Source organism: Cyprinus carpio, chromosome B3 (assembly GCF_018340385.1).
Source record: "Cyprinus carpio isolate SPL01 chromosome B3, ASM1834038v1, whole genome shotgun sequence".
In the NCBI taxonomy this organism is placed as follows: Eukaryota; Metazoa; Chordata; class Actinopteri; order Cypriniformes; family Cyprinidae; genus Cyprinus; species Cyprinus carpio.
Genome location: NC_056599.1, coordinates 5,453,314 through 5,597,492, shown reverse-complemented (window position 1 = coordinate 5,597,492; position 144,179 = coordinate 5,453,314). Strand labels below are relative to the sequence as shown.

Sequence of the window (144,179 nt, the reverse complement as noted above, 5' to 3'; positions counted from 1 at the left end):
TCTCTTACACTGGTATGCACTATTAGCAACACAGTAAAATATGCCATTGTGTGCTAAACATGCTAAAAATATTCTCAAAAATGCTAGCAACACTTACTATGTGCTAAAGCATGCTATTAATACTATCAAACAGGAAGTTATTGTAACACATGCATACAATGCCCAGTCTGCCCCAAACTTCACACATTTTATAAGAGTCCCAGCCTGAACACATCAACATGCCTGTATTCGGTTATAGTCATAGCGCCACCTACTGGCAAGAGGAAGTGTCATGTTTAACACTGTTATGGACTCCTAGCAACAGATTAAAAAGTGTCAGGAAGTGCTAAATATACTGGCAACATGTTAGAAGCATACTAAAACATGTTAGTAGCACTTAGCTAAGTGCTAAAGTATGCTACTAATGCAGTGATAAAGGAAGTTGCTGTAACTCAGGCAAGCAATGTCCGATCTGCCCCAAACTACACGTTTGACAAGAGTCCTGCCCTGAACATATCAACATGCCCAAATTCAGTTATAGTCATAGCGCCACCTGCTGGTAACAGGAAGTAACATGGTTAACACTGTTATGGACTCCTAGCAACATATTAAAAAGTGTCAGCAAGTGCTAAATACACTGGCAACATGCTAGAAACATACTAAAACATGCTAGTAACACTTAGCTAAATGCTAAAGCATCCTATTAATGCAGTGAAACAGGAAGTTACTGTAATTCATGCATACAGTGTCAAATCTGCCCCAAATTGAACAAGTTTGATTTAAACTGGCAACATGCTAGAAACATACTAAAACATCCTAGCAACATTTAGCTTAACATACTAAAATATGCTAGTGGCACTTAGCTAAGTGCTAAAGCATGCTACTAATGCAGCGAAAAAGGAAGTTGCTGTAACTCAGGCTAACAATGTCCGATCTGCCACAAACTTCACAAATTTGACAAGAGTCCTGTCCTTAACACATCAACATGCCCGTATTCGGTTATAGTCATAGCGCCACCTGCTGGCAACAGGAAGTGTCATGTGTAACACTGTTATGGACTGCTTGCAAGATAATAAAAAGCATCAACAAGTGTTAAATAGGCTGGCAAAATTCTAGAAGCATGCTAAAACATGCTAGCAACACTTAGCTCAGTGTTAAAGCATTCTATTAATACAGTGTTGCAGAACATTACTGTAACTCGTGCAAACTTCACAAGTTTGATTAGAGTCCTGGCCTGAAGATATCTACATGCTCATATTTGGTTATAGTTATAGCGCCACCTACTGGCAACAGGAAGTGACGTTTTACACTTATGCACTATTTGCAACACAGTAAAATATGCCATTGTGTGCTAATCATGCTAGAAATATTCTCAAACATGCTAGCAACACTTACTATGTGCTAAAGGATGCTATTAATCCTATGAACAGGAAGTTGTTGTAACTCATGCATACAATGCCCAATCTGCCCCAAACTTCACGTTTTATAAGAGTCCTGGCCTGAACACATCTAAAGGCCAATATTCAATTATAATTATAGCGCCACCTGCTGGCAACAGGAAATGGCTTATTTTAAACTAACTTAAACATGAAATGTTTGATCTGCCCTAAACTTCACATGTTTGATAAGATTCCTGGTCTCAACAGATCTTACGGCCAATATTTCAGTTATAATCATACCGCCACCTACTGGCGACAGGAAATTACTTGTTTTAAACTAACTTAAACATGCAATATCCGGTCTGCCCAAAGTTCATGTGTTTGATATGGGTCCTGGCCTGAGTTTATCTTTAGGCCAATATTTATTTAAAGTCTTGGCGCCACCTGCTGGCAACAGGAAATTACTTCTTTTACACTAACTTAAACATGCAATAACTGATCTGCCTGGAACTTTGCATGTTTGGTAAAAGTCCTGGCCTGAAGACATTTACATGCCGATATTCAGATATAATCATAGCGCCACCTTTTGGCAGCAGGAAATGTGACACAAATATTTACCATTTTAAAAGCATATGGTCCAACGTTCACTGATCTCCTATGGCCACCAGGTGCTGGTGAGCACGGGTGCGAGGGCCCTTTCATCGCTGCTTGCAGCTTTAATTATCATTTGTTATTCATTTCGATTTATGGAGTAAAGTGAATTTCGTAACCTAAAAGTACTTATGTTAAAATAACACAAAGCAATAACATATTTTACATCTATGTTAATGCATATACAATATTTGTAACTGAAATAAGTAATAATAAAATAAATAGAAAGTTATTTAACAATATATTAAGGAGTGGTGACTTTTGTACAGTCTTACAGCTACAATCGGTCCTTTGAGGGCAGTCATAATGTTGAAGTGTCCCTCAGTGAAAATGAGTGTGACCCCCTGATATAGAGTCAGCAGAAATCTGATTTCAGTTCAGAGTGAAGAGACTTCAGAAAGTGAAGCAGAGACACGAGGAGCACGTCTGTCTGATGTCCACACTGAGCTTTCTGAACTGGTTTCTAGTGTTTAGCTCTGAATGAATCATGAGGATCAAACAGTGAACACAAAACACAAATTCTGCTTCTTCACTGAGATCTCATACATTAATGCTGAATGTGTCACTGTTAGATGAAAAACACAAGACAGGATGAACACATTGCTATTGAGCACATACACAGAAACTGTAAAGCATGGACCCTTTAATTAAAAAGACATATTTCTGCTATTGTAGACTCATTTTGTATGTAAGCTATAGACAAGCACAAACTGGGTGCTTAATGTAAATGTAATTGTCCACATTTACAAAATCAGGTGATTATGTTCGGCCATCTATGTAAATGTGACTGTATGTATAGAGACAATAGAATGAGGTTAATCACTGTCTTCACGTCAGTTTGATTGTGTATCTTTGCAAAGACACTGATGAATGACCAGAAAACAATCTTGAGCTTTTGCTTTTATTTCTCAGCAAACACAAAACAGCTTTAAGCAAATAGTGTTAAATCATAATGAATTCCCATTTTAAACCTTTTTGTATAGCGCATTTCAAGAACCCAAGGATGCTGTACAAAATATACAAGGAATTGGCAAAAAAAAAAAAATACACCAGACATTCAGACAAACAAGTGTTGACAAATAACTACAGATAATTAACAACAAGAGGTCATGCAATAAGATGAACATCAATTATGTCAAGAAGGTGGTCATACAGACAGAAACTGGGAATTTGTGAGTTATTGAGAGTCATCAGAATGGTAAATGAGTTATTTAGAGAACAAAGTGGATAGATGAGTTTTAAGTTGAGATTTATCATGTAATTACTCTGTTGTTACACAGCAGCGGTCAGTAAGAAACCTTACAAAACACGTGTCCTTGGAAAAAAAAGAAAAAAAAAACTTGCTTTGATATGAGATATTATTAACTCTTGCTTTTAATAAAACAAGCTCTTTTGTATCATTAGAAAAACATTCCCATCCATTGTATAGCATATGAATGATTGAAATGTATTTTTGTTGTTACAAGGGGAAAAGCATGAATTGTTTATGAATTCCATTTTACAGATTAGAGAATCAAGACTTCACAATATTGTTATTACAGCAGCATGAAAAACAAAATGGTTATTCAAACTGGGAATAAATAACATAAAGAAACACAGCACTCCATGACATCAGTCTAAAACTGTGATTCTGCATTTTCACAAAAACTCTGGTTATAATAACTGAAGCGGTCTACACTGCACAATCAATCTCTTTTCTGCAGTTTGTTGTTTATGCTCATGAGTGAGTTTGTGAATTGAGTGAGAGCTCACTAAACAACTCCAGAGTCCTCTGCAGTGATGAATCAAAACTCTGATTGGATATCGCATTCATAAGCTCAAGAGGATCATGTGTGATTGGTTATAATGCACAGCGCTGCAAACTGCAGAATCATCTCACAACACTCAAAAATAAATCTGCTGTAAAGTAACAAAGCAAATATACGATAAATTAAATGCCACAATCGACACCTTTCAGTCATTTCACTTTGAAATCATCCTCAGCGCAGGCCAACAGCAGAATTTGCAGATTTGGCTTCAATTGTCCGAAGGTCTTTATGTTCTTCCTGTTCTTAAATTTCCAGGTATGAATGAGAAACCCCTTCAGACGATTCAGTGCATGCAGGGAACTGATCAAATCATTCAAAGTGATCTGTGAACAAATGCACACCGTTTTGCAGGTTTCTTTGTTCAAGACCTTGAACAGAATCAACTCAAAGGAGCGATTCATTCATGAATGGGGCATCGTTCATGACCAGATAAAAGAGCACACATGGAATAAATTACAATTGATGAGGATTTGTTGAGGACAGCATCAGATCTGAAAGTGCTGGATCTGCAGATGATCTACTTACTGTGAATGTTTTTTGTATGACTGTGAAGAGAAGATGATTGACTGAAACACTTCCCACATTCAGTGCAGTGATACGGTTTCTCTCCAGTGTGGATCCTCTCATGCAGTTTTAAACTGTATGCTGAAGTAAAAGTCTTTTCACACACAAAGCACATGTACTCTCTCACACCAGTATGTATTTTCTTTTGCTTGTGAAACTCTTTCCACACTGAGTGCAGATGGAAGATTTCCTGGCTCTTCTTTTCTTTAAACCTTTCTGTTCGGTTTGAGAGCAACTCACAGGTTTTTCTCCAGGTTTAACATGACTTTTCTCCTCAACTTCATGCAATTCTTCATTCTCCTCATTTTCTTCATTTAATTCTGAAATATAAGTTGAATTCTGAAAAATAGTTGATTCTGAGTTAGTCGTAAAAACAGAGAAATGTGAAAGGAGATAAAAATGAACCCTTTTTAAACATATAATTTATAAAAATGTTTCAAAAAGATATATATATATATATATATATATATATATATATATATATATATATATATATATATATATATATATATATATATATATATATATATATATATATGTCTATGAACTATTAAATATGTTTGATCAACAACAAAATTACCTAACATAAATTAAATTTGTTTAAAAAAAGTACCCATATCATAGAAAGTGTCTATTATTATATGATGCTTCCTCTAGATTACTCAACAGCTCTAAAGATTTTTCCTGCTACAACAAATCTAATATGTTTAAAGCTTCACAACACTCAGCCTCATTAATGAAGAATGAAGAATAAACACCAACCTGTTAGTTCTTGAGTATCTTCAGAGTGTTTGATTCTGCAGGGTTCTGGATCGCTCATCTTCTCTCTGTCCTCTTTAATAAACTCAGTCTTTACAGATTTCAGCTCTTCCTGATGATTTGAAGCTTGTCTTCACTTGTAAACTGATGGAGATATTGCAGCATTTATTACTGAATTACTGTGGGAGGAGCTTAACTGATGATGTGTTGCAGTGGGCAGAGCTTCACTACCAGTGAACATGTGGGAGGAGGAGCTTATCTGCCAAAATCAAAAATACATCACTGAGTTTGTTTTTATAGTAATTAACAACAGAAAATAAATGATGTAATGTAATTTGAAGTATAAAGACAACAGCTGAAAGCATAAACTCAGATATAAATGTACAGGCGTACTGCACAGTTTGCAGAGAAGTATTTAATTTCCTTAGCTTGGTAGATGAGTAACTACTGTATTTGTATTATTATACAGATAAATACATATTACAATTAATTTTATATTAATTGATTTATTGTTTATAAATATTAATAATATATAGGTATAATAAAGTTTTAAAAGTGTGAAATAATTTAAATAAAAATGGAACAAATAATCACACAATTATTTGAATCACAATTTAAGCAGCAAATAAGCTAAAAATGTATCCCATCCCTACAGAATTGTCAAAAACGTGATAACTGTCAGAATGACTGATTTAGGCGCGCCAACCTTAGAGTTTTTAGAATTAAATGAAATAATCAAATGTAAAATAATGATGATGTGTTCTGTTGCAGGTTGTCACACTTGATCTCATGTTTCCTCATGGTTTATTGTTGAGCTGTTGAATTGTTCTGTTAAAATAATCAGTTTCAAGCCTTTGATACTTTTTTTAGCTTTAAGTGTCAATTTACAGGAGATCTGAAGACATCAGCATAACAAATGAGGTGAAAACAGGAACTATTGACACGAAATAAAGAGTCTTTTCAGCAGCTCTGTTAATATTGATGAGTCTCAGACGATCAACACTCATTCAACAAGACCTTCAGATCATCAGCAGATCATCTCTCTTTATTCTGAGTGTTTGCTGATAGAAACTAGAGTCAGGATATATGATACAGTTTTTCACAATATGTATAAAACAAAAATAATCCAAAAAAACTAACCCTAAAGTAAATAACTGCCCTAAAGCACAATATATGCATGTCTAATAGAAATAAATACATTCTAATAACTACATTCAGTTGCAATGAAGTAATTCGATTGTTAACATGTTAAAGTTGTGTACACAAACAATGACCATAAAACATCTTAAAATAAAGAGCACCACGAAGCAATGTTTAAATGATTTCAGTGTCACATTTGATTAATATTTCGCTGTAATAACATTTATGTATGAATGTCTCACGTGGCTCATTATAGGCTCAATGTAACTTTAGCAGTCTCTGTTTCAGTATATTTGAACAAAAACAACGGATTTGATCTGCCAAAGATGTCAAAAGTGTAGAAATAAAACGGCAGCAGCAACACTGATTCCACTCGTTACACCAAATTCTGTGACCATCGTATTCTGTGACCCTAGTAGGCGCTGTTGTCACTGCTTGGCTTGAACTCGATCACACAGCAGAATTGGGAACGCAAACAGCGTACAGGTTCATGGCGCATGTGCACATTAAATGAGCGCGTCTATACGTATAGTCTGTATTCAATTCAATGTGCAACCTCCTCTATTGTATAGCCTATCCAGGAAAGAAGCTTGGTCTATTATGAACAGTACAGCTGTTACATTAAATGAATTGGATTTATTTGTTCATTTTCTAATACTTTTAAATGGATAAAAATCTACTTTTTATTTTTTTAATTTAAAAAAAATCATCTTCTTATGCCTTAAGTGTTATGTAAGCTAATGTAGATACTCTTGAATGTTTTTGAATATGTTTGTTCAAATTCTTAACTGCTTCTTAAATAAAAAAATAAAAAAATAAAGTGGCTGTGTGGAATGTTTGTTTAGAAATGTTAAACTTATTAAACCAATTAAACATTTCATGAGAATGAACACAATTCTGTTGTTTGCAGAGTATGCAAACAATGTTCATGAAGCCGATGTCACAAAAACAGGCTACTAATGTTTTTATAGGGGTCATCAGAATATGTGACCCCATTGTTATGTACAGTATTTCCCGACAGGTAAACTCCTGACACAACATTCAAACCATTTTAGGTAAACTTATCTGTTCTTCCATGTACCAATTTTTTTGTGGTTTTATCACAAATGTAAAATAAATTTACAAACATTCTATGTTTAATTTATATACATACTCTACATATATGAATACATCCAATGCTTTAATTTGTAATTAAATGCTTTATTTTTCAAACAATGTGAGGTAATATCAGGTTAACAGTACCTTTAATTAAACAAAAACTTAAACACTAATAATGTAAAGGCAGGGGATTGACACGCTGCACAGCTATAGAGCATCATGGGGTTAGGCTCTTGTACACATCGCATGTGGTACCTCCGGTCACATATGTCACATTGAATCTGTAACAACAAAGTTAATAATGATTCCAAGATATTCAGGGTGAATATCTAAGATACAGTAAAACGTATAGCTAGCTGTGATAACTGTGTGTATATCTTCTGAAGAAAGATGCACCATGCATGAATGAGGCCTCAGAATGATCAGAGCACTGAGATGTTTTGTTTTGAAGAAATAATTTTTTTTTTCTCCTGTTTTGGAACAGTCAGGAAAACAAGAAAGATCCCTGTATTTTTGTTCATTTTTATTTTGTAAGGCTATGATAGCGTTTAAAGTCAGGACTGTTTTGTTTGTTGTTTTGGCATTTCCCGTCTCGGAAGCTTGTGATGTGGCATTTAGGGGAAAATGACCTGAACGCTCCCACAATAAATGAAAATGAATTGTACTCCTTGTTACTGATATTCATCTGTTGCATGTTGCTCCTCTCTGCTCCTTCACTGGGCCGTAGCAAAAATGAACAAAAATATTGGTGTCATCCCTGTCTGTTCTAAAACAGGGACCCATCTCATACGAAACAATCGCCTACTTGTGCATGCAGTCAACACAATAACTTTTAAAAACCGATACAATAACAATAATAAAGAAATTATATTACAAGCATTGTCACTCTTTACAGTTTACCCGTGGCTCAGTGGTAGAGCATTGGGTTAGAAGCGCAAAAGGTCGTGGGTTCAATTCCCAGGGAACACATGTTAGGTAAAAAATGTTAGCCTGAATGCACTGTAAGTTGCTTTGGATAAAAAGCGTCTGCTAAATGCATAAATGTGAATGTACCTTTTAATACTGTTAGAATAATAATAATAGTAACAACAGAAAAGGTAAAGAGATAAAAGCCAATAAAGTGTTGTGTGTAAAAGTATCTTGAGTAGCTTTGAAACAACAATTGTAAAGGAACGGGACGCTAACACCTATGGGTCCTCTCAACACAACACATCTGCACTTTTAAAAGATGCACACGCGCAGAAGAAGCCAATCCACTTCTTCAGTCAATTATGAGCAGGAACCTGGAGTAATGCAGAGAGAGCCCCTGAACACAGAGAAGAGAGACAATGCACAAAAAACACAATTTCCCACCATTATTTTAAAAATATAAAGTACAAATGTAACAATTAAAACTATTAGAAAATGAATAAATAAATGCCAGGTAAATATTGTAAAAGCTACTGTTCATATTAAATTTTTTTTAAAGTGTTTAGTGTATTTTTATTTATAAAGTACACAGTGCATTTGGAGAACATCAAAGTCTTTCTGTGTGAAAGAATTTCTCTTAGACTATAAATATTTTTATATGTGTGTGTGTGTTGATGTAAAGAAATCTTTTTTGAACAGACGCGCTCATTCAATGTGCACGTGCGCTATGAACCTGTACGCTGTTTGCGTTCCCAATTCTGAGTTCAAGCCAAACAGTGACAACAGCGCCCACTAGTGTCACAGAATACGATGGTCACAGAATTTGGTGTAACACCCATCACAGATCATTTTATAACTCGACATTCAGCAACAGTTCTCAGAAACAATCGCACGAACGCATAAAAGCTCACAAAACCGTCTGAATGAATACATCATGGTTTCCTCACATGCTCGCTGCTGCTGCACTCAATGTTTATTTCAGTAGAAAGACGCAAGAAAAGACACACAAGTAGCACGGTGTAGGCCTGTCTAAAGGGTTAATGGTCCCACCTAGTGATCAACTGTAAAAATAACAAATTTTACCTCTTCCCAAAAGGGAAAACCACAAACAATCAAGAATGCATGATTTTATGGTGTCATGGCTTTGCAGTCAAAAAATTTCGTTATAATGGAAGTCAATGGGGCAAAAACAGCCACAAACAATAAATGAGGGAGAAAAAATTAAAATCTAATGCTGCACAAAAACTAAAAATGCCTCAAAGCCAATGTTGTTACTAATCTTTGACGTGCCCAAGACTGTGATAAAAGGTAAAAAAATATCCAGTCCATAATCACTTTTTATATTGAAAATATGTAATTTTGTGTGTGTTTTTTCCCCAAATCAGTGACATCATTTATGAACTTGGTAATTAAAGAGTTAAAATCTTGGATTTTTTTTTTTTTACATTTGGTAGTTTTGATCAGGACTGAGGTTGATTAATAGATTTATGTAAAAAAAAAAAATAGAAAAAAATGTTTATCTGATACATTTTTACAGCAGTTTAATGTAGTGGATGTTTTCATCCACGAACATAACGAAAGGGTAGTGATTTTGCCCACAGTGTATTGTTACGGTTTTGAAAATTTTCAAAGCATTTTCCAAAATATGTGTCAAAATAAGATTGGTCACCAAAAATCATTCCATTTGCTGAAACACAGAGAAAGTTGTGGCCAAAATAAGACTCAACTTTACCCCCTAGTGGACGAAAACGTCCCCAACAACGCATAAAGGTTAAATACTCAGGACACTGAGTATTTTTCTTTTGCATAGACTAGAACACTTTGTTGGCATTAATGGAAGTGCATTAGCATGGTTTAAATCGTACTTATATGACCGCCATCAATTCGTAGCAGTGAATGAAGAGGTATCATATCGTTCACAAGTGCAGTATGGAGTACCTCAAGGCTCAGTACTAGGGCAGTTACTCTTCACGCTTTACATGTTACCCTTGGGAAATATCATCAGGAAACACAGTGTTAGCTTTCACTGTTATGCTGATGATACTCAGCTCTATATTTCTTCGCGGCCCAGCGAAACATACCAATTTGAAAAACTAACAGAATGCATAGTCGATATAAAAAACTGGATGACGACTAATTTCTTACTGCTAAATTCTGAAAAAACAGAGGTGTTAATTATAGGACCTAACAGCTCTGCATGTAATGACCTAGAACGCTGTCTAAGCCTTGATGGCTCCTCTGTCAATTCTCAATCAGTTAGAAATCTAGGTGTGCTATTTGATAGCAACCTTTCCTTAGAAAGCCATGTTTCTAGCATTTGTAAAACTGCATTTTTCCATCTCAAAAATATATCTAAATTACGGCTTATGCTCTCAATGTCAAATGCAGAAATGTTAATGCATGCGTTTATGACCTCAAGGTTAGATTATTGTAATGCTTCATTGGCTGGTTGTTCTGCACGCTTAGTAAACAAACTCCAGTTAGATCTTAAAAGAACCAGGAAGTATGATCATATTAGCCCGGTCCTGTCAACACTGCACTGGCTCCCTATCAAACATTGTATAGATTTTAAAATCTTGCTTATCACTTTTAAAGCCCTGAATGGTTTAGCACCTCAGTATTTGAATGAGCTCTTGTTACATTATAGTCCTTCACGTCCGCTCCGTTCTCAAAACTCTGGCAATTTGATAATACCTAGAATATCAAAGTCAACTGCGGGCGGCAGAGCCCTTTTCCTATTTAGCGCCCAAGCTCTGGAATAACCTACCTAACATTGTTCGGGAGGCAGACACACTCTTGCAGTTTAAATCTAGATTAAACACCCATCTCTTTAACCTGGCTTACACATAACATACTAATACACTTCTAATATCCAAATCCGTTTTAAAGGATTTTAATCCTTCACTAACTAATTAAAACGTAACCGGAAACACCACACATAACACACCCGATGTACTTGCTACATCGTTAGAAGAATGGCATCTACGCTCATATTAGTCTGTTTCTCTCTTATTCCGAGGTCACCATAGCCACCAGATCCAGTCTGTATCCAAGTCAGAGGGTCACTGCAGTCACCAGGATCCAGTACGTATGCCGCCCAGATGGTGGATCAGCACCGAGAAAGGACCTCTACAGCCCTGAAAGACAGCGGAGACCAGGACAGCTAGAGCCCCAAAGACAGATCCCCTGTAAAGACCTTGTCTCAGACGACCACCGGGACAAGACCACAGGAAACAGATGATTCTTCTGCACAATCTGACTTTGCTGCAGCCTGGAATTGAACGGCTGGTTTCGTCTGGTCAGAGGAGAACTGGCTCACCGACTGAGCCTGGTTTCTCCCAAGGTTTTTTCAGTCTGTCTGCCGCGCTGGCGCTCATTCAATAAAGATTTAAACTGAACACAGACTGTCAGGACGGACCTTTATGCGAAAATGCAAATGCTTGCGGGAATTTGTGACATTTACAGATGAGGATTTGTCCTTAAACTGAAAGTTTTTGTGATGAAGATGCACACACATCTGCCAAAGTGCCTGACAGGGCAAGCCATTACGCTAATGCATTAGCTCAGTATATCAAATCCAGCCTGAGCTGCAGCAGTTTACACACAGAGCAAACAGATCTACAGAGGACAGCATCAGCACAGTCCTTCACACTGCACCAAACCAATCAAATCAAATCAAGCTTTGAAGAAAGTATCAAGTCTTTCATTGAATTCAAACATGTAAGTAATGTTGTATTGCACACATTACTATGCAAACCATATTAAGAGCAAATTAAAATGGCTAAACATATCAAGTGTTTATCAAGTCACTGTCATCTCATGTTAAATTATTTATTTGTCATGGCTCAGAATCAGAAAAGAATTCCAAAAGCTTTATACAGTGGCAAGAAAAAGTATTTGAACACTTTGGAATTAACTGGTTTTCTGCATTAATTGGTATAGTGATTTACATATTTCCTATTAAATATATACAAACACATAGTTTGTCTTTGAAATATGTAAATAATATGAAACTTCTGAAGGGTAGTAATAAATGAAAAAATATGATCTTTAAACAACACAACATCCTAAAGTCATGAAAATTACAAAACAAAACAACAAAGCTGTTCAATGTTTAATGGGATGTTCAATAAAGACATGAAAGCTGTATCAGCTGTAATGACCTACTTACATCCAAATCACAGCTGTGTTAATATAGACTGATATTGTGTGACTACTATCACTATGTAATGTCACTATGTAATGCAAGAAAAAAAATGATAAAGGCATGTTATGTTGTAAATTAATAACATAATGCCACTGGGAGACCACAAACATTTGTAATTGCCTGTACTGCTTTAATAGAAAATCAGTTCATATAAAGATTTAGAATAGATTATAATAATAATAGAAACTATTTTTGTGCTTGACCATGGGGGGTGAAAACTTTTATGACAGCAAAGCCATGTGCACTTACTAGATGACTCATTGTAGTGTTTAATACTGAGCAGGACTCAGAAGGACTGGACTTGGACAGACTCAGTCTTACTAGGATGCAACCTTACATTTGAGGGGCACCCCATAAAGACTGAAGGACTAATTATAGCCTGACTTCGTCATACTCATATTCTAGGCAGAATGTGAGTCTGATACTGCTCCATTGCACTTGAATTATGGGGCGTGTCTTAACCGAACCAGTAAAAAAAACCCTCTGCACTCAATTGGATAGACCTACAACCAATCAGAGCAACGCAGTAAGTGACGTTAGGTAACGTTACAATATATTTTTTTACAACATTTGCTTCATGTCACTATGTTATGAGTTACTTTCTAAGTCAGACAGTCAGATTAAATCTTACCATTTGTAAATGAGATGAACTTCATCCACGACGATACCCATTACGTTGGCTTGAAAAACATCGGAGCCAGCTGATAAATTAAACTTTTGCCGAATCCCGTTGGAAGGACGGCAAAACACATCTTTCCCATCGACAAATGCCTTGATTGCGGTTCTTTGTTCGTCTTTTAAAATTAATGCGCTGTCGATTTATTTTATTGCAGACGTGATAGCGGAATCTAAACAACTTACTTCTCCAGCTGCAGTCATCGTTGGTGAAAACCAATTCAACCCAAGCGCTCTTTGATGACTTGGGTGGTTACGTAACCGCAGATAGCCTGTCCATCATCGTTGAACAGTACTGGACCCAAGACAACTAACCCTCTCTAAAATGTGATGTGAGTTTATATGAAGAGGAAAGTTGTCAGACTAATACATCTAAAGCATTTTACTTTTGCCACTCTGTTCTTGTGCCTCTTTGTTAAACTTACTCTCTAAAAAGTTATGAAAGTGACGTGACATACAGCCAAGTATGATGAGGTTTTTTCTCCATTCTGTCACCGATGGAGTTTTGGTTCCTTGCCGCTGTCGCCTCTGGCTTGCTGAGTTGGGGACACTTCATTTACAGTGATATCGTTGACTTGATTGCAAATTACTGCACAGATACGATTTAAACTGAACTGAGCTGTATGATGACATCACTGAATTCAATGATGAACTACCTTTAACTGTCATTTTGCATTATTGACACACTGTTTTCCTAATTAATGTTGTTCAGTTGCTTTGACGCAATCTTTTTTTGTTTAAAGTGCTATATAAATAAAGGTGACTTGACTTGACTTGACACCGTCAAATTTTAGCTTTTTAGTTTTGGCTTTTAGCTTTTGCTTTTAGTCATCACTTTTAGCGTTCTTCGAGCGCGGTTCCAGCGTGCTTCGGCCTGCACGCCTGCACACACTGTGCTTAACAATTTATTAGACCACATGCCATAATAAAGACAAAACACAAATATTTCAGGAATCTGTCAAAAAAAGTGTTTAAAACTAAAAATGTTATTGTCATTTATTGGGAAATTAACTAACTGAAATAAATAAATAAATAAATAAATAAATAAATAGTATTTATTCACATAAAAACAAAAATTTCATCCTATTCCTTACAGCTTGCATTCTCGCTGTCATTTAGGTTTTTTTTTTTTTTTTACTGCAATTGGGCATCTTGGAAGGAAAAAAAAACACTATAAAGTGCTTGACTAGGCTACGTGTTCCCCCTTTCTTTCATAGACAACAGCAATAATTATCTTATAGCATTAGATATATCCTGCCACTGTTACTAAAGAGCTTACACAGATTGGAGGACTAACCAATACAGAAAGCTAAAATATGATTTAGATAATCACCAATAATGTTAGTTTAGAGCAGCAGTGGCTCAAGCCTTACATAATTTGTTAAAAACTTTAAATAAATTTGTTTTAATAATTTTAAGCATTGTATTTAGTGAATATAGTTTAAATCTCTTCATTAAATATTAAAATAATAAAGATGATTAAGATGAAATAAATCACAAAGTCAGTGGTAACCAACAGGTGAGAGTAATGTTCTGCAGGAACACATTCACTTTGATCACAGTCACGTCTTAATGTCGTTTCTTTATCATGTAAAAGCCGGTTGTGAAGCGTCTGATATTTATATTCAGGACAATTACACGCTGTTATCGCTTTACAGTTCCTACTCATAAAATATGTGCACTGCATGTTGACATAAACCTTAATATAACGTTCAACAACAGATATTTCAGCACAATGAATATTTTTGTGCTGAGTATTAATTGTCTCCCTCTGTCTGTGTTCAGTCTGTCTGCCGCGCCGGCGCTCATTCAATAAAGATTTAAACTGAACACAGACTGTCAGGACGGACCTTTATGCAAAAATGCAAATGCTTGCGGGAATTTGTGACATTTACAGATGAGGATTTGTCCTTAAACTGAAAGTTTTTGTGATGAAGATACACACATCTGCCAAAGTGCCTGACAGGGCAAGCCATTACGCTAATGCATTAGCTCAGTATATCAAATCTAGCCTGAGCTGCAGCAGTTTACACACAGAGCAAACAGATCTACAGAGGACAGCATCAGCACAGTCCTTCACACTGCACCAAACCAATCAAATCAAATCAAGCTTTGAAGAAAGTATCAAGTCTTTCATTGAATTCAAACATGTAAGTAATGTTGTATTGCACACATTACTATGCAAACCATATTAAGAGCAAATTAAAATGGCTAAACATATCAAGAGTTTATCAAGTCACTGTCATCTCATGTTAAATTATTTATTTGTCATGGCTCAGAATCAGAAAAGAATTCCAAAAGCTTTATACAGTGGCAAGAAAAAGTATTTGAACACTTTGGAATTAACTGGTTTTCTGCATTAATTGGTAACGTGATTTACATATTTCCTATTAAATATATACAAACACATAGTTTGTCTTTGAAATATGTAAATAATATGAAACTTCCGAAGGGTAGTAATAAATGAAAAAATATGATCTTTAAACAACACAACATCCTAAAGTCATGAAAATTACAAAACAAAACAACAAAGCTGTTCAATGTTTAATGGGATGTTCAATAAAGACATGAAAGCTGTATCAGCTGTAATGACCTACTTACATCCAAATCACAGCTGTGTTAATATAGACTGATATTGTGTGACTACTATCACTATGTAATGTCACTATGTAATGCAAGAAAAAAAAATGATAAAGGCATGTTATGTTGTAAATTAATAACATAATGCCACTGGGAGACCACAAACATTTGTAATTGCCTGTACTGCTTTAATAGAAAATCAGTTCATATAAAGATTTAGAATAGATTATAATAATAATAGAAACTATTTTTGTGCAAAAGCCATGTGCACTTACTAGATGACTCATTGTAGTGTTTAATACTGAGCAGGACTCAGAAGGACTGGACTTGGACAGACTCAGTCTTACTAGGATGCAACCTTACATTTGAGGGGCACCCCATAAAGACTGAAGGACTAATTATGCAAATTAATGTAGAATGTCATTTGAGTCCACTGCACGATATATAAAATATTAATGATTGATTTTGTTTAATAATGCTGGATTGTGAATGTATCGTGAGTTGTATGTTTTAACATTCTTCTGTTTTTAACAGGTTGGGAGCAACATGGTTGAACACTTGAAGGAGGCTGAGCTCACTAAACCCTTCCTCTTTGTTCTTGGTCTTGGGGATGACAGTCAGTGCCATCGAGCCTTTGTTGTTGTTGGCAAACAGACACTGCAGCAAACACTCCTTGGTGCTGCTTTAAACTTTTTTATGTTTTGGACATCCATTTCCCGAAGCAGTGCACACCAGTGTGGGAATTTCAGCAGACTGTTGTCTATAAACTCCCAGGAACAGAATCTCCTTCAGTAAGACTGCTCTGAGGATATTTGTCATGTTGAACAGTACTGGACCCAAGACAACTAACCCTCTCTAAAATGTGATGTGAGTTTATATGAAGAGGAAAGTTGTCAGACTAATACATCTAAAGCATTTTACTTTTGCCACTCTGTTCTTGTGCCTCTTTGTTAAACTTACTCTCTAAAAAGTTATGAAAGTGACGTGACATACAGCCAAGTATGATGACCCATACTCAGAATTCATGCTCTGCATTTAACCCACGCAAAGTGCACACACACAGCAGTGAACACACACACACATCAGTGAACACACACACACGGAGCAGTGGGCAGCCATTTATGCTGCGGCGCCTGGGGAGCAGTTGGGTGTTCAGTGCCTTGCTCAAGGGCACCTCAGTCGTGGTATTGCCGGCTCGAAACTCGAACCCACAACCTTAGGGTTAGGAGTTAAACTCTCTAACCCATGACTTCCCCGTGGCCTAGTGGTTATGTGAGATTATATGAAGAGGAAAGTCATCAAAATAATATGAAGCATTTTACTTGTGTGTTTACTTGTGTATATGATGTAAATGTTAAAATCGAAGCTAATGTAATTTGTTGATGTGTTTTATATATATATATATATATATATATATATATATATATATATATATATATATATATATATATATATATATATATATATATATATATATATATATATTTATTTATAAAACGGAAATTGGATTTAAATGTTTTATATGCTATTTTATTGTTCATTGAGCATGAAAATATATCATGTTTTGGTAACACTTTATAATAACTGCACGCTATTTATCATTAGTTAAGCATTAGAAAAGAGTTAATTCATCATTTATAAAGCATTAATAGACATTAATAAGCAGTTTATAAATACAGATATAAATTTTTTTATACTTGATTTAAAAGCATATATATAATGTATTTAATAATTGTTTTTTCATACTTTATTAATGATCAATTTATCATTTCTAAATGAAGTATAGCATTATTTACACACCAGTTATTAAGGAGTTGTCAGTGGTTCATAAGATCACTTAGAAATTGTAAGTGAATGATTAATAAACTATTTAAATGTGCATTCATACATCTTATTATTCAGACATATAGTAATAGTTACTTAGAGTGTTAATAAATGGTTTATTAACATGTATTTCTACTGTAATTCAGGGATAATTCAGGTAGCTATAAAACATATGTAGTTGTTAGTTAACTATTTTTGTGAGCTCATCTAAAGTGAGGACTATTTATACCTTGTAAAGCTTTTACAAATGAGATTTAAAGGCTGTTAATATTTCTATGTTCTGTATCACTGTGTTGTGTTTGTTTCCTTTTTCTGTTTAGAAGATAACTGAGCCTTTAAATATCCATTATAAATGCTTTACAAGGCATAACTAGTCCTCACTTTAGATGAGCTCACATAAATAGTTAACTGACCACTACTAAATGCTTTATAACTACCTGAATTTACTACATTTACTTACAATTTCTTGTGAACTTATGAATCACTGGCAACTCCTAAATAACTGGTTTTAATTAATGCTATACTTTATTGAGAAATGATAAATTGATCATGAATAAAGTATGATAATACAATGATTAAACACATTATAGATATGCTTTTAAATCAAGAATAAAGCATTTATATCTGTATTTATAAACTGCTTATTTATGTCTATTAATGCTTTATAAATTATGAATTATCTGTTTACTAATGCTTAATTAATGATCAATAGTGTGCAGTTATTATAAAGTGTTACCCATGTTTTTTGCTATATGAATTATATATGTTTTTTTGTCTTACGTTTGGATGTTTGTTTTTATTAATAAATCTGTACCTTTTGATTATTACTTTTGCCTTTAGTAATTCAAAGATTCAAAGATCTTAAGATTCAAAGATTTAACCCAACCGGCTGGGATAAAATCACCCAAACTGGGTTGTTTTAACCCAGCATTTTTTTTAGAGTATATGCTCACTCACCGCTGGCAGCTTGGTCAATACTTTAAAAAACAAAAACTTATATTTAACGAACAAAAATGCTCCAAACGTTTTTTTTCTAAATTAACTTAAAAAAACTTAATTAAATATAATCACTTTGTCATTACATTCAAAACTGAACCATTTTAATAGCTGAAACAGTAGTATAAGCTGTTTTGAGAGAAGAGGAAAAAAAAATAAACTTCATGTGAAAATCGCCTGTCCAATTCAACCAGCAGTGACTCAGTACACCATATTTTTATTTGCGGGTTTATTATTTCCATTATTCAGTTAAAGCGGAAAAATAATGAAAAGAATCATGATGAAGAGTCTCGGCTAGCGAGGATGGGGATTGAATGTCATGTAAATTACTTTAGCCTAAAATGTAGGCTACTTATTCTTCTAAAATAACAAGATAATACAAATAAAATGAGAAAATATAAATTATTTTATTTTTATATTAGCTCAGACAAAATCATGATTGACCCCCCACCCCCCCCCAAAAGTCAAGTCAAGTCAAGTCATCTTTATTTATATAGCGCTTTAAACAAAAAAGATTGTCAAAGCAACTGAACAACATTAATTAGGAAAACAGTGTGTCAATAATGCAAAATGACAGTTAAAGGCAGTTCATCATTGAATTCAGTGATGTCATCATGCAGCTCAGTTCAGTTTAAATCGTATCTGTGCAATAATTTGCAATCAAGTCAACAATATCGCTGTAAATGAAGTGTCCCAAACTAAGCAAGCCAGAGGCGACAATGGCAAGGAACCAAAACCCCATCGGTGACAGAATGGAGAAAAAACCTTGGGAGAAACCAGGCTCAGTCGGGGGGCCAGTTCTCCTCTGACCAGATGAAACCAGCAGTTCAATTCCAGGCTGCAGCAAAGTCAGATTTGTGCAGAAGAATCATCTGTTTCCTGTGGTCTTGTCCCGGTGGTCGTCTGAGACAAGGTCTTTACAGGGGATCTGTCTTTGGGGCTCTAGCTGTCCTGGTCTCCGCTGTCTTTCAGGGCTGTAGAGGTCCTTTCTAGGTGCTGATCCACCATCTGGGCGGGATACGTACTGGATCCTGGTGACTCCAGTGACCCTCTGACTTGGATACAGACTGGATCTGGTGGCTATGGTGACCTCGGAATAAGAGAGAAACAGAATAATATGAGCGTAGATGCCATTCTTCTAACGATGTAGCAAGTACATCGGGTGTTATGGGAAGTGTTCCCGGTTCAGGTTTACCTAATTAATGCAGCCTAAAAATCCTTTAACGGATTTGGATATTAGAAGTGTATTAGTATGTTATGTGTAAGCCAGGTTAAAGAGATGGGTCTTTAATCTAGATTTAAACTGCAAGAGTGTGTCTGCCTCCCGAACAATGTTAGGAAGGTTATTCCAGAGTTTGGGCGCTAAATAGGAGAAGGATCTGCCGCCCGCAGTTGACTTTGATATTCTAGGTATTATCAAATTGCCAGAGTTTTGAGAACTGAGCGGACATGGAGGACTATAATGTAACAAGAGCTCGTTCAAATACTGAGGTGCTAAACCATTCAGGGCTTTATAAGTAATAAGCAAGATTTTAAAATCTATACAATGTTTGACAGGGAGCCAGTGCAGTGTTGACAGGACCGGGCTAATATGATCATACTTCCTGGTAAGAACTCTAGCTGCTGCATTTTGGACTAACTGGAGTTTGTTTACTAAGCGTGCACAACAACCACCCAATAGAGCATTACAATAGTCTAACCTTGAGGTCAGAAACGCATGTATTAACATTTCTGCATTTGACATTGAGAGCATAGGCCGTGATTTAGATAAATTTTTGAGATGGAAAAATGCAGTTTTACAAATACTAGAAACATGGCTTTCTAAGGAAAGGTTGCTATCAAATAGCACACCTAGGTTCCTAACTGATGACGAAGAATTGACAGAGCAGCCATCAAGGCTTAGACAGCGTTCTAGGTCATTACATGCAGAGCTTTTAGGCACTGTAATTAACACCTCTGTTTTTTCAGAATTTAGCAGTAAGAAAGTACTCGTCATCCAGTTTTTTTATATCGACTATGCATTCCGTTAGTTTTTCAAATTGGTATGTTCCGCCAGGCCACGAAGAAATATAGAGCTGAGTATCATCAGCATAACAGTGAAAGCTAACACCGTGTTTCCAGATGATATCTCCCAAGGGTAACATGTAAAGCGTGAAGAGTAACGGCCCTAGTACTGAGCCTTGCGGTACTCCATACTGCACTTGTGAACGATATGATACCTCTTCATTCACTGCTACGAATTGATGGCAGTCATATAAGTACGATTTAAACAATGCTAATGCACTTCCATTAATGCCAACAAAGTGTTCTAGTCTATGCAAAAGAATAGTGTGGTCAATAGTGTCGAACGCAGCACTAAGGTCCAATAGCACTAATAGAGAGATACAACCACGATCAGATGATAAGAGCAGGTCATTTGTAACTCTAAGGAGAGCAGTCTCAGTACTATGATACGGACTAAATCCTGACTGGAAATCCTCACAGATGCCATTTTTCTCTAAGAAGGAATATAATTGTGAGGATACTAGCTTTTCTAGTATCTTGGAAAGAAAAGGGAGATTCGAGATCGGTCTATAATTAACTAGTTCTTTGGGGTCAAGTTGTGTTTTTTTGATGAGAGTCTTAATAACAGCCAGTTTGAAGGTTTTGGGGACATTTTCTAATAACAATGATGAATTAATAATAGTCAGAAGAGGATCTATGACTTCTGGAAGCACCTCTTTTATGAGCTTAGATGGAATAGGGTCTAACATACATGTTGTTGGTTTAGATGATTTAACAAGTTTATACAATTCTTCCTCTCCTATAGTAGAGAATGAGTGGAACTGTTCCTCAGGGGATCTATAGTGCACTGTCTGATGTGATACTGTAGATGATGGCTGCATGGTTACAATTTTATCTCTAATAGTATTGACTTTAGAAGTAAAGTAGTTCATAAAGTCATTACTGCTGTGATGTTGAGAAATGTCAACACTTGTTGATGCTTTATTTTTCGTTAATTTAGCCACTGTATTGAATAAATACAGGGGAAGTCGTGGCCTAATGGTTAGAGAGTCGGACTTGCAATCCAAGGGTTGTGAGTTCGAGTCTCGGGCCGGCAGGAATTGTAGGTGGGGGGAGTGAATGTACAGCGCTCTCTCCACCCTCAATACCATAACTGAGGTGCCCTTGAGCAAGGCACCGAACCCCCAACTGCTCCACGGGCGCCGCAGCATAAATGGCTGCCCACTGCTCTGGGTGTGTGTTCACGGTGTGTGTGTGTTCACTTTGGATGGGTTACGAAATACCTCTAGTTTTGTTTTCCTCCAGCTGCGCTCCATTTTCCGGGATGCTCTCTTTAGGGTGCGAGTGTACTCATTACACCACGGTGTCAGACTGTTTTCCTTAACCTTCCTTAAGCGTAAAGGAGCAACTGTATTAAAAATGCTAGAAAAAGAGAGAGTCCATAGTTTCTGTTACATCATCAAGTTGTTCTGAGGTTTTGGATATGCTAAGTAATTGGGATACATCAGGAAGATTACTTACAAAGCAGTCTTTTGTGGTAGAAGTGATGGTTCTACCATACTTGTAACAAGAAGTAGAATTTACAGTTTTAGCTATTTATGGTGGTGGCACCCAGCAATGTTCTCTTAGCCTGTTGTGTTTCTGTCAAAGAGACTGTTACTGCTGTGGTACCTCCAGAGGTGGCGGCAACTGCTGCAGAACCTTTGTAGGTGTCAGTAGTATCCATTTATAAATTCTCATTTCTGTCCTATCTCGGCTATGGAGGCCGTTTATGAACTCTCGTTCTGTCCTGTCACGGCTATGGAGGCTGTTTTTGAACACTCATTCTGTCCTGTCATGGCTATGGAGGCCATTTATGAACTCTCATCCTGTCCTATCACGGCTATGGAGGCCGTTTATGAATTCTCGTCCTGTCCTGTTACGTCTATGGGACCGAGGCTATGTTCCCTGCCTATGTTCCCTGCCTCGGTCCCTGAGACCATGAATGCACTGCCTGTGTTGTCTGTCTCTGCTTCCTCTTGGCCCCAGTCTCTGCCATGGGTCCCGGCCCTGGTGGACTCCAGTTCCATCAGCTCTACCCTGGTGGGCTCCAGTTCTGCCTGTTCCGCCTTGGTGGGCTCCAGTTCCGCCTGCTCCGCCCTAGTGGGCTCCAGTTCTGCCTGCTCCAGCCTGGTGGGCTCCAGTTCCGCCTGCTCCACCCTGGTGGGCTCCAGGTCCGCCTGTTCCGCCCTGCTGGGTTTCAGTTCTGTCTGCTCCACCCTGGTGGGTTTCAGTTTCATCTGCTCCGCCCTGGTGGGCTTCTGTCCCATCTGCTCAGGTGTGGTGGTCCTCTGCTCTGCCCTGGTGGGCTTCAGTTCCGCCTTCTCCGCCCTGGTGGGCTCCAGTTCCACTGGCTCCGCCCTGGTGGGCTCCAGTTCCACCTGCTCTGCCCTGGTGGGCTCCAGTTCCACCTGCTCCGCCCTGGTGGGTTTCAGTTCCGTCTGCTCCGCCCTGGTGGGTTTCAGTTTCATCTGCTCCGCCCTGGGGGGCTTCTGTCCCATCTGCTCAGCTGTGGTGGTCCTCTGCTCCGCCCTGGTGGGCTCCAGTTCCGCCTGATCCACCCTGGTGGGCTCCAGTTCCACCTGCTCTGGCCCGTCCACCCCATTTTCACTTGGACATGAACCCCCATCCCTCCCCCTGTTCCGCCATCATCCACAACACAGACTCTCTCACTACACAGTACACCTTGGACTACATTTCTTGTGTTGTCAGATCCTTAATTTTTGTCTTCTCACTCACAGTCCTTGACTCCTCCAGTGTTTGGGATTTTTGGGTTTCCTTCTTTCTCCTCCGCGAGGATTCGTCGTGGTGGCTGCCCATTTCGTCCCTGCGCTACAGAGACTACGAGCCCTCAGCGAGCCCTGTATTGTTGTTTTCCGTCATTGTTTTGGCATTGTCCAATAAACTGCTTGTTTCGCATCCACTCTTGAATCATGTCTAGTTTTCTCGTGACATAATGTTGTTGGTACGGATACATGATTCACACTATCCAATCTATTTGGACTCCAATTAGCTTTTGCAGAAGCTAATAATAGCTGAATGTATTACATAGTTAATGGGTTAACATATTTTATGTACTAGTACCACAGAATGATTACTCGAGGAGATTTGATTGACAGGGACAGTCTGTAAAATAATGGCATAAAGTTTCTGTACAAAATTGTTTTTATTTTTTTTTATGACACATACCATAAATATTTGATTAAGATTACAAAACATTCACTTTCAGCTTTCATAAAAACGTGGATAATTCTTCAGATTTATTTGACAAGTGTTGGTCTGGTCTTAGTTTTGATCTTAGTTTATAAAAAAAAAAAAAATATATATATATATATATATATATACACATTAATGCAATTATCTAATCAACCAATCACATGACAGTTGCTTCAATGCATTTAGGGGTGTGGTCCTGGTCAAGACAATCTCCTGAACTCCAAACTGAATGTCAGAATGGGAAAGAAAGGTGATTTAAGCAATTTTGACCGTGGCATGGTTGTTGGTGCCAGACGGGCCGGTCTGAGTATTTCACAATCTGCTCAGTAACTGGGATTTTCACGCAAAACCATTTCTAGGGTTTACAAAGAATGGTGTGAAAAGGGAAAAACATCAAGTATGCGGCAGTCCTGTGGGCGAAAATGCCTTTTTGATGCCAGAGGTCAGAGGAGAATGGGCCGACTAATTCAAGCTGATAGAAGAGCAACTTTGACTTAAATAACCACTCGTTACAACCGAGGTATGCAGCAAAGCATTTGTGAAGCCACAACACGCACAACCTTGAGATGGATGGGCTACAACAGCAGAAGACCCCACCGGGTACCACTCATCTCCACTACAAATAGGAAAAAGTATGGCGGCATTTTAATGCCAATAATAACCGAGCACATAACTGATGCTTGCGCGCGCGGTAAATCACTTCCGCGAGAGGAAAACTAAATCGGATGCGAGGAAACGGGAGCCCGCGAGCGCATTTCAAACTCTCGCGCGCGCGTGACATGTCCTCTGCGCGAAATACAAGCCCTCGCGCGCATGATCATTCCCCACATCCTCTCACCTCTGCTCGCGCAAACAATTGTATTTTTGTCAGTCGTGGGGCGGAGCTTGCTGTTTTAATTGTTATCTCAAATGTCATTGGTTATTAAACTAATCCCAAAAATTAATACAAAAGCAGCGCGGTAAAGTTAGTTTTAGGTTTGATATTCGCTGGATATTCGCCTAGGCTTGCTTTAGGGACCGTCTGCAAATATACCTCTCAGTACAAAACGAAGTCCAATAATTAATACAAATTATGTTTCCAACATCACAGTAAATGTCTTGTGGGCAAACTGACACAAAATATTTAGCCAATATGTCCCTACTAACAATATCTCCCTTACTGTATGTACAGTACAAACAAATTATTTTCTTTAAAAATTTACTATCATTCACCAAAAGTTTTTTTTGTGTTTTTATGTTAATGTTCCAAAGGTTGTAGGACAATTGTAGTTACAAGACTGACTTACTACAGGTGAAATTTTGCCAATATCTCCCTTACTGTATGTACAGTAAATAATTATTCTTATAAAACAATTACTGTAAATCACCAAAAGGATTTTTTAATGTTCCAATGGTTGTAGTAAATTTGTATTTACAAGACTGAAATACTACAGGTGAAATTTTGCCAATATCTCCCTTACTGTATGTACAGTAAATAATTATTCTTATAAAACAATTACTGTAAATCACCAAAAGGATTTTTTAATGTTCCAATGGTTGTAGTAAATTTGTATTTACAAGACTGAAATTCTACAGGTGAATTTTTTGCCAATATCTCCCTTACTGTACGTACAGTACATAATAATTCTTAAAAACAATTACTGTAAATCACAAAAAGGGTTTTCTCATGTTCCAAAGGTTGTAGTAAGTTTTTAGTTACAAGACTGACTTACTACAGCTGAAATTTTGCCATTATCTCCCTTACTGTACGTACAGTACACACTTATTCTTAAAAAAACAATTACTTTAAATCACCAAAATGTTTTTTTTTTCCTGTTCCAAAGGTTTTAGTACGTTTGTAGTTATAAGACTTACTTACTACAGGTGAAATTTTGCCATTATCTCCCTTACTGTATGTACTGTATATAATAATTCTTTAAAAACAATTACTGTAAATCACCAAAATTGTTTTTTCATGTTCCAAAGGTTGTAGTAAGTTTGTATTTACAAGACTGACTTACTACAGGTGAATTTTTGCCAATATCTCCCTTACTGTACGTACAGAACATAATAATTCTTTAAAAAAATGCTGTAAATCACCAAAAGGTTTTTTTTTTTTATGTTTCAAAGGTTGTAGTACACTTGTAGTTACAAGACTGACTTACTACAGGTGAAATTTTGCCAATATCTCCCTTACTGTACGTATAGTACACTCTTATTCTTAAAAAACAATTACTGTAAATCACCAAAATTGTTTTTTCCTGTTCCAAATGTTGTAGTAAGTTTGTAGTTACAAGACTTACTTACTACAGGTGAAATTTTGCCATTATCTCCCTTACTGTATGTACAGTATATATTAATTCTTTAAAAACAATTACTGTAAATCACAAAAAGGGTTTTCTCATGTTCCAAAGGTTGTAGTAAGTTTTTATTATACAAGACTGACTTACTACAGGTGAAATTTTGCCATCATCTACCTTACTGTACGTACAGTACACACTCATTCTTAAAAAAAACAATTACTTTAAATCACCAAAATGTTTTTTTCCTGTTCCAAAGGTTGTAGTACGTTTGTAGTTATAAGACTTACTTACTACAGGTGAAATTTTGCCATTATCTCCCTTACTGTATGTACTGTATATAATAATTCTTTAAAAACAATTACTGTAAATCACCAAAAGGGTTTTTTTCATGTTCCAAAGGTTGTAGTAAGTTTGTATTTACAAGACTGACTTACTACAGGTGAATTTTTGCCAATATCTCCCTTACTGTACGTACAGAACATAATAATTCTTTAAAAAAATGCTGTAAATCACCAAAATGTTTTTTTTTTAATGTTTCAAAGGTTGTAGTACACTTGTAGTTACAAGACTGACTTACTACAGGTGAATTTTTGCCAATATCTCCCTTACTGTACGTACAGTACACTCTTATTCTTAAAAAACAATTACTGTAAATCACCAAAATGTTTTTTTTTTTCCTGTTCCAAAGGTTGTAGTAAGTTTGTAGTTACAAGACTTACTTACTACAGGTGAAATTTTGCCATTATCTCCCTTACTGTATGTACAGTATATATTAATTCTTTAAAAACAATTACTGTAAATCACAAAAAGGGTTTTCTCATGTTCCAAAGGTTGTAGTAAGTTTTTAGTTACAAGACTGACTTACTACAGGTGAAATTTTGCCATTATCTCCCTGACTGTACGTACAGTACACACTTATTCTTAAAAAAACAATTACTTTAAATCACCAAAATGTTTTTTTCCTGTTCCAAAGGTTGTAGTACGTTTGTAGTTATAAGACTTACTTACTACAGGTGAAATTTTGCCATTATCTCCCTTACTGTATGTACTGTATATAATAATTCTTTAAAAACAATTACTGTAAATCACCAAAAGGGGTTTTTTCATGTTCCAAAGGTTGTAATAAGTTTGTATTTACAAGACTGACTTACTACAGGTGAATTTTTGACAATATCTCCCTTACTGTACGTACAGTACATAATAATTCTTTAAAAAAATGCTGTAAATCACCAAAAGTTTTTTTTTTAATGTTTCAAAGGTTGTAGTACACTTGTAGTTACAAGACTGACTTACTACAGGTGAATTTTTGCCAATATCTCCCTTACTGTACATACAGTACACTCTTATTCTTAAAAAACAATTACTGTAAAATCACCAAAATTGTTTTTTTCCTGTTCCAAATGTTGTAGTAAGTTGGTAGTTTACAAGACTTACTTAATACAGGTGAAATTTTGCTAATATCTCCCTTACTGTATGTACAGTATATAATAATTCTTTAAAAACAATTACTGTAAATCACCAAAAGGGTTTTTTCATGTTCCAAAGGTTGTAGTAAGTTTGTAGTTACAAGACTTACTTACTTACTACTCCCTTACTGTATGTACTGTATATAATAATTCTTTAAAAACAATTACTGTAAATCACCAAAAGGGTTTTTTCATGTTCCAAAGGTTGTAGTAAGTTTGTATTTACAAGACTGACTTACTACAGGTGAATTTTTGCCAATATCTCCCTTACTGTACGTACAGTACATAATAATTCTTTAAAAAAATGCTGTAAATCACCAAAAGGTTTTTTTTTTAATGTTTCAAAGGTTGTAGTACACTTGTAGTTACAAAACTGACTTACTACAGGTGAATTTTTGCCAATATCTCCCTTACTGTACATACAGTACACTCTTATTCTTAAAAAACAATTACTGTAAATCACCAAAATTTGTTTTTTTTTTTTCCTGTTCCAAATGTTGTAGTAAGTTTGTAGTTACAAGACTATACTTACTACAGGTGAAATTTTGCCATTATCTCCCTTACTGTATGTACAGTATATAATAATTCTTTAAAAACAATTACTGTAAATCACCAAAAGGGTTTTTTCATGTTCCAAAGGTTGTAGTAAGTTTGTAGTTACAAGACTTACTTACTACAGGTGAAATTTTGCCATTACCTCCCTTACTGTATGTACAGTATATAATAATTATTTAAAAACAATTACTGTAAATCACCAAAAGGGTTTTTTCATGTTCCAAAGGTTTGTAGTATGTTTTTAGTTACAAGACTTACTTAATACAGGTGAAATTTTGCCATTATCTCCCTTACTGTATGTACAGTATATAATAATTATTTAAAAACAATTACTGTAAATCACCAAAAGGGTTTTTTCATGTTCCAAAGGTTGTAGTATGTTTTTAGTTACAAGACTTACTTACTACAGGTGAAATTTTGCCATTATCTCCCTTACTGTATGTACAGTATATAATAATTATTTAAAAACAATTACTGTAAATCCCCAAATGGGTTTTTTTCATGTTCCAAAGGTTGTAGTAAGTTTGTTTTTTAAGACTGACTTACTACAGGTGAAATTTTGCCAATATCTCCCTTACTGTACATACAGTACACACTCATTCTTAAAAAAACAATTACTGTAAATCACCAAAATTGTTTTTTCCTGTTCCAAAGGTTGTAGTAAGTTTGTAGTTACAAGACTTACTTACTACAGGTGAAATTTTGCCATTATCTCCCTTACTGTATGTACAGTACACACTTATTCTTTAAAAAAAAAAACAATTACTGTAAATCACCAAAATTGTTTTTTCATGTTCCAAAGGTTGTAGTACGTTTGTAGTTACAAGACTGACTTACTACAGGTGAAATTTTGCCATTATCTCCCTTACTGTATGTACAGTACATACTTATTCTTAAAAAAAAATCTCATGAATCTTTTGAATCTGATGAAAATTGCTTTAAATTGTTTTATCATAAACCTCTTTTACTGAGTGTGTAGTGAAGTACTTTCTTTTATTGATGTGACCAAATAAATTTTCCAATAAAATAATGTGTGAGATTTCATCTTTTGATTAAATTAGTAAAAATGTTTTCTAAATTACTTTAGGAAAGCATATTCAAATAATGGAACATTTTCTTATTTTTTGACCCTGGAACACAAAACCAGTCTTAAGTCGCTGTGGTATATTTTTAGCAATAGTCAAATAATCTGTGTATGGTCAAAATTATAGATTTTCTATGCTAAAAATCATTAGGATATTAAATGTGAAGATCATGTTCCATGAAGATATTTTTTTACATTTCCTACTTTAAATATTTCAAAACTTAATTTTTTATTATTAATACTGATTGCTAAGAATTCATTTGGATAACTTCAAAGGTGATTTTTTTTACCCTCAGTTTTCAGAGTTTCAAATAGTTGTATCTCGGCCAAATATGGTCAGATCCTAATAAACCATACATCAATGCTTATTTATTCAGCTTTTGTATTATGTAGAAATCAAAATTTTGAATAATGAACTCTTAAGACTGGTTTTTGGGTCCAGGTTCACATTATGTACTTCTTTATTGCATAATGAATTCAGTTAACGTACATATATCTTAATGTTTCATTATATAATCAATTCTTATGTTTGCTTTAGGGTTAGCCCTAACCCTAACCCTTGCATGCTTAGGTTCACCTGTAAAATTCACCTGTAGTAAGTAAGTCTTGTAACTACAAACTTACTACAACCTTTGGAACAGGAAAAACCCCTTTTGGTGATTTACAGTAATTGTTTTTTTAAGAATGAGTGTGTACTGTACGTACAGTAAGGGAGATATTGGCAAAATTTCACCTGTAGTAAGTCAGTCTTGAAAAAACAGACTTACTACAACCTTTAGAACATGAAAAACCCCTTTTGGTGATTTACAGTAATTGTTTTTAAATATTTATTATATACTGTACATACAGTAAGGGAGATATTGTCAAAATTTCACCTGTAGTAAGTCAGTCTTGTAACTACAAGTGTACTACAACCTTTGAAACATGAAGAAAAACCTTTTGGTGATTTACACCATTTTTTTAAGAATTATTATGTACTGTACTTACAGTAAGGAAGATATTGGCAAAAATTCACCTGTAGTAAGTCAGTCTTGAAAAAACAAACTTACTACAACCTTTGTAACATGAAAAAAACCCTTTTGGTGATTTACAGTAATTGTTTTAAAATAATTATTATATACTGTACATACAGTAAGGGAGATAATGGCAAAATTTCACCTGTAGTAAGTAAGTCTTGTAACTACAAACGTACTACTACCTTTGGAACAGGAAAAAAAACATTTTGGTGATTTACAGTAATTGTTTTTTAAGAATAAGAGTGTACTGTATGTACAGTAAGGGACATATTGGCAAAAATTCACCTGTAGTAAGTCAGTCTTGAAAAAAAAACTTACTACAACCTTTGGAACAAAAAAATAAAACATTTTGGTGACTTACAGCATTTTTTTTAAGAATTATTATGTACTGTACTTACAGTAAGGGAGATATTGGCAAAAATTCACCTGTAGTAAGTCAGTCTTGAAAAATCAAACTTACTACAACCTTTGGAACATGAAAAAACCCTTTTGGTGATTTACAGTAATTGTTTTTAAATAATTATTATATGCTGTACATACAGTAAGGGAGATAATGGCAAAATTTAACCTGTAGTAAGTCAGTCTTGAAAAAAAAAAACTTACTACAACCTTTGGAACATAAAAAAACCCTTTTGGTGATTTACAGTAATTGTTTTTTAAAGAATTATTCTATACTGTACATACAGTAAGGGAGATATTGTCAAAATTTCACCTGTAGTAAGTAAGTCTTGTAACTACAAACTTACTACAACCTTTGGAACATGAAAAAACCCTGTTTGTGATTTACAGTAATTGTTTTTAAAGAATTATTATGTACTGTACGTACAGTAAGGGAGATATTGGCAAAAATTCACCTGTAGTATTTCAGTCTTGTAAATACAAATTTACTACAACCATTGGAACATGAAAAAACCCTTTTGGTGATTTACAGTAATTGTTTTTAAAGAATTATTATATACTGTACATACAGTAAGGGAGATATTGTCAAAATTTCACCTTTAGTAAGTAAGTCTTGTAACTACAAACGTACTACAACCTTTGGAACAGGAAAAAAAAAACATTTTGGTGATTTACAGTAATTGTTTTTTAAGAATAAGAGTGTACTGTACGTACAGTAAGGTAGATATTGGCAAAAATTCACCTGTAGTAAGTCAGTCTTGTAACTACAAGTGTACTACAACCTTTGAAACATGAAAAAAAACCTTTTGATGACTTACAGCATTTTTTTTAAGAATTATTATGTACTGTACTTACAGTAAGGGAGATATTGGCAAAAATTCACCTGTAGTAAGTCAGTCTTTAAAAAAACAAACTTACTACAACCTTTGGAACATGAAAAAACCATTTTGGTGATTTACAGTAATTGTTTTTAAATAATTATTATATGCTGTACATACAGTAAGGGAGATAATGGCAAAATTTCACCTGTAGTAAGTCAGTCTTGAAAAAACAAACTTACTACAACCTTTGGAACAAAAAAAAAAAAAAAAACCCTTAGAGAAATAATTCTCGACTTTTGGTGATTTACAGTAATTGTTTTTTAAAGAATTATTATATACTGTACATACAGTAAGGGAGATATTGTCAAAATTTCACCTGTAGTAAGTAAGTCTTGTAACTACAAACTTACTACAACCTTTGGAACATGAAAAAACCCTGTTTGTCATTTACAGTAATTGTTTTTAAAGAATTATTATGTACTGTACGTACAGTAAGGGAGAGATTGGCAAAAATTCACCTGTAGTATTTCAGTCTGTTAAATACAAATTTACTACAACCTTTGGAACAGGAAAAAACAATTTTGGTGATTTACAGTAATTGTTTTTTAAGAATGAGTGTGTACTGTACGTACAGTAAGGGAGATAATGGCAAAATTTCACCTGTAGTAAGTAAGTCTTGTAACTACAAACTTACTACAACCTTTGGAACATGAAAAAACCCTGTTTGTCATTTACAGTAATTGTTTTTAAAGAATTATTATGTACTGTACGTACAGTAAGGGAGATATTGGCAAAAATTCACCTGTAGTATTTCAGTCTTGTAAATACAAATTTACTAAAACCATTGGAACATGAAAAAACCCTTTTGGTGATTTACAGTATTTTTTTTATGAATAAGTGTGTACTGTACGTACAGTAAGGGAGATAATGGCAAAATTTCACCTGTAGTAAGTCAGTCTTGTAACTACAAACTTACTACAACCTTTGGAACAGGAAAAAACAATTTTGGTGATTTACAGTAATTGTTTTTTAAGAATGAGTGTGTACTGTACGTACAGTAAGGGAGATAATGGCAACATTTCACCTGTAGTAAGTCAGTCTTGAAAAAACAAACTTACTACAACCTTTGGAACATGAAAAACCCCTTTTGGTGATTTACAATAATTGTTTTTAAATAATTATTATATACTGTACATACAGTAAGGGAGATAATGGCAAAATTTCACCTGTAGTAAGTAAGTCTTGTAACTACAAACGTACTACAACCTTTGGAACAGGAAAAAAACAATTTGGGTGATTTACAGTAATTGTTTTTTTAAGAATGAGTGTGTACTGTACGTACAGTAAGGGAGATAATGGCAAAATTTTACCTGTAGTAAGTAAGTCTTGTAACTACAAACTTACTACAACCTTTGGAACATGAAAAACCCCTTTTGGTGATTTACAGTAATTGTTTTTAAATATTTATTATATACTGTACATACAGTAAGGGAGATATTGTCAAAATTTCACCTGTAGTAAGTCAGTCTTGTAAACTACAAACGTACTACAACCTTTGGAACAGTAAAAAAAAAAACATTTTGGTGATTTACAGTAATTGTTTTAAGAATAAGAGTAGTACTGTACGTACAGTAAGGGAGATGTTGGCAAAAATTCACCTGTAGTAAGTCAGTCTTGTAACTACAAGTGTACTACAACCTTTGAAACATGAAAAAAAAAAAATTTTGTGATTTACAGCATTTTTTAAGAATTATTATGAACTGTACGTACAGTAAGGGAGATATTGGCAAAAATTCACCTGTAGTAAGTCAATCTTGTAAATACAAACTTACTACAACCTTTGGAACATGAAAAAACCCTTTTGGTGATTTACAGTAATTGTTTTTAAAGAATTATTATATACAGTAAGGGAGATATTGTTAGTAGGATCATATTGGCGAAATATTTTGTGTCAGTTTGCCCACAAGACATTTACTGTGATGTTGGAAACATAATTTGTATTAATTATTGGACTTCGTTTTTTACTGAGAGGTATATTTGCAGACGGTCCCTAATGCAAGCCTAGGCGAATATCCAGCGAATATCAAACCTAAAACTAACTTTACCGCGCTATTGGAGGCCTGTTAGAAGATGATTAATAATTCACTTGACTTGACACATGACTTCATCAGTGGACCAGATACATGTGAGTTATCATTTCATTTGCTTGTTTTATTTATTTTTTTCTTTATTTAATGTAATTTAATGCATTGTTCATAGAGTAGATCTTTTCTAGATACTTCATTAACAGAAAGTCTTCTGATTATTAGTGACTGCAGTCTTGTGATGATAAGATACACATATGAACCCTTTTTACAGACTGTAATAATACAGATTGCCAGGTTCATGTTTTCTTCAAGAGGCACTGAGCAACATAGTTTCATATCTGGTAAAAGTGTCCATAATCAAAGGTAAATAGATATGAGGTACGGTGACCCTGTTTTAGTTACCCTTTCAGCACACTGCTGTTTATGTGTTAATCTAAGTGGATTTTTAATCATGTATTTAACTGCTAAATCTTCAGGACATCAAAGAGCCGTATCTAGACTGGGTCATAGCTGTTATTTATTTATTTATTTTTTATTTTTTTACCCCATATTTGTAGAAAAAAACCTGACAAAGCAAATCCCATTCTTTGACAGGAAAATTAGCACCAGTTGAATTCAGCAGGTGTTTGAGTGTCCTCAACCCATCCAAACTCATAGAGGATTAACATTCTTGAACAACAGCTCTGAAATCTAGCTTCTAGCTACTAGCTTCTCTAATCTTGTATTCTATTTTTTTTATTATAAAATTAACAAAATGCAAAAAAGGTCTCTAACACTAGCTTGTTCTACTCTTTTTCTATTCTAGCTGTTTTCTTTTTATTATATAATACATATTTTTTAAACTTGCTATGTGCACTGCGTCAACCTAACTGTGACTTGTTATAGCACTTATGTATTATTGCTCTTTTGTTGATTTTGATTGCTTCCATTGTCCTTCCATCTGTAATCAAATTTCAATAAAATTTACATCTAAATGAAAATGTAAATATAAATCTTCACAGGCATAATAAGAAGCTGCTATGCACCATCTAGATTTGGCTCTTCAATATTTCTAATGATTTAGCCGTTAAATACATAGTTAAAAATCCACTTAGACTAATGCATAAACAGCAGTGTGGAGACAGAGTAAAGACAGCAGGGTCTCCATACCTCATATCTCTCAGATTAGTACATTTTGTGTGTATCAGTCCAATGTGCCACAGCTGCTCTGAGCTTCGACTGCCTTCTGAGGAGAGTGCATGAAGAGTCCAGGCTTCTGCAAATGTGTCCAAGTCGATTTAGTTTTCCTCTCGCGGAAGTGATTTACCGCGTGCGCAAGCATCAGTTGTGTGCTCGGTTATTATTGGCATTAAAATGCCGCCATAAAAAAGAGGCTACAATTTGCACGAGCTCACCAAAATTGGACAGTTGAAGACTGGAAAAATGTTGCCTCGTCTGATGAGTCTCGATTTCTGTTGAGAAATTCAGATGGTAGAGTCAGAATTTGGCGTAAAACAGAATGAGAACATGGATCCATCATGCCTTGTTACCACTGTGCAGGCTGGTGGTGGTGGTGTATTGGTGTGGGGGATGTTTTCTTGGCACACTTTAGGCCCCTTAGTGCCAATTGGGCATTGTTTAAATGCCACGGCCTACCTGAGCATTGTTTCTGACCATGTCCATCCCTTTATGACCACCATGTACCCATCCTCAGATGGCTACTTCCAGCAGGATAATGCACCATGTCACAAAGCTTGAATCATTTCAAAATGGTTTCTTGAACATGACAATGAGTTCACTGTACTAAAATGGCCCCCACAGTCACCAGATCTCAACCCAATAGAGCATCTTTGGGATGTGGCGGAACGGGAGCTTCGTGCCCTGGATGTGCATCCCACAAATCTCCATCAACTGCAACATTTCTAAAGAATGCTTTCAGCACCTTGTTGAATCAATGCCACGTAGAAGGCGAAAGGGGGTCAAACACCGTATTAGTATGGTGTTCCTTATAATCCTTTAGGTGAGTGTATATATATATATATATATATATATATATATATATATATATATATATATATATATATATATATATATAAACAAACAGTGACAATTAAAATAAAAAAATAAAAGTAATCTGTAAATCAATACTGAAATTAAGAAATTAATTAGATAATGTATGCAATAAGAAGCTTTGCTTTGTCATGTGATTTCAAGGAACTGCTGGGATGTGATGTCAGGGAATGGGATATCATGTGATTTCAAGGAACTGCTGAGATGTGATGTCAGGGAATGGCATATCATGTGATTTCAAGGTAGCCTATACATGTGTATATATACAGCAGAGAGCTTTCATTTGCTATTTGGACCTCTGGAGGAGGACAGAAGACACACAGAGACACCAACACTCAGGTTTGACTTTATTTTATTAATATGATCAATTTTATCACTTTGACTTGGGCTTAACTATTTTAGATTCTAGATAGATAGATAGATAGATAGATAGATAGATAGATAGATAGATAGATAGATAGATAGATAGATAGATAGATAGTTTTATTCTTTTGACATCTCCAATATTAGCTGAACAACAGACTTGATCTTTGGAATAATTTCTAATTAATTATAATGCAAAAATTAAAAAATATTGTAAGATGACATCTAAATAATATTGCTTTATTTGTTGCGGAGTGATGTCCAGTGCTTGAACTGAAAAAAAGAGCCGGTACTCACCCCACCCCCATTATTATTTATTAATTAAATAAATAAGTACGTTTTAATTGTCATAATTAACAATGTATGTATAGTGCAACAATCAATCAATCAATCAATAATTATTTTTTTTTAACACTAATAAAGTTAAGTAAGTAAGTTAAGCTGCGATACCATACAGGTCGTTTACTGGTTTAAAATGATGTGATCGCAAAAACCTGCTTCCTTTATTTTTAAAGCTATTGTTTTCATTATAATATACTGGTTCAAATTAATAATGAATTATTATTCTACGTCCTCTGACATGCTCTTGCGCCTCCACACATTGAAAACCAGGCTCTGAGTCCGCTTGCATTCAATCATTCTGGTAGTGGGATTTAGACTCTAATCACCCAGACACGGATGCTTTGACTCTAAGCAGTACCGCTGCTCCCTATATGCAGAGTACGCAGTCTGCGTAGGGCACCAACTCCCAGCTGTTAAAATAAAAAAAAACCTTCCACCATTCCCCTATCAGCGCTCGCGACCGCTCACACGTCATGTTTACTGCAGAATGTTCATAATTGACGGATGGACATCTATGCCCGGTTAAAAGACATCAGCTATCTGGCGCAGAGAAAAAAAAAAAAAAAAAAAAAAAAAAACAGGCATAAAGTTGGCTTGAGGTTGGACGTTCGATATTCACAAATTAAGGGACCGTCTCTAAAGTTATGCGATATTGGTAAAAACTTTTCTAATGTCAATAGCATTTGAGGAGAATGACTTACAGTCATACAAACAACTGTAATTGTTCTAGGTGTCAGCTATAATGCACACCTTTTACATTTTTGATATTTATTAAAATAAACTGTAAATCATATGTAAATGATGTTACTTTTTCCACAACCGAATGGGCTCAAACGCAAATTTGAAGCTCAATAGTATTTGAGGAGAAAGACTTACAGTCATAAAAACAATTGTAATGTATTCATTTAGGAGTCAACTACAATGCACACCTTATTCATTTTTAATATATAATAAAATAAATTGTAAATCAATTAGGTAAAAACAAGGTCCGTGTATCTCTTTCAGGCACATTCATGGGAAAGTTTTTTTGTTGTTGTTGTTGTTGTTGACGTTAATAACGAGTTTTAATGTCGGAAATAATTTCACCATCTCAACCTGACTTCAAGCACTCAGAGGTGGGTGGATTTACTTCGTTACATTTACTTGAGTAAATTTTTTGGGTAACTTGGAGTATATTTAAAGACGGGTACTTTTACTCTTACTTAAGTCAATTTTTGGGGAAAATCTGTACTTTTACTTCGTTACTGTGGGCGACGCTCCTCTCGTTACTTTATCTTAATGCAATCAAAGTTATAAATGCTTCAGTTTATTCTAAACGCACCGTCTACTTTTCTCTGGGCAATGAGCGATGCCCATTCCCGAATGATTAATTCTTTTGAGTCAATTCTATTTAAAGACTTGATCAAACCATTTGGCAAAACAGTGAATTGGTTCGTGAATCAGTTTGAATGATTCGTTCAGTTCCCGCCGCGCGCGCTGAGCGTCTGAAGCGGTTCTTACTCAGAGTTGTAACAGAAAGTTCAAGAACATCAAGAGCGTTGAAGATGTGGCTTTGGATCTGCACTGAATTGAAAGCAAATCTGAAAAGGCTATTGTTTGCTTGCGATGAAGATCTTTATTAGATGAACACAGCGTGTGCTGTCTACGGTTCAACAGGTATAACTTAGGCTACACTCGATTACAGTATACACGATACCACTATGACTATACAGAGGCGTCATGCCCATTCAAAGTGAGGGGGCACGTGCCTCCTCAGATTTTTGAGCCAAGTGGATTTTGAATGCAGTTTCCAAATGACAAAAAAATAGCCGATTAATATTTTCCATATTTGATAATCACACCGGCTTGAGAACGTTCAGCGAGTCTATCATCAGCTGCTAAATTCAGATCTGCGTTCGCTGGCGCTGATCCAGAGACAGACGCGTTTTTACAGCACTGCGCATTATAACCAAGCACACAAGATTCTGTGTTCTGATGAGTCATCGCTAAAATCCCGGCGCTTCCTTCACTCGCTCGCTGACTGAATACCTCTTTCTGGAGAATTCTCTCGTCAGAAACAACAAAGTGCAGATCAGTGGCGGCTACTGGTCTGTCAGAGAGGGGAAGCTCATTTTCGGCCTACATCATAAAATTGTCTATTTATTTAAAAGTAAATTCTGCCCTACGTTCCTTTTCAAGAAAATGGTCTGTGACCCTGTCGTACCAACTAGGAGTCTTTTCAAGTGACTTGACCAGTGTCCTCTCAATGGCCAGCAGAGCTAGGCTGCTTAAACGGCCTTGGCCCATTGTGTTTCGGGTGTAGGACTTGAGTCGCTTTAAACAGGAGAAGCTCCTTTCTACACCTGCAGATATGAATGAATGAATGAAGGAATGAATGAATGAACGATCTAAAAAAAAATATTAAACTCTGTAAAACTGAAACAAGGAATGTGGTGTATAATTGTGTGAAATGTATGATGAAAATCAAGCAATTTCGCCAAGCAAATATCAAAGAAATAGGTTGCAGCAGTTTTTATTTCAACTGAACTTGAGAAATCCGCGATGGGACTGAGCGCGAATAGCTTCAGTGATTCCTTATAGTACAGAATCGCTGTCAGTCAAAAGGAGATGCAGTCTTTCGACAGACCCTCAAATCATCACGCAGAAGCTCGGAGTCCGGGCCAGCCCACTCCCCATTCACCCCCAGAGACGCTGAGCGTCCGTGGGCGGGACATAATCGCAGCGTTTATCCAATGACCGTCTAGTTTCGAAGCGCTGAAAAAAAACCGTTCAAAGCAGCCCCATTGAAGTCAATGGACGCTGGGGCTTCAATAGGGAAATGCACTGTGACGCTGCGGGAATGTATGATAAGGAAATCGAGTCAGCCGACCTGCTATATGTAACTGATTCTGAACGAACTAGTTTTCTAACGCATTTTTAGTCAATAAAATGTTAATACAATAGTACATATTTGACCATTAATTTTGTGACATTATAAGGGAAGCCGAGCTTCCCTTGCAGTCTTAAAGAAATCGCCACTGGTGCAGATGTATGTACGAATATGTAAATAAGATATTGATTTCACAGTGTTAACAGTTTCAGTGATTTTAATGGGAGTTTCTGAGAGTGAAGGAACCCTAAACTGTCAGTGAAAATGTTCTTTGATAATGTAAATGTTATTTGCTCTCTTTCTGTATAATGAAAGATTAGTAGCCTAACCTACAACGTTTTTATATAACATTAACTTTCAATGTTATATTCACATTTAATATAAATATATGAAATATAAAACTATGTTATGGCATGACACCCATATATGTTACTTAAGTAAACAGACAGGTTTTATGCACGGTTAATAGATTATTAGGCTACTTTGACCATCGCATATTATCTAACATAATCTATGAAGGTGAGAATCAAGATATTTCATGATATAGTTCATGTGTCTGGGAATGTTTCTAATAAAAAAAAAATAAAAAAATAATGCTTAATAATAATTTGCCAATATGCTGTTGCAGCTCCCGTGTGTCACATGACAACCCCCCCACACACACACACACACACTCGTGCCCCCTCAAAAATAATGAGTGTTTGACTCCCCTGCTTACACATTAAATAAAATATTATTTTTACATTTAATAAGCTGTCACAGAGTATGAAATAAATACCCCCCAAACCCGCGTTAGCTCTATTCCATGAGGAATGTCTTTGCCTAGACACAGTTAATATTGATATTTCCACAATATTTACGCTTGCAGAAATATACATTTGTTTACATTTTGCAGAACAGACAGAAGAAGATCCGTCAATGTGCATTTGGTTCGTTATGTTCAGATGTTCAGTAACTTAGCCGTCATGTGAGGAGTTTTCACTCTTCTCTGTGTCAGAGGTTATTTATACATATATAATACATACTTAAAAAAATAATTTATTTCAGTGATGCAAATCAGAATTTTCATCAGTTGTTACTCCAGTTTTCAGAGTCATGATCCTTCAAAAAAATAATTCTAATATATTGATTTAGTACCAGTGCTGGAAACAGTTTTGCTGCTTAATATTTTTTGGAACCTGTGACATTTTGTTTAGGATTCTTTGATGAATAGAAAGCTAAAGAGAACATCACTGATAGTAGATCAACATATTGGAATGATTTCTGAAGGATTGTGTGACACTGAAGACTGGAGTAAAGGCTGATGAATTATATATATATATATATATATATATATATATATATATATATATATATATATATATATATACACACACACACACACACACACACACACACACACACACACACAGTAACACACATACATTAAATAAATTCAATCAATATATCCAGATAAAAATAGACTATAGATATTCTGTATATGACCCAAAGTAACTAGTAACTAACTACTTGAGTAATTTTTTTATCCAAAACTTTTTTACTCTTACTCAAGTAACTATTCAAACTAGTACTTTTACTTTTACTTGAGTACAGTTTTTGGGTACTCTACCCACCTCTGCAAGCACTGGTGATGTACGTGTATCTTCACCCTCTGCTGCTCTAGCGCTATGTCTGCACTGGGCGTGTCCCACAACAGCTGGACTAGAGACTGTCTATACTGAATGTGTCAGGGATGACATTATGTTTGCAGGCTACTTCTCTTGTCGTGCATCAGGAAACAGTGCTAAATTATTACACACTAATTGTTTTCCCTGCCTTTTTCAGCATTAAACACCTTTGGTGTGACATCTGGATGGCAGTCACAAACATTTCTTTTTACATACATTATCTCTCCTTATCAGTGTTGGGAAGGTTACTTTGGAAATGTAATAGGTTACAGATTACAAGTTACCCTATCTAAAATGTAATAAGTAGTGTAACTATTTCAATTACTTTATTATTGTGACTGATTATTTGATTACTTGTTGAGTACTTTTCCAAATTTCTATTGTTTTCAACTGTTAAGGTGTTTTGACACTGAGTCCTAAATTGTCATCTGAAATTGTCGCACTTTAAAAAAATAAATATGAAATCACACTGTGTTAATCAAGTTTACACACTGCCTCTGAAACCTTGTCTGTCACAAAAAAATCAGACCAGGTTCAATTTTCAGTATTTTGCATCCGTAGCAAGCATTTTGATTGGAAAGGATGACAAACCGGAAAAACAGAAAAAAAAAAAACTCATACAATTTAAGAATAATTTCAGACTCGGTGTGCAATGCCCTTTAGGCTACTCATTTTCAAACATAGGGAGGGTTAACCTTACAGCAGTAGTCAACACTGATTACTTTGACTTTCGCAATCCTTTATCCCTTGAATTAAGATTATAATAATTTATTTTTAAAGCACAGCCACCACAAAATCTTTAGCGCCTTTTTACTTTGAGATCGTTCTGAGGTTACATACAGATGTAAAATATGAAGAGTGTACAAAGTACCATATTGCAGTCCTCCAAAGATGACAGAAATGTACTCGCAATTGCTTTCCTGCAGCAAAACATGAGGACAGTTGCATTTTAGATCAATATATAATCGTGAGAGAGTGTGACCTGGACGCATCAGTCAAGTCAAGTCAAGTCAAGTCTGCTTTATTGTCAATTCTTCCACATGTACAGTACATACATACAGAGAATCGAAATTGCGTTACTCTCAGACCCCCGGTGCATACAGATAACACTAACAGTAGAGCCTAAAAATCTAGATCAAATATAAAATATAAGATAAAAACTATACAATAAGGGAACGTAAAAAAGACATAATAGAAAAAATAAAATAAAAATAAGGTTAAATAAAAGCAGCGCAAGGCACATGGCAGATAGAGTGCAAACCAGTGAACAAACAGTGCAGATAAAAAGATTTTTAGTGCATAAAAAAAATAGCTTATTCAGTCTGATTAAAAGTGACAAAGTGACAAAAGGGCTCAGAGCAGTTATTTTATTAAACTGACTGATGAGGAGGTAGAATGATGTCAGATCCATGGTGAATGAGGTAGTGAGCAGACCACTGCTGCACAAAGTGACTGGTGCATGACATTCGTATGTTAGAGGGAGGGGGGGTTCATAGTTCAGTGGTGCCTGAGGCAGAAGAGGGACGGGGGGGTAAGTTCGGGAGCGAGTTCAGCTTCCTGACAGCCTGATGGATGAAGCTGTCCTTCAGTCTGCTGGTCCTGGTCTGGAGACTTCGCAGTCTCCTCCCTGATGGCAGCAGACTGAAGAAGCTGTGTGACGGGTGTGTGGGATCACCTGCAATGCAGAGGGCTTTTTTCGAGTGCGACGGGTTCCATAAATGTCCTGGAGGGAGGGGAGAGAGACACACCAATGATCTTCTCAGCTGCTCCTCACTATGCGTTGCAGAGTCTTCCGGCAGGACGCGTTGCAGGCGCCATACCACACAGTGATGCAGCTGGTCAGAATGCTCTCGATGGTGCCTCTGTAGAAGGTGTACATGATAGGGGGTGGGGCTCTGGCTCTCCTCAGTTTGCGGAGGGAAGAAGTAGAGACGCTGCTGTGATTTCTTGGCCAGTGCTGCAGTGTTGTCGGTCCAGGAGAGGTCCTCTGTGATGTGCACACCCAGGAACTTGGTGCTGCTCACTCTCTCCACAGTCGCACCGTTGATGGTCAGAGGAACATGCTGACTTGTGTGCGCTCTCCTGAAGTCCACAACAATCTCCTTCGTCTTCTCCACGTTCAGAGAGAGATTGTTGTCACTGCACCACCCGGCCAGGCGGCTCACCTCGCTCCTGTAGTTTGTCTCATCTCTGTTGCTAATGAGACCCACCACAGTCGTGTCATCCGCAAAACTTAATGAAGAGGTTGGAGTGTGTGACGGTGTGCAGTCGTGGGTCAGCAGAGTGAAGAGGAGGGGGCTCAGCACACATCCTTGGGGGGCCCCAGTGTTCAGTGTGATGGTGCTGGATGTGTTGCTGCCGACACGTACTGCCTGAGGTCTTCCAGTCAGAAAGTCCAACAGCCAGTTGCACAGCGAGTTGCATCAGTGAATGGTGAGATATTTTCATAAATAAAATGAGATTTGGTATTTGGTGCCATTATGAATTAAAAAGAAAAAAAGTTTTATGTGTTGGCTGGATATCATATGATATATAGTTCTGGCACTGTTCCATATGTACATTTTTATGCAATGTCTTTATTTATTTGTTTGTTTTCTGTAGCTCGCTCTTTAGTGTGGTTCACCCACACAGACAACAAGATCCCCAATTTCTCTGACTACACACAACATTTTTATGATTCTTTGATGAATAGAAAGTTCAAAAGAACATAATTTATTTGAAATATATTTTTTGCAACATTATACATGTTTTTACTTTTATCAATGTAATCCCTATATGCTTGATAAAAAGTAATTTCTATTAAATAAAACACACACACACATCAAACATTTGAATGGTTGTATATCATGGTTTCTGAATATATTAAGGGGAGTAACTGTTTTTCAATATTGGATAATAATCAGAAATATTTCTTGAGCAGTAAATCAGCATATTCTGAAGGATCATGTGACACTGACGGCTGGAATAATGATGCTAAAAATTCAGCCTTGATTACAGGAATAAATTAAATTTTACAATATATTCACAAAGAATATAAATATTTGAACTGACAATCACTTTTAAAATGGTAATTAAAATATAATTTATTATCAATTTATTATTATCAATAAATCCTGAAAAAAGTATCACTTAATCAAAGCAATAAATAATATTTTTGAAGTATATCAAAAGAGAAAACCGTTATTTTAAATTTTAATACTTCAAAATATTAAATTTTTTTCTTCTGTATTTTTGATCATATATATGCTGGTTTGATAAGCAAGACATTTTTTTCAAAAAACATTGAAGAGTAATATGTCCAAACTTTTGACCAGCAAAGTCCCCCTGAATAAGCAGAATGCTGTAAGGTGCATCCTGAATAATAAAAACAGTGAGTGGCAGTATTACATTATATTGTTTGGTTTTTGTTTGTTTGTTTGTTTGTTTTTCCTAAAGATGCTTTTAATTCTGTTAGAGATACTGTATTCTCCATAAAGTAAATTTATTGAGAAATTGTCCAGCAACACTAAATAAAAATCTGTGTCAATTTCAGGTTCCACCTGAGAGACTGTCAAATAGCAAGGTGAGTCCCTTTTTTTAAGTGTTCAGTGCAGGTTGAGTTATTCAAGCTATTTGAATGTCATAATGTATAATTGAGTATTGGTAATATTGAGTGCTTGATAATGTTCAAAACATATTGTTTGTTAGGGCAGCTTTCACACTTATGGGCAGTAAGCAGAATGAACATTATCTTCATTACACACAAAGCAGGACAAAATTACTAGATTACAAGGAAATCAAAAATGCTTACCATTGATAACATTTATGATGTGGAAAAGCATATACAGTGTGTGCATAATTATTAGGCTTGTCAATATTCTGATCATATTTTTTTTCTCCAGAAGGAAACACAATGCATTAAGGGGGTGAAAACTTTGAACAGAATGAAGATGTGTACATTTTTCTTATTTTGCCTAAATATACAGAAAATAGTTACATGTTTCCCAAAAGAAAAAAATAAGTTAAATGTACACTGATCTTCAAATTCAAAAAATTTTCACCCCCTTAAAGGTGACCTATTATGCAAAATTCACTTTCACATGTTGTTTGGACATAAATATGTGTTGGCAATGTGTGTACACAACCACCCTATAGTGATAAAAATCCACCCACTTTTTTAAAACCCCGTAAGTAATAAGCAGTGTCTCCCAGCTACCTGTTTTCAGCATTGCTGCTAATGTGACAACACTTTAGCCACAGGCCCCGCCCACGAAAGTTGACAGACACTGCCGTGCTAACATAGAACCAACCTGAGCGAGTTCACAGCGAGAATTCTGTCATGAATTACTCACACTCATGTCGTTCCAAACCTGTAAGACCTTCGTTCATCTTCGGAACACAAATTAAGATATTTTTGATGAAATCTGAGAGCTCTCTGGCCCTCCATAGAACCAGTGTAATTAACACCATCAAGGTCCAAAAACGTAGCAAGGAGATCGGTAAAATAATCCATATGACAGCAGGGGTTCAACCGTAATTTCACTAAGCTACGAGAATAGTTTTTGTAGACAAAGAAAACAAAAATAACGACTTCAACAATTTGTCTCCTCCGCGTCACCCTGAGCCATATTGGAGAGTATCCACTGAACGTAAACAGCGTATGCTAGAGGTGACGGAGTACCACATCCCTACCTTCGCTCAACTGATCCCGAGACTGCCAGTATGAGCTAGTCATCAAGATAGTTGAGAATGCGACTGCCATGTTCTTTAATGGGAACGAAGGCTGCCTCCACAACTTTTGTGAAAATTCGGGAGACTGGGACAGCCCAAAGGGCAGGACCTTGTACTGACATGCCTAATATCGACCCTCAGACACAAAGCACAGGAACGGCCTGTGTCAGGGGAGATTTAAGACATGAAAGTACAGCCTGGAAAGGCTGTGCGCCCTGCTTGAGACCAGAAGTAACGGCATACTGTGCAGGGCAGAGGCAGCCTCCCCACATGCTCCGTAAGCACTGCTGTCGTACTTGACGTAGCAATCTCCTCATGCACCTCCGGGAATAATGGGACAGGGGCACGATCCTGAGAACCAGTGCAAGCTGCCCCAAGAAACCAATAATTCAACCTCGAGGGTTCAGGACATGGTGGAGGTTTCCACTCAAGCCCGACCCTCTCGGCGGAAAGCATTACCTTTATCTCTGGATCTGATTTTGACAATGTTACCATTCCCGAGGGAGGCAATGCAGCTGGGCAGAGAGTGGGCTTGCCCTCCAATGCAGCAATCGATATCTGCTTGTCGGGAGGAACACAAAAAAGGATATGGCTGGTACACCTTGCTTAGAAGGTCCAGCTAGTTCTTGTGGCAGCTCCTGAAGCTCCTGAGTCTCTTCATGAGTATTTTACTTATTTTGAGAAAACTATCATCATATCATATACAAAGAGACAGCGGTGTTTCAAAAAGACACAAATGTTTCAGGAGTTTAGTACACAGAATAGGACACATTCTTACTAGATAACCGTATTTGAGTTGATGTATATGCTTTATTTATTTTATTTTCCCCCAAACCATTGTTAGATGCAGTGTTTCCTGTAAATTATGCAAAGATTTGGTTTCAAAAACAGTATCAGTAAACTGTTTCTTATGATTTTAAATCTGTTTTGAACTTCAGATCAATCTCAAAGTAAAAGGCAGTACTAAAGTCTGATTTTGTGGTGGATGTGTTTATATGTGATCATCTTAATTCAGGTGATGAAGGATTGTGAAAGTCTGACAGTGTTGAGCACTACTGTAAGGTTAACCCTGCGTGGTGTGAATGATTGAAAATGATTAACAGTTGCAAATAAACATTCATTAGAAATTTATAAAAGTAATCAAAAAGTAATCAAAAGTAATCAGTTACATTAATAAAGTAAAAAAAAAAACTACACTAACATTACATTTTAAATAGTGTAACTTGTAATCTGTAACCTATTCCATTTCCAAAGTAACCTTCCCAACACTGCACACTTCTTGTGTTGACGAGATCGTGACCACTGCTGCATCACCATCACATCAACAAAAAACAAAAAAGAGGCTCCTCCTAAAAGAACTGTCTCTTTTTAGAAAACATTAGAGACTGATCTTCATAGAGCAGAATAGATCAACAGAGCTAATCTCTGAAGCCAAAAGCTGAATATGTGTTGTACCTGCTGCCTATTTATACCCATGGAGTCAAATATTGCATGCCAATGTGCATTGGCTTGTTTAGTTCACAGTCAAAGTAGATTGGTCTTTCTTGCGAGATACCCAATTCACCGGTCACCGACATGATGTCAAAAGTGACCGACTGAAAGGGAAAATGCATTGTTGTTCACTCAGTGTTTTCTTAAATCACAGCAAAAAGGACAACATATATTAACCCCCACTGGCGCAGAAACATGGATGAACCTCTTAGAATGAAGTAAGTCAATATTATTTTGCTTTTTGGCATTCCACTCCAAAAATATTTGTATAAACAAAACTGCAGTGGTATACTATATTGTTGTTAACACATCAGTCAATAACAGAAGAAAAAAAAAAATAAGAGAAGTCTTCTCAAAGGAGGGAAATAATAAATAACTGTTAATTTTTATGGAAATGAACAAGAAGTTTACATAGAAAATAAAAAAAAAATTAAAAATGATTTATTAATTGAAACACCACTGGCAGCCATAAACAACCATGATTTTGTCACTGCAAACTGTCTGTCCTTCTCATAGGCAGGTTAATAAATAGCTGTTTGAGTGTGTTGATGCTAAATCAGTAACAATCAATCTTTTGCAGCTCACGTCATGATGCCATACTTTTGAAAGAAGGTCCTCTAATGCTTTACCGTCTGAACACAGAAAGAAAATATATTGATGGGACTGATAAAAAGGTCAGACAGTGGACATATGGACGAAGAGACAGAAACAAACTGAACAAAGTCATACTGATGGTGGGACAAACTGGCACTGGGAAAACAACCATTATCAACACCATGGTCAACTACTTACTGGGAGTGAAGTTTGAGGATCAAGAGTTTTATTATATCACAGAAGAAAATGAAGATAAAGATCAGTCACAATCCCAGACATCTGAGATCACTGTTTATGAGGTGTTTGTTGAAGAAAACCCAACATCTCTGACCATCATTGACACTCCTGGATACGCAGATACTGAAGGATACGAGAAAGACAGAGAGCTTTCTGAGTCTCTGATCAGATTATTTTCAGATGAGGATGGGATTCATTATATTGATGCAGTGTGTTTTGTGATGAAGGCATCTGATAATCGACTCTCTGAAAAAGAGTTTTACATCTTTCACTCAGTTCTGTCTCTGTTTGGTAGAGATATAGGGGACAACATAGTGTTTCTACTCACATATTCATCTGGATGTCCTCCAGAAGATGCTCTTAATGCCATTAAAAAAGCAGAAATACCCTGCAGAAGAGATGAAAACAATGAACCTGTTTACTTCTTATTCAACAACCAGCAGAAAGTGCAAAGAGATCAAAAGTACAAGAGAGCCTTGAAATCAGCCTGGGAAATGGGAGAAGAAAGCATAAATGAGTTGTTCACACTCCTAGATGAAAAGAACAGAAAAAGAGTTCAGATGACATTAAATGTTCTGAAAGAGCGAAGACAACTTGAGGCCTGTGTCTCTAATCTGGTGGATAAAATCTCTGAGAAGGAGCTAAAAACTAATGAACTGAATGGGATTCAGGAAGCCCTTAGACAGAACAGAGACAAGATTGGGAATTGCGAAAACTTTGAGTTTACAGTCCAAAGAGCTGTGAGAGAAAAAGTGTCCATTGAAAATGAATGGTGGTGGAACAGTAAGGCAACTTGCTGCTCCGTCTGTAAAGAAAACTGTCATGAGTGGCACTGCAGCTGGGCAAAAGATCCCTCAACATGTTGGGTCATGAAAAACAACCACTGCACTGTGTGTACAAAGAAGTGTCATCACGAAAAACATGTCAAAGAGGGAAAAAAATATGTGACAAATATTAAGGAAGTCATTATGACATTTGATGAGCTCAAAAAGGAGTATGAAGACACTGAAGAAACAACTGTAAAAGCCTTTGACAAAGCAATATTTGAAAACACAAAAAAGAGCTATGAAAGTAATGTGAAAGACTCTACGAATAAAACAGAAATAGAACAAAAAATTATCAATGATCTGGAGGAGATTAAAATCGAAAAGTCCAAACTGCTGAATGAAGCTTATGTTACCATCACGCGTCTGTCTGAGATCGCATTAAAAGCAGACAGCGCTTTCACTCTTCAACACGTGGATTTCTTGATTCTCAGACTGAAGGAGGAGGGCAAAGATGAATGGATGAAGAATTTGGAGGATATGAAAAAAGCTGGAGAACAGAAGAAGAACAAGGGGGCTGTGGATTATTTGATGGCTTTTGGCAAACACTTTTTTTGGGGCTAAAAATCAATAGAAATCAGAAAATTCAAGATGGAAAAAGCAAAACAGATGCCGCTCCATCAGTGAAAATCTTGCACTTAAAAAGGGTTTTAACAGCATACAGCATTCATAAGACTGAACACGAGAGCTTTGACAAGAAAGAAAGAAAGAAAGAAAAACTCACTAAGTGCATAAGCAAACTTCTCTTCTCACCCATCAATTATCCTCCTCCCCTCCCTAGTCCCATCCCTTTAACTCTGGCTAAAGACCTAAAAAGTTTTTCAAGAATTATTATATACGACGCATGATGTATCTTCTCAATCTATTTTCATCATGTCACTGTGATCAGTATAATGATGATCGCAGTCATGTATATAATGTGACAGAATGAAACGTAGGAGAGTTCTGTTCTCCCTTTTGGGTGGTGGATAGACCCAAACAATTCCACACATGATGGAATGGATGGCTGGATGATTACAACATAACATGTTATCTTCTAACATATATTCCATATTAAGTTTTGATGAAAACAGATTAAAAATGATAAACCTCACATTTCAGATTTAAAACCAACTTTATTAACATTATAAGTAAACCTCAAGGAGCATAAAACACACAAAAAAAAAATCCATGACCCCTTTAATATTGCATGATAATGTTAATATCTATATGCTATTCTCATAATGTATCTGCTGTTTTGCAATGTTCAGAGTAAGAATGTGTATAATGTTATAAGCCGTGTGGACAAATAATGATATAATAATAAATAAGTGAATGCACCTTAATAGAAAGTGTTTAATACATCAGTATGCTACTGTAAGCGGGGAGCAGCCTATAGTTGTATATGAATAATAATACTTGTAATGCTGGATAAGAGTATTGCTCTTTGTGTGTTGTAGATAAACCATGCCCTCCACTACAATCATACAGTTCATTCTTACTTCAACTGATATGCACCTAGCCCACTTACGAAGACAAGATGTTTCATCCGAAAGACTGTGCTTAAGTTTTTCCCTTTAACTTGCACATGCATCCCATCATTCTCATCAATCCATGCCTGCTCATTTTGCAGTGGATCCCAGAGCTCATACTGATTGAAGGATATTCATTCCTAACACCTAAACCACTTCAAGTCCACTGCAGTCCACAAGCTATTTGTCCAAATCCTGTTAGTAGACACAGACTGATGTGCATGTAAAGGCTGACTCCCCCTTCTGATATTGATCATAATGCATCTGTGAAAATAAACCAGTTCAATCTGATACTTCGCTCTGTGGTGTTCTGACCGACACACTTCATTCACTGTTATCCGAGCTAGCCCTAACAGTGTCAGGTAGACCTTCGCTAAAAAAAAGGTCCTTTCAAGAACATTTCCAGGTAATTGTTAAAGTATATGAATATTGCAGTGCTCATTAACATAACATTTATTACAGTATAGAAACTATTCTGCCTTATGTGTTTGTATAAACCACACCAAAAACAAAAAAAAAAAAAAACCTTGAAAAAAACAAACAAACAAACAAACACGGATAATATACTGGCAGAAAATTACACTGACATATTTTGTTAAATTTAAGTCCCCCACAGTCAAAAATGTTATTCTTTAAAACTCAACTTTGATCATCAAAATAACATAATATACTGTAACAGTCGCTCCAATTACTTTCTTGACGATGTTGTGTCCTCAAAATGCATTGAAGACTTGAATGCAGCCAAATTTGTGATTCTTAATTTGCGCCCGTGAGCAATGCATGTGAAGAGCAGACACTGATGCCGGAGAGGTGGGTCGAACTCCGGGCTACCTTTCCACTGTTACCACGGGTTATTATTCAAGTTAGAGGTTTTAAATTTATGTTAAACCACAACTTCATGGCTTTTTTGCTCTATTTTATTTTTAGTTTTGTGCTGGTAATCCTATTGGTATATTTTGCATGCAGTCTCTATGCTATGATCTCTGTGCATGCCGAGTTATAAAATGAGAGAGGCTATTAATGCTAATGATAGGAATTTATCCCTTGACATGATTAGTTGTTGAATTTTGTGACTAGCAAACCAAGGGCTGTTACAAAGTGCTGTACTGGGACGGCCATTGGGGAACTACAGTTTTAAGGTGAAAATACTCAGCAATGGTGTTGATTAATGGATTGGCACATGGTTTGTCTAAAAGCAAATGAAAAACACCACATAGACAACTAAACAACATAAAAAAAAATATATAAAAAAAAAAATCTTGATTTTCACTACAGGGGTACTTTAAAACAGAAAATTCTGTAGATTTACATTATCTTCTGTACCACAGACAATCCATTATGCAGAAATTTCTAAAAAAATATATAGCATAGACCTATCTTTAGTAGCAAATAAATCCAGCACAATGTATACAAATTGAACATGGTTTATTTTTACCTCATGTAAACATTCTCAAAAGTGCATTCAGTAACTTTTATTTGCCTTAAACAGGTGAAGACAAAAATATTATGACATCAAATAATTTAACAATGTGTAAAGCACCATTAAAATGCTTGTATTGTGGAACACTTTTTAGTAGAAAAAAGCAAACGTGAGCAGGTACTTGTACAATATTGGTGTTGCATCAAATAGTGGTCACAAAGATAAACTTCACTGTGAAACAGTCAAGATTCAAAGCATTTTCAAATACGTGGAAAAAAATAAATACGAAGACGGGGGAAAAAAAATTATCAAATTATTTTAGCAAATTGCTGCAGTATAACAAAGAGTGAAAAATTTAAGGGGGTCTGAATACTTTAATTACCCACTATATATATATATATATATATATATATATATATATATATATATATATATATATATATATATATATATATATATATGCTGCATACACTTCCTTTCGGAGTTCCATTGTCTATCTTGTATGTCTCAGAATACTATACTCCTACCCTATAGTGTAAAAACTGTCATAGCAATATGACCAGTAAAGAGAAAGCCCATAAAATGGCAATTTCAATAATTAAAAATGTGTAATAAGTGTAACACAGCATCCAACATGCATATGTAAAATAAAATAAAATAAAAATGTTTAATTAAGTGCAAGTGAGCTTGAAAAATTAAAGTAAATAGTTATACATGGAACACAAATAAACAAAAAATAAAATTTAAATTAATTATACACAAAAACTAAGTAAAATAAATATAGCATAAACAAAATAAACATCAGTGTTGAGTTCTGCACTCAATGATTACTGTAATTCCTCAAATAAAAACCGGGGCCTTTATTTACCTGAACTGCAGAAGGTAACAGGCTTTTATTTGAAGCAGGCTTTTATTAGAGGCAGGCCTTTATTTCTAATTCCATCTGTTTGATAATTAATTGTTTTAAATAAACAGTTTTAAATTAAAAGCGATAGCGTTCCAGTGGACAGAGACCATTAATTTTTTTAAGAAATATTTGCAAAAATCTCACCATATACAACAACAGCCAGAAGGGCGACAAAGCAGTTTGGGTCAGAATTACGGTAATCAAACACCACTATTGTGTCAGTTTGAACCCTGTAAATGTAGAGAGTGTTTATTTCAAATACAGGTACAGTATTGCTGGTAGATCACAATAAGAGCATACGGTAGCTATGTAAAACACATTGCTGGTTTGCAGCACACCAGTATCTGATTAACGTTACAGACGGTATCTATAACCAGCATGAACATGACCAAAAAATCAATAAAAATCAATGTTTCCTCAGCTACACATTAGTTACCGGTATGAAAACAACAACAACAAATCTGAAGTAACGCTACTCTGGATACTGTAACTTTGATTAAAGTCAAAAGACAAAGGTCCTTACAGCACAGTCAACTGCTGGTATCCAATAACATTCAGTTGCAAGGAAAATCTGAACAAAATTGCTTAAAAAATTGCTTTCCTCAAATTTGTTTTCAATAAAGTTGTTGAAAAGTCCATCACTGGCACTAAATGAGACCCGTGTTAAATCCAATGTTGCTACTGCCATTTATTGGCACCTGTGCATTACAATGAACTTGAATGCACATTATATGAAAGGCACTTAGGAGATTATCCACACAAATTTTCCACCGGCCTTTATTTGTCCATGTTGACCACGCCCCCGGCCACTATCAGAGGCCCGCCGTTTATTTGACTACCGATATTTATTTGAGGAATTACTAATAAAACTTTGTGAGGTCATGATGAATTAAAGTGAGTGCTTTTTAGTGATTATATAGTAACGTATATATGAAGAGTTTGGTTCCAAAACACAACAAATCAATTTTGATTCATTTGAGTAAAAATGTGTTTTCTTTACCAAGAAAGTGGCAAGGTGAAAACCACTACTTTCTGTTTCAAACTTTCACATGGCATCTTTAGGTTATAATAACATTAAAAATTAAAATCCAGGTTTTGATTTTCAAAGATTTATTAAAGAATTGTGTTATTATTTTTCCCAAAATGCAATAAATCCATGATACTTTTTATTCTCAAGATGCAGTAAATCTATTGAATCAATATGAAAGTTAATTTTTATATTGAAACTGATGAAAATACACAACATAGTAAGTTGATCCACATATGGCAGCCTCTGAACTTGGTCAATACTAATTATATTATATCATAATCAATACTTCTATACAGACACTGGACTAAAAATACATCCATCAGTCATCGCTCCCGAAATGAATTCAATGGGTCATCTTTTAAATGCTATAAATTAATTACAGCAATGAAATTTAATTTCATCATGAACAAGAACATGAACAACATCACATTAGACCACAGAAATTCCAAAATGATATTTCCCTTACATTCAACTTCCAAAAGTGCATTCATCTTTGCCATGTTACATTCATTTAGTTTACTAGTGCTATGTGCTGTATTAACAAACACATAAATGGCTTTAATAAAAACACTAACACTGGTAAGCTACACAATATCAAGTTCATAATCGAATGTGATTCATCTAATGAATGTGATATAGCACAGCTTGTAAGGCTCTGTGTATTAAATGTCGCTCCATCTAAAAGCCTGTGATAGAGATTTACCTGTACTATTAATCACAGAACCTCTTTACTAGACTTGTGCCGGTATTCGGTAATGCGATATATGGCGGTAATGAATATGCACGATATTTCTATCGTGGGCACTTCTAAATACCGTGAATAATTATATATTACAAATTATTCAGAATTTGGAATGCATTTTAAGAATATTTTTCCCATCAACTGCTCAAAATGCACAACACCGCTGTATGCTGCTTGAAAGAAGCATGTGCTCTGATGTAAACAAGCACGCATGAGAAGCACATGGAGGAACACGTGAGAGACACGTTGAATGAAAGCACATTCACTCTCTGACAGCAGATGGCGCTAAACTGCAGCCCTTACCCTGTAAACCCCATTAATAAAGCAGCTGCTACTTTCTAAACCATTTTTAAATAATTTTAAATAGCCATTCAGATTTGTGGATTTGCTATGGTGTTCATCACAGAGCCACATACTTTAATATTTAGACTTAATATTTATTTATTCAAATAAATAAATATTAATTTCAAACTTTTATTTTTTTAATCTGGACTACAACATGCCCTAGATATTGTTTGAAAGTGTTTTGATTCTTTATTGTTCATTCACACTTTACATTAGGGCTTCTTTAGTTAACAAACTGCCAATGAAAAATTCTTCTGAACATTCATTAATCTTAGGTATTCCAATATTTAATAACACATTGTTAAAACTGAAAGTTGCAACTGTGCTATTTAATGAGCTAACAAAGATTAGTAACTTCTGTACAAATGTAGCTATTGCTCATTGTTTAGATGTGCATTTATTGAATGAGCACTATGCGATGTCCAAACTGATTACACTATATTTTATGTATTGCACTATATTTTATGTAAAATCATTTTCTATTTTTAAACTGTCTTAAATTCTTTTTAAGTCAGTTTTTAAATAATTTTCAAAGTTCTTAAATCGCTTGTTTTATTTTTTAGGTTATTTTTCTTCATTCTTATTTTTTTACTTTCTTTTATGTAAAGCACTTTGAATTACCATTGTGTACAAAATGTGCTATATAAATAAACTTGCCTTGTGTTAATGCATTAAACTAAGGTTAACTAATGATGTCTTATTGTAAAGTGATACCTATTGGTCTTTATAGTCCTATTGCACTTTAATGTGTAAAACTTTTAACTTTATATATTTTTTTTTCTGTATTGCTTTATTGTATTTAAATGTTCAGTTATTTTTGTTATAAGAAAAAGTTATTTAACCTGTTATACTGTATTATGACCACTTTTTTTAAACTAAATTTCAATACCGTGATAATACCGTATACCGTGACAAAACATTATCAATTAATCGCAACAGGAAAATTTGATACCGGCATATCACTACTCTTTACTGACGAGATGGGGATGATAATCACATGCAAATTATCGTGCAGCCCTTGTTTGTTGATCACAAAGTACAAAGTAAATACATTTCTCCATTTTAGGAATAATTGCTAGTTTTGCAAATGTAGCAGCACAAATGTGTTTTCTGAAGCAGTACAATATTTTATAATGAAATTGAAACCTGAACATTGATCAACTCATGCATTCACAGCCCAGACAAATACTGCTTCTTTCACACCACACGAAGGACATCATGATATCCAAGGGTCAGTGATGTTTGATGTAATGTAGTGTGCCACCATTTTTGATTCAGACTGATTGGCAGCAGTGTTAATTTTGACAAGGATTTTTGATTTAGTCTTAGTCTTTATCTTGAGACTAAAATGCTTAATAGTCTTAGTCACATTTTAGTCATATGAGTCTTATATAGTTTTAGTCTACTTTTAGTCGATGAAAAGTCATTGCATTTTTGTCAACTTTTAGTCAATACTTTTAGCCAAACTGCTGTTACCAACATTTATTTTGGTAGTTATTTTCTATGTACTCTATGATAAATTTGAATCAAGGACTGAATTTGGAAAAACTTGAATAAAATATGACAATTTTCATTTTTTTGGTGAACTATACCTTCAATAGTAGTGAAAAGGGAGCCACTTATAAAAATTATAGTTGTTCATGTGTATTTAATAATTAATAATATTTTGAAAAAGAAGAAAAACAAGATAATAAGACAAATACAAAAGAGATACAAATTAAACTTTTTTTCAGATATATTATAGGTTTACTTAACATATTTCTTTAATATATTTTGTTGGTTAACATTAATGACACGGATAGGTAGGCTACTTAATTAGGAATGCTGTCCCTTTAAGACGGCTTGCATGTAATACTGACAGGCGTTCAGTTTTCACCCACTTGTTCACCTTCACTTAATCCGTGGCTGTATTTACGCGAGATACTCTACACGATAAACATTTGGACTGCCGTGTGTGTATTTGAGTGCTGAGAACTGATCGCGTGCTGTATATGAAAACTGAAGAAGTGGAGAGCGCGCGTGCGAAAGAGCACCGCCATCAGCGCCATTCCGCCTATCCTGCCTTCACTAACTTTAAGTTAATCGACAACGAATCGTGACTCCCGGGAAAATCGGGACATCTGGTCAGGGCGGGCCTAGCGTTTTGGGGGCCCTAAGCAGATTTCCAAAAGTGGGCCCCCATACCTAAAGTTTCATCTAAACACCCGCAACCCATCCCAATGTACACATCCTACACTGACAACTAATTGTACAATTTTAGCTTTTATATATATATATATATATATATATATATGTTATGGCTTGTCATGTCTTGTTCCTATTCTTTCTTTTTACTCTGGCTCCCTCTGCTGGTCTTTATAGGTTACTTTCTCTTTCCCCAGCTGTTCTTCATCTTATCTGACTACCTCGTTTACTCTCTTCCCACCTGTTCCCTTTTCCCCTCTGATTACTCCCCTATTTCTCCCTCTGTTTTCGCTGCCTCCTTTGTCAGATTCTCGTATGAGTTTTTCTCGTGTGATGTTGTTTTTTCTCTCCAGCCCACCACTTTTTCCAAGAACAGAGCTTGGATTGCCTACGTTATATCTCTCCTCACCGGACGGGCCCGGGAGTGGGGAATGGCAGCCGATCTTCGTCGCAGAGGTTGTGGAAGGGAGCCCGTGTTCACTGTGGCTCCCCTCGCCATTTCTCTACCATCTTCTTCCGCCGGCTCGGTCTCAGAGCCCATGCAGCTGGGGGGCATCCGCATTTCAGCTAAAGAGAAGGAGCGGAGAATAACCAACCGCCTCTGTCTGTATTGTGGTTCTGCTGCTTATTTTGTTTCCTCCTGCCCAGTAAAAGCCAGAGCTCACCAGTAAGAGGAGGGCTACTGGTGAGCCAGACTACTCTGGTCTCTCCTTCAAGATCCTGCACTACTTTTTCGGTCCTTCTCCGCTGGTCCGGCTCATCAGCTACCTGCAGTGCATTGATAGACTCTGGGGCGGAGGGCTGTTTTATGGATGTGACCTGGGCTCGAGAACATGATATTCCTCTCAAGGATTTAGAAGATCCCACGACCCTGTTCGCTTTGGATGGTAGTTCTCTCCCCAGGATTCAGCGTGAGACGCTACCTTTAACCCTCACTGTCTCTGGTAATCATAACGAGACCATTTCTTTCTTAATATTTCAGTCTCCTTTAACTCATGTAGTTTTAGGCCACCCCTGGCTAGTTCAACATAATACCTCTATTAATTGGTCTAGGAATTGTTGTGGCAAAATTAAACCAACTCTCATCAGCATAAGAGACAGGCTCACTCTCAAACTTATAATCAGAAAGAAAGCTTTTATTCTTTATAAAGAAGGTCAGACAGTCATACAGAAACACAGGTTGCTGCAGAGTGTGACAAGGAAGGGAGGGCAGTCCTCCACTTTATATCTCTTTTCCCCAGTCAAGGTTACAAATTCTTAGCAGCTGTACTTTTCCATAGATAACAACAAAGTCATAAACACAACACTATATCATTCTCCTGGAAATTGGTTCTTCCATATTTAAGGCCTAGATGACCTCCCAGGTCATCCTTAGACGCCTGTGGGTCTCCCAGTTGTCTCCCTTCTATACCTAACATGGCTCTATAGATCTTCTGTCACCCATACATCTTACTCCTAGGCCCCAAACTATTTCCCGCTGTCTCCGCACAGCAATTCTAAGAAAACATATGCATCTATTATATTTCATAAGCATATATAGTCAGCCAGAAGTCATGCAGATGAATTTTTCCACTACAGAATACTATCATCTCTTCGAATGTGTCTTGTCACGTGGAATGTTTAGTGTCTGCTGTCCCTTCCGTTTCCTCTGTCTCTTTTCCACAACAGGAGCATCCTGATTATACGACGGGGGTGCCGGAGGAGCATCACGACCTGCGGGCGGTGTTCAGTCGGTCCCGGGCCACTTCTCTCCCTCCACACCGTTCGTATGATTGTAGTATAGATCTTCTTCCGGGAACCACTCCCCCCCGGGAAGACTATACTAGTTGTCAGCTCCCGAACATAAGGCTCTCGAGGATTATTTATCGGAAGCTCTCACTGCCGGTACCATAGTCCCCTCCTCCTCTCCCGCCGGAGCGATTATTTCTTTGTTCAAAAGAAAGACGGGTCCTTACGTCCCTGCATAGATTATCGAGGGCTGAATGACATAACAGTTAAGAATCGTTACCTCTTATGTCATCAGCCTTCATACCGCTTCATAACGCTTACCATCTCGTGCGTATCAGGGAGGGGGATGAGTGGAAGATGGCGTTTAGTCAAGTCAAGTCAAGTCTGCTTTATTGTCAATTCTTCCACATGTACAGTACATACATACAGATAATCGAAATTGCGTTACTCTCAGACCCCCGGTGCATACAGATAACACTAACAGTAGAGCCTAAAAATCTAGATCAAATATAAAATATAAGATATAACTAGGGGATGCACCGAATATTCGGCCACTGAAAATTTTCGGCCGAAAATGGCCCAAAAGTGCATTTTCGGTTTTCGGTCGAAAGACTTTTATCACCGAAAAAATACGGCCGAAATTTTGTGAAAATTGTGATGACGCAAACAGAAACCGCGACCTGCACGTGCACCTGCATAGCGCAGACCACGAGCTCCCCTCGACATTCACTTCTAACCAGTGGGTCTTAATAAAGAACATTCTCTGTCTTCTTGCCCCCTTTGAGCAGCTAACTAAAGAGATCAGCTCCTCTGATGCATCTGTAGCGGACGTTATTCCTTTAATCGCAGCACAAAAGCGTCTCATAAGCAAAGAGGTTGAGACGGACCACGGAGTGAAAGCAAAGAAACGTACACTCTTTAAGTTTGTCAGCGCACGTTTCAATAAGATCTATTCGGATCCTCTGCACTTCGTCGTGACTGTACTTTATCCGCGTTATAAAGACCATTACTTGGATGCGGAAATAAAGCAGCGCGCACGAGAAATGATCCAGGCCGCGATGGATGCGGAGAACCCGCGTGGAGACGGAGACGGAGCAGCGCACGGAGAAGGAGATCAGAGCGCAGAAAAAAAGACTCGTCTCTCTGCACTCTCGTTGTCTGATATGTTAAGAGAAATCCTGCAAGAAAGTGCCTCAAATAATAATAATACGTAGGCTATTCTGTTCTTAGGCTACTATATATGTGACTATCAGATTGTAGCCATATTTCTGTTAGATATTTTTTTAATTTTATATAAATGTTTATTTATGCCCTGGCCCTATTTAAATACACTCTCTCAAATCTTTCTCAAATGTCAGGCAGATGACAAGCTCAACAGCTAGATGGTTATCTGTCTGAAGCCCCCATCCCCAGAAGTGATAACCCTCTTGCCTACTGGAGAAGTAATGCACTTTCTTGTTGTAGTCCTACAGAGAAAAATTTCAAATGCACTTGACCTAAATACACTTTGTTTTTATGAGAGAACATTTAATTTTAAAACCTTTCTGCAGGCCAGTAGGCCTGTACATTATTTTTCAATGTACACATGAGTGGGGTCAAGTTAAACAGTTTAGTTTGAATTTAATTTTATACTGTGCATTGTTGCAATGTGCTAAATCAGTATTTGCAAAATTTGTAATTTATTTATTATTTGAAACTTTAATATTAATTTATGCAATTGCAATGCCTTGATTTTAGTAAAGTTAGTACACAGTCATAGCCATAAATGCAATGGTACTAATAATTGGCATAATTTCTTTTGGTGTTTCGGTTTTCGGCCTTGGTTTCCTCTTTTTCGGTTTTCAGTTTCGGCCAAGAATTTTCATTGCGGTGCATCCCTAGATATAACTATACAAAAAGGGAATGTAAAAAAGACATATAATAAAAAATTAAAATAAAGTTAAATAAAGCAGCGCAAGGCACATGGCAGATAGAGTGCAAACCAGTGAACAAACAGTGCAGATAAAAATATTTTTAGTGCATAAAAAAGCTTATTCAGTCTGATTAAAGTGACAAAAGGGCTCAAGAGCAGTTATTTTATTTAAACTGACTGATGAGGTGGTAGAATGATGTCAGTTCCATGGTGAATGAGGTAGTGAGCAGACCAATGCTCCACAAAGTGACTGGTGCATGTCAACGTTTAACACTCCATTAGGGCACTTTGAATATTGGGTACTTCCTTTCAGTCTCGTAAACGTGCCAGCTGTTTTTCAGGCACTGATAAGTGATGTCCTGAGAGACATGCTGAACATCTTTGCTTTCGTTTACCTTGACGATATCTTGTTTTATTCACCGCCACTCTAGATTCATGTTCAGCACATCCGACGCGTCCTCCAGCGCCTTTTAGAGAACCATCTTTACGTAAAGGCTGAAAAGTGCACTCTCGTCTCGTCTTCATCACAGAAAAATGTTCGTTAATGAATATTTTTCGTCTTCATCTTCGTTAACGAAATTAACACTGATTGGCAGAATGAATAACATTACATTTCAGTTTGCTTTTGATTCAGTCATTATGCTTCAGAAGAATATGAGTTAGTTCTTGAAAGTTCTAGTCATAGACTTTCTTAATATGGATTACAAAAAAAAGGTATTTTGTTATATTTCCACTTGCACTTATCTTAAAGTGGTGTTGGGTTTGTATAAAGGTGTGTTGATTTATTATATATTTATTTCAATGTTTTATTAGTAAAAATTCCATTCAATTCAAGCTCAAGAACATTCAGCTGTTTTTTTCCAAATTAAATCCCTTTGACCAACAGCTCCAGATGACATGTTGTGAAAAATACTGCAAGTTTTTGAAAAGTACTACAGGGTTTTAAATGGGTGCGCACCCTACTGAATAAACACTACTCTGATCCTTCACACCTTTATTTTACTTTATGAAATTTAAATGTCTTTCCAAACAAGGGTTTAATTTTTATGATTTGTTGTGACCTATACTAAGTCTTTTTTTATGCATTTAGGAAAAGGAGCCTGAGCATGTGCAGAAGGCAGCAGTCCCCATCATTGCTGTTGGGGAGGAAATGTCATGAGGGAACCCACCCGATGTTTTGATTGAAGATGAAGAGGTGATGTCAAGTCTAGGGTCAGTGAACTGATGCTGTTTGTGCACTTTCTGCCCTCCTTTAGAGTATGCTAACTTCTCAAAGCAGCTTTACAGAAAATGCATGTCTACATTACAATTTAGCATGATCTGTACTAGAAATTCTATAATTTTCACCTTTATTTGTGTTGTATCGTGTGATTTATAGTGATGCTACACAGATGTACTCACTTCTGTTGTATACTGTATGTTTAATTAATACACTGGAAGCAATATTGACATGACGTACTGATACAGTTCCTCACTGCTAATCACGATGTTCATTCCGTTAAGTACAAGGTTCCCACGGGTCCTTGAAATCCTTGAAAGTTTGTGAATCTGAAAAAAAATTCGAAAGTGCTTTAATTTATTTTTTGCAAGAAATTTTCTGGAAAAAAATCCATATTATTCCCTCTGCTTATGTGTTACTTCAACATTTTGTGGCCTATGCATAGCTTGCCTGCTTGTTACATTAAGTGTTTCCCACGTGAGGTACTTTGCCATGGCGTTCACACTCACACAAAACTACTAGGATGGTACCTCAATGTTTCACAGATGCACCGTGAAATTAATGTTGAATTGCTTTGCTTGTTAAGATGTAAATCCATGAGGCAAGAAAAACACAAAACCATATTAATATATCTTAAAACTTCTGGTTGCATGAGCCTTAGCTTTTTTCAATAAAATCCATGCAAAATAGGGTTGCCAACCGTTCCGTATATGAAAGCTATACGGAACACAGTTTGTCCTGTATTCGCAGGTATATGCCATATGACCATTTAGACCATACAAGTAACAAATGAATCATTGTTTTTGCACAAATCATTGTTTGAATTGCGAACATAGCCACTCAAGGAAGGCTTTAAGACCTTGCAGAATCTTCTGGTAACTTCTAGCACATCCCTAAACCTGGATCTCATTAATATTGAAGAACAAATTCAAGCACCAAAAGTAGCCCACACACTCCAAGTTCTCTTTAAATGAAAAATATTTATTTTCATGAATACATAGGCTACCTGGTTGCAATAAAATTTTAGTTCAAAATTTTTATGTCATTGTTAAAAAAAGAAATGCTTTATAAATTGAAGATTCATAGACATTAATTTGTTATACTTTCAAATTTTATGCCATATATTGTATGTAATTTCACAGTATATTCACCTCCTAAATTACTACACCACTTGCGCAGTCACAATTCTATAGTGGTAAATTTTACTCAGGCCGATGCTTTGTGTATAAACATGCGTGAAATTTTTTGTATGATATTAAACTTTATTTTTAGAATAATTGCACATAGGTTAAGCAAAACAAATGTGATTATTTCTGAGAATCTTTATACACCTTTTATACAGATACTTAACTGTAGACACGGAATTGACATACTCTATAGCAGTGGTTCTCAACTACATTCCTGGAGGACCCCCATCACTGCACACTTTGTCTCCTTAATCAAACACACCTGATTCAGATCACCTGCTCATTAGTAGACACTCACAGACTTGAAATTGAAAGTGATGTGATGTGACATACAGCCAAGTATGGTGACCCATACTCAGAATTTGTGCTTTGCATTTAACCCAATCCAAAGCTCACACACCCAGAGCAGTGAACACACACACACACACACACCGTGAACACACACCCAGAGCAGTGAACACAAACACACGCGCACTGTGAACACACACTCAGCAGTGAACACACACACACACACACACACACACACACACACACACACTGTGAACACACACCTGGAGCAGTGGGCATCATTTATGCTGCGGCACCCGGTGAGCAGTTGGAGTTCGGAGCCTTGCTCAAGGGCACCTCAGTCGTGGTATTGCTGGCTCGAGACTCGAACCCACAACCTTAGGGGTAGTCTAAAGGGCCGTACACACCGGGACGAATATCGGCGCGCGTTATTCGCCAGCGTTTTTCAACGCGTTTTTTGTGTTCACACCCAAGCGATTTTCGCTGACGATGAGCCGAGTGAACAGGCAAATTCATTCCCTGACATTAGATGGCGCTTAATGTAAAACAGAAATACCCCTGTACACAAGGTGGCGCTGCGCAACTTTACGCTTCTTAAACTCGCTTTTCACTCAGAAGAAGAGAGCAATATTTACGCGCTTGTCAAAATTCCGACACCAACGAGACCAGCAACTCTACATTCATCTTGCCTTGCATCTTCTTCGTCTTATTTCTTCCCGGCAGTGTAGACGCTACTTGGCGTATATCTTCTTCGCCGTTACGTATGTGTGCTCAGCAAGACAGTTTTGTGTTTGAGCGCCCCCAAGTTGTGTTTTACTGTAACTTCAGAAGCTGACGCGGAGCGTCAAACCAAAAAAACGAACCCGAGGCGTTTTTTAAAAAATGACGCTTTTACGCGTGGCATTTTTCGCGTCGGTGTGCACACTCACATTGGCGCCCTTTGTTTAGTCACGAGGCGTTAAACGTCGGCGAATATCGCGCGTGAAATTCGTCCCGGTGTGAACAGGCCTTAAGGCCCCTATGTTAACGATCTCATCGCAAAGTGTAAAGCGCATGGTGCAGGTGCACTCAGGGCATGTCCAAATCCACTTTTGCTATTTTAACGACGGAAAAACGGTTGGCGCACCCGGGCGCATGGTCTAAAAGGGTTGTCCCTATTCTCTTAATGAGTAATGGGTGTTTTTTTGGCGTAACGTGCAATAAACCAACCAGAGTCTCATCTTCCATTCCCTTTAAGAGCCAGCTGCGCTCGTGCCATGACAGACAGAACGCACGCATCTCCGAGATTAAAACAGAGCTGCTCGTCTGCGAACAAATAGATATCCTAATTCTGATACATGCGATGACTATCCATTATGACATGTAGGCATTTTTTTTTTATATTGTAATAAACCTCTCCTTTTTTTTTCTTTATTTATGAGGGGGTTTTACCAGACCTATATGGAGGACCACAGGTATGTCTTACCACCAGTTCTTCACAGGTAACAAATATTTATTGATAATTTATTAGAAAAGAAACAATTTAAATAAACATCATATTAGATTCAACAAACATTAACTCTGTACGTCTTTGCTAGAGCAAACGGCAATACACCAGTGACACTCCAACACGGCACTGCACTGCACTCTAGTGATCACACAGCACAATCAAATCGTGATCAAACACTAATCATCTTACACAGTGAAAAATCAGCGCTTCCCCCAGCTCAGTAAGCACGGAGTTGTTCGTAGAACGTTTAAAAACTCACAACTACAACAAACATTCTCACACATACACACAACAAGAAATTAAAGTATAAAACACTTCCCCGTTTCCTGGAATCAAGACCCCACCCTGGGGTCTAAGGAAAGGGAGCAGCCCTGCCAAGTCGGCGTCTTCAAAAACAGCACGTGCACTCCGGTATTTTATCCCAGTTCAAGCAGTCACGACAGTGAAAATCTAACGACGATAGTGCTGACAAGTCCCCTCTGTACAGCAGGTCTTATGAATCACAAGGCCTGAGGAATCCTCGTCGCACAGCACAAATTATTTTAGAGTCCGATAAAGGTACTGGTAAGTTCTTTAAACACAGCACAAACTCGTTTAAGATTCACCGCGTAAGTAATACTGGTACATCCTTTTCCAACAGCGCTGTTTCTCAGAAACATCCATTAACCAAAAGGCTCGCGTTCCTAAAATCCCCCCACTATCTTACTAAACCCAACAAATACGATCTAACTCGCTATCTTCATTGCCGGACAAACCCTAATGGTCTCGAGCAACCCAAAAAGCGTCCCCGTTTTTCCCTCGAACGCGAAAACCAACACCTCATACTTCCCTTTTCCTCTTCACATTGTCTCTTAAATTACCTCTACTCCAGGTGAGTCCAATCAGTCTCTCCTTCCATCAATCTGAAAGAATACGCTGTGTAAAGTTCACGTAGGCAAGATCAAAGCCAATCAAAATGAATAATCCCCCACATTTATTACACTATCCCCTCCCCTCAAATAGACAGGACTCGTCCCCGAGTCACATCAAATTATAGTCCTTAGACCAAGCTGGTGGTTTCCGAGAACGAACTGGCCGACTCCTTTGTGGACATGACTCCAAGATGTCTCCAACTTCTATCCTCTGATCCCCATTCTCCAGCTGCAGCTCACCAGAACCTGTGTCCACAGGAAGAGAACACAAGTTTCTGCCGGAGAGTCCCCCTTCCACAGCAGACTCTAGTATGGAATTTCTTTCCTCCACGCTGGATACAGCAGCCCTCTCCCTGATCTTGACCACCTCTGGAACAGCAGGACTTTGGGCCTTGGAGTGTCGCTCGGCTCTCTCCCTGACCTTGACTGCCTCCGAAACAGCAGGACTTTGGGCCTGGGAGTGTTGCTCAGCAGGCTGACATTCAGTAGTAATTATAGGGCAGGCTGGCCAAGACTCTGAAACAGAACAAGCAACATAAGGCTTCATTCGATTGAAATGCACAACACTCTCAGAACCCCCTTCTACTAGCTGAACTCTATACAACACATCAGAGACCCTTTCTAAGATTTTAAATGGCCCCTTAAAGCGCCTCTGCAACTTAGGGGACACACCACGTTTCCGAGTTTTATTTTGAATCCAAACTAACTCCCCTACTACATAGTAGTGGAAATTCGCTCGAAAATCAGCATGTGTCTTCTGCCGATTTGAAGCCAGATCCTGATGCCTTTTTACGGCTTCTACTACTGTCGATAAGCTCTCAGCTACTCCAGTCACATATTCATTTACAGATTGAAATGTCTGCACATTATCTACCCCCAACATAATATCAACTGGAAGGACCATTTCCCGCCCAAACAACACCTTATATGGTGTAAATCCAGTGCTTGCCTGTATGCTACTACGATAAGCCATCATAACATATGGCAACAACCTATCCCAATTCATCTGATTATCATCCACAAATAATGAGAGCATCGATAGTAGTGTACGATTAAACCGCTCTATTAGCCCGTCAGACTGGGGGTGATAAGGAGAAGTACGCGACTTGTTTATTTGCAACAATCTGCACAGTTCCTTAAACAGGCTAGACTCAAAATTTCTGCCTTGGTCAGAATGCACACTCCTAGGAACCCCATACCGGCACACCCACTCCTCCACCAACACTTTAGCAATAGACTGAGCTTCTTGATTGGGAAGAGGAAATGCTTCAGTCCATTTTGAAAAATAATCACCAACAACTAAAATGTACCTATTTTTATTTGGGGTTTCTGGCAGTGGGCCCAGTATGTCTAATGCCACCCGCTCATATGGGCGGGACACCCTAGACATTTGAAGGGGGGCACAAGGTGCTTTTCCACTATTCTTGCGAGATGCACAATCATGACACTCCCTGCACCATTTTTTCACATCCCCAAACCACCCAGGCCAATAGAAACGATCCTTTACCTTAGCTTGTAACTTCTGAATCCCTAAATGCCCTCCAGTGGTTGTATTATGCAACATAAACAACACCCCTGGAACCAAATTTCTTGGTAAAACCACCTGTATCACAGAAACAGCATCAGAATTAGCAGGAGGTATTCTCACCAACCGCTGATTCTGGACCTGCAATTGGTCCCACACTGGCAAATATTTAACAAGAGCAGGGTTTCCCTCCACTTCCCTACTACTATCCTCTAACCCACTTTTCAGACGAACGAGCAGCTGAATATCAGGGTCCCTTTGTTGAGCCTTAACCAACTCATCCTCACTCCCCGCCAGATCTCTTAAGGTACCCCCCATTCCCTCTGCTTCACTCACTGCCCGAACGGTCACTTGTCCCTTAGGCTGAGGGAAATTACCACCCCCCTCCCTAATGTCTTCCCTGACTAATCCAGGGAGCCTTGACAAAGCATCCGCATTGGCATGCTGCTTTCCTGGTCTATGAATGATTTTATATTCGAAGTTGGCCAGTTGCTCAACCCAACGAGCCAACTGCCCCTCCAACCCACTGAAGTTATGCAGCCAACGCAATGAGCTATGATCGGTTCTCAACACAAACTCCCTCCCTAACAAATAGTGTTTAAAATACTTGGTAAAGGTCACTACGCTCAGGAGCTCCTTCTTTGTGGTGGCATACTTCCGTTCCTGTTTAGTCAAAGCTCTACTAGCGTAAGCCACCACCCGCTCCAAGCCCCCTTCTTCTTGAGACAATACAGCCCCAATCCCCACATCACTAGCATCAGTGTCTAAAATAAAGGGCTTTTTAGGATCTGGATAAGCCAAAACAGGGGCAATAGTGAGACTTCTTTTTAACTGCTGAAAGGCCTCCTGACACTCTTCCCCCCAGCAAAATCTTTTCCCTTTTTCTGTAAGCTGATGTAAGGGGCGAGCGATCTCCGCAAACCCTTTAATAAATCTCCTATAATAAGAGGCCAGGCCTAAAAAACTTCTCACCTCAGTTTGAGTCTTAGGTGTAGGCCAAGCCCGTACTGCCTCTATTTTAGATGGATCTGCCATCACTCCCTCAGCAGAGATAACATGGCCCAAATATCGTACTTGGGAGGCAAAAAGGGTACACTTGGAAGGCTTAACCTTTAGATTAGCATAACGGAGTTTAGAGAGCACCTCATCAAGTCTCTGAAGATGTTCTTGAAAAGTTCGTCCAAAAACAATAATATCATCTAAGTACACTAAACAAGTAGTCCACTGTAAATCAGCCAAAACAACATCCATAAGACGCTGAAACGTACTTGGAGAGTTGCATAACCCAAAACTTAAAACATTAAATTCAAATAAACCCTGACGGGTAATAAATGCAGTCTTGGGTCTATCCTGAGGATCAACTTCCACCTGCCAGTAACCACTTGCTAAGTCTAAAGTGGAAAACCAGCAAGCATTTGTTAAACTATCAAGTGCATCATCAATCCTAGGGAGTGGGTATGCATCCTTCTTTGTAACATCATTTAACTTGCGATAATCCACGCAAAAACGGAGACTGCCATCCTTTTTCCTAACTAACACCACAGGTGCTGCCCACGGACTACATGACGGACGGATAATGTCATTATCTTGCATCTGTTTAATCTGCTCTGCCACTTCCTGCTGGAGGTGCAAAGGAACACGACGAGGGGGCAGTTTAACAGGCTGTGCAGAACCAGTGTCTATCTTATGGGAAGCAAGATGAGTTCTCCCAAGATCAGTATCCCCTTTACTAAATACAAACAAATTACGGTGTAATAAATCCTCAATTGCCCGCATTTGAATAGAGTCAAACTTCTGCTCCCTCAACCCAAAGCGTGACACTAAATAGTCAACAGTCAAAGGAAGGGAGGAAATTGGGTCATTCGGCTCTGTAGTTAACGCACTATCGCCTACCTCTACATCTGGGAAAAAAGTACCAATCTTCATATTTTGCTTTAAAACACAATGGTCATCTGACACATTAACAACTCGCACGGGTACCACCCCTTCCTCAACCTTACAAACCACTCGAGCTACCAAAACATCACACGTTGGAAGCATAAGGGAAAAAGGCTCAACCATACCCTCATAATGTTGTGGCAGCAGTCCTTCCACCTTACCAGGCACAATGACTTCAGTTCGAGGAGGCAACATGACATCCTCCTGCACCCTAACTACTTTGGGTTGTACACTGCCATCTTCACTAAACAGGGGAAGCTTTTTTCCCATTAACCGGCAACATTTCTCCCCCAAATCGATAACTGCCCCAAATTTAGAGAGAAAATCTGTTCCCAGCAGCAATTCTTGGGGGGTAACATCAGCCACCAAAAACTCTGCAATCACAGCCAATGAATCAAACTGGCACACAGTCTGCCAGCGACCCAGAATGGACATCTCTCCACCATTGGCCACAGCTACTCTGCCTCGATAGCCATCTAAGCTAGACCCTCCATTAGTTACATTTAACCAAAACTGCTTGGGAACAATTGAAACCTGTGCCCCCGTATCAATCAACAAACGTGTTTCACACCCACCTATTTTACCTGTCAAAAATACTCCAGCACCGGTTGTAGAAACTGAGGCCAATTTATCTGACGCGGCAGTAGGGGCAGGCATTTGGCCTACTGTGCCTGCCCCTTCCAGTTTCCCTGTAAATAAGGACAATTCCTGCGCAGATGTCTAGTACAACCACATTCCCAGCATGTGTCGGTCCGCAAACGGACCTGTGGCTCCTGTACACTCATCAGGGGAGTGGCAGATGCAGAGACCGGACTATTCTTCACCTGCATATCCTTTACAGTAACCTGTAACGCTTTAACTTCTTGACGCAATTCTTCCACCATGCCCAGTAAAACTTCGAGCTTATTATCAGAATATAAATTCTGAGCACTCAGACCACGAACTTTCGAGTCTGAACAATGTGTGTGTTCTAAATTCCGAATAAGCTCCAATTCAGATGCCAAGTTAATTGCACCTTCTAAAGTGGCAGGTTTTGCGCTGCGAAGATGTATACGCATATCACCACTGCCTACATGGGCAACAAAATGGTCACGAGCCAGTAAATCTTGAGTAGCAGCATCAGCAGAAGGGTAAGCTTTATAAATTAAGCGTCTTAATGCGTTACCAAACCCTGGGGTCTAAGGAAAGGGAGCAGCCCTGCCAAGTCGGCGTCTTCAAAAACAGCACGTGCACTCCGGTATTTTATCCCAGTTCAAACAGTCACGACAGTGAAAATCTCACGACGATAGTGCTGACAAGTCCCCTCTGTACAGCAGGTCTTCTTATGAGTCACAAGGCCTGAGGAATCCTCGTCGCACAGCACAAATTATTTTAGAGTCCGATAAAGGTACTGGTAAGTTCTTTAAACACAGCACAAACTCGTTTAAGATTCACCGCGTAAGTAATACTGGTACATCCTTTTCCAACAGCGCTGTTTCTCAGAAACATCCATTAACCAAAAGGCTCGCGTTCCTAAAATCCCCCCACTATCTTACTAAACCCAACAAATACGATCTAACTCGCTATCTTCGTTGCCGGACAAACCCTAATGGTCTCGAGCAACCCAAAAAGCGTCCCCGTTTTTCCCTCGAACGCGAAAACCAACACCTCATACCTCTCTTTTCCTCTTCACATTGTCTCTTAAATTACCTCTACTCCAGGTGAGTCCAATCAGTCTCTCCTTCCATCAATCTGAAAGAATACGCTGTGTAAAGTTCACGTAGGCAAGATCAAAGCCAATCAAAATGAATAATCCCCCACATTTATTACAATATATATATATATATATATATATTTAATTAGCCTACAAAAAAAATCGTATGCATCGCAATCCTTTAATTTTTAATATTTGGCATGTCTGTGTGCTGCTGTGCGTCCCTGTGTTTAATAAGCAGCGTGTACGCAATTTATGGACCCGCCTATACTAACACGCTCTTTAAATAACAAAGAAAAAACATTGCGCCAGACTTTAGACAAGGTTTGAGTTGGTCTATAGCGCAGTCTATCAGCTCCTTAAAATAGCAATGCGCCTGAACACACCTCTTTTTTAGACCAGCACGCCCATGGGCGCACAAATGAGCGCAAATGCATTTGCTAATTAAACGACGTGGCGCTGGACTGAAACTAGCAAACACACTTGCGATGCGTCTTGCGTCACATTGTGCCGGGTGTATGATAGGGCCCAAACTCTCTAACCACTAGGCCATGACATGCAAAATGTGCAGTGAATGGGGTCATCCAGGAATGTGGTTGAGAACCACTGCTCTATAGGATGTAGTAAATATTCTTGTTTTTTGCAAAATATAAATACGACAAATAGTATATATGATCTCTGTCATATGGCCAAAAATAAATGCAAAATAAATAAATAAAATAATAAAAATAAAATAAAGGCCTTTTTTGCCTGAAAACTGTAACAATGTATCTTTTAATGTAACACGATGTAACCTTGCTCTCACTTGAAATGTGTCCCCACATTAAGAATATGTCCTTGAAAGGTCCTTGAATTTGAAGTCAAGGTGTGGGAACCCTGTAAGTAGTATGGGTTTAATACAGGATATTTACAGTCTGATGTAGTAAAACAAATGCTGTTTTCGTGGAGTTTCCACTAGGGTTGTAATGTATGAGATTATCACGGTATGATAATAGTCGAATAAGTGTACTAAGTATACTTGAAGTTGTTCCAATTTAGCACAAAAAAGTACACTAAATACACTTAAAGTTATACTTTAGTATAATTTAATTAAAACTAAAATACACTTAGTACAAAAATTGTTGTTTCAAAATAGCACACTTAGAACTTTCAAGTTAACTAATCATTAACACACTTGAAGTATACTGACAATTAGTCTGGCTGCAAGTGTACTTGGTATAGTTTTTTTTCACTGGGGAATTCACATTTATTACTGTTTTAATGGAAGGGTATGTTACTGTCAAAACTAGGCTGTTTTTATATCAAATTTGTAACAGTGTAGTTAGAAATAAGTAAATAATTTATTCTTCTATGCTGTAGGGGTCTGGGCTTATTTAAATGAACACAAATTCTGTTACAGAAATCTTTGTAACTCAAACCTTTTAGAGTAAGAGCCTCATATAAGTTAATATTATATTATAAAGCACTCTATTAATGTAGATTTATGAATGAAACTAAGCAGACAGTGATGTGAATGTTATTTGAGTGACATCCGTGTCACTCCTGTCATATAAAGCTGTTGTGCTGGTGGAGAAATAATACATCAGAAAAGAGCATCATTTCAGAAGAAGAGATGCTGATGAAGATGTTCTAGTGATCAAGCAGCAGATTGAAGCTCTGAAGCTGTGTTCAACAGCGATACTGTGAGTGTTTGTGCAGAATTCATTTAGTGACTCGAGCGTTAAATCAGCGCAGACAGTAAAATAAAGCAGACGATCAGGAGACGGATTCATTCAATTCAGCCTCCGTGTTTGATTCTGCTGATCTCAATCACATTCATGATTATTCATACTGTCATCAGTTCACAGCAGTGATTCATAAACGACTTCATTTAATGAGTCACAAATGTGCTTTTATTACATTTGGTGATCAGTTTACAATAGAAATATTAAAGCAAATGTATTACTCTGTTTATTAAAGATTCAAAACAATATTTGTGTCTGATCTAGATTTACAACTTGTAGATGAAAATAAAAAAATAAATAAAAATAAGTACAAACATGTAACAATAATGTGAGATTTGATGAATTTGTGTGCGTGTGAACATCAGAAAGAGGATTTACAGAGAGTCTCTCTATTGTTTAATATCACACAGAGACAATGAGGAATCATAATAAACTGTAAATCCAGCACAGAGGGGTTCAGTGAATGTGGTGTTGAATGTGTGTAAGTGTGTGAGTGTGTGTGTGTCAGAGACGCTGTAGAAGGACAGAGAGCCGGCCGACACGTCCACATACACTCCTGCTCTCTTAGAGGATGAACCGTCAGCAGGTATTTCAGTGCTGTTATTATTGTGCCAGACAGTGAATCTGTCATCAGAGCAATCCAGACTCCAGGATTTGTCATTCCATCCAAACATACAGCCTTCTCTCACTCCTTTCCTGCTGATTCCTTTATATGACACGGATATATCAGCATTATCTCTGCTCCATTCAGCCTCCCAGTAACAGCGTCCAGTCAGAGTCTCAACACACAGAACCTGAGGAACATCATCGAATCTCTCTGGATGATCAGGATACTGCTGATGCTCATACACATGTGTGATCCTCCTGCTCTCATCAGACAGCACGAGTCGAGTGTGTGCTGTGTTTGGATCCAGTGTGAGATCACAGGCCCATGACCACAAGAAGACAGTGAAGATGTCTGTGTGCGTTTACAGCTTTGATTATATTCGCAAAGTCCAAACTGTCCTCACTATTTACAAATGTCCTGACTAATAGTGAAAGCTGTTGAACAGCGACTAGTGATTGAGATCTCACCAGCAGTGCTGGTCCTAGACTTCTGGAGCCCGAAACAAAACCCTGTCAGGCCTAAAACAGTGCAGAGCTGAACTTGATGCTGACATATAGGAAAAACATATATATTGCACAGATGATTTTCTATCATATTATGCACCTATCAATTTATGTAATTTATAATAATAATTATTATTATTATTGTTTTGTGTGTGTGGTGCCCTCTACTGACCAGCTGTCACTGAAATACATGATTATTAATGTGTACTGACACAAACTAAAAATTATATTTCATCAGTGGACTAATGTTGATTTTTAATAAATTAATTGATTAAATACATTTATAATAAAAGAAAATAATACACATTCTTCTTGCTCATTTTCTCCATGTTCTTGCTGCTTTTTCTGTCATTTTTCTAATTTCTAATTTGCTAATTGTTTGTAAGTAATGCCTCATGTAAACTTTGGTTTAGAAGAACGGAGTGTCTGCCTTGTTGGCAGGCTATTTACACTAACCCATAAACGTGTGATTCGCTATTCAACACTATAAAAGACAGCTACCAATCGTCAGCTCTAGGGGCGTAAATGTTAAAGTGCGTACCGAAGTCTTTGACGCGATCGACCCAGGTTCAAACCCACTTTTTGCCAAACTTTTTTTCCTCCCTTTTCAAATCTCATATCCCACTGGAAAGACATTTATTTTCAATAGAAAGGAAGGAAATAATCAAAAAGTTAAAAATAAAGTATAGGGTGATGTTAGGGTAGGTGTAGGGAGGGCTTTATTGTCCCACTAAGGTGCATCCATTCAATAATTTGAATTAAAATTATAATTTACATTCAATACGTTATCATTGCACACTGTGTTATAATGTACTACAATACTGAGGTGCAGATAATTGCCACTATTTGCAATAAGTAGTATAAATAGTATAATGCTATTTTAACATTGTAAATAAAATCTTTATCTATTTCCACTTAGAGGTGGGTCCATGGCACTGCAGTTAAGAAACACCCTAAATGGTCAGATTTCAAAAACATGATTGCATGCCTCAAAAGCTAAAACTAATGTGAAGTACATATTGTCTGTTGTCTGTCTGAACCTTTAGGTCGGGTGCCCAACCCTGTTCCTGGCGATCGACTGTCCTGCAAAGTTTAGCTCCAACCCTAATCAAACACACCTGCCTTTAATTTTAAGTGATCCTGAAGACCTTAATTAGGTGTGTTTGAATAAGGTTGGAGCTGAACTTTGCAGGGCAGTCGTTCACCAGGAGCAGGGTTGGGCTTTGTAGGTATTAATCCGGAGAGAGGAACAAAGAAGTTGAAAGGAAAAGTTCCATCAAAAAGGGCAAATGGTGCAGAAGAAACAGGTTGAAGTTAACCCACATGTTGCCACTCTTCTTTGCAAAGTGAAGCATTTTCAGTGGAATTTCTGAAAAGTACACACACACCAAGATCTCCCTTGTCCTTTTACTATTCTCTATCTTTATCTGACTGTATCTGTCATCCCTCTATCTGCTTCTGACTCTATTATTATGTCTTGCAATGTATCTAATATTGTTCTTCGGTTCTTTTTAATATTTCCAGCCACTCTTTGCATCCTGGGATGGAAGAGCATCTAGAGCTGAACTGTTCTACTTTTTTGATCAGAAGTGTTGTTGGACTCACTTGGGGCCTTGCTTTTGGCCATTTTGGACTGTTCATGATGTGGTGAAAATTCATCAGTCTTTGTGGGTTTTAGAACGGTTTAATTATGGCCATGTTGGTTAACTTGGGGTTTTAAAGTTAAGCATGGTAATATGTTTCAAGTCATTTAATATTATTTAGTTTCATGGTTAATTTATTTTGGAATTCAAAATAATACTAAATACAATGTTTTATGGCATTTCTTTCATGCAAATTTGAAAGTTGTATATTAAAGTTTGACCCCGTTTAAGAAGTATCAAATTATTATTGTTTTGTTTTATGAAATAACTGGTGAATTAAGTTATGCATTATACAACACTTTATGCAGTTAAATGTTGTTTAAAGCGTATGCAGTTAATGAATGGTTTAAATTTAAAATTCACCTGCTTGTCATTAATATTATAGCATACACACATTAAAGTAGTTTACTGTACTGTAATGGTTTAAAAAATATTTACTGTAATCAGGAAATACAGGGATATGCTGTAAATTAAATTACAACAACACGGCTGTGCATATTACAGTAACTGGTTGGCAACCCTGCTGCCAGTATTATGCTTTACAATTTACAGGAATTTGTTTTACAGTGTACGCCTCAATTAGTGTTACTGTGACAAAAACTTGTACACATTCACTTGTTGAACTTTTCCCAAACTATAATGCCAGACTAAAATATGTAAAATCAAGTGCAACATTTTGAAATATGATAGGCAACCTTTGCGTTATACCAAACTCTGGTCGTATTAAAATATTTTATGGCATGACGGCCATATCTGGTTCTTAAGTAAAAAAACGGGCTTTTATTGCTAGTTAATAGATTACACTATTAGACTACTTTGATCATTGGCCATTATAGATAACATAATGCTAACATACACTAACATAATCGTAAGGGAGCAAAATGCATCTACATAACTATATCATGAGATATCTCGATTCTCAAATATGTGTAACACATTTGGGAATGTTTCAAATAAAAAGGATAAATTAAACAAAACATAAGCCTATATCAGTTATACATGCATATATATATGACAAGCATGACAAGACGAAAAAAAAAAAGAAACAAAACAAATTAAGTGCATAATGCTCCTGAACTAGACAAATCATGTTTCTCTTCAAATCTAGTGCTTTGCACAGGTTTCTGTGATGTTTGTTTAGGTCATAGAAGATATCATTAACCTGATAGAAAAACAACGAAAGCCTATGAGATGAGCTTAGCAATACAGTCAAACAACAATCTGTCTGTGTGTATGTGTGTGAGAGAGAGCGAGAGTGTGAGATAGTGTGTGTGTGTGTGTATTTGTAGACCTACACTTTCGTGGTCCTGCTGTCATCCTGATCTCTCCTCCATGAGCCATACTATAAACACACAAACACACATTAATGAAGATCTGCATCATTCACACACACGTTCAGTATGTCAGTATTAAGTCAAAAGTACCAGCAGACACTGGACATGGATGAAGCTTTCTAGAGCACGTGTTGACCACCCGCATTCACACAACATCAACTGGAGTATACTTTGACAGGCTACACATTTGTTTAATGGATGGAATGATTACCGGTTTTACAATAAATAATAATAAAATTCCCCTCGGTTAGTATTACCATTTCATATTTTAATTATCATTATAACTGTACACGATTACCACGATTTGAACAACTGAGGATGAATAAATACTGTCCAGCATAAAGCACAGTTAGCTAACAGTCTCACAGCAGGCAGTTTCATTTTGTGTGACAACATGGCGGAAAACTGGCAGGTTTTAAAATATTGCTAAGAGAATTATACAAATTAATATTTGAATGAATTAATTATATGAATGTACCTCTGAAGGTTCTTACTGTCTTCAGAAAAGGCATTTTGTTTTCATCTTCGCTCCATGTAATACCTAATAAAGTAGTGTTCCTAATCTCTTTGTTCACGGAGGGAACAGCTGTAATTCTGCTGCTCCATAAGCGCCACCTGCTGTCAGAGACTGGATTTACAGAGACTTACATTCACATTCAGCCTGTGTGCAGCAGGTTTTGTTTGGGAAAAAAAAAATAGCATTCCCTTCTGTAAATTTTGGCTGGTTGATAATCAAGCTTATGTGAATTCTACACATTTAACCAATTTGGATAAGGCATTTAATGGAGCAGATAAAATGCATGTAATCATTTATTAATCAATTATCATTTTGACTTAACCCTTTTCTTAAAAGGCTGAAATGTGAGGTTAAATGGTGAAACCATTTATGTGTCAGTACTTTTTGGACATTTCCAGTACATCTGAAAAATAACATGATAATACTGTTAACAGTAATAATTCAGTTCACTATAATCGTGATAAGAAATTTTTCATACTATTACATCTCTATGTCGACTGTATGCATACACTAGTGCAGAGGTTTCCGAACCACTGTGCCGCGGCACACTAGTGTGGAAAATAATCCAAAACTTCAAAAAAAAAAACTTCAAAAATCTTCAAAAATCTCTATTATGTTTCGTTATTACTATTTTAAATCAATGCTATTATTCACATTTATGTCAGTTTGTGGGTTTTGCTAATATTTAATCAATGAAAAGCATTCACAAGAGCTTGTGACTAAACCTCGTAATGCCATTGGATCCTCAAACTGTCATTCAAACCTCATAACTCAACCCGCCTCCATTCAGAATGAAGCACCACGACATGCATTCTGAAGACAGACATCCACTTCTTCACAATGTAAGGGTAAATAAAGAACTGATGTTTGAATAAGTTCAGCGTTTTCTTTACTGTCTGTAAAGGCTGATGTTTTTGTGTGTTTTAAGAGTGAAGAAGAGTCTAAGCATTTGCCGTCCATTTGTTACGGAGCTCGGGAGGTCACCTGTAGGAGAAAAAAAAAAAAAAAACAATCCGTGGTGACGGATTCTTAAACTGTTCCATCAGTTTAACAAATCATACCCATGAATTTCCAATCCGTGCGCTCAGTGCCTTCTGTTTTTGAAGCCGTACCCACAAATTCATAATCCATGCGCACGCTTTTGCAATCCGTCCCCTCGGATTTGTAAACTCACAGATTTGTGGCCCCGCCCCCACCGGCAGATTCATTTGTGTTTATTTAACAATATTTATCATAGTAGCCTGTGTTTCATAGTAGCCATAGTAGAAACTAAGATAAGACTATGAAAACTATAAACTGAAACAAGACTATGAAAACAAACACGGAATGGCTTGGTATCACAGCTATGTGTATATGTGTAGAACAATACTCAGCAGTGTGTGAAAGGAAGTCCAATGCTTATAAAGTGTGTTTGATGATTGTGCTGTGTGTGTGTAATTGGTGGGTAATGTGTCCCGGCAATTGTTCCCGGGTCGCTAGATTTTGCCCCTTTCACACTGCCAGTGATTACCCGGAATATGTGCGTGCGTTCACACACAACCCATAAAGGTCCCGTGAAGACACGTGATATCAGGGTGTGACGTGTAATGCACGAGTCGAAAACACTAGGCACGTTAACTTTCACTGAAGCTGGTGAACGATCTCAGCTTCAGCACAGAAAATGAGGAACTAACTGATCTCTGCTTCGTTACAGTTTGCACATATTAGTTTCGTCGTGAACGTTGATCTGCCTTCAAAACACGCTAAAAGAGTCACGCGATAACGTGCGTCATCACTACGACACGGCATTAGTTCTGGCTTTTGTTCACACAGCGCTCGTTCCGGGACTGAACCCGGCACTGTTACTAGGTCCCCGACCCGGGTTCAATCCCGGAATCAATCCCGGGACGTGTTTGCGTTCACACAGAAGGCGACCCGGCAATGGTCGGGCAATTTTCCAGGTCCGAAGTGCAGTGTGAAAGGGGCTTATGAGATCATAATCAGCACTCACAAAATAGTCTTCTTTTTAGCATTTATTTTACATTAATCACCAATAGGATAAAACACAGCCGCCTGTGTTTTATAGGCTAAAATAAATGCTAAAAAGAATAGAAAATTCCCTGAACTTTCAAAAAAAAGGATAGAGTTTCGGGAGAAGAAGGTAAAAAGCGATACAAAACAAATAATGTGCCGGTTATGTTGTCATTCCTTTGCTCTCTAACGAAATGCAATGTTATATTAGGCCTAATTATTTAATAATAACATTAACAGTGAAGCATGCATTTAACTCTTGGGGAAAAGATTAGTATAATAAAATCACCAAAATAAGTCTTCACGTTAAGAAAGAATAGTGCACAAACATTTCCAAAACTGTAAAAGGTTATTTAAAAATGAAACATTCATGAATTATTTTATGACAAACAATGTACTGTCTTAAGTGCACTCTTTTATTTAGCCTATATATTAAAATAATTATAAAAAATAACTATTACTATTATTATTATATATTATTATACAGGTTGTGCTTAAGAAGCTTTTTATCCAAAACGACTTACAAAAGAGGAAAAAATTACTCCAGAGTCAGTCACAATGCCAGGTTTATTATAATCAAGTGCTAAGATTATCACAGATTAAACAAGATTTTGATGCACATTTTTCTTATTAAATCGTATTCCACCTCGTACTACAATTGATAGAGAATCACTTAAGACACTTTGCTGTAGGATTATTCCACATAATAATATTCAACAAAACTGTATGTTAACACGTAGGCTACCTATGAGCTTGCTGCATGAATCCATGAGTACAGTTTACAAAGGAACGGATTGTGAAAGTGTGCACACAGATTATGAATTTGTGGGTAGGGATTCAAAAACCGAAGGTACCGTTTACAAAATCTGAGCGCACGGATTGGAAATTTGTGGGTACGGTTTATTAATCCGTGGGTACGATTTGTTAAACCGAGGGAACAGTTTAAGAATTTGTGAGTACGGTTTATAAACTGAGGGGACGGATTGCAAAACCGTCGCCACGGATTGTTTTTTTTTCTTCTACAGGTGACGTGCAGGGCTCCGTATACAGGTGCTGGTCATATAATTAGAATATCATCAAAAAGTTGATTTATTTCACTAATTCCATTCAAAAAGTAAAACTTGTATATTATATTCATTCATTACACACAGACTGATATATTTCAAATGTTTATTTATTTTAATTTTGATGATTATAACTGACAACTAAGGAAAATCCCAAATTCATCATCTCAGAAAATTAGAATATTACTTAAAAAGGATTTTTAGAAATCTTGGCCAACAGATGGAATCAAAGTCTGAAGTAAAAAAAAAAAAATCAAAGTCTGTGACCATTATACACTACACAATTTTCTATGGAATATGTCAACTCAAATCTGCAGACTGGCTCTGAACTTTGGCAACTAGCATCAACTTCTCCAGACTGTAAATCAGTGAAAATCAGGGCAGAAATCGTGTAGTGTTATTCCACTATAACACTATAGACTATAGATAAGTTGACATCCATTTAATAAGAGGCATCACAATGAGGCTAGTCTCTATGTTCACCCCTATTAATGATTTATTTTATTTTATTTTTTGCTTTATTTTATTTGATTTTTGAATGTGTTACTTAGCTGAACGTGGACTAGTCTAGATGTTGCAATGGGTTTTAATGACACTTCACTATGAATATATAACTGGACAAATTGATTGCCTTGTTGCTTCATTATATATATATATATATATATATATATATATATATATATATATATATATATATATATATTGTTTGTGATTGAATTTGTACCTTGAAATAAAATATTTTTCAATTATTCTTTAAAAAAGGTTGCTTAAACATTTTTTTAATAAAACATGACGTGAGCTTATTGGGAACAGGGGTGTGCTTAAAGGGTACAGAAATGCATTTAATGATGTATATCTTAATCAAAATGCTTTTGTCATTTAAAATAAAATTAAATGTTTTTGTGTGAGAGATTAAGATTTATTTTAACATAACTTCTTGGACTGAAACCAACATTGTTTGCAGTAAAATGTCTCAATGTAGATTTTGGTGAGCTTAACTGGTACGTTTACCCTATGCTCTGTGCTTCAGTGTTTGACATACTTGAGTATCTGCAGTTTATAGTTTGGATCCTGCAGTTTGTGTTTGAGCAGCTGGACTCCTGATTGTCCTGGGTGATTGTAGCTCAGATCCAGCTCTCTCAGGTGTGAGGGGTTTGAACTCAGAGCCGAAGACAAATAACTACAGCCTTCCTCTGACACCATACAGCCAGACAACCTACAGACACAAACAATCAGATCATCCACAGACACACACAGTCAGATCATCCACAGACACACACAGTCAGATCATCCACAGACACACACAATCAGATCATCTACAGACACACACACAGTCAGATCATCTACAGACACACACAGTCAGATCATCTTCAGACACACACAGTCAGATCATCTACAGACACACACAGTCAGATCATCTACAGACACACACACAGTCAGATCATCTACAGACACACACAGTCAGATCATCTACAGACACACACACAGTCAGATCATCGATCTGACACAAAAACACAGATCATCTACAAACAAAAACACTACATCAGATCATCGATCTCACACACACAGTCAGATCATCTACAGACACACACACACAGTCAGATCATCGATCTGACACACACAGTCAGATCATCCACAGACACACACACAGTCAGATCATCTACAGACACACACACAGTCAGATCATCGATCTGACACACACACAGTCAGATCATCTACACACACACACAGTCAGATCATCTACAGACACACACACACATGTCAGATCATCGATCTGACACACACACAGTCAGATCATCCCACAGACACACACACAGTCAGATCATCTACAGACACACACACAGTCAGATCATCGATCTGACACACACAGTCAGATCATCTACAGACACACACACAGTCAGATCATCGATCTGACACACACAGTCAGATCATCCACAGACACACACACAGTCAGATCATCTACAGACACACACACAGTCAGGACCATCTAAAGACACACACAATCAGATCATCTACAGACACACACACACACATATCATCTACACACACACACACAGTCAGACCATCTAAAGACACACACAATCAGATCATCTACAGACACACACAGTCAGATCATCTACAGACACACACACAGTCAGATCATCTACAGACACACACACAGTCAGATCATCCACAGACACACACACAGTCAGATCATCTACAGACACACACACAGTCAGATCATCGATCTGACACACACAGTCAGATCATCTACAGACACACACACAGTCAGATCATCTACAGACACACACACAGTCAGATCATCTACAGACACACACAATCAGATCATCTACAGACACACACACAGTCAGATCATCGATCTGACACACACAGTCAGATCATCTACAGACACACACACACAGTCAGATCATCTACAGAAACACACACAGTCAGATCATCTACAGACACACACACAGTCAGATCATCTACAGACACACACACAGTCAGATCATCTACAGACACACACACAGTCAAATCATCTACAGACACACAGACAGTCAGATCATCTACAGACAGACACACACAGTCAGATAACATACAAACAGACACACACAATCAGATCATCCACAGACAGACACACACACACAAAACATACACACACACACACACAGTCAGACCATCTAAAGACACACACAATCAGATCATCTACAGACACACACAGTCAGATCATCTACAGACAGACACACACAGTCAGATCATCTACAGACACAGTCAGATCATCCACAGACAGACACACAGTCAGATCATCTACAGACACACACACAGTCAGATCATCGATCTGACACACACAGTCAGATCATCTACAGACACACACACAGTCAGATCATCTACAGACACACACACAGTCAGATCATCTACAGACACACACAATCAGATCATCTACAGACACACACACAGTCAGATCATCGATCTGACACACACAGTCAGATCATCTACAGACACACACACACAGTCAGATCATCTACAGAAACACACACAGTCAGATCATCTAAAAAAACACACACAGTCAAATCATCTACAGACACACACACACAGACAGACCATCTACAGACACACACACAGACAGATCATCTACAGACACACACACAGTCAGATCATCTACAGACACACACAGTCAGATCATCTACAGACACACACACAGTCAGATCATCTACAGACACACACAGTCAGATCATCTACAGATGGGGGCACAGGTACTGAGGGGGTGCTAGATCATTGACGGGGAGCTGGGCAATTCAGGGCTCCAGACTCAGTCTTCCCACTAGTCGCTCTTTTGTGATTAACTTTCTTAGTTCCTCTCAGGAGAACAGGGGATTAATCATTGCATGCTGATGAACTTTTATCATAATTTATAGTTATTATTTGTGATTTGAATTTTGTGAACGGGAGTCCCTCTTTTGCTCTGTTATAAGCCCGCCTTCAGATGCTTTCACTTTCGATTTTGCAATCTTTTCATGTTTTACAATAAAAGAAAATTACAACTATACACCTTTCACTTTTTAAGACTAAAACAAAAGATGGATTCATTATTATTTTTTTCATTAAAAAGCACAACAACATTAAAACAACATACAATGACAACCTAGCTTACAAAATGTTTATTAACAAAAATGAATAAGATGAGGCATGGCATAAACCACATGCTGTATTATATAATCACTAATAAATTATAGAACATTTAGCAAACACTGAGGAATCAAAAAAAAAGAATAAAAGAGAGCCTCCATGGCATAATGTGAGGTAAACAGAAAAGATAAGTTTTCAAAATGAAAACAAAAAGAAAAGTAAAACTAAACTCACTGCCAGTGACAGCTTGCATGTAGTTCATAGGAAAAGGTGCATTTATTTCTATTAGCCTAGGCACATCTATGTGGAGATGGCAGGTCAGTAGTCACTAGTACTGTATATTAATAAATATTTGAATTGTCTTATTTCCCTCCGACACATTCATTATCACTTTGCCGATGCTTTGATTGGCTTATGCGCGAGCTGGAGCGCAGAGTAGGCTATAGCTTAATACGCCTGTCTACATATTAAAGGATGGTTAATATATTATTATGTTAATACATTTAATATAACGTGTGACTAGTTGACTAGAAAAATCTTTATTCGGGGGCAAGCCAACTTAGCACAAGGAAGCCTCCATTTTTTAAATAAAATGCTATATTTACATTATGAAAATGCGACAGCTGCAAATCATGTCGTTATTGCATTGCACGAGGAGTCAAATGTTTTTTTTATTTTTTATTATCATCTTAATTATTAAATACAATAGGCTACAACATGTATATAATTGGTTCCAGGCAAAAATCTGTGGGGGTGCTATGGGGGTGCTTTTGTTTTTCCTGGGGGTGCTGAAGCACATGCCAGCCCCTTCCTAGCGCCACCCATGTCCACACACACACACACACACACACACACACACACAGTCAGATCATCCACACACACACACACACACACACACACACACACACACACACACACACACAGTCAGATCATCTCTACACACACACACACACACACACACACACACACACACACACACACACACACACAGTCAGATCATCTACAGACACAGACAGTCAGATCATCTATACACACACACACACACACACACACACACACACACACACACACACAGTCAGATCATCTACAGACACAGACAGTCAGATCATCTATACACACACACACACACACACACACACACACAGTCAGATCATCTACACACACACACACACACAGTCAGATCATCTACACACACACACACAGTCAGATCATCTACACACACACACACACACACACACACAGTCAGATCATCTACAGACACACACAGTCAGACCATACACACACACACACACACAGTCAGATCATCTACAGACACAGACAGACAGTCAGATCATCTATACACACACACACACACACACACACACACAATAACACACACACACACAGTCAGATCATCTACAGACACAGACAGACAGTCAGATCATCTATACACACACACACACACAATAACACACACAGAGACAGTCAGATCATCTACAGACACAGTCAGATCATCTATACACACACACACACACACACACACACACACACACACACACACACACACACACAGTCAGATCATCTACAGACACAGACAGTCAGATCATCTACACACACAAACACACACACACACACACACACTCAGACAGTCAGATCATCTATACACACACACACACACACACACACACACACACAATAACACACACAGAGACAGTCAGATCATCTACAGACACAGACAGTCAGATCATCTACACACACACACACACACACACACACACAGTCAGATCATCTATACACACACACACACACACACACACACAGACAGACAGTCAGATCATCTATACAAACATGACATTCAAGCCAGACAGACACACACACACAGTCAGATCATCTACAGACACAGACAGTCAGATCATCTACACACACACACACACACACACACACAGTCAGATCATCTACACACACACACACACACACACACACACACACAGACAGAGACAGTCAGATCATCTACAGACACACATCAACATTGTGACCAGCTGACTGTAAATTATCTCTTATATGTTCTTAATACCTCAGTATCTGCAGCTGACAGTTTGGACTCTTCAGTCCATCAGAAATAAACTTTACACCAGAGTCCTGCAGGTCATTGTTACTCAGATCCAGCTCTCTCAGGACACAGTTTGAGGATTGTAGAGCTGAAGACACAATTTCACAATGCTGATCTGAGAGATCACAGCCAGAAAGTCTAGAAGAGATGAAAAAAACAAAACAAAACAACAATAATAATAACAAATATAGCTGCAAGCAGCAATTACGGGGCCAAGCACTACAGAAGCAAGCTTCAGACCATCGGCAGGAATGAGTAATTAAAACCTTTTTAAGATTATTTTAGGCAAAATGGCTGAAAAATCATAAAAACAACAACTAATAATATGATTTATTGACTTATTGTTTATCAATAGGTGGCACTGTTGCCAAATTTATGTGGCATGGTCAGTGTGAGGTGACAATGGCACATACCAAGTTTGGTGTCAATATGTCAAATATTTGGAGAGATACAGCCTGAGATGCAGTTTGGCACTATGCCTAAAATTTGCAGCGGCGCTGTACGAAAACGGTTTCGTCTGTCGACACGAAATCCACAACTTTTTGTCAGCACAGTCTGGAGATCATATGACTCAATTTTGGTGAAAATTGGACCAACGATTGATAAGGAGTTCGGAAAAGTAGGTTATCAACATAAATCAAAATGGCGGACAGGAAGTTCAGCTTACTCTGGCATATTTGGTATCTATATTGTCGGCATATGCCACAGAATATTTTGAGACCAGTTTTATTGCAATTGGCTCATGTAATAAAAAGTTATTAGCATTTTTATTAATGTCATTTTTAACAATTAATAAATGGTTTATTACTATTGACCAATAGGTGGCGCTGTTACCAAATTGATGTGGCATGGTCAGAGTGAGGTGGTAATGGCACCTACAAAGTTTGGTGCAAATATCTCAAAGGGATGCAGAGATACAGCCTCAGATGTATTTTGGTATCTTTCCATCAAATTTGTTGGCGGACAGGAAATTCAGTCAATTATGGCTAAATTGGTATCGTTGTTGTCGGTATGATCCACGGAATCTATCAACATCAGTTACATTACAATAGGCTAATGTAAGCTAAAGTTATTAGCATTTTTTAGATATTTCATCATAACTTTTGACCACAAGGTGGCGCTGCCCCAAAAACTTTTTGAGTACCATCAGGGCATGAAGTCGAAGATTTTTGTAATTATTTTCGTAACGATACGATAATGCGTTCAAAAAATACAGCATTTTAAAACATAACTCAAAATGGCCAATGCCTAAAATGGCTGACACGGGAAAATTGGATATCATTCAACTTGATATGACCCACTGAGTCTAAAGAGACCAGTGTTGTGATTTTTGGCCAATCCATTCAGAAGTTATAATCAAAAATATGCATTTTTCATATCTCCTGACCACTAGGTGGCGCTGCGTCGAAACACTGCAAGTAGTTTCAGGTCATGGTGGTTATAACAAACACCAAGCTTGGTCTCAATACGCCAAACCGTTGTGGAGTTATAGCCTCACATGCATTTTTGCGTGCTTTTCGTAGAATTTGTTCGCGTGGTATTCGAGAACGGTTGTACAAATCAACTTGAATTCCATAACTTTTTGCAAGCATGGTCTGAAGATGATCTGAGCCAATTTTGGTGAGAATCAGACAAACCATCTACGACGAGTTTGAAAAATTAGGTTTTACGAACAATAAAATATAGCGAAAAAACTAAACCTTGCGATTTTTTGAATTTTGGTGTTCATTCGACTTGGCATGAGCCAAGGATTCAGAGAAAAATATAACATTCCTTCTGTACCTTATGGCTCAAAAGTTATTAGCATAAAGATATAGACCATTTTGACAAGTGGTGGCGCTAGAGAGTTGGAGTTATAGACTCCAAATTTGCTATGGTTTATGTTGAGACTGTCCTCTATCAGTGTGCCAAATTTCACAACTTTCCCGCAAGCGGTTCTACGGGCTGCCATAGACTTGCGGCGGAAGCGGAATATTTTTCTTTTTATTTTTAATAATAAAAAGAATCCTAACGATTACAATAGGTGCCTAAGCACCTTCGGTGCTTGGCCCCTAATAATAATAACAAAACAATATAGAAATTTACAGAGAGTTGTCAGTTTTTTGTCTGCAGTGAAAGGACGATGACATGATCTGAACATTGTCATTTACATTTAGTCATTTAGCAGATGCTTTTATCCAAAGCGACTTACAAATGAGGAAAATAGGAGCAATCAAAACCAACACAAGAGCAGCAATATACAAGTGCTAACTCGGTACACAAAGCAAGTTTTTATTTATTTATTTATTTTCATGATACTGTTGTGAATGTTTAAAGGGAAAGCACCTCCGCAGAGCGTGATTGACTAGAGAAAGACAGTCATTTCTGCTTGCCTCAATAAATCGCTTTTTTCTGCACTAACCAAATAGATTTTGCCAAGATATTTAAAAAAAACAACATCATGAGAAAACATCTCAGCATGACATCCGACGGACTTTCCTAGATTGCAGCAGATTTTTATGAATAATTAATGAAGATCAAATGCGATAATGCTATATTATTATTATCATTAATAATACCAGTAATTTATTTCATTATTTTATCTTCATTTACAAGTGAAAATGTCTCAGTTCCAGCTTTACTGATCAATGATGTCGACCGCCCTTTCCTGCAGCTGCTCTTCAGTCTCTTATTGAAATCTCATATTTAAGAGCGTTTATTTTAAAGGTGCCAGATTCATTATTAAATATGATACTTTAGTTAAAGATTAAACACTCACAGAGCTTTTCTGCAGTTGATCACAGCTGGTATCAGTCTTCTTCTCCCCTCAGCTGATGTGTTGTATTTCATGGGGTTCAGTTCATCCAGCGGCTCCTCTGACATCTGAAGCATGCAGGAGATTGTTGAGCAGTGAGCAGCAGAGAGAAACATCTCTGAGTGTTTGTCTGATTTCACAAACTCCTGAATCTCTCTGATCAGAGTCTGATCTTTCACTTCCAGCAGACAGAGGAACAGATTGATGGATTGACCAGCTGAGAGACGATAACTATCATGTGCATCTTTGATCATCTCTTTAATGTCCTGTGTGGTTTCTCTGATGCTCTCTGATCTGTTCTCTGTGTGTGTCAGTAGATCCTGTAAGAGTCTCTGATTGGACTCCAGTGAGACGCCCAGCAGGAACCGCAGGAACAGATCCAGATTTCCATTCTTTCTTTGGAGTGCTTTATTCACTGCTGATCTCAGTAGATTATACAGAGAGACTTTAAATCTGTAAGATCTGAATTCATGCAGAAAAAACTGCAGTGGCTCCATGCTCTTCATTAAATAGCAGTTAATTACATAAAAAGCAGCAAGAAACTCCTGAACGCTCAGATGAATGAAGCTGTAGACTTTCCTCTGATGAATCACAGATTCCTCCTTAAATATCTCAGTGAGAATCCCAGAACACACTGACACATCAGTGACGTCTATGCCGCTCTCAATCAGGTCCTCCTCATAGAACATCACATTGCCCTTCATCAGCTGTTTGAAAGCCACTTCAGCAAGTTTCACAATCACTTCTCTGTTAGACTGCAGGAGTTTCTCTGGATCTCTCTCTTCATACTTCTGCTTCCTCGTGTTGATCTGAATCAGCAGGAAGTGGATGTACATTTCAGTCAGAGTTTGAGGGATTTCTGCACTCAGATCTTCTTCCAGGAGCTTCTGAAGCACAGTGGATGAGATCCAGCAGAAGACGGGGATGTGGCACATGATGTGGAGGCTTCTTGCTCTTCTGATGTGTGAGATGATTCTGCTGGCTTGAAGCTGGTCACTGATTCTCTTCCTGAAATATTCCTCCTTCTGAGGCTCAGTGAATCCCTGAATTTCTGTCAGACGGTGGATGTATTTGGAGGGGATCTGATTGGCTGCTGCTGGTCTGGAGGTGATCCAGATGAGAGCAGAGGGAAGCAGCTCTCCTTTCATGAGCTTTGACATCAACACAGCCACTGATGAAGTCTCATTCACATCACAAACTTTCTGAGCGTCTGAAAACATCAGTGTGATTCTGCTTTCATCCAGACCATCAAAGATGAACACAACTTTACACTCCTCATAAATCTGTGAGTCCAGATCTTGAAGTTCAGGATGAAAGTCCAGCAGAAGTCTGTGAAGACTGTACTGATGATCTCGGATCAAGTTCAGCTCTCGAAATGGAAGCACAAACATGAAATCTACATCCTGATTGGCCTTTCCCTCTGCCCAGTCCAGAATGAACTTCTGCACAGAGACCGTTTTTCCGATTCCAGCGATGCCTTTAGTAAGAACAGTCTTGATCTGCTCTTTCTCCTCACATCCTGCTTCAGCTGAGGCTTTAAAGATGTCATTGCAGTCGATTGGAGTGTGTTGTGAGTGTTGTGTTCTGGCTGTTTTCTCCATCTGTAAAACCTCATGTTCTTCATTCACTCCTTCTCTCTCTCCCTCTATGATGTAGAGCTGTGTGTAGATGCTGTTCAGGTGGAGTTTCCGTCCCTCAAATAATCTCTCATACTTGTTCCTCATGCTGGTTTTGAGCTGGTCTTTGACTCTCTGTAGTTCATCATTCACTGGTTGATCATGTTTATTCAGGGATGCTGTAACGCTCGTGTTGTTCAGACAGAAGACAGAGGCGGCTCCTCGAGAGATGCTTCTATCTCGATATGCTCTGCTGACATTTCAGAAGAACAACAGATAAAACATATCTAAAAGTAAAGGATGTATAAAAATCTAAATCAGTTCAGTCTAGTATTTTCTGTATAATTTAATTTACCTGTGAAGTGACAAGTGAAAGTAAAGTGAAAAGTGAAAGTGAAGTGACATACAGCCAAGTATGGTGACCCATACTCGGAATGTGTGCTCTAAATTTCACCCACACAAGTGCACAGACACAGCAGTGAACACACACCCAAAGCAGTATATAATACAATAATATAACATTATATTATAATTATATTAATATAATATAATATATGTAAATGTAGGAGCACATGTTCTCATTGTCAAGTCCTGTCTATGTGCATTGAGTTAGAGGTCAGTGCAGGACTGTTTTTTTTAGTCCCGCTCCCACGAGGTTATATTCTGCACACACCCGCTCCTGCTATATATTCACTCCTTGTTCACGCGCTGTCCGCTTAGAATATTTTTTTCTTCTAATTTATATCTAATTTCCAGAATCTCACATTAAAATTTCTAGAGAAATAGCAAATACAATTTTAAGTTTCAGTTCAGAAAACGGTTCTGGTGGAACGCGTGACCAAGCGCTGTGAGTATATTGTGCCCTGCCTCTTTAAAAGGATACTCCACCCCAAAATGAAAATTTTGTCATTCCAAACCCATAAAAGCTTTGTTCGTCTTCTGATATTTTGGATGAAAACCAGGAGGCCTGTGACTGTCCCATAGATCAGGGGTTTTCAACCTGTGGGGCGCCGGCACCTGTCAAGGGGGGCGCGAGCATCAGTTAATTCAGACATTCCCTTGAGGATTTATGAATATGAGTTAGCAAATCTTTAGCCATGCACTAGGGGGCAATCTGACTCCCACTGCTTGTCAACAGTTAGAGCAGAGTTGGCTCGAGTATCAGTCATGCTTATTGACAGGGTAAAATGATTTACGGTTAGCCGTGTTGAAAATCCAACCACGGATTGTCATGTGGTTATCTCAGAAACACGCTCAGCAATAACACTGAATCAGGTAAACTGGTTATATATTTATGTTTAAGTATAATGACGCACGCTATACCAGGGGCGGTTCTAAACCCTCTTTACGTGGGTTTCAACCCCCCATCTTTCACCTTAGCCCTCAAAAACTTAACGATCAGGCCAGTGCTGCTTCCTCAAGAAAGTTTTTCATTCTCACGTGTTTTAAGTCTTGTCAGTTTAAACACTAAAGTAATTTTAAGTCATTTAAGCCCAAGACATCTCAATGCAGTCCTCATGTGCTGTGATAAAACATTTCTTATGGCGTTATTTCACTGACAAATGTTGAGAACTAAATAAATAGACTGCTATTGTTATGTGAGTGTAACCCCTCCTCCCTGGATCCGTACTGCCACTCCTCGTTCTTGCTCCAAGAGAGCCTCGAACCCAGGTCTCGGGCGTGGGAGGCAGACTCTACTGCAGCCACTAGCGTCAGTCGCCAGTGCACCTACTGAGATCAGGGGAGCGAGGTTTTAGCTGCACAGCACCTACTCATAGGCCTCCATTACATAAGTATGTGGGATAGATTATTTAGTGTACAGGTCATTTCAAGATTGAAAAAAAAAAGTGATGGAAAATATTTCTTTTCATGCATTTAAAATGTTTGAAAATGTGGAAACCACTCATCGCGTCGTACCATCTCCTGACTGCATTATTATTTGTAAAATAGGGGCTTTATGGAGTGTGTGTATACATGGTTATAAGTATAACAGTTTATATTTCATTAATTTAGGGAAATAAACAAGTGTCTTAGCCCTCAAGGGACTATTTGGCCAACCTTATTCCTGCTTGAAAAGCAAAATGTTATTGATAGTGTAAAAAACTATCAACTTTGAAGCACATGCAGATTGATGGACTAGCATTACTCAACATTACTTACTACCTTCCAGCATCACTACATTCAATGAAGGTAAAATAGTATAAAACATAATAGTTAATATAAATGGAACAGGGAATTGTTAGGCAAAACTGGAACCAGAATCAGAACCGGAAAATGTTGTACAATACTCAACCCTACATAGCACACAATCAGTTGTCCAAAAGAACTAGTTTGGTTCAGACTGGTGGTACAGGCTGTCATGTACTGTTATGTAGCTTCACGCTGAATCATGCATGCACAGTATTATCAGCTCATCCGTTCTCAAATCGGACGTGTCCGAAAGAAACCAGTACTCGGTTGAGTGTACCAGTGATTCAAAAACCTATGCAACTGGTTCTTGACTAGAGAACGAGAACTGCTCCAGCAGTGGGCATGTAGGTTCACTGAACACATGCTCAGTCCAGCTGCTCTGCTCGTGCACATCCCCTCATCGGTTCTCTTTTCACAGCAGTTCAGTCAACGTACTGTTAGGAGTAACTCAATAACTCTGGATATTGGTTTATTTCACATCACAGGGAGTGTCAGGCATGTTTATAAACCAAATAGTTTAAGTAATTTGTGGATTAGTGTGTACTGGAGACGCAAACTGTTTCAAACGATTCAGTTCGATTGTCAAATTGAAAGATTCATCGCGTACCAGACATCACTACTATGTTATTGAACTAATGTGGTTCAAACAACGGAGATGCAACTGTGTTCGTAACCATGGCTGGACTGGGATGTAATTTCAGGCCGGCAAATCTCACTCTCATCCTGGCCACAGAGAAAACGCCTGCGCTTCTGGATCATGTTTAGATATGGCTTCTTTTTTGACCTATAGAGTTTTAGCTGGCAACGGCGAATGGCACGGTGGATTGTGTTCACTGACAATGTTTTCTGGAAGTATTCCTGAGCCCATGTTGTGATTTCCATTACAGTAGCATTCCTGTATGTGATGCAGTGCCGTCTAAGGGCCCGAAGATCACGGGCATCCAGTATGGTTTTCCGGCCTTGACCCTTACGCACAGAGATTGTTCCAGATTCTCTGAATCTTTGGATAATATTATGCACTGTAGATGATGATAACTTCAAACTCTTTGCAATTTTTCTCTGATAAACTCCTTTCTGATATTGCTCCACTATTTTTCGCCGCAGCATTGGGGGAATTGGTGATCCTCTGCCCATCTTGACTTCTGAGAGACACTGCCACTCTGAGAGGCTCTTTTTATACCCAATCATGTTGCCAATTGACCTAATAAGTTGCAAATTGGTCCTCCAGCTGTTCCTTATATGTACATTTAACTTTTCCAGCCTCTTATTGCTACCTGTCCCAACTTTTTTGGAATGTGTAGCTCTCATTAAATAAATAAATCAGATGTAGTGATGAGGAGGGGTAAGGAGTCTGTGTGTGTGGTGTGGGGGGGTGTTGGGGGGTGTCAGAGGGCAGAGTTCAGTAAGGAGACAGCTGTAGGGAAAAAGCTGTTCCTGAATCTGCTGGTCCTTGTCCGGAGGCTCCTGAAGCACCTCCCGGAGGGCAGGAGGTTAAACAGTCTGTGGTCAGGATGAGACGAGTCCTTAAAAATGCTGCGATCTCGATGTAGACAGCGTTTCCTCTGGATGTCCTCAATAGCAGGAAGTGGTGTCCCTGTGATGCGTTGGGCAATTTTCACCACCCTCTGCAGTGCCTTGCAGTCAGCAACTGAGCAGTTCCCATACAGACTTTGTTAATAATAAATATGTTTACTATTTAAATTAACTGCTTTCTATTTGAATATATTTTAAAATGTTATTTATTTCTGTGATGTCAAAGTTGAATTTTCCTCATCATCACTCCTGTCTTCAGTGTCACATGATCCTTCAGAAATCATTCTAATATGCTGATTTGCTGCTCAAGAAACATTATTATTATTATTCACAATATTACTGCTTTTGTTGTATTTTGGATCAAATAAATGCAGGCTTGATGAGCAGAAGAGACTTCTTTAAAAAAACATTAACAATCTTACTGATCAAAATATTTTGATTGGTAGTGTATTAAAACACAATTTCTAAAGCACCTAAATGTCAAAATTAGTACAATATATTTGTTGAGAAATTCTAATGCTGAACACACTATTGCTTTATTAGGCTGTTACTCATTATTTTTGTGTTGCTGTCTGCTCAAGCTCCCTCCCTCCCTGTACAATAAACCCACGTGAATATCTGCCTTTGCTAAAAAAAAAAAAAAAAAAAATGTAACTTTACAATCGATATTGATGTCCTTTAGGACAGTATTCTGAATGATGATGATGATAATGGGGTGCCTACTGATAGCCTAACCGATACTAGCAGTTTAATACTCAACTAGGTTAATAAAGACAAAACTATCTAGCATATTTACAGATGAAACTGACCTGCACTTGAAGCCCTGAACAGGTCAGTGATGTTGCTACATTTCACTGCTTCTTCTGGCCTACACTTTCTTCAGATCCCGCGCATCGGTTTTGTTCAGAACCGTTTGACGAAAGTGTGGAACACACGTGAGCGGATTCGTATTGTAGAGCACTGACAGTGAAGACTAACCGATTTGATTTATTACTGAATGAAAAAAAAATCTGAAATGATCACTTTGGTACATTGGGAAGGCAAAAATATAAAATATTAATGATAATAATAATAACTAAAAAAAAAGAAAAAAACAGGTCAGCAGGCCAAATCAGCCACCAGGCCTCCGAGAATTCTCCCGGTGCTCCCGATGGCCAGTCTGGGCCTGTTTGTGACTAGCTAGTTCGTTTCCACAACAATACATTGTATTATGGTGTTTAATCAGCGAGTTACGTTGTTGTTTGGGAAACACACCCCTGGTCGGGTCCTGCAGTTCCCGCAGGAGAGCCGTGGGAATGCAGACCCCTACACTGAGTGTGTTTTTGACTTCCAATTTATCAGTTCTATCATCACCTCATGTTTATCCTCACCTGGGGTCAGAGGTCACTAGCTCATTATTGAATTTAGGAGGATCATACTGCATGGATCTGCCACTCTTCAGAGACACACAGCTGGGATCCGGAGAAGAAGATCTCTTCCTCTTCCTCGTCCTCATTCTCACCCTGAAGATCCTGACAAACACACAGAAATCAATCTTCCTTTAGTTCTGTCTGCTGTTTCACTAAATATAATCAGGGCTTCAAGAATAACTGATAAAATCGATGATAAAAATAATGGTCAGTGAGTGTGATTATCAATTAGTTGTGTCTGAACGCTGAACACAGTTAACCATCTGTCAGTCACATCACTTTATATCAGTGAATAACACATTTCTTTGGACAAAACACATGGAAAACAGCTGCTGTGGGGAAGATGCAGGAGCAAGTCGTCTGAAACATCAGAGCACATTTATATTCAGCTCTTCAGAAGAAAGCACATCGTTTATTGCATTTTGTCCAGTTGTGCTTTGACAGACGCATCTGCTGTTTAATGATTTAGAGACATGTTCTCCTCAGTGCAGAGCTTACATTTTACAGTTAAATCCTTCACTGTGAATGTTAGAAAATATTTTTTTATTTTGAAATCTCCATTAAACTGCACAGATGTCAGTGAAGGAGTGCCGGAGAACACATGCAATATCAAACACGTGATGCGCAGCAGAACAGGAGCACAATAACTCAACCTCGCTCTCTCTCATGAAGCCAACAAGGAAGTGACTAAAACTGCAATTCATCGACTGGCCGCTTGGCTGCAAAAGGGAGTCAATCCCATAAACTCCCCATGTTAAAATGCCCAACTTTACAGCAGGAAAAAAAAGGTTTACAGCCTGGTTCAAAAAATTATTTTGGTCTATATAGCTAATGTTGCCCATCATGATTTATATATATATAATTCATCCGTTTAAATTATATTAAGCCTTAAAGTTCTGCATAATTAAGGGCGTGGCCACTTGATTGACATGTGAATTGCCACTGCTGACACTGCAGTCGAACCAGGAGGGCGTGGCTTCAGCAACCAGCTCCCGCCTTTTTGCCCATTTTTGATTGTCCGGGAGAGTCGATGCCAAGATGGCGATGGCCCACTCCACCCAATTTGAGCTTCAAAAAAGCTCTTCAGGACACTACGTCCATGTTTTTATACAGTCAATGGTTTAGATTTAGAAATGGTATTTTTATTTGGGCAGTAACAGTAACTGTTGGAGCAGCAGAATATAATTTATGTTAAAAATGAGAGAATGTGTGTCTCTCAAACCTTGTGCAAGTTAACATTTTGTGCTTTTATTTTTGTTTATCATTTTTTAATTTATTTCTGCTTTGCTTCAATGGTAAACAATCCGTAATTTTTTTGTTTTAAATGTAATGCTTATATTTTACCCTTTTTTGCACATAAAGAGGAATAACATGTTTTATAATTAGGGCTGGGTAAAAAAAAATGATTTTTCAATAAATCGTTTTTTTTTTTTTTTTTTTATGACGTCAATTCAATATTGATTCACAAAAGCCATGAATCTATCTTTTTCCGGTATTTATTTCAGCAAACGTTTAAAAGAAGATCTGATTAATGTGAATCTTATCATTAGTCTTCTCCACTACATGTCTCCCTCTTATTTACCTTGCGCATGCGCAATGTCACAACAGAAAGCCTGTCACTCATTCAGTGCTTATCATGGCGGAGATACTGTTAACAAGAACGAAGCATGATTTCAATGCTCAGGTAAAATGCTATAGTAATACTACAAATCTGTGGAAGCATTTCACATCACGCGTAAAGGCGCCATGAATGAATGAATGAATGAATGAATGAATCAATCAATCAATCAATCAATGATGGATGGTGCAATGCACCGTTTTGTTTACACAAGCGCGGACGACGCTCGCGGTGTTTTCAGCCTCTGTCGTCTCACTATGATGATATGAATACACCAATTTCATCCCCAGCTGCTCTGAGAGTCACTTAATTAGCATTTTACCATTTAATCTGACAAAGCTACCATTATATCACATACACAGCAGCTGCAAGTTCCTCATGGCAAACCGTCAAAATAAAAGTTTAGTTTCACGTGGAAAAATGGTCAAAAATATATTACTATTTAGCAGTCTTAAGACTCAATTTATCAATGCTAGTACTACTAACAATACATATTAATAAATCTTTATTTTTAAAGGAATAATCACATTTGTTTTCTTTTTTTAATTTTAACAGTAAACCTCTGTTGTGCAGCATTTAGTTTGCCAAAAAATAAAAGGGTTTTTCATTTGATTAGGATAAAAATAAATTGTTTTATGCCTTCATCTGATTACCATAAAAGTTAAGAACATTTTATATGGCCCTATTATTATATTTAAAAAAAATGACCCTTTACAAAAAAGATAAGGTTTAAAATACAGGCCTGTGGCTCTTAATTTCTTTTTATAAATTCACCATTTGTAAAATGATGTTTACTGTTTAATAGCATTTGTATTAAAACTATATTCACTGAATGTAATCAAAAAAATAAATAAATCAAGAGTCTAATCGAATCGAGAGCTTGTGAATCTAAATTGAATCGAATCGAGACATCTGAATCGATACCCAGCACTATTTATAATACTGCGCGGTTGACACAGAAGAGCGTAAGCTGCTTGCGTTCAGCTCATATTCTCCAAAATGGTGCTACGGAGATGTGGAGAGACACAGAGGAGACAAATTGTTGAACAAAGTCGTTATTGTTTTCTTTGCGTACAAAAAGTATTCTCATCGCGTCATAACATTACGGTTGAACCACTGATGGCAGATGGACTATTCTGACGATGTCTTTCATACTTTCCTGGACCTTGACACTGTTATTTACTTGGCAGTCAATGGGACAGTCACAGGCCTCCTGGTTTTTCATCTAAAATATCTTAAATTGTGTTCCGAAGATGAACAAAGCTTTTACGGGTTTGGAACGACATGATTAATGACCAAATTTTCATTTTGGGGTGGAGTACCCCTTTAACACTGGACTATATCTCACCTGGGGTCAGAAGTCACTGGATCATCACTGAGGTCAGAAGGAAGACCATTGGATTTGTCACTCTTCAGAGACACACAGCTGTGATCAGCAGATGAAGATCTCTCACTGCTCTCTCTGTTCTCCATAATGAGAAACTGACTTCAGATCTGCATATGGAAACCATAAAGTGATGCTTTACTGACTGCAGTGAAGAAGATCTGAAGAGCGATCTTCATGAGCATCATCAGTATCTGAGCTCACTGATGCTCTTGTGTCTTAATGAACATATTTCACTTCAGCAGCAGCAGAAAAGCATGAATCTGTTCAGAGCTCGATGTGTTTCTGCTGTTGTAACATGACGTCACTGACACATATCTTACAATAACTTACTGATCATGACATCTGATGATTATTTTCAGAGCTGGTGCAATCAAACAAACTAGATTATTAAAATTAAAATTGAAGTAAAATAATTCAAATTCATGCTCACCCAAATTTCACCATAATCATATTATTAGTACATTTTATTTATTTATGTTTTTATTTTTAAGTGAAAAAGGTGGCGGCGTCTATTATTTGTATATTATATTTATTAGTCTATACATAAGTCAATTTATATGAGGCCAGCAATCGTAATTCTTTAGATATCACACAGTATCATAACTGGAAAGAGACTGAGAGAGAGAGAAACTGGGTGATATTTAATATCGGAAAGAGTGAAATTCTGCACGTTTATGCAAATATTACTGTAATTCTTTTATTTTATGTTTTCCCCTTCTAAAAGTTTAAAAGTTATCTCAGCGTCATCATTCAAATATCACAAACCAGACACTTTAATAAGTGCGAATGCGAAAAACTACAATAATATGACCTTATATCAGAAGCCGAGAAAAGAACTTACCTTAATGTGATGTTTATAACAACTTTTAAGTCTACAAAACGTCCGCATTTTCCTTTCGAGTTTACTTTCGGTTTCGAATCAGAGAAGTGAAGAATGCGCATGAGCAGAAAACATCCTCTTCTTCTGTGATTTGCGGCAGAACAGACGTGTCAAAGACCCATTGCTGCCCTCCTCAGTCCATCTGAAGAACTCCGCTTAGTAGCTGATATCCTCAGATAAAGTGCAGTTCGGTGTAAAAGTTAATAACAGCTTTTGCTGTTTCATAGCCCTTAGTGCTTAGAATCGATGTTAAAGTGAGTCATGGGTTCTATGATGGGAGGCAGCAATGTGAGGTGCTTTATGATCAGTGTTGGGCTATAATGCATTACTTAGTAATGAGACCTGATGCAACACAGTGCAACAAAATGTGGTATAGCACTGTAATCCATGATTTTTACCACCCCAACCCCATAATAACTATAACTATAATAATGAACTGAAAAATGGCATCACCACATATCATGGCAAAGCATACACATAATGAAACGCAAAAATAAGTACACTACCAGTCAAAAATTTTGAACAGTACTTTTTTTTATGTTTTTAAAGATGTCTCTTCTGCTCACCAAGCCTGCATTTATTTGATCCTAAGAACAACAAAAGCAGTAATATTGTGATATATGTTTGCTATTTAAATTAACTGCTTTCTATTTCAATATGTTTTTAAAATATAATGTATTCCTGTGATGCAAAGCTGAATTTTCAACATCATAACTCCAGTCTTTAGTGTCACATGATCCTTCAGAAATCAGTCTAATATGCTGATAAACATTTATTATTAGTAGTATTCTTTATTTTTTGACACCTTCCACTAATGGGGTGGAGCCCACTAAAAGATTTTAAAGTACGGTTTCCATGGTAAAAATGGTTTTCACAGGATGAATTTGGAGGTTTAGCTTTCAAATGATATCTAATTTATGATGATTGCTAAAACATGTGATAGGGAAAAAGGAAACAAAGAAGATTTTTTGTGACAAAGGTCAAAACTCCTGTTGGTGCACGCTTGTCAAAAATTAATATATTACTGTTCCTAAATAATTTTTAACAAGAAAAAGCAGTCAAATATCTATTTAGGTGTCTTAAGGCCTGTTCACACCGGGACGAATTTCGCGCGCGATATTCGCCGACGTTTAACGCCTCGTGACTAAACAAAGGGCGCCAATGTGAGTGTGCACACCGACGCGAAAAACGCCACGCGTAAAAGCGTCATTTTTTAAAAAACGCCTCGGGTTCGTTTTTTTTTGGTTTGACGCACCGCGTCAAAAACTATACGACCAATGAGAATGGCGCTTTTGCACACGTGTCTGGAGCTTCTGAAGTTACAGTAAAAAACACAACTTGGGGGCGCTCTCAACACAAAACTGTCTTGCTGAGCACACATACGTAACGGCGAAGAAGATATACGCCAAGTAGCGTCTACACTGCCGGGAAGAAATAAGACGAAGAAGATGCAAGGCAAGACGAATGTAGAGTTGCTGGTCTCGTTGGTGTCGGAACACAAAGAACTATATGACAAACGCGACAGCGATTACAAAAATCTTGATAAAAGAGAACTAGTATTTCTAGTATTTCTGTTTTACATTAAGCGCCATCTAATGTCAGGGAATGAATTTGCATGTTCACTCGGCTCATCGTCAGCGAAAATCGCTTGGGTGTGAACACAAAAAACGCGTTGAAAAACGCTGGCGAATAACGCGCGCCGATATTCGTCCCGGTGTGTACGGCCCTTTAGACCTTTCCAACGATATATAGTTTCTCATGATAAGATTAGGAATTAATTGTAATATATTGAAGTAAACTTAGGCGTCCCGTATACAGGATGGTGACAGTTAAATAACCTGTTAACCAGACCCCCCATTATGGGACTCACAGCTGAAAGTGCCATACCTAACTTAAAATTGCAACAGTTCCTTACTTCAGACAGACATAATTTTGGTGTCTTTGGAAATAAGACCCTTTGGGATTTACTTTTTATCAACCAGAGTTGATAATGATCAAAAATATTAAAAGTTATAGACACTGAGGTGCCTTGAAAAAAATTGTACCACACTGAATTTATTTTTTTTTTTTTTTTTTAGTATTATTTTTATATATATATATATATATATATATACATATATATATATATATATACATATATACATATATATATATATATATATATATATATATATATATATATATATATATATATATATATATATAAATACATGAAATCAGTCCTGGAGCAATCTAGAAAAGTAATGTGCTGAAAGTCACATGTCTCATGAGTTTCTATTTCAAATCTGAAGATACCATGAAAAATTAGATTCCTGCAACCATTTTTCTGAGACTATGTCTAGTACCCCCTACCCCCCAAACATAAAAAATATTTACCAACTGTACTGAAGGGTTCTACAAATTATTTTAGATATTAAACATACCACTGCATAGTTTTTAATTATAAAACAATAGACAGAATCCTAGACATCATATTTTAAGTAATTTATTTGAGCACTAGAAAAATACAATAAGAATAATTTGAGTAAGAAAAAGAAATAAGAAAAATAAAAAAGATTTAACTATGTATGCAAATTATAGTACATCCTGAGATTGCTAGAAATGCAGCATTTACAATGATTTCTGCTTATATAGTCAATTATCACATGCTGATGTGCTGATGGCCAGTTATAGAGATGGTAATCATACAAATGCACCATAAAGTCAATAATCACACTCTATTCATATAGACAGCGTTCACATTGATAGCTGCAATTACACCATAATAGCATGCTGATTTGCGCTCAAACATATGGTAATCATGCAGATACAGCCACATTCCCCATAAAACACACTCACACATATATGAAAAATAATAATAATAATAATAATAATAATAATAATAATTTGGGCAAAAGCAAATCGCTAAATTACACCTCCATCAGATGACAGGTGCATCACAGCGCGCGTCACGAGCCATCACAAGAGAGTGTCAGAATTCAAAATATCTTCCGCCTATCTTTGACTTTTTTTGTGGATCGACACAAACAATACTGTCCCTGAAGAACTGAAACATAAACAAAGGAATTATCATCCATATTACAATGTTATTGCTTCGTTGGACTAAATGTGCTCTATGAGATGTCGTTCAGTGGACCCTTACCTTTCTAACTATATCAGGATTTACAGCTGTGATCCCAGATTCACTTGTTATTACGATGAATCTGGTATGTACTGCGTTTTGTTTCTTCATGTTTTGATGTGTACTGCTTACACAGATTTAGCAAATACAATCTTTATAATCTTTCCATTGGAAAAACAGTGATCTGTCGTCCATGCTTGAGGCTTAGATCTTTATAATGATATATAGTTTGACAAGATTAATTTTGTCCTGTTTCATTTAATCTGTTCGTAAACACTGACAAGTGCAAACAAAGAGAGTTAAGTGCGTGGGGGTCCAGGAGCAGGTTAACAGGTGGAAGAATTGACAATAAAGCGGACTTGACTTGAAACACCATCCACTTTGGCCACGATTCCTCAGTCACTTTCTCTCTGCTACTTCTGTGTAGCAGTGGCCTTTTGATTCCTGCTTCCTGCCTGCCTTGCTGCTGTTTTGTGATAGCTCCGTGTAGCTTTGTTTTTCTGTATAATCTTTTATATTACTATCACTCTCTGTTGTTTAAAGTGATAAAATATAACTTAATTCCCACTATATTTCTGATATTATCTATCAATCTAATCTGATTAATTTGATCGTTCACTTTTATTTTAAATCCGTGAGTGCAGTGCACCTGCATCGCGTTAGCACTCGTTAGCTTGTCATTAGCGTTTCCATTTGTTCCTATCGCTGTTTTCTTTCCTCCTCTCCTGTCTCTCGCTACTCTCTCTCTCCGGTTTTCACAAGTTCATCAAACAACTGTGGTAAGAATCTTTCATCAAGCACGGTGAGTAATGGCTTCGCCTGCTATTGTTATTTGCACTGCTTGCCACATGTATAGTTTATCTCTCTCTGTCGGTGATGAGGGATTCACATGTGATAAATGCAGGGAAATAGTTATGCTTACAGAGAAGATTTCAGAATTAGAGACATGCATCCAAACTTTAATTGAGGACAGTAAGAATGTGAGTGCTCTAGATACGGCTTTGGATGCGTCTATCTCAGGGAGTCCTGTACATTGTTCGGTTCCGGTAACAGGGCCTTTGCAGCAGGGCAACTGGGTGACTGTGAGGCGGCATAGTCGTGGGTCTAAACACCACTCTTCTGTTCCAATCAAAACATTAAAAAGGTTCTCCCCACTCAGTGATGCACCCACTTAGAAACCTGATGAAAGTGCTCTAGTTATTGGCGATTCTATTGTACGGAATGTGAAAATAGAGACACCAGCCACCATAGTCCAATGTTTACCGGGAGCCAGAGCACCTGACATCTTAGCAAATTTAAAAGTGCTGGCTAATGCTAAACGTAAATACAGTAAGATTGTTATTCACGCCGGTGCTAATGATGTTCGACTTCGCCAGTCGGAGATCACTAAAAATAACATTAAAGAGGTGTGTGAACTTGCAAGCATGATGTCAGACACTGTAATATTCTCTGGTCCCCTCCCTGCTTACCGTGGTGATGAGATACATAGCAGATTGTCATCACTCAATGGCTGGATGTCTAAGTGGTGCCCGCAGAATAACATAGGTTTCATAGACAATTGGACAAGCTTTTGGGGCAGACCTGACCTGTTGAAAAGAGATGGTCTTCATCCCTCCTGGGGTGGTGCCGCTCTTCTTTCTAGAAATATGGCACATAGTCTTAGAGTTTGTACTTGACTAACTGGGGCCCAGGTCAGGAAGCAGACAGACTGGCTAAACCAACCGTCTGCTAGCCGCCTCCAGTCACAGAAGTCAGTTAATTCTCAGCACATAGAGACTCTTTCACCTAGATATCACACTGTAGAGACTGTGTCTGTTCCCCGGGCTAGAAAATACAAAAAACGTCCAAACCAATTTAAGAGCAACAATTTAATTGAGGTTCAACAAATAAAAAACAGATGCAATACGGATAAACAAATGATAAAGCTTGGCTTATTGAATATCAGGTCCCTTTCTACGAAAGCACTTTTTGTAAATAATATGATCACTGATCATAATCTAGATGCACTCTGTTTGACAGAAACCTGGCTAAAACCTGATGATTACATTATTTTAAATGAGTCTACACCCCAAGATTACTGTTATAAACATGAGCCACGTCCAAAAGGTAAAGGGGGAGGTGTTGCTTCAATTTATAACAATGTTTTCAGGATTTCTCAGAGGGCAGGCTTCAAGTATAACTCGTTTGAAGTATTGGTGCTTAATATAACATTATCCAGAGAAACAAATGTTAATGATAAATCCCCTGTGATGTTTGTACTGGCTACTGTATACAGGCCACCAGGGCACCATACAGACTTTATTAAAGAGTTTGCTGATTTTACATCCGAGTTAGTGCTGGCTGCAGATAAAGTTTTAATTGTTGATGATTTTAATATCCATGTTGATAATGAAAAAGATGCATTGGGATCAGCATTTATAGACATTCTGAACTCTATTGGGGTTAGACAACACGTCTCAGGACCTACTCATTGTCGAAATCATACTCTAGATTTAATAACCTCAAATTGAATTTAATTTTATTGAAATTAAACAACCAATACAACCAAAAAAACCCAAAACAATAATTTAGTTTTGTGCAAACTCAAAAAGCTTAGCTAAAACTGTAAATTCTACTTCCTGTTACAAGTATTTTAGAACCATCACTTCTACCACAAAAGACTACTTTGTAAGTAATCATCCTGATGTATCCCAATTCCTTAGCATATCCAAAACCTCAGAACAACTTGATGATGTAACAGAAACTATGGACTCTCTCTTTTCTAGCATTTTAAATACAGTTGCTCCTTTACGCTTAAGGAAGGTTAAGGAAAACAGTCTGACACCGTGGTGTAATGAGCACACTCGCACCCCAAAGAGAGCAGCCCGGAAAATGGAGCGCAGCTGGAGGAAAACAAAACTAGAGGTATTTCGTATTGCTTGGAGGGAAAGTAAACTATCTTACAGAGAAGCATTAAAAACTGCTAAATCTGATTACTTTTCGTCTCTTTTAGCAGAAAACAAACATAACCCCAGGTATTTATTCAATACAGTGGCTAAATTAACGAAAAATAAAGCATCAACAAGTGTTGACATTTCTCAACATCACAGCAGTAATGACTTTATGAACTACTTTACTTCTAAAGTCGATACTATTAGAGATAAAATTGTAACCATGCAGCCATCAGCTACAGTATCACATCAGACAGTGCAATATAGATCCCCTGAGGAACAGTTCCACTCATTCTCTACTATAGGAGAGGAAGAATTGTATAAACTTGTTAAATCATCTAAACCAACAACATGTATGTTAGACCCTATTCCATCTAAGCTCCTAAAAGAGGTGCTTCCAGAAGTCATAGATCCTCTTCTGACTATTATTAATTCCTCATTGTTATTAGGGTATGTCCCCAAAACCTTCAAACTGGCTGTTATTAAGCCTCTCATCAAAAAACCACAACTTGACCCCAAAGAACTAGTTAACTATAGACCGATCTCGAATCTCCCTTTTCTGTCCAAGATACTAGAAAAGGTAGTATCCTTACAATTATATTCCTTCTTAGAGAAAAATGGCATCTGTGAGGATTTCCAGTCAGGATTTAGACCGTATCATAGTACTGAGACTGCTCTCCTTAGAGTTACAAATGACCTGCTCTTATCATCTGATCGTGGTTGTATCTCTCTATTAGTGCTATTGGATCTTAGTGCTGCGTTCGACACTATTGACCACACTATTCTTTTGCACAGACTAGAACACTTTGTTGGCATTAATGGAAGTGCATTAGCATGGTTTAAATCGTACTTATATGACCGCCATCAATTCGTAGCAGTGAATGAAGAGGTATCATATCGTTCACAAGTGCAGTATGGAGTACCGCAAGGCTCAGTACTAGGGCCGTTACTCTTCACGCTTTACATGTTACCCTTGGGAGATATCATCAGGAAACACGGTGTTAGCTTTCACTGTTATGCTGATGACACTCAGCTCTATATTTCTTCGCGGCCCGGTGAAACATACCAATTTGAAAAACAAACGGAATGCATAGTCGATATAAAAAACTGGATGACGAGTAATTTCTTACTTGCTAAATTCAGAAAAAACAGAGGTGTTAATTATAGGGCCTAAAAGCTCTGCATGTAATGACCTAGAACGCTGTCTAAGCCTTGATGGCTGCTCTGTCAATTCTTCGTCATCAGTTAGGAACCTAGGTGTGCTATTTGATAGCAACCTTTCCTTAGAAAGCCACGTTTCTAGCATTTGTAAAACTGCATTTTTCCATCTCAAAAATATATCTAAATTACGGCCTATGCTCTCAATGTCAAATGCAGAAATGTTAATCCATGCGTTTATGACCTCAAGGTTAGACTATTGTAATGCTCTATTGGGTGGTTGTTCTGCAAGCTTAGTAAACAAACTCCAGTTAGTCCAAAATGCAGCAGCTAGAGTTCTTACTAGAACCAGAAAGTATGATCATATTAGCCCGGTCCTGTCGACACTGCACTGGCTCCCTATCAAACATCGTATAGATTTTAGAAACCTTGCTTATTACTTATAAAGCCCTGAATGGTTTAGCACCTCAGTATTTGAACGAGCTCTTGTTACGTTATAGTCCTCCACGTCCGCTCCGTTCTCAAAACTCTGGCAATTTAATAATACCTAGAATATCAAAGTCAACTGCGGGCGGCAGATCCTTCTCCTATTTAGCACCCAAACTCTGGAATAACCTACCTAACATTGTTCGGGAGGCAGACACACTCTTGCAGTTTAAATCTAGATTAAAGACCCATCTCTTTAACCTGGCTTACACATAACATACTAATACACTTCTAATATCCAAATCCGTTAAAGGATTTTTAGGCTGCATTAATTAGGTAAACCGGAACCGGGAACACTTCCCATAACACCCGATGTACTTGCTACATCATTAGCTGAATGGCATCTACGTTCATATTAGTCTGTTTCTCTCTTATTCCGAGGTCACCGTAGCCACCAGATCCAGTCTGTATCCAAGTCAGAGGGTCACTGCAGTCACCCGGATCCAGTATGTATCCAGCCCAGATGGTGGAACAGCACCTAGAAAGGACCCCTACAGCCCTGAAAGACAGCGGAGACCAGGACTAGAGCCCCAGAGACAGATCCCCTGTAAAGACCTTGTCTCAGACGACCACCGGGACAAGACCACAGGAAACAGATGATTCTTCTGCACAATCTGACTTTGCTGCAGCCTGGAATTGAACTGCTGGTTTCGTCTGGCCAGAGGAGAACTGGCCCCCCAACTGAGCCTGGTTTCTCCCAAGGTTTTTTTCTCCATTCTGTGACCGATGGAGTTTTGGTTCCTTGCCGCTGTCGCCTCTGGCTTGCTTAGTTGGGGACACTTCATTTACAGCGATATCGTTGACTTGATTGAAAATTATTGCACAGATACTATTTAAACTGAACTGAGCTGCACGATGACATCACTGAATTCAATGATGAACTGCCTTTAACTGTCATTTTGCATTATTGACGCACTGTTTTCCTAATTAATGTTGTTCAGTTGCTTTGACTCAATCTTTTTTGCTTAAAGCGCTATATAAATAAAGATGACTTGACTTGACTTGACTTTAAGGTCTCCCCACACCAATCACTGTAAGTAGAAGCAGTTGAATGTCATTCTGCATTTGACTTACCGCTCGTCTCAGACCACTCCCTCCAGCTGCAACCCCTGCTAAACCTCGCCCCCCTCGCCACACTTATTTTTTCTAATTTTTCTAGAATAATTTAGAATCATGTATAACATTATGTATTCATTCAGAGAATTATGTTGTTTAAATCCCATATGATGTGGTGGAATTGCAGTAAACAAAGATACAAGATGAAAAATTCAATGACAAAAATGCTGACACTCAAAATGACTATCAGAATAAAGCTATGTGTTACAGTTTAACAAGAAAATTATATTTTAGATTTTTACCCTAAAGTGTTCATGATTTTTGAACTAAAGGAACAAAATGACTTCAGATTTTAGTGCTGATTTGAAATATTACTGAAGTGTAATCTTGCAAAACAGTTTTGTAGATTATCATCTTTCCCAATTTTAATAGAGGCTTGCTGCACCTGTTTGCATACTGCATACAAATAAAACAATAGTTTGAGGGTGTTACAGTGCTAAGATGACTGTTGAGTCATTTGGTTTCCCTTAAATTTTTTTCTTGTAAATCACCTGGATGCAGAGAGATGTGGGTGTGGCGCTCATATTAGTTTTGTTGTGCTGGTTTGCATCGGTGTGTTTTTTTGCACAATCACTAAAACCTGTTTCTCAGTACTTAGGTGACTTTCAAAACCCTTCACTCTGTTCTTCTTTCCATATTTCAGTAAATTTTACATTCAAAAGGCACTAAAATTACCAAAACACTTCATACACTCTCAAATCAACTCATTCTTCCATAACACTAGCAACTGTCACCCAACACACTTTTAAAACAATGACCTAAACACACTACCAACAGTCGGCATTTTAAAGTGATTTATTTTATAGAATTTCTTCACAAAACAAGAATGGCATAGATAGTGACTGCAGCATGTTACACAGTCCATATTTACAAAAAGGACAAAATTATACCTAAATTTTCCATTTTGAATAGATGGCAATGAAACTGAAAGACTAACACTTGAGTAGATATTCAGATACATTCAGTAGGTAATCTGATGTCTCTAAGATTTGTTAAAAGTTTTGAAAAGAGGACGTAAATGTGCAAATTGGCCTGTAGATAAATTGAGTTTTGGTGGCATTTCTGTGGAGGAAATCAAGCATTTATGGCAGAGGAAACATCCAAACCCTTCAGTCCCAACGGCAGCAAGAAACTCTGAAGAGATAATGATGATGGTAATGAAGATTATACTCCTTTGCTTCAACATATAAGACTTTAGTATCTAAATAAACAAGTATCTTTGATATTGCATGTCAGCTACTGTTTGTTTTATTTCCCTGATGTAAATCAGTATCAAAAATGAATTGAAGGATCATTTATGCTTTCAGCCGTGTTTGTGCTTTAATTTTCAGAGTTTGAATGACACGAACTGCTCTCAAACTAGAAGAAGAACAAGAACAAAAAAAAACAAGATGGACTCCTGCACTGGAATGAGCTCTGGAGTGAACTCATAAATTAGAGTGGGCTTTGGAGCTTACTCGTAGTCTTGAGTGGGCTCTGGAGTGAACTCATAGTCTTGAGTGGGCTCTGAAGTGGACTCATAGATGGAAGCAAACTCTGGATTGAACTTGTAGATTTGAGTGAGCTTAGAAGTGGATTCATAATCTGGAGTGGGCTCTGGAGCTGACTCGTAGTCTTGAGTGGGCTCTGAAGTGAACTCATAGACTTGAGTGGGCTCTGAAGTGAGCTCAAAGACTTGAGTGGCCTCTTAAGTGGACTCATAGATGGAAGCGAACTCTGGAATGAACTTGTAGACTTGAGTAAGCTCAGGAGCGGATTCATAAACTGGAGTGGGTTCTGGAGTGGACTCTGAGGGCTCTCAGACGAGAGTGGGCACAGAAATGGACTCTGAGGGCTCCTGGACTGGAGCAGGCTCTGGAGTGGACTCTGAGGGCTCTCGAACTGCAGCAGGTTCATGAGTAGACTCTGAGGGCTCCTGGACTGGAGGGGACTCTGAAGTGACCTATGCACACAGAACAGCCCAGGGGTTAATGGCAAAGATGGCCTTCTTGATTATGGTCGCAGCAGTGAAATTGAATAGCACTGTAGTGACCTCTGAGACATACTGGAGTCAGGTCCTCCAGGACCACCAAACTTGGGACCACCGAAGTCTAGTCTTCCAGGGCCACCTGACTTGGGACCACAGGAGTTAGGTCCTCCAGGACCACTGGACTTAGGACCACCAGAGAGTATCAGCTGATCTGGCCGAAATCAGCGGTGGATCCGCTAAACTAGATATCAACCCCAAGCGTCTTTGGAATGTCTGAGTGTCTTAAAGTGCAACTTTCATGATGACTGGAAACACAGGAGTGGTATCCATGTTAGCTGAAGACTGTGGCGTGACATTTATGATGGCTAGAGGCTCTGATGTGATGGCCATCTTATGAAAAGAAACTGAGTTTGGTGGCCATCTTGTGATGCACCTCTGGAACAGCCTTCTCAGGAGCAAACTCAGGAACTAATGGAGTGGACCTTGCTGCTCCCCTCCTTCTCGACCTCTGCTTCTCAGTGGGAGTCAGAGGGCCAGGGCTGGTGGGAAAATCCCTGTGGAAGGGTTGTGATTAACCTGAAGATGCCCACTGACTACGGTGATGGAGATACCTGACGAAGCCCCAGAAGTCCAGGATCCTAAGTCTCTCCATCTCCCACTGGGGCAGAGGATTATCAAGACAGACTTTAAAGAAATCTTTGAGAGCAGCCTCTCACATTTTTATTCTTTTAAACTCATTATTTTCCCACTTTCTCCCTGCAACTTGACTTGTATGAATGTGTGAATGAGTGTGTTCATGTGTTAGATTAGTTTATATGTCTTTGATTTATCCAATAAAGCCTTATTTATATTTGGAAAGAGAAGTATATTGTGTTTTGTGCTTACAAATTAATGTGTTGAACTGCCGATCTTCTTAGTGTGCTAATTAATAGTGTTTTCACTATACTTTGGATATTAATATCCATTGCAGAGTTGATGTTATACAGCTCGTTCAATGAATCGCTGGCCGTCTCAGTTATCAGCCGTAAAACAGAGATTCTGTCCAAATTCCCTTTAAAATCTTAAATGATTCCCTCTGAGCTAAATTGACCTGTTTCCCTCACACATATATTAGTAAAAGTATAGCTAGAAATGAAACGTATTATAAAGCTTTGGTATGTGTAAGTACAAATGTGTAACAGGACATTGGTAACAACACTTTCTGGTAATGAAAGTACAAATGTATTATTTAGCTTTGCTAAAGAAAAAATAAAAAAAGGGATGTAACTGTAGAATGCTGTGTTGCAGACGCAATGAAGGAGGTATCTAAGAAGAAAGTCTCGAAGGAGAAAAATTAGAAAATGGAGGACTTTATGGAGGAATCTTCTTAGGGGATTTCCAGACCTCATGACATCACAAGACATTGGGATCCACCTGCTGTCTATAAAGGACTGAAGAACGATGAAGAAAGTCAGATGCTGGTTCTGTGTGACAGCTTCTCCGGTGCCAACGGCCCTGCCAGTGATGCCTCTAAACAACCAAGCTTGCAAATTATATATCTTTGTTTTAATTTCTGTTTTGTATATTAGTATTTTATTTGTAACATTGTAACTATATAAAAAACTTCATATTCACGGGCAGAAAGAGGCTGGAACCGGCGGACACTCAAATAAAACTTTAATAACAAAATAAACATAAAACAGCGCGACAGCCCCTCACGGTCGACTGCCGCGCACAAACCAAAACCAAACACAAAGTAAAGCCCAGGCCTGGTCCTCTCTCGTCCTTCACTGTCGTCGCTCCTCTTTTGTATCCTCCCAATCTCCTCCGTGGGACTTGAGACCGGTGAGTGGAGCAGGTGTCGCTCATTTCCCAATCACTCCACCGGCCTTGCTCCGTTCCCACGGCTCTCGGCCCTGCCCCACTCGTCACAAACATATTTAACCTATATATAATAAACTTATACTTAAATATAATTAAGAAGCTCGCCTGCCAAAAGACTCTGATTACTAAACTCGAGCAGAACAGACCACGGAGAAGTCTTCTGTAACCTATTTTGTATGAAAATTTGAAAGCTTATAAGATAGGACAGATTTGACTTGCTTTACCTAACCTGAGAATAAATAAAATAAGGTAGAAGGTGTAGGAGATTTAGCACCATAAAACAATACCTATGAAACATATTAGTGTTCTAAGAATCTTTAATTGTTTGCATATCAACATCCAATAGAGTTCCATATGCAAATTACCATGTTCTCAGACAAAGGGTTGTAAAACTCCCCACTATTTCCAACCTCCCGCTTGGAATTTCAGTCTTTCTCATTGGACAAGCCCTCCATGAGAGGCGTGAATCTTATCAGACCTTAAAGGCCTCATATCAGTGACCTTCAGTCTGCGGTTCTGTTCGATTCTGAGATGGGGATGCTGAGCTAGTCTTCTAAGGACACCCTAAGTTCCTGCCAGGCCTCGGCCTTGACTTTCCATTCACCAAAGATCCTAGGATCTCAGCTGATGTCTCTCTTTGCTCTTTTTCACTTTCCACTGCACTGTAAAAAGTAATCACTGAATCTACTTAAGAAAAGTTTGTAAATACAACTGATTTTGGCAAATTTGTTGGTTTTACTCAATTAAGCTGTGTTATATGAACTTTCAGGTGGATGCGGTAGTTAAACTAAACAGCTTAACCAAATTTAAGAACATCTAGTTCTGTAAAATCTAACAAGCTTGTTAACTTATTTTTTTCTGTTGACTTTACTTAATGTGAAGTTGTTTGTTTATTTTACTGATGAAGAGGTAGTAATCCTTACTATTTGTGTTCAAAGTCTTAATTACTCAAATAATACTAATTAAGGTAGGCTTATCAGAGTTTTGGGTCAATTTCTATTTAGCTGTCAATCATGTCAGCTTAGTTAGAGGTTTCCAACCTTTAAAAACCTACACAAGATCATTTAAACACAAAAGCTGAATAATAAATCATAATCAGTAGTGAAACGGGTCCCGCTTTATATTGTTTCCCTAATACCTGTGTACTTACATAGGAACTAGATGTGCACATAGGATGTAACTACAGTCTAAGTACACACACACACATTATATACACATCTAAAATGTTTGTGTAACTACACATTATGTAACAATCCACTGAATGGTATGTGTAAGTACAAATGTGTAACAGGACATTGGTAACATCACATTTTGGTAATGAAAGTGCAAATGTGTGAAAGGACTAACAGCACTTTTTGGTAAAGAAAGTGTTGAACTTTATAGTAGATTTATCATGTAATTACTCTGTTGTTACACAGCAGCGGTCAGTAAGAAACCTTACAAAACGCGTGTCCTTGAAAAAAGAAAAAAGAAACCTTGCTTTGATATGAAATATAATTAAGTCTTGCTTTTAATAAAACAAGCTCTTTTGTATCATTAAAAAAAAACATTCCCATCCATTGTATAGCATATGAATGATTGAATTGTATCTGTGTTGTTACAAGGGGAAAAGCATGAACTATTTATGAATTAAATTTTACAGATTAGACAATCAAGACTTCACAATATTGTTATTACAGCAGCGTGAAAAAAGAAGGTTATTCAAACTGGGAATAAATAATGTAAAGAAACACAGCACTCCATGACATCAGTCTAAAACTGTGAGTTCTGCATTTTCACAAAAACTCTGGTTATAATAACTGATTGGTTATAATGCACAACGCTGCAAACTGCAGAATCATCTCACAACACTTAAAAATAAATCTGCTGTAAAGTAATAAAGCAAATCTACTATAAATTAAATGCCACAATCGACACCTTTCAGTCATTTCACTTTACACATTTCACATGACAGTCGCTCTAGCTTCCTACCACTTCTACAAAATATCAGCTAAATGAAATCAAATGTATTCCATTGCACTAGTGTAAATGATGTTCATAGTTTCTGCTTATAATGTCATACACTTATCACATAATCCATCTGTATAGTACATTCATAGTACACCTATCTGTATATCATGCTGATAGTATTTAAAATCTGTAAATTATGTCCATAGTACTACCTTATTTGTATATTTATTGTACATTTGTACCATATTGTAGACACTGTATATCCTGTACTTACTGCTTGTTGCACTTCTGGTTAGATGCTAACTGCATTTCGTTGCCTTGTGCCTTACATGTGCAATGACAATAAAGTTGAATCTAATCTAATCTAATTCCTGTGTTATCGTTCACCGATGACACATATGGTGTTCAGCTAATAAAGATCCTCAGCGCAGGCCAACAGCTGAATTTGCAGATTTGGCTTCAATTGTCCGAAGGTCTTTATGTTCTTCCTGTTCTTAAATTTCCAGGTATGAATGAGAAACCCCTTCAGACGATTCAGTGCATGCAGGGAACTGATCAAATCATTCAAACTGATCTGTGAACAAATGCACACCGTTTTGCAGGTTTCTTTGTTCAAGACCTTGAACAGAATCAACTCAAAAGAGCAATTCATTCGTGAATGGGGCATCGTTCATGACCAGATAAAAGAGCACACATGGAATAAATTACATTTGATAAGGATTTGTTGAGGACAGCATCAGATCTGAAAGTGCTGGATTTGAAGATGATCCACTTATTGTGAAAGTTTTTTGCATTACTGTGTAGAGAAGATGATTGACTGAAACACTTCCCACATGCAGTGCAGTGATACGGTTTCTCTCCAGTGTGGATCCTCTCATGTGTTTTCAGACTTGATGACTGATTGAATCTCTGGTCACAGTGTGAACACTTGTACGGTTTCTCTCCAGTGTGGATCCTCTCGTGCAGTTTTAAATGGCTCGCTGAAGTAAAAGTCTTTTCACACACAAAGCACATGTACTCTCTCACACCAGTATGTATTTTCTGATGCTCTTTCAAATGTTGTAGTAATGAAAAGCTCTTTCCACACAAATGACATGAATGTGGTTTCTCCTTTGTATGAACTCTCATGTGATTCTTCAGTTTTGAAGCTCTCAAAAATGTTTTGCCGCACTGATCACATGTGTGTGGTTTCTCTTTAGTGTGGATCTTCATGTGTATCTTAAGGTTTGATGATTGTGTGAATCTGTTCCCGCACTGATCACAAGTGAATGGTTTCTCTCCAGTATGAACTCTCATGTGAACATCAAGATTTCTTTTGCTTGTCAAACTCTTTCCACACTGAGTGCAGGTGAAAGATTTCTTGGCTCTTCTTTTCTTTAAATCTTTCTGTTTAGTTTGAGAGCAACTCAAAGGTTTTTCTCTACTTTTGACATGATTTTTCTCCTCAACTTCATTCAATTCTACATTCTCCTCAATTTCTTCATTTAATTCTGAAATAAAAGTAAAAATAGTTTATTCTGAGTTAGTCGTAAAAACAGAGAAATGTGAAAGGAGATAAAAATGAACCCTGATGTAAACATATATATATCTTTTTAAAGCATTTTCATAAATGATATGTCTCTGAAACTTTAACTGTTTGTAAGTATTATTGGCACAAATCCCATGTTTCTACAGTGAGAAATATTAAATATGTTTGATCAACAACAAAATTACCTAACATACATTAAATTTGTTTAAAAAAAGTACCCATATCATAGAAAGTGTCTATTATTATATGATGCTTCCTCTAGATTACTCAACAGCTCAAAAGATTTTTCCTGCTACAACAAATCTACTGCTTGAAGCTTCACAACACTCAGCCTCATTAATGAAGAATGAAGAATAAACACCAACCTGTTAGTTCTTGAGTATCTTCAGTGTGTTTGATTCTGCAGGGTTCTGGATCGCTCATCTTCTCTCTGTCCTCTTTAATAAACTCAGTCTTTACAGATTTCAGATCTTCCTGATGATTTGAAGCTCGTCTTCACTTGTAAACTGATGGAGATATTGCAGCATTTATTACTGAATTACTGTAGGAGGAATTTCACTGATGATGTGTTGCAGTGGGCGGAGCTTCACTACCAGTGAACATGTGGGAGGAGGAGCTTATCTGCCAAAATCAAAAATACATCACTGAGTTTGTTTTTATAGTAATTAACAACAGAAAATAAATGATGTAATGTAAATTGAAGTATAAAGACAACAGTTGAAAGCATAAACTCAGATATAAATGTACAGGCGAACTGCACAGTTTGCAGAGAAGTATTTAATTTCCTTAGCTTTTCAGAGCTTGGTAGATGAGTAACTACTGTATTTCTATTATTATACAGATAAATACATATTACAATTAATGTTATATTAATTGATTTTTTTTTTATAAATATTAATAATATATAGGTATAATAAAGTTTTAAAAGTGTGAAATAATTTAAATAAAAATGGAACAAATAATAATCACACAATTATTTGAATCACAATTTAAGCAGTAAATAAGCTAAAAATGTATCCCATCCCTACAGAGTTGTCAAAAACGTGATAACTGTCAGAATGACTGATTTAGGCGCGCCAACCTAAGAGTTTTTAGAATTAAATAAAATAATCAAATGTAAAATAATGATGATGTGTTCTGTTGCAGGTTGTCACACTTGATCTCATGTTTCCTCATGGTTTATTGTTGAGCTGTTGAATTGTTCTGTTAAAATAATCAGTTTCAAGCCTTTCATACTTTTTTTAGCTTTAAGTGTCAATTTACAGGAGATCTGAAGACATCAGCATAACAAATGAGGTGAAAACAGGAACTATTGACACGAAATAAAGAGTCTTTTCAGCAGCTCTGTTAATATTGATGAGTCTCAGACCATCAACACTCATTCAACAAGACCTTCAGATCATCAGCAGATCATCTCACTTTATTCTGAGTGTTTGCTGATAGAAACTAGAGTCAGGATATATGATACAGTTTCTCACAATATGTATAAAACATAAGTAATCCAAAAAACTAACGCTAAAGTAAATAACTGCCCTAAAGCACAATAATATGCATGTCTAATAGAAATAAATACATTCTTATAACTACATTCAGTTGCAATGAAGTAATTCGATTAATGAAGTAATTCTTTAACTTGTTAAAGTTGTGTACACAAACAATGACCATAAAACATCTTAAAATAAAGAGCACCACGAAGCAATGTTTAAATGATTTCAGTGTCGCATTTGATTAATATTTCACTATAATAACATTTATGTATGAATGTCTCACGTGTCTCACGTCTCACTGCTGTTGGTTATTGGCGGGGGCTGTTGGTTGTCGCTGAGTGTTTGAATCTGGTTTGAATAAAGATCTGGCGCCACCTGCTGGACGCTCCGTGGATTTCCATTCGCCTGATATTTTACTTTTTCTTTTTTTATACTTCTGTTTTTAGTTTACTACGGAGCCCTGCACGTCACCTGTAGGAGAAAAAAAATCAATCCGTGGCGACGGTTTTGCAACCCGTCCCCTCAGTTTATAAACCCTGCTCACGAATTCTTAAACTGTTCCCTCGGTTTAACAAATCGTGCCCACGGATTAATAAACCGTACCCACGAATTTCCAATCTGTGCGCTCAGATTTTATAAACCGTACCTTTGGTTTTTGAATCCGTACCCACGAATTCATAATCCGTGCACACGCTTTCACAATCCGTTCCCTCGGATTTGTAAACTCACGGATTTGTGGCTCTGCCCCCACCGGCAGATTCAGTTCTGTTTATTAAACATTATTTTTCATAGTATCCTATGAGACCATGATCCGCCCTCACAAAATAGTCTTCTTTTTAGCGTTTATTAGGGGTTCAAGCACGCAGTGCTGAAACCCTATTGTAATTGTTAAGATTTTTATTATTATTATTATTATTATTCCGCCTTAAAACTGAACGGGCAGCCCAAACCGTAAGGCCTAGAGAGCTGAAACTTGGTCAAAAGGTAGTAGTCTTGCTCGCTACTCAGATACAAAGATCCGGCCCATTCGGCCAGTGGGGGGGCGCTACAGCGATCAAAAATGCGTTTTTGCTAATAGCTCCTAAACCGCTTGTCTTAGACTCAAAAATTTAACATTTCTGGAATCCTTGGGTCAAGCGAAATTAAAAACGGTCACTCTGATTTTGGGTCTAGGAGGCCTCGTTTTTTCGCAAATTTGACGTATGTCCAAAACCTACTTTTGCGAACTAGTCCTAGGTTTTTCACCCAATCGGAACCAAACCACTGCAGAAGTTTTCTCTGGACAGTGAATATCAATAATTATCAAAAAAAAAGTAGAAATTTCGACTCACTGTTGTAATGGGATGCCAAAACGTTCGAAAGTCGAGGACCAATTTTACGCAACAGGCTATAACTTGTGAATGAAATGAGAAAACTTGCTGGACATTTGTAGGAGCTAAAACTTTGGTCAAATAAAAAAAATTGCACACCTCTGCCACTTGGGGGCGCTATAAGACAGAAAAAACACATAAATGGCTATAACTAGGCAACCGTTGGTCCGATCGACTTGAAAATTGGCATGTCGTGTCTTTGTCAGAAGTGGCACAAGTATATATGAGGACATTCGCGTATCTCAAAAAACATGGCCGCCATTGGCCAAAGAAGTTTGAGCACCTATTTAACAAGGTTAACGGAGGTCAATCGGAACAAAACTTGGTGGGCATGTTTGACTCATAGCCCTAAAGGACTGTAAGAATTTTGAAAGAAATCGGCCACTAGTTGGCGCTAACGAGTTTTATGGCTCTGTAATCACGTGGTGTTTCACATATCAACACAATATGCATATCATTTGATAGATCTCCTCATATTGCACAACTTTGCCTCAAGAACCATTGCTGTCAATCAAATCGTTCATTAATTATTCACAAATATGTTAAAAACATGCTTTTGCGAACTAGTCCTAGGTTTTTCACCCAATCAGAACCAAACCACTGCAGTAATATTCTCTGGACTCTCTAGATCAATAATTATCAAAAAAATTTTGAATTTTGTCCTTTGGTTAGCTATAACTGGGTCATTTTTAAAAGGGGCGTGACCAAATATACCCAAGAGCCTATAATACCTAAATGAAAACTCAAAACTTTATGAAACTTGGTGAAAACATGTAGCAGATGACTCTTAACAAGCATGCAAAGATTCATGGAGATCGGACCATAGGTGGCGCTATAACAGTTAAAAGGGCATCAAAAAACACAAGATTTCTATAAAAAATGACCTCAAACTGTAGAACATGTTCATATATTCACACAAACACTAGATCTTAACATCATATGATAGAACTCCTCATTCTGAACAACTTTGCCTCAAGGCCTAATGCTGTCAATCAAATCGTTAATTAAATATTCACAAATAAGTTAAAAACTTACTTTTGCGAACTAGTCCTAGGTTTTTCACTTAATCTCAATCAAACCACTACTGAACAATTCTCTGGACTCTCTAGATCAATAATTATCAAAAACAAAATTGAATTTTGTCCTTTGGTTAGCTATAACAGGTTAATTTAGAAAAGGGACGTAGCCAAAATACCCAAAAGCTTATAAAACCTAAACGAAAACAACTCAAAACTTTATGAAACTTGGTTTAAAACATGTGTCAGATTACTCTGAACAAGCATGCAAAGTTTCATGGAGTTCAGACCATAGGTGGCGCTATAACAGTAGAAAAGTTCTCAAAAACACAAGATTTATATGGTAAATGGCCTCAAATTGGTTGAAAATGCTCATATATTCACACAAACACTAGATCTTCATATCGTATGATAGATATCCTCATTCTGAACAACTTTGCCTCTGGGACCAATGTTGTCAATAAAAACTGTAAATTAAACCTTATGTAAAATAAATTAAATAAGCTACTTTAACGAACTAGTTCAAGGGTTTAAGCTGAAAATCAATAAAACCACTTCAGTACAATTCTCTAGCCTCTCTAGGTCAATAATTATCAAAAAAATGTTGAACATTTGCATTTGGACAACTCTAAACCGGTCATTTTCTAATATGTTCTTTACGTAGTGTACCCAAAGGCCTACTAATACAAACAGAAAGCCCAAAAATTCTCAAGTGTAAAATAATCAATAATTTCTTTCTAAAACAAGCATGTAAAATTTAAGAGAGATTGGGCAAAAAATATCACTCTAATAGTTAAAAAGGTTAAAAACACAGTGTGGTATGAGAATTTGCAATTTATAACCACTAGATGGCAGCGGAAGACCACTAATGGGCTCATTCAGCTAACTTTAACAGTACTGTTCAAAGGTTTGATGGATTCATGCTTAAACATTATAAATCACTGTTATAACATTTTAAATCTCATTGAGACAAAGTTAACAATTTTGTTCATACAGAAATATCAGTTTTTACAATTTTGTCAGATTATGATTAGAGTGAAACCAGAAAATGACATCTAAACTCATAAAAAGAAAAGACTTGCAATAAGTTTTGTATCACCTATCACTTATTTTAAATATCAACATGTGTGTGCATGTATCTGTGTGTGTGTGTATATGTGTATATGCGTCTACGTGAATATGGTTATAGAGTATTAATATAAAAGTTTAATCATTTAATTTCAGTGTGTGTATGTGTGTTGTGAGTCTGTGAGCCTATTCTCCATTTTGGATGTGTTTAACTGTCAGCCATACATCAAGGTTGGTCAAGACCACCTCAAAGGCCTTAAAGTGCTTGAACCCCGGTAATTGCTGCTTGCAGCTATATTTTTACATTAATCGCCAATAGGATAAGACACCGGCGCCTGTGTTTTATAGCCTAAAATAAACGCTGAAAAGAAAATTCCCTTAATTTTAAAAAAAAAAAAAAAAAAAAAAAAAGGTAAAAAGCATTGTTATAATAGAACTATTTATTTAATAATAAAATGAACAGTGAAGCGTGCTTCTAACTCTGTGGGAAAAGCTTAGTATAATAAAATCACCAAAATAAGTCTTCAGGTTAAGAAAGAATAGTACACAAACACATTTCCAAAACTGTAAAAGGTGATTTAAAAATAAAGCATTCATGAATTATTTTATGACAAACATTTTTACTGTCTTAAGTGCACTCATTTATTTAGCCTATAAATTAAAATAATAATAATAAAAATAACTATTATTATTATTATTATTATTATTATTGTTACATATTATTGTACAGGTTATGCATAAGATACTTTTATCCAAAACGACTTACAAAAGAGTTACAAATTATTCCAGAGTCAGTCACAATGCCAGGTTTATTATACAATAATAAAGTGCTAAGATTATCACAAATTAAACAATATTTTGATGCACATCTTTCTTACTAAATTTGCTGTAGGCCTATTCCACATAATAATATTCAATAAAACAGTATGTTAACACGTAGGCTACCTTTGAGCTTGCTCAAGGGAACGGATTGTGAAAGCGTGCGCACGGATTATGAATTCGTGGGTACGGATTCAAAAACCAAAGGTACGGTTTACAAAATCTGAGCGCACAGATTGGAAATTCGTGGGTATGGTTTATTAATCCGTGGGCACGATTTGTTACACCGAGGGAACAGTTTAAGAATTCGTGAGCAGGGTTTATAAACTGAGGGGACGGGTTGCAAAACCGTCGCCACGGATTGATTTTTTTTCTCCTACAGGTGACGTGCAGGGCTCCGTAGTTTACCTTTCTTTATTGTAGCTTCGTTATATTTGCACACACAGCGACGTAGCACCAAATCTCGGGCAGATTGTGCTAGTTAAACTTGAAATATATTTAACTTCTAAACGTTGTCCCTGTAATGAGTAGCCTAAAGAGGGAAATTTCAAATCTATTCATAAACGTCAATATAGATAAATATTAATGAAGTCTGACACAAGAAAACGTTAATATTGCTGGTGTTCTTTATTTTAAAAAAGTTTTATGATCATTGTCAGTTTCTGTAACCTCCACGAGAAACTGTAATTACTGTAATTTACTGCAATTATTGTAGTTAGTAGAAAACCAAACTATATTCATATGGACATGTTGGGCTATGGTATTGTTATAGGTGTTAGCCTTTTTGTATTATTGATTATTGATCTTTCAATCAAACACTTGTAGGTTTTTATCATATCCCAACTCACATAATCAGTTTCTATCAGCAAACACTCAGAATAAAGAGAGATGATCTGAACGTCTTGTTGAATGAGAGTTGATCATCTGAGGCTCATCAATATTAACAGAGCTGCTGAAAAGACTCTTTACTGTATATCATGTCAGTTCCTGTTTTCACCTCATTTATTATGATGATGTCTTCAATGAAATGAGCTTTGAGTGGCAATTTACAGAAGATCTGGTGTCAATACTGAGGGTATTTGTTGGTACAAATCTGTAGATGCATTTCTGTGGTTATTTTTCTTACCATTATTTGATTTTTTTTTTCATTAATTATATATTGCGCTGTGGAAACTCTCTGCAGTAAGTGATATATTATTTATTAAGAGTCGTGCCTGCTTCAACATCTCTCCCTTCACTCCGATTGATGCATGTGAGCAAACAGTGCAATTCTACATTGTACCTATTTGCACATCATCTTATAATTGAGTGCACAACCCATCGTGCCTGCCATAGCTCACTGTATACACCGACTGACGCACCAGAGAAGAAGGTGCACTTTTTGACCGCAAAATATGGCACTGTGTTTTGCCTGTGAGAGACACATGCTCAGTTGAATGTTAAGCGGGTGATATTGTTGAGTGTCTCAAAATAAAAGCAAATGCACTCCGTCTCGAACTGTGTGTAACCCAGGAGGGCAGGGTATCATAATTTATTGAAGCATCCCTGGGCGCCGCCATTGGCTAGCGGACCCCCAACGGCTGTTAGCATTCCATTGACTCCCATTCATTTTGGCGTCACTTTGACAGTGAATAACTTTACATCTGAGGCGTTTAAAGACTTCATTTGTCAATTCATTATTTCTAAAGAAACACGAAAATGTATGAAAGGCCCCATTACCTTGTATCTTACGTTATGGCCCCGTAGAAGCAGTTTTTGTAAAAATAGGCTAACGATTGCGTCATAACCTGCGACTCTCTGTCGCGCAGTAGAGAAATTACCGTATGGACAGGAGGAGAAGCTCACAGGCAATCTTTTACAGTCTATGAGGCTATCGGGGGAACGTGGAGGCGTAAAGTCAAGGGAGAAGCCCATAGAGAGTCCATTAAAGCAACGGGACAAAATTGTTCAACAACGTTTTGAGGAATTCGGTGGGTGATTCAGATTTCTCTTGGCACAGCGATTAGAAGACTTACAATTGTCAGACAGGTTGCTCACATCACATCTACTTCATCAAGCTCAGTTTGAGTCTGCGCAATACGCTCGACTCCCAGGAAGTGCGTGCTTCTAATTGACTTCACTTGTCTTCGTTGAATCCAACGGGGTTGCTGTGTCCATTTCTTTTACTGTCTATGGTGTAACCTCCTTTTTTATTTCACACTTACATCTCTTCTTTTGTTATCTCTCTCTCCACCTTAATTCAATCCGAGAGGCTAACTCAGAACACCACATATCCCTCTCTCTTAAGAACAAATATACTATAGGGACAAAGTCACAGTGCAATTAGTTAACAATTATTGTACAAGTTACTATTGATTTTTTTTTTTTTCCTCATTGCAACCTTCCAAAACCCAACATTACAAACAACCCTTACTGAACGAATATTGGTACAGTAATGCAATTTCCAAACACTTGGTATAAGCATCACATAACAGTACTCAAACACAATAATCACAAAATAGCAAGAACATTCTTTTCCTTATACTATGTAGACACCTGTTGTGTACTAGCAATGCATAAAGCACATTTTACATTACATAACCCTGAGTCCATGCGGGTGCATGCCTGCTCCGAACAGGTCGTGTAATTACTGCAGCTTGTTCACCCCCTACAGGATTAGTATCCCCAGAGTCAAACAATGGCAGTTCACTGGACTCGTCTGCTCTGCATTGAGCAAGTGCAGGTGCCAAGTGGGATGCATTCCAGCATCGTCCATCTGACAACTTGTATGTGTATAACCCTTTCTTACCCACAACCTTTAGGGGTTTTCCAAATTTAGACTGGGTCTTTGGCACAATTCCGTGTTTCTTTACCCGAACATACGATCCACACTGAAATGAAACATGCTTTGTGCTGCATTTTCTGTCACTGTACTGTTTCATTTTTTTCTGTTTATCTCTCATGTGTGAGGCAAGCTGGTGAGGTGTGGACCTTTTGCCTGCAGGTGGCTAGCAAAGACCTGAGACGTTAAGTTTGGTTAACATGGCTCTCCCATGCAAAAGTTCAGTTGGTGTGCACTGTGTTGTGGCATGTGGCGTTGCATGGTATGCCTGCAGAAAGTCTTTGGTGAACTCCTTCCACCCTCTTCCTTCCAGCGAAGCAGTTTGTAAACTATCCTTTAAGCTGCGATTAAAACGTTCGACTTCCCCATTTGCTCTTGGGTAATACACAGATGATGTCCTGTGTAAGATTCCTCTGTTTTGCAAGAACAGTCTGAAGTCGTGCGAAGTGAACTGTACTCCATTATCAGAAATCAGCTCTTTCGGATTCCCTTCCCTGCTAAACACTGTAGACAAGAACTGCATCACGGCCTGGGTAGTAGGATGTGAGACAAATGCTATCTCAGGCCACTTACTGTAATAGTCCACCAAAGTGACCAGACAACGACAATCAGCAGGCGCTGCATCAAAAGGACCCATGATGTCTATGGCCACTTTCTCCCAGGCGTCAGTAGGATAAGGTACAGGTTGGAGTAGAGTGGTATGTATGACAGCTGATTTGTCATGTAACTGACAAGTGACACAAACCTTGACAGCTGTTTCTACTTGTTTGTCCATGCCAGGCCACCAGTAGAGCTCTCTCAGCCTCCTTTTTGTCCTCACAATGCCCTGATGTGTATCATGTGCGAGTGCAATGAACTTGGACTGGAGACCTTCTGGAACCAGAAGGCGTGTGGTTCCCCGCACCACACAACCATCCTGGAGTGAAAGTTCATGCCACACTTGAAAATATGGCTTTAAAGCATGATCCAGTGCCTTTGCACACTTTGGCCATTTTGAGGCAAGCATTCTGCGTAGCTCAGCTTGGATAGGACAAGAATCACATGCTGCTTTGAACTCAGAGCTGGTTATGAGCGTAGACGTGAGAGCTATGACTTCTAAATCATGTTCCAAACTAGGTTCAGTACTAGGGAGTGCTAAGTGAGATAGACAGTCTGCAGTCACGTTCTCATGCCCCGGTTTTACTGAATATCATAGGTAAATGCCATCAGCCTAGCTGACCATCTTGCTATGCACATACCTGCTCTGCCTTGACCCTTGGATGACAGAAGGGTGGTCAGCGGGCTGTGATCTGTATGCAGTGTGAAGTGTTGTCCCCACAAGTAGGTCCTCCATCGCTCTGTGGCCCAAACACATGCTAGTGCCTCCTTTTCTACCATGGAGTACTTCCGTTCTGCTACGGTAAGGGTGCGTGAAGCAAAAGCCACTGTTCTCTCTGTGTTGTCTGGGTGTATCTGGGTAAGAACACCTCCTATCCCATAGTCTGAGGCATCTGTGGTGACTATAGTAGGTAGTTCTGGATTGAAAAGCGCTAGGGCAGCACTATGCACAATCAGTCTCTTAGCGGTCTCAAAGCTCTCCTGAGCCTCAGGTGACCAAATGAATGGAGTAGAGCCTCGTAAAAGCACACGCAATGGCTCCACCACTGTAGCATAATTTGGTATGAATTTAGAATACCATGACGTGAGACCCAGAAATGAACGAAGGCTAACCCCATCAGCAGGAGGTGGTGCATCGGACACTGCAGAGACACGGGAAGCATCAGGCTGTAATCCCTTCTCAAACAGGGTGTGACCCAGGAATGACAGTTCTGCTTTTCTGAAGTGGCACTTTGCCATGTTCAATTGAGGCCTGCTTTATCAATTCGCTGCAGCACAGCTTGTAGATTTTCATCATGTTCCTTGAGCATTGCTCCTGCGACCATGATGTCATCCAAGTAACAATGAGCTCCAGACTGACCTTTAAGGATTTCAGACATCATCCTCTGAAAGCAACTTGGAGCTGAGGCCAGTCCATATGGAACCCTTTTGAAACGAAATAACCTATCATGCGTGATAAACGCAGTAAGGTTTTGACTGTCCTCATGCAACATTACCTGGTGATATGCACTTTGGAGGTCTAATGTGGAAAACACTGTTGCTCCACACAGGTTTCGCAAACATCTCCTCCATATGTGGAAGGGGAAAGCTGTCTACTACCACTGCCTTGTTAGGCTCACGTAAGTCGACACAGAGCCGAATCCCCCCATCTTTTTTTCTAGTGACAACTATTGGGGAGACCCACTCAGATGCATCCACAGGCTCGATCACATCCTGTTGTACAAGCTTTTGTAATTCCTTGGACACCTCGTTGTGCATTGAGAAAGGTAACCGCCTCAGTTTCTGCTGCACAGGCTGAACACCAGGCTGAACGTGAACACGGTGCACAAATCCTATTGCACATCCCAGCCTGTTTTCCGACTTTGCATCTATAGCATAAGGTAGTATGTGTACACTGGTCTACACTGACCTGACCGTCACAGAGTTGTAAGCACAGTCCAGTAAAGAGGTCTCTGCCTAGCACAGCTGATCCCTTTTGAACAATGTATAAGTCTGTGGTAGTGCAATGGCCTCCATACGAGATGCTGGCTGGCAGGCATCCTTTCACGTCAATTGCATCGCCCCCAAAACTAACTAGACTGAGTTTCGGTGGTGAAGGGGGTGCTTGACTGAAAGATCCAGTGTAAATGGACATCAGTAATATGGACACTGCTGATCCCGTGTCCACCATTAACTGAATGTCCCATGTTTGTCCTGTGCTTGCACATATCTGTACTGTGCACATGATTTTTCCACAGTCACGAGCAGAATGTTCAATATTTAACACAGTCACTTCAGGTACTGTAATTTCACTCGCCCGTTTGTTTCCGCGACATATCTTTGCAAAATGCCCTGTTTTGTTACAGTTCCTGCACACCGCATTCTTTGCCGGGCATTAGGGAAAATTAGCTGAGTGCTGCTCAGATCCGCAACGGTTGCAAGTACGTGCGCGGGTAAATTTTGGAGGTCCCCGCAAGACGTTGACTTTACTTTTGCTTCGTCGGATCGTGTTATGTTGTTGGACTGCTTGTACTGAGCTGTCGGATGATGCAATCATCGCTTTAGCCTCCGCTGTAGCAGTTTCAATTTGCCGGGCGACAGTCACGGCTTTCTTAAGGTCGAGTGGCACTTCCAGCAACAGCCGTTCTCTGATGCGAGATGAATTAGTCTTTTCGACCAGCTGATCGCGTATCATCTCGTCCTCCATCGCGCCTAATTCGCAGGTGGCAGCCAGTTCACGTAGTGCAGCGACATACTGATCTGTAGTCTCGCCCGCGCGTTGGCTCCGCTGGCGGAAGCGGTAACGTTCAGCAACCACATTAACTTTAGGGACAAAAAACTCCCTTATTGCACTCAAAGCAGAAGCATACGTATCGTCTCCCTGATCACTCACGGTCAGGGTGTAGAACAATCTTTGACCCTCGGCTCCGAGGCAGTGTATCAGAAGAGTGCGCTTCCTAGCATTAGGCAGCTCCTCGCCCAGGGCCAGCAAAAAAATTGTCGAAAGTTTTGATCCACGCTTTGAACGGAATGGGTGGTTCACCTGATGTTTGCAGGAACGGGGCGGGTTGGCTTAGACTTAAAGCCATCTTCGTCGCCATATAAAAGCAAATGCACTCCGTCTCGAACTGTGTGTAACCTCCTTTTTTTATTTCACACTTACATCTCATCTTTTGTTATCGCTCTCTCCACCTTAACTCAAACCGAGAGCTCCCTCTAGAGGCTAACTCAGAACACCACAGATATAATTAAAATAATGGCACATTTCAGTATTTTTGTCTGCACTGAATGTGGGAAGTGTTTCAATCATTCATCTGCTCTACACAGACATATAAAAAACAATCACAGTAAGTAGATCATCTTCAGATCCAGCTCTTTCAGATCTGATGCTGCGTCCTCAACAAATGTGACACAATAATATATCAAGCAATAAAATATCATCTGGATAAATCTGTCCTAACCAGTCATAACAAGTAACATGACAAAGAAACATTATCTAAAGTTTTCACAGTGAATAAATTTCATCTTCAAAACCAGCAGATTCAACTGAGATTCAGATCAACTCAAAGATGGAGTTCCTCCCCAAAGAACAATATCACAAAGGTTTATTCTTGTACATCATTTTGCTTTGTGATATAAATATTATCTTTGTGCATTCTTATGAGTTTCATATTATGTTCAATTGTCTTATAATGCATGTGTCACTTGTAGTTTGTTTACTCTTTTAACTAAGTAGATTTTTACAAACCGCTTTTGTTCAGGAAGCTGAAGAAGAGGCTGTAACTCTTTTGAGAGACACCAAGATTTATTGTTAACTTGTTCTTCATTGTTGTTTTTAAAATAAATCCTCCACTTATGATGAATTTTAGAAAATTCAGATGCAAGATATACTGTCATGTGGATTTGTAACTGATTCTTCTGTAAGTATGGATGGTATCTGAACCCTGTATCAAACAAACTCAGGGGCTAAAATATGAAAAACTGTAGTATTGATTAGCTCTGATCTGGTGACCGGTTCTGCATTCAGTTCTGGAGAAATTATGAGAAACCACTTACAGTTTATTATTGCTACATAAAAGTTATCAAGCTAATTGTACCTTTCCAATGGTTTGTATGTGCGATTAATATCAAGGCATTTGTCTATAATGTGTTTTCATTATTTGCAATCTAAAAGTGAGATATCTCTTGCACGTTAAGGCTGTGTGGTTAATCTAATGTTATTCTCAATTCCGAGTTTGGCTTAGAGGTGAAGCGATATATTGGAGAAAATCTGATGTGTGAGTATACTGGATCTACGCATTAGTTCTTAAAGTGACAGCAGCCTAATAAACCTGTAGCAATCCGTATCATTAATGATAATAAAACAACAAAAGAAAAAAAGAGAATGTCCAGTTCATCTGCTAGAATGGTGTTGAACACTGAGCTGTAATCTCTGAAGAGTGTTCTTACACAGGTCTCCTGGAGCTGGAGGAGGTTGAGGACAGTGTGAAGGACTGTGCTGATGCTGTTCTCTGTAGATCTGTTTGCTCTGTATGTAAACTGCTGCAGCTCAGGCTGGATTTGATTTACTGTGAGACCAATCTCTCAAAGCACTTCATGATTACTGCTGTTAGTGCAACCAGTCTGTAATCATTCACAGTTATTGGTGGCATTTAAAGAAACAGGGATGATTGTAGCAGATTTTAAGCAGCCCCAGATGAACATCTCTTACAACAACCACAGTATGAAAAAAAAAAAAAACACCCCATTAAACCACACATACAAAAACCTCCTTCTACAAAAGAAAGACCTGTCTTTCAGCCAGACATTTGGAAGAGGTTTCTGTCACGTAGTACAACAGATGCAGAAGGGACACAGTGTTTTTCACTTCAAAAAGGGTTGTGTCAGAAGAACTTTAAAAAACAAAACACAGTCACCTTCAGTAGTATTTGTTGTTCAAAAGCCATAACATTTTCTGCATTAGGCACATTTTATTGTTTACCACTAAACTGAACACATCTGAGTAAGATGAGCAAAGTAGCAGTTTCAGTTGCTTTGTTTTTTTCCTCTGTGGCAGAAACTTCTCAAATACATTCTTTATACACATTATCATTGTAGCTTCTTGAGATGCAAAATAAATCAATATGTATCTGAAAAGTGGCAGCCCAAATGGCCAGTTCACATTAAACCATTCACATTGTGTTTATTGCTATTTTAATTATGAAGGTCCCGCTCCACAGACAGAATGCTGGATTAAATATTAAGGAAAGCAGAACAATTTTATAAAGGCATCAGTATTGTTATCAGTGATACTGGCCTTCACTCATTAACCCCTTAACTGTCACCGTCGGGGGGACGCTTGCCACTCTTTTTTTTTTTTGTTGTTGTCCTTTTCCTCTATAAAATCTTTTAGTAATCATCATAAATTATATATCATTTGAAAGCTTAGAAGCCCAAGATTCATCCTGTGAAAACCATTTTGAAATCGGTTGACATTGTGTTACCATGGAAATGGTACTTTAAAATCTTATGGCGGTCTCCTCCCCCTTAGTGGGCAGTGTCAAGTGTCATATTACAAAATGCATTACGGTCTTTTAGAATCAAAACTTTTTTATAATCTTGGCAAAAAACATATCATTGGAAAGGTCTGAGTCTCAGGATTCCATATTTGGTGGTTATTTTGAGATAGAAGTAAAATTGACAGAGAAATCTAGGGAAACATTCATTAAACAAAATTCAAAGGAGTTTTGATGGCTCCCAGTGGCTGTTTGTGGTATGATGACCTAAATAAAATCTCACAGGAACCTCAATTTTTTTCATATCAACTTCAAATTTGGAACATAACTTATTTAGACACAAGGCTTTAATTTTATACCAATTTTAGAGTAACACCTGTTATGTAAAATATTTATAATAAATAAAATAAAATAAAATTAATATAGCACATTTTATTTACAGTACATTTAAACTTCTATAACTTTTTGATACTTTAATTTTTTGAAAAAAAAAAAAAATCAAAATTCTGCTAATTTTCTTCTTTAAAAAGAGACCAACCTTAGGTCTATATTCCAAAGTGTTCATAAATTACAACAATTTAAATTTGGATAGTGCACTTTATTGTCTATTTTAAAAAATGGGGGGTGACAGTTAAAGGGTTAAACAAATATTACAAATATACTGTCTTTATGTTGTTTCTACATTAATTTGAAGATTAAATGTGAAATTATTACAATATAAAAGTATTTTTAAATGTAATGTTAGGTGGGATTAATTGCAATTAATTTCAGAAAAAAAAGATTAATTCGTTTAAAAAAAATTAACCGTTTAACAGCACTTATTTATTTATTTGTGGGGTTGAATACTTTTTTTCTACTTCAAGCACTGATTGTGTATCATATGCTCGCCAAAGTCAATTTCTGAGTATAAATCGCACACCAAACAGAAACAGAAAATCGTGCTATTGATACACATGTACATTTTTTGAAATGGCAAATCTGTCACACATGCTTAGCAGCTCACAATTATTTGTTGTACCACAGTTCTGCCTCTTTTAAAAGTAACAAAGTTTTTAACAAAGTTAATGTAATGACTTGTGCTTGATGATATTTATCATTTGTTATTCATTTCGATTTATGGAGTAAAGTGAATTTCTTAACCTAAAAGTACTTGTGTTAAAATAACACAAAGCAATAACATATTTTACATCTATGTTAATGCATATACAATATTTTTAACTTAAGTAATAATAAAATAAAGAGAAAGTTATTTAACAATATATTAAGGAGTGGTGACTTTTGTACAGTCTTACAGTTACAATCGGTCCTCTGAGGGCAGTCATAATGTTGAAGTGTCCCTCAGTGAAAATGAGTTTGACCCCCTGATATAGAGTCAGGAGAAATCTGATTTCAGTTCAAAGTGAAGTGACTTCAGAAAGTGAAGCAAAGACACGAGGAGCACGTCTGTCTGATGTCCACACTGAGCTTTCTGAACTGGTTTCCTGGTTTCTAGTGTTTAGCTCTGAATGAATCATGAGGATCAAACAGTGAACACAAAACACCAGTTCTGCTTCTTGTTCACTGAGATCTCATACATTAATGCTGAATGTGTCACTGTTAGATGAAAAACACAAGACAGGATGAACACATTGCTATTGAGCACATACACAGAAACTGTAAAGCATGGACCCTTTCATTGAAAAAGGCATATTTCTGCTATTGTAGACTCATTTTGTATGTAAGCTATAGACAAGCACAAACTGGGTGCTTAATGTAAATGTAATTGTCCACATTTACAAAATCAGGTGATTATGTTCGTCCATCTATGTAAATGTGACTGTATGTATAGAGACAATAGAATGAGGTTAATCACTGTCTTCACGTCAGTTTGATTGTGTATCTTTGCAAAGACACTGATGAATGACCAGAAAACAATCTTGAGCTTTTGCTTTTATTTCTCAGCAAACACAAAACAGCTTTAAGCAAATAGTGATAAATCAAAATGAAATCCCATTTTAAACCTTTTTTTATCGCGCATTTCAAGACCCCAAGGATGCTGTACAAAATAATACAAGGAATTGGCAAAAAATACAGCAGACAATCAGGCAAACAAGTGTTGACAAAGAACTACAGATAATTAACAACAAGAGGTCATGCAATCATAAGATGAACATCAATTATGTCAAGAAGGTGGTCATACAGACAGAAACTGGGAATTTGTGAGTTATTGAGAGTCATCAGAATGGTAAATGAGTTATTTAGAGAACAAAGTGGATAGATGAGTTTTAAGTTGAGATTTATCATGTAATTACTCTGTTGTTACACATCAGCGGTCAGTAAGAAACCTTACAAAACACGTGTCCTTGGAAAAAAAAGAAAAAGAAAAAACCTTGCTTTGATATATTATCAAGTCTTGCTTTTAATAAAACAAGCTCTTTTGTATCATTAAAAAAAACATTCCCATCCATTGTATAGCATATGAATGATTGAATTGTATCTGTGTTGTTACAAGGGGAAAAGCATGAATTGTTTATGAATTCCATTTTACAGATTAGAGAATCAAGACTTCACAATATTGTTATTACAGCAGCATGAAAAACAAAATGGTTATTCAAACTGGGAATAAATAACGTAAAGAAACACAGCACTCCATGACATCAGTCTAAAACTGTGAGTTCTGCATTTTCACAAAAACTCTGGTTATAATAACTGAAGCGGTCTACACTGCACAATCAATCTCTTTTCTGCATTTTGTTGTTTATGCTCATGAGTGAGTTTGTGAATTGAATGAGAGCTCACTAAACAACTCCAGAGTCCTCTGCAGTGATGAATCAAAACTCTGATTGGATATCGCATTCATAAGCTCAAGAGGATTGGTTATAATGCACAACGCTGCAAACTGCAGAATCATCTCACAACACTCAAAAATAAATCTGCTGTAAAGTAACAAAGCAAATATACTATAAATTAAATGCCACAATCGACACCTTTCAGTCATTTCACTTTGAAATCATCCTCAGCGCAGGCCAACAGCAGAATTTGCAGATTTGGCTTCAATTGTCCAAAGGTCTTTATGTTCTTCCTGTTCTTAAATTTCCAGGTATGAATGAGAAACCCCTTCAGACGATTCAGTGCATGCAGGGAACTGATCAAATCATTCAAACTGATCTGTGAACAAATGCACACCGTTTTGCAGGTTTCTTTGTTCAAGACCTTGAACAGAATCAACTCAAAAGAGCGATTTATTCGTGAATGGGGCATCGTTCATGACCAGATAAAAGAGCACACATGGAATAAATTACAATTGATGAGGATTTGTTGAGGACAGCATCAGATCTGAAAGTGCTGGATCTGAAGATGATCTACTTATCGTGATTGTTTTTTATATGTCTGTGAAGAGAAGATGATTGACTGAAACACTTCCCACATTCAGTGCAGTGATATGGTTTCTCTCCAGTGTGGATCCTCTCATGTCTTTTCAGACTTGATGACACACTGAATCTCTTATCACAGTGTGAACACTTGTGTGGTTTCTCTCCAGTGTGAATCCTCTCATGTTTTTTCAGACTTGATGACTGACTGAATCTCTTGTCACAGTGTGAACACTTGTTTGGTTTCTCTCCAGTGTGAATCCTCTCATGTTTTTTCAGACTTGATGACTGACTGTATCTCTTGTCACAGTGTGAACACTTGTGTGGTTTCTCTCCAGTGTGAATCCTCTCATGTTTTTTCAGACTTGATGACTGACTGAATCTCTTGTCACAGTGTGAACACTTGTGTGGTTTCTCTCCAGTGTGAATCCTCTCGTGCAGTTTTAAATGGCTCGCTGAAGTAAAAGTCTTTTCACACACAAAGCACATGTACTCTCTCACACCAGTATGTATTTTCTGATGCTCTTTCAAATATTGTAGTAATGAAAAGCTCTTTCCACACAAATGACATGAATGTGGTTTCTCCTTTGTATGAACTCTGAGGTGTTTCTTCAGGACTGAAGCTCTCAAAAATGTTTTGCTGCAATGATCACAACTGAATGGTTTCTCTTTAGTGTGGATCCGTATGTGATCCTTAAGGTGTGATGATTGTGTGAAACTTTTGCCGCACTGATCACATGTGTACGGTTTCTCCCCAGTGTGGATCCTCATGTGATCCTTAAGGTTTGATGGTTGTTTGAATCTCTTCCCGCACTGATCACAAGTGAATGGTTTCTCTCCAGTGTGAACTCTCATGTGAACATCAAGATTTCTTTTGCTTGTGAAACTCTTTCCACACTGAGTGCAGGTGAAAGATTTCTTGGCTCTTCTTTTCTTTAAATCTTTCTGTTTGCTTTGAGAGCAACTCAAAGGTTTTTCTCTACTTTTGACATGATTTTTCTCCTCAACTTCATTCAATTCTACATTCTCCTCATTTTCTTCATTTAATTCTGAAATAAAAGTAAAAAATAGTTTATTCTGAGTTAGTCGTAAAAACAGAGAAATGTGAAAGGAGATAAAAATGAACCCTGATGTAAACATATAATTTATAAAAATGCTTCAAAAAGATATATATGTATATGTCTATGAACTATTAAATATGTTTGATCAACAACAAAATTACCTAACATACATTAAATTTGTTTTAAAAAAAAAGTACCCATATCATAGAAAGTGTCTATTATTATATGATGCTTCCTCTAGATTACTCAACAGCTCAAAAGATTTTTCCTGCTACAACAAATCTACTGCTTGAAGCTTCACAACACTCAGCCTCATTAATGAAGAATGAAGAATAAACACCAACCTGTTAGTTCTTGAATATCTTCAGAGTGTTTGATTCTGCAGGGTTCTGGATCGCTCATCTTCTCTCTGTCCTCTTTAATAAACTCAGTCTTTACAGATTTCAGCTCTTCCTGATGATTTGAAGCTTGTCTTCACTTGTAAACTGATGGAGATATTCCCGCATTTATTACTGAATTACTGTGGGAGGAGTTTCACTGATGATGTGTTGCAGTGGGCGGAGCTTCACTACCAGTGAACATGTGGGAGGAGGAGCTTATCTGCCAAAATCAAAAATACATCACTGAGTTTGTTTTTATAGTAATTGACAACAGAAAATAAATGATGTAATGTAATTTGAAGTATAAAGACAACAGTTGAAAGCATAAACTCAGATATAAATGTACAGGTGAACTGCACAGTTTGCAGAGAAGTATTTAATTTCCTTAGCTTTTCAGAGCTTGGTAGATGAGTAACTACTGTATTTCTATTATTATACAGATAAATACATATTACAATTAATGTTATATTAATTGATTTATTGTTTATAAATATTAATAATATATAGGTATAATAAAGTTTTAAAAGTGTGAAATAATTTAAATAAAAATGGAACAAATAATTACACAATTATTTGAATCACAATTTAAGCAGTAAATAAGCTAAAAATGTATCCCATCCCTACAGAGTTGTCAAAAACGTGATAACTGTCAGAATGACTGATTTAGGCGCGCCAACCTAAGAGTTTTTAGAATTAAATAAAATAATCAAATGTAAAATAATGATGATGTGTTCTGTTGCAAGTTGTCATACTTGATCTCATGTTTCCTCACGGTTTATTGTTGAGCTGTTGAATTGTTCTGTTAAAATAATCAGTTTCAAGCCTCTGATACTTTTTTTAGCTTTAAGTGTCAATTTACAGGAGATCTGAAGACATCAGCATAACAAATGATGTGAAAACAGGAACTATTGACACGAAATAAAGAGTCTTTTCAGCAGCTCTGTTACAGTTTTTGCCCGTTGCTTGAACACTATAGACCCATGCTTAGACTAAAGTAACACAACTTGAAGCTTTTGTTACCGTACCTCAAACAAAAGCGCTGCTTTGCACTCTAGCTGCAATTCTGCAACACACTTACTCCTTTATGCAACACACTTGGTCCTGCATACTGCACTCTATTTCATACATAAGACACTTCGTTCAAAAATGAAATCTCAGGATGCCATTTGGAAAACACATGTATCCAAAATACAATACACATCGGGCAATTGCAACCACTCAAATACACACCTGAAGGGACATACTTGCAAAACTGAACACCAATCAGCCAGCTACAAAAAGCCCTCAGTTTAGCCATTTCAAGAAATTTGCAAGCATGGATGGAGGGAGAGCAAGAGGCAGAGCTAGAGGAAGAGGAAGAGGAGGACAAGGTCAAGGTCGAAGAGGCCATGCACGGACCCCTATTTCTGATGATATAAGAGCAACTTTGGTGGACCATGTCATCAATCATGGCCTGACTATGAGGGAAGCTGGGCAGAGAGTCCACCCACATCTAAGCCGCTTCACAGTGGCATCTGTAATAAGAACATTCCGACTAGAAAACAGGTATGTCTTCACCTCTCTACCTTCTGCTCTACTCAGAGTATATCACATTACCACATCACGTGTACAGGGTATTGCAGGGTGCTAATGCTCCTTTTGCAGCCAAAGTGGTAGTTTTTGTGAAACATACCATGATTACTTACATTGAGATGTTTCAGTAAAGTGGATGATACAGTATATACAGTAAAGTACTGTAAGAAAAAGAAGCAAACCGATGACAGTTTGTGGTTGTATTTCTAGAATGACTAGAAGACTTTCTGGGGGAGGACACTAACGCCTGTCCACACAACAGCAGGGATTTGCGGTTGTGGACCTAGTGAGGGCAGACAATGCCATCCATCTCCACCATCTATGACAGAAAATACTTGCAGACAGGCAAGTGTCCAACAACAGAAACCATGTGAGCACCACCACCATCAGACACATCTTGGGAAAACACAACATCACCATGAAGCAGCTCTACAGGGTCCCATTTGAGAGGAAGAGTGTCAGGGTCAAAGGACTTTGAGCTGAATATGTACGGGTAAGTGTAACTGTCCTTTACATTTACAATACAGTATTGGTGAAATCCAGTAGCAGCTGAATATGTACCATATCAGTACCACATGGATCCATTCGGAGAGCTACACAGGTACCTGTGTGATGGGGTGAGGGTTCTGTATGTCTAGCACTGTAGTACAGTAATATGTTGGTTTTTTTTCATGGATGGAGCTGCACAGCCTCATGAATTCATTTTCATTGATGAAGCTGGATTCGACCTGAGCAAAACAAGATGACGGGGTCGTAATGTAATTGGCCAAAGGGCAATTGTGCACGTCCCGGGGCAGCGCGGGGGAAATATCACATTGTGTGCCGCCATAAGCCTTCGAGGGCTTCTGCATCATCATGCAAAACTAGGTCCATACAATAGCCAACGTATACTCACATTTCTAGATGCTCTCCATAATATAGTTGTACAGAACAGACCAGATCAGCCCAGGTTTGTGGTGGTATGGGATAATGCCAGCTTCCATCGGGCTGCTCTGGTCCAGGCCTGGTTCACCAACCACAATCAGTTTGAAGTGGTATACTTGCCCCCTTACTCACCATTTTTAAACCCTATAGAGGAATTCTTTTCGGCTTGGAGATGGCATGTATATGACCGCCAACCACATGCCTGCATGCCTCTTCTGCAGGCAATGGAACAGGCCTGCGGCGACATTCAGGTGACCGCAATCATGGATGGTTTCGACATGCAAGGGGATATTTTCCCCGGTGCCTAGCGGGAGAAGAGATTGCTTGCGATGTCGATGAGGTCCTGTGGCCAGACCCCAACAGACAGTGGGATCCATGAGCCCATGTATGCACAATTGCTATGATTTTCTGTTTTTACAGTATAGTGTTTTTTTTCTATTACAGTTTTTTACAGACGCTAGGACACATTTCTCAATACTTAGGTCACTTTTGCAAAACTCTTCACACAGTTCTCCTAACCAACTTACAGCTTGGCAAAGCAGTTAATTTCACATTCAAAATGCACTACAAATACCAAAACACTTTATTCATGTCTCAAATCAACTCATTCTTCCAGAACACTAGCAAAGGTCGACAGCCGACAAACACACTTTGTCACCCACAAAACAATGACCTAAAAAAACACTAACAACATGTAGCATTATACAGTGTTTTCTTGTGTAAAACAAGGACACATCACTGTATATAATTCACTGCAATATATGTTACTGGAATGAATCAGACATGTTTACATCACAATACAAAACTATTCAGCAGTTGTCTCCTTTTGTAATGAAATTGAAAGAGTAACACCTGCGTAGATGTTCATCTACAATGAGAATCAGCTGTGGCTGGTCCAATTGTCCAATTGTTTTTATAGCATTTAATTTTAAGATTTAAAATATATTTCATTAAAAAATTGCTGTCTTATTCAGTTTTGTATTATGTTATTGTTTTGAACATCAGTTTAACAGTTTTGAAAACAGTATGTAAGCATGTGCAAATTGGCCTGTACGTACAAAGAGTTTTGGCAGTTGTTGTGTCTGAGTGAGAAAAGAATTCATGAAATTTGAGAGATGTAGTCATTGAATGCATTTTGTGCCAAAGCAATGATAATTGATCCTCAGTTTAGCCCACATAGACTTCTGTTGTGCTCACTTTGTGAAGAGTTCTGCAAAAGTGACCTAAGTATTGAGAAATGTGTCCTAGCGTCTGTAAAAAACTGTAATATTATTATTATTATTATTATTATTATTATTATTATTATTATTTATTTATTTATTTTATTTTTTATTTTTATTTTTTGCTTTATCTGAATTCATGTTACTGCAATGTACAGTACTGCAATGTACAATACTGAGCTCCAGACTGAACAATGTACAATAATGAGCTCCAGACTGACCTTTAAGGATTTCAGACATCATCCTCTGAAAGCAACTTGGAGCTGAGGCCAGTCCATATGGAAACCTTTTGAAACGAAATAACCTATCATGCGTGATAAACGCAGTAAGGTTTTGATTGTCCTCATGCAACATTACCTGGTGATATGCACTTTGGAGGTCTAATGTGGAAAACACTGTTGCTCCACACAGGTTTCGCAAACATCTCCTCCATATGTGGAAGGGGAAAGCTGTCTACTACCACTGCCTTGTTAGGCTCACGTAAGTCGACACAGAGCCGAATCCCCCCATCTTTTTAAATTTTACATTTTTTTTAAAAATATATTTTAAATCTTAAAATTAAATGCTATAAAAACAATTGGACAATTGGACCAGCCACAGCTGATTCTCATTGTAGATGAACATCTACGAAGGGGTTACTCTTTCAATTTCATTACAAAAGGACACAACTGCTGAATAGTTTTGTATTGTGATGTAAACATGTCTGATTATTCCAGTAACATATATTGCAGTGAATTATATACAGAGATGTGTCCTTGTTTTACACAAGAAAACACTGTATAATGCTACATGTTGTTAGTGTTTTTTAGGTCATTGTTTTGTGGGTGACAAAGTGTGTTTGTCGGCTGTCAACCTATGCTAGTGTTCTGGAAGAATGAGTTGATTTGAGACCTGAATAAAGTGTTTTGGGTAGTTGTAGTGCATTTTTGAATGTGAAATGAACTGCTTTGCCAAGCTGAAAGTTGATTAGGAGAACTGTGTGAAGAGTTTTGCAAAAGTGAACTAAGTATTGAGAAATGTGTCCTAGCGTCTGTAAAAAACTGTAACAGTTTTGAAAACAGTATGTAAGCATGTGCAAATTGGCCTGTGAGCGTAACAACTTTTAGTTGCCTGGACCATGTGCCCTGGGGGGAAGGATGGGTGAAGGTACCAAAGAGCAAATGGTCTTTCTTCCAGATCTTCCTATCTGTTTGTTTGGCTCCACGAGGAGATCAAAGGCCATTGTTTTGGTGCATCTGCATTTGCATTGAGAGAGTTCCTGAAAGTCTGGCTTCATAAAGAATTCATTTCATAAGGAAATAATTTCACTCCTTACAATGTTCAAGGCTTTTTTATGCAGGCTACACTATTCACTTTTCATAAAGGTTAGTATTAAGATAAACAAGCCTGCACTGACAAGAGAATTAGAAGGAAGTAAATACATATTTGGGTGGTGTAATAGGCTATTACAATACAATGTCATTAATAAATATATTAAGATAACCTATGTTATTTAAATTACTAAAATAGCCTATGAGCAATTAATAATTCACAACATTGCATAGGATGATGCCATGAAAAAATTCAAGCACACAGCTTCACCGAATTAATTATTATTTTGTTTAAAAAAATATATATCATTTATAATTTGAATTATACAAGAAGAACACCAATAAACTTTGGGTCTGTGTTTGTGTGTGTGAGAGAGAGAGAGAGAGAGAGAGAGAGAGAGAGAGAGAGAGGTTATATTTATTACATCAGATCGGATTTTTCTTCTTCAGGAAACAGGCAGACGAATAAATATCAAATCCCTGCCGGTACGAGACTCGAACCCACAACCATTGGGTTACGAGTCTGACTATTCATAAATGTGAATATAGACAAGTATTAATTCTGACACAAGAAAACGTTAAATATTGCTGGTGCTCTTTATTTTTAAAAGTTTTATGATCACTGTCAGTTTCTGTATATGAAAAAAACTGTAAAATGTTAATTATCTAATTACTTTACTGCAATTACTGTAGTTAGTAGAAACCCAAACATTAAAATGGACATGTTAGGTTATGGCAGGGGTAGTCAACGTCGGTCCTGGAGTGCTGATGTCCTGCAGAGTTTAGCTCCAACTGTGAAAAAACCCTCACTAATCTGTAGTCTTAGTAATTCTGAAGACATTGATCAGCTTGTTCAGGTGTGTTTGATTAGGGTTAAAGCTAAACCCCTGGGGTATGGTGTTCTTGATATGTATTTACCTATTGTTATTAGCGTTTTTGTATTTTGTTTTATCCATGTCACATTGTGAAAAATAACAGTATCTTTCATTCGAACATTTGTAGGTTTTATCATATTGTATAATGTGTTTCTATCAGCAAACACTCAGAATAAAGAGAGATGATCTGCTGATGATCTGAATGTCTTGTTGAATGAGTGTTGATGGTCTGAGACTCATCAGTATTAACAGAGCTGCTGAAAAGACTCTTTATTTCATGTCAATAGTTCCTGTTTTCACCTCATTTATTATGCTGATGTCTTCAGATCTCCTGTAAATTGCTCATTTCTTACAAACATGCTTTTTTCTGACTTTATACTTTCAAATGTTTTCTGTTTCTGCTGTTATTTAAATGAAGAAACAGAATGATTTTAGAAATTTAAAAATGGTAATTTGCATCAGTTGTTTATTAGTATATGTGTCAAAGACAAAAATGGGTTTATATAACAATGATAAATAGATAAATATCAGACATTTAGAACAAAAATCATTTGATGACATGTCATGAAGCCCCAAAATATGAATCATTGTTAGCAGAAGTTTTTAATCAATAAAGATGTAAAATATAGTCACTTTTGCATATTATAATAAGTACAGTTCAGAATAACTATGTTGTTTCATTTTTACATAAACGTGTTATGCTGAATGATGATGGAACATTACTTCACCTTTATTTTGACTTTTTCACACACACAAAAAAAAAATCAAACATGGACACTTGCATTTAACTGATTTTCTGTGTGTATAAAATCACTTTTTTAATTCCATTTGATGCAGAAACTAAAAATTGACATCTGGACCCAGTAAGTTACAGATATATTAAAAAACTGATATATTTTTTTTTATTTTGGCAGATCAGCTCCACCCACAGAAATTACATCATCATCCATGAAGCTCCACCCACAGTAATTACATTATCATCCGTGAAGCTCCACCCACAGTAATTACATCATCATCCGTGAAGCTCCTCCCAAAGTAATTCAGTAATAAATGCGGGAATATCTCCATCAGTTTACAAGTGAAGACAAGCTTCAAATCATCAGGAAGAGCTGAAATCTGTAAAGACTGAGTTTATTAAAGAGGACAGAGAGAAGATGAGAGACCCAGAACCCTGCAGAATCAAACACACTGAAGATACTCAAGAACTAACAGGTTGGTGTCTATTCTTCATAATGCTTCGGGCAGCTTTATGTTTTGCTTTGCTAAGAAAAAAAAAATATATTGAGCTGTAATTTTGCTGAAGCATCAAATAATTAGGGACACTTCTTATGAACTAAGTACTTTTTCCCCCCAACAAATTGTATGTTAGATTGAGTCTCCACACCAGAGGAGTCCCCAACAACATGCATGCTAGGTCAAAAAAGTCTTTAATTATCTTATAATATGCACTTATTTTTACCTCATTTGTTCAATATTCCCAAACGATTTGCTCAACGTATTAATTTTTCCAAATCCCTCTTTGCGTGGAGATAATTAGTCTAATTTTTATTTCATCATGTCTGTAATGCCTGATTAAGCAACTTTTGTGAGGGAAGTGCTGCTTTGTGTACAGTTACCGGGGAAAAGCTATTTTATCCTCTTGAGGCGGCATCTAGTGGCAAAGAGTGAATTTGTGTTTTCATTCAGATTTCATTTAGATGTCAACATGAAACGGCTTGGGATTCGTTTTAAAAACGACTTGTTTCAATGATTCAGAGTCCACTCTTTCTTTTGAGAGACAATAACTTTATACATGGTGCACTTTCAGATTTAAAAATTTGAAGGATGTTTTCTTTCCAATAGAGTTGTTACACACTACTTTAAGATCCAGTACGGATGCCAGATCCTGTCAGAAAACATCCACTTCGTCTGGGGTCTGAACAAATCGTCAGCAGGGTTGTCATTACCCATTAAATATCAAGTCTTGTCTGGCACCAAAACTGTATCCGATCCTTCATGTTGTTTATCAAACATTAAATAGTTCTCCTTATAGAAACATGAGATTTGTGCCTATAATATTTTAAATATAAAAGATCAATGCATGCCATTAATGGAAAGTTTCAGGGATGTTTTAATTCATAAAATTGCATTAAAATGATTACAATTATGTAATGCAATTGTTTACTTTCTGCTGGTATATCAGGGTTTATTTTTTAAGTCCTTTTACTTTTGTGTTTTGTTTTTGTTTGTTTGTTTTTATGATTTAATGAAAATTTACTGTTTATACTTTTGTTTCAGAGGTGATTGAAGATAATGAGAAAGAAGAACTGAGTGAATTTGAGGAGGAAAATAATATCAAAAGTGGGGAAAAACCCAAACAGAACGGTTTTAAGAAAAGAAGAGCCAAGAAATCTTTCACCTGCACTCAGTGTGGAAAGAGTTTCACATACAAATGTCTTCTTGAGCGACACATGAGAGTTCATACTGGAGAGAAACTGTTCACCTGCACTCAGTGTGGGAAGAGTTTCACACAAAAATATCATCTCGATGTTCACATAAGAGTTCATACTGGAGAGAAACCCTTCACCTGCACTCAGTGTGGAAAGAGTTTCACACACAAATATCATCTCGATGTTCACATAAGAGTTCATACTGGAGAGAAACCATTCACCTGCACTCAGTGTGGAAAGAGTTTCACACACAAATATCATCTCGATGTTCACATAAGAGTTCATACTGGAGAGAAACCATTCACCTGCACTCAGTGTGGGAAGAGTTTCACACAAAAATATCATCTTGATGTTCACACAAGAGTTCATACTGGAGAGAAACCATTCACTTGCACGCAGTGTGGGAAGAGTTTCACATGCAAATATCATCTTGATGTTCACACAAGAGTTCATACTGGAGAGAAACCATTCACTTGTGATCAGTGCGGGAAGATTTTCGCATACTCATCAACTCTTAAGGTACACATGAACATCCACACTCAAGAGAAACTGTACTCATGTGATCAATGCGACAAAACATTTTTGAGAGCTTCGGAGCTGAAGCAGCACATGAATGTTCATCTGAAGGAGAAACCACATGCATGTCATTTGTGTGGAAAGAGTTTTACATTACTACAACATTTGAAAGAACATCAGAAAATACATACTGGTGTGAGAGAGTACATGTGCTTTGAGTGTGAAAAGACTTTCATTTCAGCGTGCCATTTAAAACAGCACCAGAGGATTCACACTGGAGAGAAACCTTACAAGTGTTCACACTGTAACAAGAGATTCAGCGTGTCAGCAAATCTGAAAACACATGAGAGGATCCACACTGGAGAGAAACCATACCAGTGTTCACACTGTAACAAGAGATTCAGTCAGTCAGGAACCCTGAAAACACATGAGAGGATCCACACTGGAGAGAAACCATATCACTGCACTGAATGTGGGAAGCGTTTCAATCAATCTTCTTCTTTACACAGTCATACAAAAAACTATCACAGTA

At 37.4% G+C, this 144,179-nt stretch overlaps 6 protein-coding genes and 1 pseudogene across 13 annotated transcripts in view; 2 read left to right on the top strand and 5 right to left on the bottom strand.

Annotated features, from left to right (window-relative positions):
• The window catches only part of LOC122136721, a 690,060-nt pseudogene extending 684,737 nt beyond the window's left edge, over nucleotides 1–5,323 (bottom strand).
• Nucleotides 5,324–35,858: 30,535 nt separating this feature from the next.
• LOC109082945 lies at nucleotides 35,859–49,401 on the top strand. Of its 4 annotated transcripts, none has more exons than XM_042721183.1 (4): nucleotides 35,859–35,926; nucleotides 47,184–47,247; nucleotides 47,610–48,592; nucleotides 48,926–49,401. In XM_042721183.1, the coding sequence occupies exons 2-4, from the start codon at nucleotides 47,225–47,227 to the stop codon at nucleotides 49,246–49,248; spliced, it is 1,329 nt and encodes a 442-aa protein (XP_042577117.1). In that variant the 5' UTR covers nucleotides 35,859–35,926; nucleotides 47,184–47,224; the 3' UTR covers nucleotides 49,249–49,401. The 4 variants fall into 4 exon arrangements, with proteins under 4 accessions (XP_042577117.1, XP_042577115.1, XP_042577116.1 ...); XM_042721182.1 differs by adding an exon at nucleotides 44,361–44,390 and having other exon boundaries at nucleotides 35,877–35,926; nucleotides 47,610–49,401; XM_019097780.2 differs by lacking the exon at nucleotides 35,859–35,926 and adding exons at nucleotides 43,192–43,261; nucleotides 44,361–44,390 and having other exon boundaries at nucleotides 47,610–49,401.
• A 16,265-nt stretch (nucleotides 49,402–65,666) lies between these two features.
• Nucleotides 65,667–69,290, bottom strand: LOC122136705 (uncharacterized protein K02A2.6-like). Its single transcript, XM_042721132.1, has 3 exons — nucleotides 69,146–69,290; nucleotides 67,690–67,870; nucleotides 65,667–66,939 (listed from the first exon to the last, which is right to left on the bottom strand). Exons 1-3 carry the CDS (start codon nucleotides 69,288–69,290, stop codon nucleotides 65,667–65,669), a joined length of 1,599 nt encoding a protein of 532 aa, XP_042577066.1.
• A 3,283-nt stretch (nucleotides 69,291–72,573) lies between these two features.
• Nucleotides 72,574–99,340, bottom strand: LOC109074956 (NLR family CARD domain-containing protein 3-like). Of its 2 annotated transcripts, XM_042721163.1 has the most exons (9): nucleotides 99,199–99,340; nucleotides 98,319–98,464; nucleotides 95,314–95,454; nucleotides 89,088–90,473; nucleotides 88,569–89,057; nucleotides 85,775–85,948; nucleotides 81,158–81,331; nucleotides 76,486–76,532; nucleotides 72,574–73,395 (listed from the first exon to the last, which is right to left on the bottom strand). In XM_042721163.1, the coding sequence occupies exons 2-9, from the start codon at nucleotides 98,441–98,443 to the stop codon at nucleotides 72,827–72,829; spliced, it is 3,105 nt and encodes a 1,034-aa protein (XP_042577097.1). In that variant the 5' UTR covers nucleotides 98,444–98,464; nucleotides 99,199–99,340; the 3' UTR covers nucleotides 72,574–72,826. The 2 variants fall into 2 exon arrangements, with proteins under 2 accessions (XP_042577097.1, XP_042577095.1); XM_042721161.1 differs by having other exon boundaries at nucleotides 72,574–73,368; nucleotides 88,569–90,473.
• A 14,737-nt stretch (nucleotides 99,341–114,077) lies between these two features.
• LOC122136727 (zinc finger protein 239-like) lies at nucleotides 114,078–115,885 on the bottom strand. Its single transcript, XM_042721268.1, has 2 exons — nucleotides 115,724–115,885; nucleotides 114,078–115,320 (listed from the first exon to the last, which is right to left on the bottom strand). Exons 1-2 carry the CDS (start codon nucleotides 115,779–115,781, stop codon nucleotides 114,479–114,481), a joined length of 900 nt encoding a protein of 299 aa, XP_042577202.1. The 5' UTR covers nucleotides 115,782–115,885; the 3' UTR covers nucleotides 114,078–114,478.
• A 15,835-nt stretch (nucleotides 115,886–131,720) lies between these two features.
• Nucleotides 131,721–135,014, bottom strand: LOC109055716 (zinc finger protein 501-like). 2 transcript variants are annotated; one of them, XM_042721239.1, is made up of 3 exons: nucleotides 134,766–135,014; nucleotides 133,743–134,409; nucleotides 131,721–133,658 (listed from the first exon to the last, which is right to left on the bottom strand). In XM_042721239.1, exons 1-3 carry the CDS (start codon nucleotides 134,821–134,823, stop codon nucleotides 133,352–133,354), a joined length of 1,032 nt encoding a protein of 343 aa, XP_042577173.1. In that variant the 5' UTR covers nucleotides 134,824–135,014; the 3' UTR covers nucleotides 131,721–133,351. The 2 variants fall into 2 exon arrangements, with proteins under 2 accessions (XP_042577173.1, XP_042577172.1); XM_042721238.1 differs by having other exon boundaries at nucleotides 131,722–134,409.
• Nucleotides 135,015–141,750: 6,736 nt separating this feature from the next.
• LOC109059264 (gastrula zinc finger protein XlCGF8.2DB-like) overlaps nucleotides 141,751–144,179 on the top strand; it is a 2,660-nt gene continuing 231 nt past the window's right edge. The window contains exons 1-3 of one of the 3 annotated variants that reach the window (XM_042721225.1): nucleotides 141,773–141,914; nucleotides 142,545–142,637; nucleotides 142,980–144,179. The exon at nucleotides 142,980–144,179 is cut by the window's right edge and continues 231 nt beyond it. In XM_042721225.1, the coding sequence (XP_042577159.1) occupies nucleotides 143,153–144,179 (1,027 nt within the window). In that variant the 5' untranslated portion in view covers nucleotides 141,773–141,914; nucleotides 142,545–142,637; nucleotides 142,980–143,152. Of the gene's footprint in view, nucleotides 141,915–142,071; nucleotides 142,638–142,979 lie in introns of all 3 variants that reach the window. The other 2 variants (XM_042721226.1, XM_042721224.1) reach the window with 2 other exon arrangements.

Coding starts and splice junctions, on each gene's coding strand:
- LOC109082945 (XM_042721181.1), top strand. CDS start 47,225: ATGGATGAACCTCTTAGAATGAA. Junction 47,248..47,609: donor GATGAACCTCTTAGAATGAA/GTAAGTCAATAT, acceptor AATCTTTTGCAG/CTCACGTCATGATGCCATAC.
- LOC122136705 (XM_042721132.1), bottom strand. CDS start 69,290: ATGGGAAAAAAGCTTCCCCTGTTTAGTGAAGATGGCAGTGTACAACCC. Junction 67,871..69,145: donor GCTGCCACAACATTATGAGG/GTATGGTTGAGC, acceptor TGGCTTATCCAG/ATCCTAAAAAGCCCTTTATT. Junction 66,940..67,689: donor AGCGTAGTGACCTTTACCAA/GTATTTTAAACA, acceptor TCAAATGTCTAG/GGTGTCCCGCCCATATGAGC.
- LOC109074956 (XM_042721161.1), bottom strand. CDS start 98,443: ATGGAGAACAGAGAGAGCAGTGAGAGATCTTCATCTGCTGATCACAGC. Junction 95,455..98,318: donor CCAGTGACTTCTGACCCCAG/GTGAGATATAGT, acceptor TGTGTTTGTCAG/GATCTTCAGGGTGAGAATGA. Junction 85,949..88,568: donor ATCAACTGCAGAAAAGCTCT/GTGAGTGTTTAA, acceptor CATCTCTTCTAG/ACTTTCTGGCTGTGATCTCT.
- LOC122136727 (XM_042721268.1), bottom strand. CDS start 115,781: ATGAGCGATCCAGAACCCTGCAGAATCAAACACACTGAAGATACTCAA. Junction 115,321..115,723: donor AGATACTCAAGAACTAACAG/GTTGGTGTTTAT, acceptor CTTTTATTTCAG/AATTAAATGAAGAAATTGAG.
- LOC109055716 (XM_042721238.1), bottom strand. CDS start 134,823: ATGAGCGATCCAGAACCCTGCAGAATCAAACACTCTGAAGATATTCAA. Junction 134,410..134,765: donor AGATATTCAAGAACTAACAG/GTTGGTGTTTAT, acceptor CTTTTATTTCAG/AATTAAATGAAGAAAATGAG.